This window comes from Balaenoptera acutorostrata, chromosome X (assembly GCF_949987535.1).
Source record: "Balaenoptera acutorostrata chromosome X, mBalAcu1.1, whole genome shotgun sequence".
In the NCBI taxonomy this organism is placed as follows: Eukaryota; Metazoa; Chordata; class Mammalia; order Artiodactyla; family Balaenopteridae; genus Balaenoptera; species Balaenoptera acutorostrata.
In genome coordinates, this window is record NC_080085.1 from 61,935,479 (window position 1) to 62,079,657 (window position 144,179).

A 144,179-nucleotide genomic window follows, 5' to 3' on the forward strand; every position below is an offset into this window, starting at 1 on the left:
ACTTGTGTAACTTACCATTTGATTCCAATCCTAAACCCACTCTTTACTTGAAGCACATGCCTCTTAATATTAACTACAGCTAATGTTCAGATTCTTTGCCCAAACCTCTGAGGCACACAGTTATGTAATCCCCATTTTTATGGAATAGGCTTGTAGAGGTAAACTTGCAAGTTTGTTGTAAGTGATAAGGTTATAATGATAAGCCCTTCTTATTCCATTCCCTATCAACTCAGAAAGTACCTTTTTATATGTAGGCAGTTTGGTGCTTAAGACTAACTAGTGCTGCTGGAATTTGCATTCTAGCTCCCTGCCACTTTTTAGCCGTGTGATCTCTGTAAAATGAGAGTGCTAACACTGCCTACTTTTTTAAAGTGTCGTAAGGATTAAATCCATATAAAAACACTTGGAACAGAGCCTAGCATGAAATAAGCTCAATGTCATTAATGTTTTTAAATGCAGGGACGTTTTATATGTATTCTGTTGGCCAAATGCTTAAATTATGAGATGTATGGGTTTTTGCCAGAGAAACGGGCACAATCTAGAAAGCCTTTGCTGCCCCCGTTTGTTTTGCTTGGTGTGTCGGGAGTGAGTGCCAGAATGCTTCAAGTAACTAATTTCTCTTTATCTCCGGAGTTTGGAGGGGTCTGGAAGCAAACATCATAGTTCAGTGTTGCCTGGCACTTTTGGGTTGCTGCCTCACTCTTATCAAGGGGTCTGACCCCTCCCCCCACCCCCCTCCCGCGCCTCTGCGTTGTTTGGAGGGAGGCTAACGGTCTTAGTTGGGCAATTCAAGCAAGGAATGGGGCTCGCTTATCCAAGTCCTCACAAGGATGAAACTTTGTTCGGGAGGATTCGACTCGGTTTTTCCCTGTTGCCCCAAAAATTAATTTAGGGATCGCCGAACTACAGAAATGAGCTTGTACCCTGTGCGTGAAATGGTACGTTCCGGAAATATTAGCGATACCTCGTGGAAGTGATAAGCTTGATTCCGGAAGCACTATAATTGGGCGCCAAGTTTGAGTTCATAGCCGCAAAATCTCCTGGTTACTGCACTGTGATAGGTGGGTACAGGGAGGGCGGGAATACGTCAGTTCCTACCCCCCCCCCCCCCTTCCGCTGAGCCTGGGCTCTATAAAAGCGCTCGCGTTTGACGTGTTTCACAGTTGCTCGGGACCTTGCACACTTTCCAGTTCTAGTCTGAGGAGAGCGGCGGCGATTCGACCGGGCCAGAGGCCGCAGAAGCAGGTAGGTGAAGGGAGAGTACCGAAGCGGAAACAATCTTCACCATTTTCACCCTCGTCCTAGTTGAGCTGACTTCTGGACACTGTCCATGAGCCTTGAGACTGAGATTTTGGCAAAATATTTTGCCCATTTCCACTTAAAGCTTTTGGAAGAAGGAATTTTTTTTTGTGTGTGTTACTGATATTAACTCCGCAAAAGAAAGGTGGGGGATGGGGGGCAGAGATACCAGTTGGTGCATGAGGGAGTAGAGGCCTGGGAGGTGGCGTACAGTTGTAGGGGGCACTCTAGGCCTGAGTGGTGGAAGGCCAGCCGGCTGATAGAGGTTGGAGTAACGTGTGGAAGTAGGGGCAGGTGGAGGGTGGGTAGGGGTGTGCGTGGGGGGGGGGTCGATGCCTGATCAGCTAGGGGCGAGAGACGGGCATGGGAGGGGGGAGCGGAGGAGTCAAGGCCTGATTGGTGCAAGGCCGGCTGGGGGTGCTGGGAGGTGAGGTGGGGGGATGGGTCTAGGACATGGTGCAAAGCTGCCAGGAGTGGGGAGGGGTCGAGGCCTGTTGGTGTAAGACCTCGTGGGGAGAGAAGGCGAGAGTGGGGGGGGGAGTGGAGGAGTCGAGACTTGATTGGTGCAAGGCTGGCTGGGGGCGCTGAGGTGGGGGAGGGGCCTAGGCCTCATGGTGCAAAACTGGTTCCAGGCGGGAGTGGGGGAAGGGTCTAGGCCTGTTGGTGTAAGACCTCCTGGGGAGAGGAGGCGGGAGCAAGGGGATGGAGGGGTGTATGTGTGGGGGGTGAGTGGAGGTGTTGAGGTCTGATGTGCAAGAGGGAAGAGGGGTCTAGGCTTGATTGGTGCAAAGCTGGCGGGGTGTGTGTGTGGGGGGGGCGGGGGAGGCGGGGAGGCGGAGTGCGGAGTGTGATGGTAAGCGGAGGGTTTGAGGCCCCGCTGGGGCAGAAGGTGGAGGCGTGGGGGGACGGTGACGTGATTCCCCGTGTGAGTAGGGGGATGGGGAGAGTGTGAGTTGGATTGAGGTGTGTGTCGGGGTGTGGCCTGGTCTGTGTAAGACTGGCTACGAGCAGGAGTAGGGAGGTGGTGGAGGGTACGGGGGTGGCGGGGTGGGGGGGGAGCGTGTGAAAGCCTGATGGAAGACTTCCTTGGGGCATGAGGCGGAAGTAGGGGGAATGAAGATGTGGGGAGAGGGGAGGGCCGGTGGCGATGTAGGGGGGGATGGGAATACATTTGGGGTCAGAAGAGCATTGGGTCGGGGACGGAGTAGTACATGCTAAAGCCTTACAATGGGGAGAAAATTGATCTGGGGGCTGATAAATGAACGATTGTCCTCCCTGCACATCTCTGTAACAGATGGCGGTTGAGGCGGCTTAACATCAGGGGCCGCTATGGGCTTTGGGCTTTCTAACGGATCAACGAAGAACCTTGGTGGGGCAAGGTCGGAGAAAGATCGGCAATAAACAAATTTAAATACTTCTCATTTCATAGAGCAAAGTTTTGGCTTTAAGTTAGGGTGAAGAAGCTGCTCAAAGGTAAATGCAGAATGTAGAAACATCTAACTGGTTCTGGTTTCCTTTCAAACGTATATCCTTTTCCTGACTACAGACGTGGACATGTCTGAAGCAGAGGATGTGCATTGGAAGATCCGGGATGATGATTGGTGAGATTTGAAAAATTCTCTTTTCTCTTAGTTTAGTCTTACTCTGTTGGCAAAACGACTTTCTCAAAAAGTGTATGTTTATGTCACTTAGAGTCTACAGAATGTATAATTTGGTTAGTCATAAAATGAGAATTGTGAAAAGAGAGCTTAGAATCATGGGAGTCCAGCTTCTATCCAATGCATGAATCCTCTGTATAATAGCTCTTTTAGTGGCCAGGAGTGTACAACTTCATGAAGCAACACAATGCAGTGTTGAATATGTGTAATTTCTAGAAAGTTCTTCATTCTGATGAATTTCAAATCTGTCCTTTTGTTACTCCCAGTGTTCGCAGTGCTGCCCTCTTGAGGTACACAGGTGAAGTATTTTTCTTCTCTGGGATAGGCATTTTAAGATAGTTGCCTCATCTCCTCCAAGTCTTCTCCCAGAACACTGCTCTGTTTTCCTCCTTCACAGGTAAGATAAGCATACAGACAAGTGTCTGGTATGGGAGAAAGTAGAGACCATAGAATAGAGAGTCTGGAAATAGACCCAAATACATATGAAACTTTAGTTCATGATGAAAAAAATGACATTTCAAATCAGTGGGGAAAAGATAGATTCATTGAAAAATAATTTGAAGATAATTGGTTGACCATTCGGGAAACAATAAGAATTGGATTCTTACCTCATCACTCCTTATACCAAAATAAATTACACTTGGATAAAATATTTAAAAATTAAAAAATGGGGCTTCCCTGGTGGCGCAGTGGTTGAGAATCTGCCTGCCAATGCAGGGGACATGGGTTTGAGCCCTGGTCCGGGAAGATCCCACATGCCGCGGAGCAACTAAGCCCGTGAGCCACAACTACTAAGCCTGCGCTCTAGAGCCTGTGCTCCGTAACAAGAGAAGCCACTGCAATGAGAAGCCCGCACACCGCAATGAAGAGTAGCCCCTGCTCGCTGCAACAGAGAAAGCCCGCGCACAGCAATGAAGACTCAACACAGCGAAAAATAAATAAATAAAATAAATAAATTTATTAAAAAAATTAAAAAAATTTAAAAAATGAAACCATTAAAAATGCTAGAAAATATAGCTGGATTTCATTTCCAGTAATTTTGGAGTGGAGAAGGTCTTTCTAAATTTGATATCTAACGAAAACATAAAAATGACAACAAACTGGAAAAATATTTTTATTACTTATGATAAAAGGCTATCTTCCTTAATCTACAAAGAACTTTTAAAAGCAACAATTAGGGAGTTCCCAGGTGGCCTAGCGGTTAGGATTCTGGGCTTTCACTGCCACGGCTGGGGTTCAATCCCTGATCGGGGAACTGAGATCCCACAAGCCACGTGGTGTAGCCAAAAACTAACTAAATAAAAGCAACAATTAAAAAAGGTGAACAAGCAGAAAATGAGCAAAAGTTTTAGAAGGTAGTTCTCAGGGAAAAAAATACAAATGGCCCATAGACATTAAAATTTATTCAACTTTTAATTTTATTTAAAGAAATGAAAGAATTTTAAATGAATGAGATACCATTTTTCATATATCAGATTGGCAAAGATTAAAAAAAAATTTTGATAATACCCAGTGTTGGCAAATTTGTAGGGAAATTTCATACGGTCATGGTGGGACTATAAATTGGTGCAGCCTTTTTTGGAGGGCAATCTGGCAATGTCAAAATTTTAAATGCCCATGTCCTTTGGCCCAGTAATTTCACTACTAGGACTTTTTCTTTCATTTTTAGGACAATTTTATTGAATTTCTGTATACATATACTCACATATACATAAGTGCAAACATGTGGTTGCATCATACATGTTCTTTTTGTAGTTCACTCTTATTTTCTCTTGACTCCTTTTCCCCTTCTTCCTTTCCCCCTTGTCCCTTCTCCCTGTAACTCATGCTCATTAGATCATATACAGACATACACAGGTTGTTTTGGTCTTTGTTCAGTTCTGTGGATGAAGGATGTATGATTAATTACTAGCGCACAGAGAAATGCATACGAGGATGTTCATTGCAACATTGTTTGTAATAGCACAAATTTGGAAGGAGTTTAAATGCCCGAAGGGTGTATTTGAATAAATTACGGTTCATCCAGAACAAAGTGATAAGAGCTATATGTGCTGATAGGGGAAATACTAAGGTATATAAAGTCAAAAACTGCAACCTGTAGAACAATCCATATAGCATAATACCATTTATAAGAAGAAAAGCTTTGTGCACTTGACTTGTGCTGGTATGTGCTTTATGCTTAAGAACTTTCTAAAAGAATAAATACGAAACATTGTTTATCGCTGGGGAGTGGGACTGTTGGAAGAACAGGGACAAAGTGTTCCTCTTCCTTACTCCTCTTTTCAGTGTGTTTTAATCAGTCACAAAACTGTCTGGTAAACATTATTTCATGATAGTAAAGTGGGGAAGATTAGCAAAAGAATGCAGCAAACATTTGGAAAACATACATCTTAAGAAGTAATAAAAAGAAATGCTAATTTAAGAATGATTTACCTCTTAAATTAGCACATTTTAAATATTTAGTCCTATTATAGTAATATTCCTGACACTGTAAACTAGTACAACGCTTTGGAAACAATTAGGGAAATGTACCAAGAGCTATAAAATTGGTCATACTTTTGACTGAGTAATTTGACTTCTGGAAATCAATCCTAGGAAAATCCAATTTATGAAAGTAATTAAATGCACAAAGATGCTATTTGCAGCATTCAACTAAAGGATCAAAGTAATGTGTATGTGATCAAAAATGCACAAGGTAAAGTCCGAGCTCTCTCAATGACCCTCAGTCACTTGCCCCAAATAGGGAGTGCCCAGGGCACTTGGTTGGCATTAGTTCTCCTGAGAAGTAAGCAGGTATATTCTGCGTTATAAGTCAGCCCCTTGCAAACTTGGTTAATAGGAGTCACTCCTCTAACATTTGATGAAGAATTGAGAAACCTGAATTCCTGAAGCTACAGATGCAAAGCCCAGATGCTGGACTTCTGCTTGGAGATTGCTCTTGAGGTTGGACAACGAACTGCCAGTCTCTCCACCCGCCCTTGTTGCAAGTCAGGACCATTATGTCTCAGGATCCGGGCACTGTATTTTCATTAATGCAGACAATATTGTTAGTTGTTTGTTTGTTTTTACTTTGGGCTGACTCTGTACCTCAGACTGTCACATAGATGGGCATATATGTGTAATTAAATTTTTAAGTGGAGAAAAATATTACTTAGTGAGATCTAATGGGCAAAAAAATCCTTTAAAAACAAGGTTCTGGGCTTCCCTGGTGGCGCAGTGGTTGAGAATCTGCCTGCCAATGCAGGGGACACGGGTTCGAGCCCTGGTCTGGGAAGATCCCACATGCCACGGAGCAGCTGGGCCCGTGAGCCACAATTACTGAGCCTGCGCGTCTGGAGCCTGTGCTCCGCAACAAGAGAGGCCACGATAGTGAGAGGCCCGCGCACCGCGATGAAGAGTGGCCCCCGCTTGCTGCAACTAGAGAAAGCCCTCGCACAGAAACGAAGACCCAACATGGCCATAAATAAATAAATAAAAAAATAAAAATTAAAAGAAAACCAAAAAACAAAAACAAGGTTCTATGGGGGTGTGGGTGGGAGGGTGGAAAATAATGAAAGGGGTCCTGGGAACCACTTTTTGAGATTCATTCATTTATTCAACAAATATTTATTAAGTACTGGCTTTGTACTGAACAGTATGAAACAGATACACTTCCAAATCCTTGCCTAGCTTACTGTCTGGAATGGGAGATAGAAGCATGTAAACAGGCAATGACAGTATAGTGTGATAAATGCCATGATGGGGGAGAAGTACATGATCCTGTAGGATCTTGTTTAATTTTCACAATAGCCCTATGAGATAAATGGTTCTTTTACAGCTGAGGCCTAAGAGTTGCATTTACAGAAATCTAGGTGAGAAGTGATGGTGGTTTAGAGTAGAGTGGTGATAGTGAAGTTGGAGAGATTTGGATGAATGTAGGATATATTATCAGTTCAGAGACTACCCACATTTTAACATTTCTGAGATTGGGATGCATCGTATGTTTGATAGCATGTCATCATTTAGTAGTGTTTTTTCCTTTCTTAGAGGTACATATAATAATGTATCAGGTTAGATGAAATACACTCTAGAAGTAGAGCCAAAAGGTCTTGCTGTTGGATTGGACATGAGAGTTGAGAGAGAGCAAAATCAAGGATGACTCCTAAATTTTTGATTTGCATTTCTGGTTGGATGGTGGTGCCATTGACTGAGATGGGTAAGACTGTAAAGGAACAGGATGAAAGGAAAAAATGAAAAAATCTGTGTTGGCCATGTTACATTCTTTTAAAATTAATTAATTAATTAATTTATGACTATGTTGGGTCTTTGTTGCTGCGTGTGGGCTTTCCCTAGTTGTGGCGAGCAGGGGCTACTCTTTGTTGCGGTGCGCGGGCTTCTCATTGAGGTGGCTTCTCTTGTTGCAGAGCATGGGCTCTAGGTGCGTGGGCTTCAGTAGTTGTAGCGCGCGGGCTCAGTAGTTGTGGCTCGCGGACTCTAGAGCGCAGGCTCAGTAGTTGTGGCACACGGGCTTAGTTGCTCTGCGGCATGTGGGATCTTCCCAGACCAGGGCTCAAACCCATGTCCCCTGCATTGGCAGGCGGATTCTTAAGCATTGCGCCACCAGGGAAGTCCCCTAATATGATTTCTTAGTCCTTTCATGATAGAGTTCTGGTTAAGCAACAAAGACCCAACGCAGCCAAAAACAAATAAATAAATAAATAAATTTATTTTATAAAAAATTAAAAAAAAATCAGTGACATGAGTCTTGAAACACTGTCTAGGGACTTGTATTCCTGGTCGTAAATTTTACTTGAGAAGGGTGTCTAAAATCTGCCTTCTTTTTGACCTCCTATTTCTTCCTTAGTGCTGTCCTCGGACCTTTTCACTTTTCCTGTTGGTTACTAGCCAGGCTGGAATTTGATATTTTCTCTTTCGGGATTAGAGTGGGACTCTCTGTTGTGTAACTTTTTGTGTCATGTTTCCAATCCCTGATTCCTTTTGCCTGACCTCTAAAAAAAAAAAAAAAAGTGTGTGCGTATAACACAAAAATATGTAAAAAGATAAATGAAGTATGAACCACGTTTTAGTTTATATATAGTGCGATATATTGATAATAGGTTTCAAATAACCAAGGTCACGTTTTGACCCATACCTAGGAAACCAAGAGTTTTCTTTCTTGATTAAAAAAAAGAAAGGGACTTGAAGCCTACTACTGAATAAGTCCAGTGTACAGTGATCAATAAATGAATAGGAAACTTAATCAAGGGGGGTGAGCCAGCATGTGTCTTGAAAGAATGTATATAAAAGGTATATAAGCAATCCAGTAATCAACCTCAAGGCCAAAATAAAAGTCCACAAGAAGTGGGTAAGGCTAACTTTTTATATGTAAAACCTTATAAATGTTATGTAAAACCTTATGTGTATAAAACCATATAAATATATGTAAAGCCTTATAGCTATTATAAGGCTTTCTTCAGCACTTTGGTTTCCTCTGTTAGCTCTGTTGTCACAGTAATTCATGATAAGATTACCTATGGGTAGGTCCTACAACTGGAGCCTGGCTCCAGCATGGAAGTGATGCTTATCGCAGTATGACTTTTCTGAGCTGGATCTTGAGTCCAGTCAAGATAGCTGACAGTGTTCAGTCAGCTGCTACCTGGTGAGCTAAAGGATCCCCAGCTGCGGGCTTCCCTGGTGGCGCAGTGGTTAAGAATCTGCCTGCCAATGCAGGGGACACGGGTTCGATCCCTGATCCGGGCAGATCCCACATGCCACGGAGCAACTAAGCCCGTGAGCCACAACTACTGAGCCCACGTGCCACAACTACTGAAGCCCATGTGCCTAGAGCCCATGCTCCTCAACAAGAGAAGCCACCGCAATGAGAAGCCCGCACACCACAACGAAGAGTAGCCCCCACTCGCCGCAACTAGACGAAGCCCGCGTGCAGCGACGAAGGCCCAACGCAGCCAAAAATTAAATAAATAAATTAAAAAAAAAAAAAAGGATCCCCAGCTGCAATGTGTTTTGGTGTCACCTCAGATAGTACAGTTTTCCCTCAGTATCCGTGGGAGATTGGTTCCAGGACCCCTCTCGGATACCAAAATCCTGGATGCTCAAGTCTCTTATATAAAATGGTGTAGTAATTGCATATAACCTATGTACATCCTCCTGTATACTTTAAGTCGTCTCTAGATGACTTATAATACCTAATACAATGGAAATGCTCTGTAAATAGTTGCCAGCGTGCAGCAAATTTAAGTTTTGCTTTTTGGAACTTGCCGATTTTTTTTTTTTCCTGAATGTTTTCCATCTGACGTTGATTGAATGAGCAAATGTGGAGCCCGTGGATACAGAGGGCCGACCATACTGCCAAGCTACAACAACAGGCCAACTAGCCTGCCGCCGGTGGGGGTAGGATGAGTACTAGGGCCTCTGGCAAATTGCGAGGCAGAGAAGCAAGCGGCCCAACACCAAGGTTCACTGCAGGGAGCAGTTGCAGCTTTGAAATCACGCTCTGTTTGCTCCCCAAGAAACAGACTTCAGCATTTGTCCATTTACTCAGGTAGCAGTCCCGATCAGTAGACCCTCTTCAAGCAGCAAAGCCCCAAAAGGTGTCCCCCTTGCTCTTTTGCCCTTTTGATTTTTAACTGTAAACTCTGCATCCTCAAGTCCTTTCCCCTGTGGTCCCTTTCTCAGAATTCACTTTCATATCTTTAAATAGAAATATACCACTTGGCAGAAAACAGGCTTCTCACTGATAGCTAATGATACTCAACTAACATTCTTGTGCAGTACGGACTGAGCAGCTTGTGCCTTCTAATTTTTCTTCTCCTCCCCTATTGTGATCTTCATTTCATAAGCCCTTAAAACCTTTTTGCATTTCAGAAACTCTGATTGATGGTTCTTTTCATTTGAGATTTTTGACATTTGTTTGCTTATGACGTTAGTAGCCTTCCTTTAAAACAGAATGTATTTTATTTTTCAGTTCCATTCTTACTGTGGACTCAAGCAGTGATGAAGAACTTGATTACTGTAAGTAGAGTCCCCTCAAAGCAGTAATTTGCAATTTAAAGCATAATTTAGCCATGTCTCCGTAGAGATGACTAAAATGTGATTTGGGACATTTGGTGTAAGCTGTCCTAGGTTTGTCTCCTCTAGGTCTCGTTCTAGATTGGCAAAGCAAAGTTTATTTCCCTACTGTGAGGAGCAGAGGAAGTTCTTTGTGCTTCTTTTCCAATTTGCTTCCTTTACTTTTTTCATTCAAGGTCTCCTTACTTTTACTTCTTCTCTCTCATGGGAGATGTAAGAGTCCACCATCAATTTTGACCAGCTCTAATTTATGGACTTTGGTTTTAGGGAGTTAAAGACATGGGTAACCAGATTTGATCATGCTTCAGATGCTTTCTGATGCCCTCTTTCTTTCTCTGTTTCAGTTGTGTCTGGACCGAACGTGCAGAAAGGGAACATCAGGTGGGTAGGAGAATTCGTGAAATTTGACGTTTTTAAGGAATGATGTTCCTGGTAAGATGACTTAAGAATAAACATCACATTTTCTCTGTGAATCCTATGTTCAGGGTCATAATGGGTGTTTGGTCTCACAACTGGGTTCAAAATATTAGATTTCTTATCCTTGGCCCATTATTTAATTGGTCAGTTTCTTCTTCAAAATGTCTCTCTGAACCATCCCTTAACTTCCAGTCTCCACTACTAAGGCCTTTATCAGTTTTTACTCTTGTATCTCTGTGGAGCTTTTTTTTTTTTTTAATAAATTTATTTATTTTATTTATTTATTTTTGGCTGCGTTGGGTCTTCGTTGCTGTGCGCGGGCTTTCTCTAGTTGCAGCGAGCGCAGGCTGCGCTTTGTTGCGGTGCGCAAGCTTCTCGTGGCGGTGGCTTCTCTTGTTGCGGAGCACGGGCTCTAGCTGCGTGGGCTTCAACAGTTGTGGCTCACAGGCTCTAGAGCGCAGGCTCGGTAGTTGTGGCGCACAGGCTTAGTTGCTCCGCAGCATGTGGGATCTTCCTGGACCAGGGCTCAAACCCATGTCCCTTGCATTGGCAGGTGGATTCTTAACCACTGCGCCACCAGGGAAGCCCCCGTACAAGAGTTTTTTAAGTGGGCTCCTAACCCTGATTTCTTCCTCCTCTGATCCAGTCTGTATCCCACTTCCAGATTAATCTCCTGAGACACTGCTTTGATCATATTAATTGTCTATTCAAGTTGCTTATCATAGGGAAATCAAACTGGTAAGCCCAGTAGTTAAAGTCCTCTGTGATTCGGCCCTAACCTAACTGTCAGCATTGTCTACTACTTTTCCTATTTAGGAGCCCTCTGCTAGATGAAGGGGTGTTGCCCAGGTGCCAAACTATAGGAAGTGCTAAGAAAAAAAAATTCCTGGAATAAAACTGAAATAACTGTGGTTTCCACATCAACTCCTTGAATTCCTGTAGAAATATGAATTGATCATTCCTGTCCCCCACCCACCCACCCAAGGCGAAATAGTGCTGTCAAGTAGGAAAATGTTTTTCTAGCTAGTTCTGATTTATCTCTGTTGATTATTTTTGCAGCATGCAGGCCACCAAGCTTGACACCAATGTGTGAAAGTGATTTAAAGTCTGCAGTTGCAGTTAGCTGAAATTCTAGAACTGAATAATGCATTGTATAAAGCTATCTATTAGAAACTATCAGTTTTATTATTTATACTTTTACAGTTAGGTTTATTGAGGAATGACTTAACATACAGGAAAATTAACCCTTTTTGGGTATACAGTTTGATGAGTTTTGACAAACGTATATGGTAGTGTAACCATCACCACAGTCAAAGATGCAGAATTTCCATCACTGCCCCTTACATTTTAAATGGTATGTCATGGATCCTTAGAAATATTCTGGTTTACAATATTATACATTATAGAGCCCTTGTTTGATAATAAATTTAAAAGTATCCAAATTTTAAGTAGAAAAATTGGTTTCTTCCTGCCTCCACTAGGTAGATGTTGAACAAATATGTAAAGAAAATCCATTTCAACGGGTCTCCCAGGAGTGCCCACAGATCTTGGTCCAGTCCCAGGAGGCTTCTATATATGGGATATTGTAGGAAGGGTGGATTTGGGGAGGAAGGTGATGAGTTCAGTTTTGGGTATGCTGAAATTGAGGGGCCTATTAGTCAGGGCTGATATTCAAAACATTTACAGCCAATAGATACAGACAGGGATTAGTCAGGATGGCTGCCTGACTGGTTCGAATAGACACCATCAATAAAACAGTTGGTGAGGCTGTACCTGTGGAGACTGACTAAAAACCGGCCCTCCCCACAGGATATCCAGGTAGGAAGCTGGCACTGTGGAGCGAGAAGTCAGAAGCAATGTTGGGCTGGCGGATGGATAATGTTTACCCAATCCTTAGGAATTAATTGGATTGGCATGAAAGGGGTGTGGATAAAGCCTGGGAATGAGTGAGGAAGAGAATTGAGTGAGAAGGAGTGGGCAAAAAAGGTGAGAAGAGAACCAAAACCAAACAGTATCCCAGAAATCAAGAAAAGAGAGAATTTTAAGGATGGAAAGAATGGTTAACAGGAGAGCAAAGGCCCATCAACTTGGCAGCTTAAAAGTGGTGAATATGGTGGAAATGGATGAATGGATTTGTGCCTGTAACGGGTGCAGACAAGTCCTCTAGCAGTGTTTTAAGTAGTTTTCTGTCTCATCGTAAAGGTATATCACACTTATCGTACACTGTTTGGGAAATACAGAAAGGTGGAGAATTTCAGCCTTCTGGAACCTCTGACCCAAATACCTGGGCCAGCTGAGAACGATGGTCCCAGAGGCGTGCTCACCACCAGCATCCTGGGTGGCACAGGGATACTGCTGAGTTGGACTCCTGCCAGAGCAGTCCGTCAATTAGAGAGGGCGGTGCTGGCTTCGGGCTGCAAAGAGTGGCGCCCAGGAGAAATCTCCCTGCCGAGGCTGCCTCTCTGTATCTGTGGCAGGGGGATCTCAACGTGGATAAAGAGAAACGGCAATTAACTAGACCTTTCCTTAATCAATTTCCCCCTGCGCCAAAACTATTTGAACACATACCGTCTGACAGCCCACTTCACTCTCTCCGTACTTGACACATTCCTCCTTTTGAAAGGATTGAGACAGATGGAAAGGTTTGGTACGAAGATAGGAAAGATGGAAAATCAGGAATAACAATTGAGTAGTTCCAGAGAAGGGGAACAGAGTTACTGTGGGAAACCAACAAGTCATTTCAAAGTGATTATGCTCATTGGAGCAAAGGTAGAAAATGCCATGAAAAGAAGAATGTTGCATTCATGCTTCTCTTTTGTTTTTCCCTGTCTCATCACTCAGCTACATGGTGATCGACTCAGACTCTGATGATGGATACCTCTGTAAGCAAAAGAGAGCTAAGATAGCTGAAATGCATATCAAAGGCAAGTATACTACTAACTTAGAGAAGGTGCAGCCTCACCATGCACAGTCATCTCAGGATGAAAGTCAGCAAATGTTCTATTCTGAATCATTTCGTAGTGAGTGCCACTGTTTTTTCGTCCTATGTGCTGGACGTGGATATGGCTGGGTTCCCCGCACCGCCTGGTCAATTTCCTAACATAGCAGCAGCTGTTCTTGCTGCCTTAGACCCCAGGCATCGCCCTCAGTAGAGTTCTTAGCTACCCAGCGTTACATCACGGGAGCAGAGGGAAGTCAGGAACTCAGCCTGATTAGCGTGAAGGTTGCCCTGCTCCTCCGCCTTCCGCTCTTTTCCTCTTTCTCTGTGTGTGGGGATGACAGAGAGGAGGAAGGAGGAGTAAGAGACAGGGGCTCATTCTTTCCAGCCTGATGGAGACTCATGTGTGAGGCTTACGGGCCAGCTGACAGTGACTTCTCAGAGGAATGCTTGTTTTCTCTGTCTAGCTGTTTGTCTTTGCCTTTTGCTACCTGCTTTATATTTTCTAGAGAGTCCTGTTTTTCTTAGAGCCTGTTTCCCATAGCAGGTCCTTGCCTCTTTGGATTCAGAGGCCCTCATCACCTTTCGGGAGGCACAGAGTTTTACTCGCAGTTCAGAACCCGCTCAGTGGGTGTGAGACTTGGAAGACTAGGAGCTTCTTAAGCCTTTGGGATAGTATTTTATTGATCTCTGTTTGCTAAGTACCTGGTGTAGGGCATGAGACACAGGCACCTACTTAAAGTACCGGCACCCTTAAAAATACTGGATACTTCTTTGATAACTTCCTCAGATATACCATTGCTATCAGAGAAGGGAAAGGAGAGGTGGCTTGGAACCCTCATTTCCTACTGTTTCACCACCTGTCCCCTCTCATTTCCTTTTTCCCTCCTCTCTAGCTCTGAGTGGATTGCCTGAGCAGGACAGAGGTCCAGGTGCAGAGTAGGGGGTGTAACATGACAAGCTACTGTAATGCAGAGGGAGCCCCGAGGGAGGTGGCTTTAGAGTAGGGGCCTGAGTGACAAAGCCAGAGGCCAATTTATCACCATAGGCCACCAGTTGCTAACTCTTTGAATCAGAAGATCCATCGTCTTTTGAGGATGAACTTTCAACTAAGGCTGCTCTGACCGGTAGCATCCATCCCAGTAGTGGGATGAAGAATGCTTCAACAGGACTGTCTTTGTATGTTTCTTTACTCTTCTCCACATGCCATTTCTTTTGTTATGGTAATGAATTTAGGCAGTTTTACAGAAAAAAAAGGCCCAAGGAGCTTAAACACATACTTCCAACCTCATTTGTAACCTTTGTCAATGTACAGAGTCATTTTTTATAGATTGTAAGCAGTGTGTCCCTACTTTTTATTTATTTATATTTTATTGAAGTAGAGTTAATTTACAATATTGTGTTAGTTTCAGGTGTGTTAGTTTCACAGCAAAGCGATTCGGTTATACACACACGCACATATATATATATATATATATTCCTTTTTTCTATTCTTTTCCATTAGAGTTTATTACAAGATATTGAATATAGTTCCCTGTGCTATACAGTAGGTTCTTGTTGTTTATCTATTTTATATATAGTAGTGTGTATATGTTAATCCCAAACTCCTAATTTATCCCTCCCCCCAACACCTTTCCCTTTTGGTAAACAGAAGTTTGTTTTCCAGGTCTGTGAGTCTGTTTCTGTTTGGTAAATGAGTTCATTTGTGTCCCTACTGCTTAGAATTTCAGCTGCAGGTGGGAAATCTTTAACTCTTCTAGGAAGGATGACTTTTTACCATAGGAACACCCACTGCTTTCTCTTTCCTTATTGCATATCTGAAATTTTTTGATAATTAATTTAAATCATAGATGAGACTCAAAATATATTATCCCAAATCTGCAATTTTAGGATACAGAGTTTTTGCACCATAAAGATATATTCACAACTTGCTCATGCTGTGGTTTATATTTTTTACATCCAGAATCATAGATACCTAGAAGTTGAACTCTGAGCAGACTGCAGAGAGCTTGAGTCTTAGACACGTTGCCCCTTGTATCCAGATGAAGGGCTGGATCCTCAGTGAGGGCAGGGACAGTCTCAGTGTTCCCAAGGCCTCTCAGTGCTGGCATCAGAACTTAACTCCTCACTCTCACATCAGTGGTTTTGAGAGCTTCGGACTTATGGACTAGTTAAAACAAGAAATTTTGGTGACTAACATAGAGTTGGCAATTTTTAATTTGTCTAATGATGGAAATAAACTCCATCTACCATCTGTCACCATAATTTCATAAGGTAAAGAGCACCAAAAGTTTAGTCAGGACATAATCTCAAAATAAAGGACAGTCCTTTGAATTATAGAAAGCTAGCTTGATAGGGGGAAAAAAAAACAAACCCACTTTATTATTCTAATTTCTCTTATTTTGCTCTGGCCCAGTGAAAATATACAAGTTTCGGACCTGTGGGAACCCCTGAGCACCTACAGAGAATGTGATTTGAAAATTGCCTCTGGGTTTGGATTGCTATTTTATCTGTCACTGTTCTCAGTAAAAATAAAAAAGTAATAGAGGGAAAATAGTCTAAATAACTGATTCTTACCTAGGATTCATTACATCACAGTTCCTGACTTGTTTAATTTGTGCTCAATAATCTGAACTTGAGTTGGGGCTGTGGGGTGTAGAGGGAGTATGTTTATACGTCATTGTGTCTCTTGAATTTCAGATGAGATTGTGGAAGTGTCTGATACCGATGAGCAGCCGCCCCAGGACTCTCCAATACTTATCAGTGATGATGATGATGATGATGATCGTAATGACTTGGAGGGCCCTGTGCTAATAGAAGATGATTCGTGTGATGAGGACCAAACTCCCTCAAATGAGAAAGAGAGGGATGAGTTTGTTATCTCCCAAAACAAATCATCTCATGATGTTGGTAAGCAGGATCTTGGGGAAAATGTCTGCCAGCCACCAAATGACGATCCTAAGGCTGAACTAGAGATTTCAAAAGGAAAGTTGTCAAGTGATGAAGAGCCTGTACTTGTGGTGGCACAACCAAGGAAAAGGAAAAATAAAACCAAAAACATATCTGTGACACCTGGTAAGCCAATCAAACCAAGTATGCCTGTCCCACGAAGGCTAGCGCCACAAGTGGGTTCCCTTTCCCCCGGATACGTCTGTCTTGTCGAGTCTGCTTGTCCTGTCTACTAACCCTCCGCTATGTGTCAGCAGCTTCCTAGTGGCCGAGGGAGGCAGCCATCCCAGTGAGAAGGCTCTTTCTGGGGAAGGGCGAGGAACACCTGTGTCGTCCTCATGCTCCAGTGTCTTAGTACCTGCCGTTCCATCCATTGGCAGTGCTTTTTCCCTGCAATTTTTTGTCCTGAGGATATCCCATTTTTCTTAGGATCCACCCCAATTGCCACTTGCTGTAGGAAGCCATAAGTCCGAGGTGCTCCTCCCTCCCAGGTTCCCAAAGTTCCTAGACCCTGTCACTAGTAAAGCACTTACACAACTGTGTTAAGTATGTTTCTGAATCTGTCCTCCCAGTAGATAGTGAGCCTTTTTTTTTGTCTTGGCCACATCACATGGCATGCGGGATCTTAGTTCCCTGACCAGGAATTGAACCCGTGCCCCCTGCAGTGGAAGCACAGAGTCTTAACCACTGGACTGCCAGGGAAATCCTGATGGTGAGCCTCTTGATGGGAGGGCTCTCACTCATCCTTTACTCTCTCCCGGAGTCTAGCCTGGTACTTGGCACGTACTAGACGTTTAATAAGTTTTTTAGATAAATGAATGAAGGGCACTCACTCCTGATACGTGAATTTCTGGCTAGAGCAACCGGCAGTATGGGTGCTAGACAAAAGGGGAAAGATTTGGCTTGCACATTGGATGAAGGTGCTGCCTAGGATGGGGGCCATTTTCCTCAGAGTGAGTGCGTGAGCTATGCCACACCATTCCTGGTACTGCACGTGCCTCAGTCGCCCCCACAGTCTAACCTCCAAAGGCGTATTCATGTAGCCTCATAATAGTCCTCAGCACCTAGGACAGAATCCTATCCTGCTTACTCTGCTTACTCGCGTAGGTGAAATCTTGCATGCGGACTAACGGAGGAGGGTGCCCGCTTCTGAGAGAAGCGTTGAGTGTATATGTGCTGCTCTGGGCTTGGCTGTGAGGGCTCCTCCTGAGATTACCTTTCTGTGAGTTGCTGGTTGGTACCAGTTTTCAGGGTACAAACGAACTACTCCTTTTTCAGTTGTTAAAAGAGAAAAGGAGCATGGGCCTTCAAAGAAGAATCCCAGCGCAGCAAAATTTGAACAATGCAAGCCTGGGTATGTATGTACTGCTCACGGTCAACGGCGCAGGAGTTGACTGCACAGTTGTCACGTGCAAAGCTGTCCACTGGGCACGTGTGGGGGTTTTCAAGGGGATGAAGAAGTCTGCTGGGGCGGGGGGGGGCAGCACAAGTTTTACCTCCCTGAGTGGGGAGGGCAGAAGCGGCAGGAGGAGGAGAGGAGGAAGGGGGTGGGGAGGAGCCTCGCTGCCCCCCTCCCCCTCCCCCAACAGAGCCGGGCGTGGGCGCTCTGCACAGATCTCAGCAATTCCAGGCAGACTGGAGCCCTTTTGCCCTCCCCCGCGACAGGAGCTCTGGCCTCTGAGGTTTCCTTTGTCCTTCCACTCAGATTAAACAATGATGTGTAGCTAAAGATCCTTTTTTTCAGGCTAGATACAGCCTCATGGCCACCAGTTTGCACTGAACTAAAAGCAAAGGCAGTGGGAATGGTGAGAAGGCAGAACAGATGCGTTCCCATCCATTGGAACTGGGGGGAGGCAGTCAAGATTGTCTTCCAGGGTTTTCTAGTGTTCTGGATGAACCCTTATTTTTTTAACCCTTATTCTTTAAAAAAAAATTTTTTTTAATTGAAGTATAGTTGATTTACAATATCATGTAAGTTGCAGGACTACAGCACAGCGAGTCAGTATGTATATATATAGATAGAGATACTCTTTCAGAGTCTTTTCCATTATAGGTTATTACATAATATTGAGTATAGTTTCCTATGCTATACAGTAGGTCCTTGTTGGTTATCTATTTTATATGAACCCTTAGTCTTACTACCTGTATTTGCAAATGAAGCAACTGACAAAGGATTAATCTCCAAAACTTACAAGCAGCTCATGCAGCTCAATAACAAAAACACAACCCAATCCAAAAATGGGCAGAAGACCTAAATAGACATTTCTTCAAAGAACATATACAGATTGCCAACAAACACATGAAAGAATGCTCAACATCATTAATCATTAGAGACATGCAAATCAAAACTACAATGAGATATCATCTCACACCGGTCAGAATGGCCATCATCACAAAATCTAGAAACAATAAATGCTGGAGAGGGTGTTGAGAAAAGGGAACACTCTTGCACTGTTGGTGGGAATGTAAACTGATACAGCCACTATGGAGAACAGTATGGAGGTTCCTTAAAAAACTAAAAATAGAACTACCATACGACCCAGCAATCCCACTACTGGGCATATACCCAGAGAAAACTATAATTCAAAAAGAGTCATGTACCAAAATGTTCATTACAGCTCTATTCTTGCAAATTTTTTTAAAATTAATTAATTAATTAATTTATTTTTGGCTGTGTTGGGTCTTCGTTTCTGTGCGAGGGCTTTCTCTAGTTGTGGCTAGCGGGGTCCACTCTTCATCACGGTGCACGGGCCTCTCACTATCGCGGCCTCTCCCGTTGCGGAGCACAGGCTCCAGACGCGCAGGCTCAGTAGTTGTGGCTCACGGGCCCAGTTGCTCCACGGCATGTGGGATTTTCCCAGACCAGGGCTCGAACCCGTGTCCCCTGCATTAGCAGGCAGATTCTCAACCACTGCGCCACCAGGGAAGCCCCAATTCTTGCAAATTTTTAAAGCTTAAACGTTCAGGTGAAATAAATAGTCTCTTTATCTTTATTAAGCTATATGTTAGATATTATATTGATACTGAAAACAACAGGTCATTTAGACCAAAGACATGTTAATGCTCAAAGGAAGCAAAAAAAAAAAAAATTGCATTTTCTCACTTAGATTCCAGGAACTTCTCACTTTTTCTCTTAAAAATATGATATAGTGAGCATACTTTTCTTTGTTTTTCTTTGCATTCAGGAGTAATTTATACTTACATCTGAATTATCTTACAAAAGAAGGGATGTATTTGAAGGACTACGTTTCTTTTTTTACCTGTATTTTGGGGCAATAAATGCATCCTTTTTTTTAGACATATGGTGTTTTCCTTTTAAGAAATTTATTTATTTGTTTATTTTTGGCTGTGTCGGGTCTTCGTTGCTGCGCACAGGCTTCCTCTAGTTGCGGCGGGCGGGGGCTACTCTTTGTTGCAGTGCGCGGGCTTCTCACTGCGGTGGCTTCTCTTTCTGTGAAGCACGGGCTCTAGGCGCACGGGCTTCAGGAGTTGTGGCTCACGGGCTCTAGAGCGCAGGCTCAGTAGTTGTGGCGCACGGGCTTAGTTGTTCCGCGGCCAGTGGGATCTTCCCGGACCTGGGCTTGAACCAGTGTCCCCTGCATTGGCAGGCGGATTCTTAACCACTGTGCCACCAGGGAACTCCAATAATTGCATCTTAAGGGGAGAAGAAGAATGATGTGTCAGGCGTAGGGGCAACAGAGAAACTTGGACTTGAGCAGAGAGGCTCTCTGTTTCTGCATTTCTCTTTGGTTTGGCGTGTCATGTCCTAGATGGGTCCCCTTGCAGCAAAGCTTGTTCTCTGGATTCCTAGATCCATATTTAAGCTGCTTTGCCTCTAAGGGACATGTGTCTTGGGTAGGTCCCAGGTTGCTTTGCTAAAGAGTGTGACAAATGAAGGAAGAAGCTGCTCCTTTGTGTCATTGTCCTCTGCCTCATATCAGGAGGCTGGCCTGTTTGGACTCTTCTCTTTTGCCTTGCTGCTTCCTGTTTCAGTCTGTAGGCTTCCTGTTGTGCTCAGCATTGTTCCTGTGCAGGCTGCTTGCTGGTCATGGTGTCTGATGCATGCGTCTGGGGTCTTGTTGGTTCCTCTGATGTGGAGATACTCAGTCTGCAGTAAAGCAGCATTGCTACTGAAGTGAAGGCTTGCTAAGCCACAAGCTGCTTGATGTGAGCACAGACACACGCAGAGATCACGCTCTCTGCTGAGGTCTGCAGATGGTTTAGGTTTTTATCTGCCACCTTTTCTGATGCAAATTTGCTTTCAGGACTAAATAATTGGAGGCAGAAATATTAGTCACCCATATCAGACTGTGGGGCAGAAGTCCCTTATTTTAGCTGCCTATATCTTCTCTGGTACTTTCCCTCTGTCTCCACCCTGGGCAACTCTTATAGGGTTTTATTTTGTGACTTAAGGGTTAATGAGTGTCTTGGCAAAATCTCGGTCTCAGGGGTTCTCTTAGGTCAGAAACACTTCCCTCTGTTTGCTACTGGTTTGTCATCTTTTCAGCTCTGTGGGCTCATCTCTTTGGACTCGTGGATTGTTCCAGCCAAGATAAAAATGTTTCAGTTCAAATAAATAGATATTACACGAGTGAGTTTTTTATGGGCTCAGCACTATTCTTTGTGCATTTGAATTAGGCCTTGAAAGATGGGGCAGCAATAGTGGTCTAATGGAAAGACCATGAGATTTGGGTCAAAAGATTCAGTGTCTGTGAAATTTGGGTAAGTCATTTAACCTCTGAACTTAAGTTTCGTCATGTGCAAAGTGGAGATGGTAAGAATAGTAGTAGCTTCTTTGGAGGGTGGTCGTGAGGATTAAATATGATGATGCAAAAGGAAGTTCTTAGCAAATGATGAAGTGCTCCACAGAGAGTGGGTCTCAGTAGAGGTGGAGGTGTGGCCATTCTAGGCCATGGACAAATCGGTTCATGTCCAGGGAACATTTAAGTTGCCCAGTTTGGCCAGAGTGGAAATGATAGCTGGAAACAGAGGTTGGAACCAGGTTGACCTGGGCCTTGAATGTTAGGCCAGACAGTCAGTGAAAAGCCAGGGAGGGACATCATTGAAACATGGCCTAGGAAAATTAATCTGGAGATGTGTGTGTGTGTGGTTGGATTAGAAGAAAAAGAGCCTGGAGGTGAGGAACACAGCAGGATGCTGTAGTAGCAAGGCACAGAGGGGAGGACAGGAACTTGACCTAGAGTGGTGACAGGGTGGAAAGGAGGGGCTGGCTGGAAGAGATGATGCGAAGGAGACAGTGGTCTGTCTGTCTTTGTGCCTAGTTGAATATGGGGTGAGGGAGAAAAATGAATTTAAAAAGTCTCTGAGGTTTTCAGCCTGTTATAACAGAAGTTGAACAATTAAACACATTTAGCTGGAGACATACTCCAGTTAGTAAGTTGGAAATTTGCACTGGGCAGTTGTAAACGCAGATCTTAGGAGAGAGATGGAGACTGCAGATCCAGATGTGGGATCACCCCTGTTGAGGTTGGAACCATGGGCTTCACATCTCTGACAATGTGCGGGGAGTGACGAGAAAAAGGCTATGAATGGAACCTTATAAGAGATGCCCCTGTAGCAGGAGCTGGAAGGAAGAGAGACCAGCAGGTCTTCTCTAAGTCTCTCTTGACATGACCTGTATGTATGCATTTCTTCTACTGATTTCTTTCCCTCTACAAAACTCAGTTGAATTTACCTTTGCAGGAATTCTCAGTGCAAAATACCTGGATGTTTCTTGCGTGGCATTGAGAACTCAAAGCAGTATTCTGGAAAGAATTTCAAGCAAAATAAGGATGAACTGGTTCAGAAAATCTACGCTTTGTGTAACAGCTCTGTCTTTGATAAAAAGGTAGACTCGATGAAATAAGCACTTACTGAGCACCTGCTGTATGCCCAGCTCTCTTGGGAGCTGGGAGGTGTGCGATGTACTAACTGTATATTTCCTGCCCTTGAGAAGTGTCAGTTTAGATGGGGAGGGGAGTTGAGACATACATACGTGAAAGACACGGAGAATGTTTTGTGGGTTATAGTATATGGTCCAGACTGTTACTACCACAGGTGATCAGCAGAGGGAGAAATCACTGAGAGCCTGAGCGGTCGGGAAATAGGATTGCCTGGAGGGAGTGAGACTTCTTCTGGGTCTTGAAGGATGGTAAGGGGAGAGAACAACAGTGGTGGGGAAGAGGGCAAGTGTTGAGGCTTGATTATCTGGAAGAGAGGGTTCGTGTTGAAGGATACTGGGAAAGAGCTATGGGACCTTGGGCAAGTTACTGAGCCCCTGTTTGCTCATCTGTAAAATGGGGGCAGTCCTAGTACCCTAGTCCCTACCACCTACTACTTCACAGAATTACCGTTAGGCCTGGGTAAGTGAATGCCCCTGAAGTGCCTAGAACAGGGCCTATGACATAGTGAGCAGTACATGTTAACTAGCATAGGGCTGGTTAATGGAGGGCCTTGGGAGTCGGGTTGGAAGAACTTAAATTGAAATCAGTAGGCACTGCTGCCCATGGATGTGATGTAATGTGGAGTACCTGCTGAAAGAAATCGTTCTGTCAGTAGCCTGTGGTGTGGACTGGATCGGAGAGAATCTGGAGGCAGAGAGACCTGCGGTCATTAGGTTTTCCAGACTTTATTGTCTCTGGTGACAAAACTTCCTGCAGGGAAAGTTCTTAGATCTTTCTAAAGGTTCCCAGCCTTTGGTGCCCTTCCTGATGACAGTGGTGTTACATCAGATAACTCTGATGAGTGGAACCTTAAGTGTTCTGAGTTGCAGTTTTAGTTTTGCCTCATGGCTCTCATGCACGAGCTCCATCTCCTAGCCCAGCAGAAGTGTCCTTCTCTCCTTGGCTGCCCCTGAGTTTTGTCTCCATACAGGGGAGCACAGGTCCTGCATTCACGTGCTTGCAACAGTCTCGTCTTTACGTGGGCTTGAGCTTAGGTTTTATTCTCCCCAGAATGTTAGATTTGCAAAACTCTTGAGTTGATATTTTCTGGTCTGCTTAGAACCGCTTTCTGATTCGCTCTTGTTTGCTTTTTGTTGTCAGCTGCCGGAGAAAATTGACATCAGCTGGAATAAAAAGATGCTGAGAACTGCTGGTTTATGCACCACTGGCGAGACTCGACGCCCGAAGAGGGAGCGTTATGCTAAGATTCAGATTTCTCAGAAAGTCTGTGATTCTGCAGGTGATGGCAGGAGCTGGGCAGCTCCCCTGCCGCACTTACATCCGATACGGCACCTGGGAGGTCACTCTTGGGTGCTGGTGTTCTCTGGCCGCCTGTGTCACAGCTTTCCCTGTCACTCCTGGGCGGACAGGCCTACTGTGTGTTGCTTAGAGGACATTATCATTGGATGTCTCACCACCACCGAGAATCCAGTTCGTCCATATTTCTACCGGGCCTTTCTCTCTGCAGCTCCCCACTGCCAGCAGCAGCATCTCCATCCTCCCAGTAACTGAGGTTCAAGGTCCCCTGTATCTAGCCAATCACAGGATGTTCATAATGACTCTCCTATTATCATCATTCCTTCTCTGTCTTTGCCTCTGCCCAGCTATGGACCCTCATCGCCTCACTTTTCTCCCTGCTACATGCAGTTTCTTGCTAGGAAACCTTGGGCTTGCCAATGCCTCGAGTGTGGCTGTCGAGGCCATCGTACTTTGCCCCCCTCCATGTGGCCAGTCTTGTCTCTCACTACTCCACCTGTGCTCCAACCAAGCTTTCTTCACGCTGGCTTTCAAAATGGACCACACGCTTTCCTGACCCCAACCTTGGCTCACCTTCTCTACCACACCTAGAAAGACCTTGATAATTTTGCCAATCCAGTCAATTGTTAAGGGCCCAGCTCAGATCCCAGCTTCTCCACAGAGCTTCTCCTGACCAAACCCCACTTTATGCTCCTGGAGGGTGGCGACCGGGTCTCGGCTGGATGTATTTCTAGCAGTGTCTCACAAAAAGAGCACATTGGAGCTTTTCCAGAAACACTTGCTCTCTGCCATTAATAAAATCGGGTTGAATTCGGTAGAAATTTCACCTTCAGAATCCTGGGGCGATAACACTCCTGCCTGCCCACATATGCTTATGTGTCTGGTGGGGTGGAGAGTCTAGGGGTGGTTGGGTAACAGCCCGGAAGGTAATCGGTTTAAGCCTCATGATTTCTTTTCATTCCTCTTCGAAGACCGACTCCGGGATACTTTGATCCATGAGATATGCCACGCAGCCTCCTGGCTGCTCGATGGCATCCGTGATTCTCATGGTGTCGGATGGAAGTATTATGCCCAAAAATCGAATATGGTGCACCCAGAGCTGCCCAAGGTCACCCGTTGCCATAACTACAAGATTAACTACAGGATTCATTATGAGTGTACTAAGTGCAAATTCAGGTAAGACCCTTCTCCTCAGACTTTTTCCAATTACGTTTTTACTATGGCCTCCACGTGGCTCTTCAGTGATCTTATCAGGAAGTACAGGGCTATCTGACTTGAGGAGTAAAACTTCTCTATTCCTTTCCATGTCTTCTTTCTCCATTCTCTTCTGCTTTGAGCCAACCTGACCACGGCCACTGACTGGTGCCCCGCTTGCTGAGATCCCACAAAAGAAGTCTGGCTGTGGGCTCAGGGGCAGCAGCTCCAAGAAGGTGCGGAGGTACAGTGACTGATTCGTTTGCTGTGTGGTGTCTCTTTCCTCCTTAGGGTCGGCCGCTACACCAGATCATTGGACACCGACCGCTTCATCTGTGCCAAGTGCAAGGGCCCTCTGGTCATTCTGCCATTAACTCGGAAAGATGGAACCCCCATTGAGCCCCATGTGAGACCATTTGCCAAGTATGTGCAGGAGAATTACAGAATAGTCAGGAAGGGGATGGCAGGGATAGGTCATGGGGATGTGATGAGAAAGCTCAGCAAGGATTTTAATGCCAAAAAACAAAGCCAGGGTCATTGAGGTTATCTGAGAATGTATTTGTGTGAGGCGAGTCATCTATTGGTAAGGAGTTTTAGAAAGATATCTTTGATGCTGTGAAGTTATGAATATTAGAATTTAAATCCTTCTTTAAAAGCTTCCTGCTGTTAATGATGTTTGTTCTTCACTAAGGGTTCTGTTGCTAACCATTTTGTGCTGATACCCAAAAGCACTTTGGATCTACCTTGGGTCTTACTTAGATGCTGTAGTTTTAACATGTAGAACAAAATGCGAAAGAGAAATGAGTTCTGGAGAGTGGCACGTTGAGAGAATGAGAGGCATGCTGACAAGAGAACAAGTTTTAAAGACAGTACTTCAAAACCAGGGCTGCTGTCAGATGTAACCTGTTACACCTATCTGGAAGTGAAATACAGACATGTTTCATGAACTTAGTTGCTCTTGACATTGTATGAAGCCACCTGAACAATGTAACTGTTCATAAAATAAAAATAAATAAATGTTTTCTGCAGTTCACTTGTTAGCAAAGTCTGTTCATTGACAACCCATGTCCAGAGCAGAACAAACCCTTGGGTCTTTGTCTAAGACCCCGGACCTCTCAAGCTCTCCAGGATGTGTCTGGAAGAACAGCCTCCGTTTAGGGTTTCTTTTGGATTTTTGTGACTGCCCATAAGCACTTCAACAACCTCCCCACTTTTGGGAGCTGTCTGGGATGTAGACTGGAATCAACGTTGTATTTGTTTTCTATTTCTGCCAAAACAGTCTGCCAAAGCAGATTACCACGAGTTTAGTGACTTAAAACAACACAAATGTATTATCTTACAGCTCGGGAGGTCAGAAGTCTGGTGCAGACCTCATAAGTCTAAAATCAAGGAGTGGGCAGGGCCGCATTCCTCTCTGGAGGCCCTGGGCGGGGGAATCAATTTCCTTCACTTTCCAGCTTCTAGGGGCTGCTTTCATTCCTTGGTTTGTGGCCCCCTTCCTCCATCTTCAAAGCCAGTGACATCTCTTTCTCTGACTCTCTCCCCTTCTGCCTCCCTCTTTCACTTTGAAGGACCCTTGTGATAACACTGGGCTCACCCAGATAATCCAGGAAAATCTTATTTTAAAGTCAGCTGATTAGCAACCTCAATTCCCTTTTGCCACGTGAGGTAACATATTAACATATTCACAAGTCCTAGGGATTAGAGTGTGGACATTTGGGGACTTGTTATTCAGCCTGCCACAAACATCTTTACTAGTCTAGCGTCACTGATACTTTTTATCGGCAGGATGTGTTATTCTGTCATCTGCCTTCCATCCTTCCTGCATTTTGCAGATGCTGAGAGTGTTCTTTCAGTGGCCACAAACTGAAGCCTAAGCACAAGTCTACATGGGATCGGATATGTGCACAGGGTGGTACGCGCTCCCCCGGCTAAATCCTTGGGTCCCTCTTCTCCAGTCCCACCTCCAGCCACATCTGCAATCTTAGCGAAGCCCAGCTGGCCTGTGAAACTGGATCATGGCACATTGGTGACTTCATTAGGGAGAACTGACAGTGCAGTGGTTCCACCCCTGCAAAGGGAGGGTCCAGCCCTCTGCCTTACCTCAGTGGCCCTGGTCACTTCCCCCACTCACTTCCACCCCAGCTATAGCCATGGGTAGATGCTCCCTGCAGCCCACACATGCCTCCAGGTGGCCTATGTGCTAATGACTGCCAAGTCGTCCGATCTCCTTTTTTTCCAGTCCCACTTTTATCTCCTTAGTAAGAGCCTGCGTCACCTCTAACATGAATAACCACTACAGCCTTGTAACCTATAATACCCTCACCTGATCCCAAACTAACTTTCAGTCTTTTCCACCCTTTCTCTACCTGAACCCTTAATTCTAGCCAGTTGGGACCACTTATCATTCCTCCAATAAGCATTGCTGTTTCCAACCTTCCCACCTTTTCTGCTGCCCTCCCATCTGCCTGGAAATACCAACTTTCTTTCTCTTTGCCCTTGGAAATACTACTTGCCCCTTAAGTTCTTACACATTCCTCTGTCTTCAAGAAGGCTTCCCAAATGGCTCCAGCCGCAGTGCTCTGAATATGTGCTGCACATTTGCCTCGTGGCATAGACTGCTTGGTATTGTCACCTATACATTTTCCTTGCTGGCCTAAGCTTCTGGAGTACAGGGACTATGTCTTATTTATGTCTGAAGGCCCCTTCCCCAAATTATGCCTAGACAGTGTCTAGCCAGCGGGTTGGCTAACCGCTTACCCTGCACCCACGTCCCTGGGTGCTTCCCTGTGAGTGACAGGTGCGCCCAGGAGGGCAGAGAGGAGGGGAGACAGAGACAGAGGCAGCATTGTTTGGCACAGACCCAGGGCCAGACAAGGAGAAGCAGGAAGTGCATCCCCAGAGCCTGGGCAGGGCTGGCTGCAATGATGCACTAACACACCCTGGTCCTGATTAGCTTGTTTATTGAAAAGTTTGAAGCAGAGTTTTAGACATAAAAATCAAAGTGAGCAAACACAGAGGTCTCGGGAACCACAGCCATAGTCACTGCGGAACAGGAGGCCCGGCCAAGGCAGTTGCCATTATGCTGTTGGCCTCATGCTCCCTGCATACGGGGAAGGCTGAGGCCTGGTTACTGAATTAGGAGGGTGGTGGGGTTCCGAGCGGCCAAGGTAAGAAGGGCCTGAAGGCAGCCACTTCTGAAGCGGCGGGATGGGGGCTGCGCAGCTAAGGAGCAGTGATGGCGCAGCCCCCAGAGCCGGGAGGGCGGCTCCCTGGGAGACCCAGCAGTACTGGGGCCATCGGGGACTCCAAGGAGTGTGTGTCTGGGGAGCGAGCGAGGGAGGAGCCTGGAATGTGGGGGGAGTCGGGCTGCGTGGGAAAGGGGGATCCCCCATCCCCGCCTCACAAGCCTGAGTAGGAGGCCTCTGTGGTCTCAGACCAGGATGAATCCCGGCGGGAAGCTGGCGGCTGCCGCTGGTGGCCCCTCTGGTCAGGGCAGCCCAGGCGCATGAGTAGGATCCACATGCGCTCTCGGAACTTGACACCCACAAAGGCATAGAGCAGAGGGTTGAGGCAGCAGTGCATGTAGCCCATGCCCGACGTGACCGACTTGGCCACGTCCACACTGCTTTCTCGGCCACAGTTGCGGGCCACGGCCCCCAGGTCCATGAGGGTGTCCACCAGCACCACCAGGTGGTAGGGGGTCCAGCAGAGGGCAAAGGCCACCACCACCACCACCACCAGCCTCATGGCTCTGAGCCGCCGCTGGCCCCTGGAGACCAGCAGCACAGCCAGGATGCGGGCATAGCAATAGGCCATGACCAGCAGGGGCAGCAGGAACCCGGCGACCAGCTGCAGAACGCGCAGGGCCGTGCGGCCCACCTGCGGGAAGCTGTACTGGCAGTGGGTGGCGTTGAGGCGCTTGTCGTGGTGGGCGGACAGGAAGATGAAGTCCGGGAGCGCAAAGAGCAGACAGAGCCCCCAGACCGCCACACAGGTGAGGGCCACGCGGGTCGGGGGCCCCCGGCGGTAGAGCTGGGTGGCGTGCACGATGCTCAGGTACCGATCGAAGCTGATGCAGGCCAGCAGGAGGGCCCCCGCGTAGAAGTTGATGTTGAAGAGGGCACCCGCCACTTTGCAGAGGCCGGAGCCGAAGACCCACTGGACGGCCGCGTCCACCGCCCAGAGCGGGAGCGTCAGCACCAGCAGCGCGTCAGCCACGGCCAAGTGCAGCAGGAAGGTGTCGGTGCTGCTCAGGGCCGCCCGCTGGCTCAGCAGCACGGCCGCCACGGCGCCATTGCCCAGCAGCCCCAGCATGAAGAGGAGGCTGTAGAGGACGGGTAGGAAGGCCCGGTCGAAGTTGAGGCTGAAGTCCTGCGGGCAGGGTGGGGAGGCGCAGCAGGAGTCACTCTCGTTTTCTCCGTAGTCATAGGATGAGTTTTCCAGGAGGAAGGCAAAATCCGAGGCTGGGAACTCTTGGCGTTCACTCATCTGTGGAGGGAGGGAGGGCACAGAGCCTGTGAAGGCCTTAAAAGTCACTCCTTCGATTAGGAATTTGAGATTAACAGATACACACCACGACATGTAAAACAGATAAACAGCAAGGGCCTACTGTATGGCACGGGGAACTATATTCAATATCTTGTAGGTTATCTATAATGGAAAAGAATCTGAAAAAGAATAGATATATATGTAAGCATAACTGAATCACTTTGCTGTACACCTGAAACATTCCTGTAAATCAACTGTACTTCAATTAAAAAACATCACTCCTTCAAGATTTAGTCTGAGGAGCCTTTCTCGAAGCAACTCCTCTGTAAGGCAGGCCCGGAGGCCTGGGCTGTACCCTGTAACTGTCCTGCCTTTCTTCCGAAACCACGCCCTCTGAGCTCCAGGTGCCCGGCCTGGGTGCTGGGCTGGTAACTTCCCTTCTCAAAGGCTGCTTCTCTCTCTCCCTTCTGGGTCATCCCATCGGCCCAGGGATTGTGGACTGGAGGGAGAGCTTCCATCTTGTGCCCAGAGCCCTCCCGGCCCCCTCTCCTCTCTCCTTGCCCTTCCTTCATGGCTTACGGTCCTCAGTGTCCTGGCCACGCCTAGTTCCACCACCTCCGTCCCCTGGCGCCTATCCGCAGTCCCCTCTCCCAGTCACTGGCCCTCCTCTTCCCTCCTCAGCCCTTGTCTGGGGACTCCTACTTCCTGCCCCCCACCCCATGGGGCCCCTCTACAAATCACTGCAGCCCCCCAACACATGCTTTCTGCCCCTGTCCTTCCCCTCCCCTACACTGAGGCCTGCCACCTGCCGGGGACTTGCCCAGCAAGCTCTATTAGAAACATTCCTTACCCCCTCCCCCTGCAAACCACCCCACAGCTGAGGGCCTCCCAGGGGCCAATTCAGTCCGGCATGGAAGATCAAAGTTCCAAGTCAGAGCTGAAGGGAGCCTTGGGGACCGTGCGGGGTGAGCCTCAACCTCATGCGTTTCGCAGATGAGGCACCAAAGCCAGAAAGGGGAGGGGTCTCGCCTGTGGTCATTCACAAGTCAGTGGCCAAGGTGGTTTCCCAATTCCCGGTCCAGTGCTCCTTCTACACAACCCCTGCATTCCCTACCTATTCACCCAACCCTCTGGTGGCCCTGGCTTGTGGGCCAGCCCTCACGTTCCCCTAGTGTCCTAGGCTCTCCACTTGGAGCTGTGGTCTGGCCTGGCTGGACAGCGGCACTTACCTCGGGGACCATGGCTGGGCTGGTACTCTGGCTGCCTGGCCGTGTGCTGCCTGCCCCTCTGCTTTGGTGCTTGTGGTCGGGAACCTGCGCTACACAGAGGAAGTCAGGGTTTCACGCGATTCTCGGCAGCAGCCTCTTCCAAGGGGTTATCTATACCAGAACTCCCTAGACCCAAGGACACGGGGCTCCTACCCCAACATCCCAGTGGCCCTGGGAAGCTGCTCTGGGAGTTGAACACAAGCCTGGGACCAGAAAGCCTGGGGCCGAGGGAGGGGCAGGGGCAGGTGATTTGAGGGGAGAGGTCTGAAGGAGAAGCAGGGCAGCTGGCAAGGGCAGGGGTAAGAACTGCTGCTCATCCATCCTGGGCTGGAGCTGCTCTCGCATGATTGTGGACTGGATAGCTAAACGTGTTAACTCTATAAAGGAGATTAACCTTCTTAAAAAAATGAAAATATTTGAAAGCAATCCATCACACTAATTCTAGTCCTTTACCATTGCCCCTCCCTGCTAAGCAACAGGGGCAAGGAAAGGGAACTGCTAGTAATGAACTTGCTGTGTGCTGGGTGTTGCTTTAGGCGTTTTCTCTGACACTGCCTCATTCCAACCACACCACTCCCTTGTAGGGGCGGGGATGGGGGGGTTGGGCGGCATCCCCATGGCTCATCCAGAAAGGGGAAAGGCCTTCGCCAGACATAACAAGCAAGGATAGGTGCTAGGATTGAACCCACAGCTGTCTGACTCTCCTTTTACCACTCCTCACACTGCCTTCAGTTGCTTTCTAATGGATAAACAATGATATATTCACATAGTTAAAAACAAATGAACTTAAAGCTATATATTTTAACATGGACGCATCTAGAAAAGTCAATGACCAATGGTGGAAGAGGCAAGTTAGGGAATACTGTGTATAGTTTGACACCACTTAGGTAAATTCGAAAAACCACACACACAAAACAATACCGTGTTGTTTTGGATACAGCTATTTGTCCTAGAAGTTTAAAGTAGGGACTGGACACACCACACATCCATGAGAGCAGTTGCTTCTGGAGTGAGGAGAAGGGGAATAGGGTTGGGGAAGACTGCATGGGGATCTCCCTATTGCCCTGCTCTCATTATCAGAGGGAAAAGGCAGCCCCTTGCCTCTCCCAAGCAGTTTCCTTCTCTCCTCATAGGTGAAAAGCAGAGACAGAGAGAGAGAGAGAGAGAGAGAGAGAGAGAGAGAGAGAGAGTGACTGAGACAGAGGCTATGGCATTGGGGTCCAATTTTCATCCAGAATGCGTCACCTGAGCCTCCAGGCTTGGGTCTGGAATTCAGCTCAAACTTAATGGACAAAACACACACTTGTGAGGCAGAGAGGTCCTTCCCTGCCTCCTGTGGCCAGAAGATGTGACTATCCTTGCTCTAAGCAGTTTGTCACCTGCAGGATCCAGGCCAGAGGGAACTAAGGGCTTGGAGGAGGTCAGGAGCAGCACAAGTGGAGAGGCCTGGGAGGATTCCAGAAGCCACAGCAGTTAGGATAGGTAGGACTTGGCAGGTGACTTGCCTGCAGGTGGAGGAAGACGGGTGGGAGCCGGGAGCACAGCTTCCGATGCTGGTCCATGAAGAGTTTCCATTCACTGGGCTTCTACAGGTGAGAGAAAGGAGGAGAACAAACAGCTCTATTTGTTCAACTTAAAGGAGGTTCTTGTATTCTGCAGTTATGGCCTTCATCTCCTTTTTGGTATTAAAAGGATCTTCTCTTTATGAAATGTTGGTGACAATAGCATCCTGTGTTAGCAGGAGTTGACAGCCCAGTGTGGGTCTTCCAGATACATGTGAAATTTCTAAGTTTAGGGACCTCTGGTCTCCTTCCTGTGTCCCAGTCTCCTCATTTGCCACATGGGGACCAAGATCCCCACCTTCCTGAGTTGCTGGAAAGGAGAAACGAGATGAGGTCAGCTAAGAGTGTTGGAAAGGTGCAGAGAGCTTTCCTTTCTGCGTTGGGCCATATCCTGAGAGGCCAGCCTGGGCTGTGGTGCGGACTGTTCCCGCTTCTCCCGGTGTGGCCATGATGCAGTGGGAAGAATGGGAAAAATGCTGAATTTGTCTGGCTCCAGCCCTGACTCCACCCCGTTCGAGGTGTGTGACCTTGGACCTATGACATAACCGTTTTTGAGCTGGTCTCAGCAAGGGTGTTATAAGATGATCTGAGGGTTTCCCTGGTGGCGCAGTGGTTGAGAATCCCCTGCATCGGCAGGCGGATTCTCAACCACTGCGCCACCAGTGGTTCGAGCCCTGGTCCGGGAAGATCCCACATGCCGCGGAGCAACTAAGCCCGTGCACCACAACTACTGAGCCCACACACCACAACTACTGAAGCCCGTGCGCCTAGAGCCCGTGCTCCGCAACAGGAGAAGCCTCCGCAATGAGAAGCCTGCGCACCACAACGAAGGGTAGCCCCCGCTCGCCGCAACTAGAGAAAGCCCGCGCACAGCAACAAAGACCCAACACAGCCAAAAATAAATAAATAAATAAATTTGTAAAAAAAAAAAAGGATGATATGAGTTGACCAAGGCTGTGAGGTCTCCACACAAGGCTCAGCCCTTAGTAGAAGCATATCTGAGAATGCTGAGTGTGAGGGATACTGGCCACAAACCCAGAGTCCCTGGGAGCCCTTCCATGTCAGGGGAGCCCTGGGACGGAGTGTGCTGCCCTGTGGACGTGGCTGGAGGACGGATCCTTCGGGAAGGCTGCCCCATGCCTTAGCTGGGAGGGTTTGGCCAGTCCTGGCTGAATCCTCTGGCTGCCCCACTGTGTCACCTTAGGCGAATCATTTTACCTCTCTGCCTTGGTTCCCTCATTTGAAAAGTAGGGATGAAGCTAGTCCACCTGTGTCAGGGCTGCTCTGTGAACTGTAAACGATACATATGGCACAGGGTAAAGAACACAGCGAGCAGCAGTTTCCTCCCCTTCTAGTAACTTTCCAGACCAGCCCCTCCCAAGGCCACAGAAGGTCAGGTCTGCAGTTGGCCACTGCTGTCTTTCACAGCTCACATGACTCAGAAGGTGCCGAGCCAAGAACCTTGTCTGGCCCACTAACTCGGCCCTCTCCTATCCCAAGCAGCCCCCAGACCAGCTTCCAAGCAGGCCCAGCCCTGGGGAAGACCCACCTAGCCAGGAGCCTGCACCCTAAGCTCTGGTAGCTGCACCCTTCTGCTTCTGGCCTCCCGAGACACCAGTGGGGAAGCTTCAGAAGGAAGTTAGTCAGAGTGAAGCTGCTCCGAGCCCCACCTGTGGTCAAGGTGTGAAATGTGCACCTGTCTCTTCTCTGCCACCCCTCCCCCTGTTTTTTTTTCTGTCTTTCACACCTCTGGGCTGTGGTTTGGGGAGATGGGAGGCTTGAAGGTCTGAGCCCTGGGCCCGGTCCCTCACAGGAAGGAGGGCCTCCACAGCTGTCTATCAGGCCAGCCAGGGAAGGGGGCCACTTCCTCTTCCTCCACCCTCTCAGTGTCTGCTGTTTCACAGCCTCTCTCGCAGCTTCTCCGAATGCCCCTGGGAGCCCTGCTCCCAAAGCCCCTTGGACTAGGCTGCTAGCGCCCAGCTGTCAGGGGGGCAGGCTCAGCGAGGCCCAAGCTTTCCGTGGGTCTCAGGTGGTGGCCCAGATTGGGACAGAGCCTTTCTTACACAAAATGAAGAGTCCTAACCCCACGAAGGGGGTGTGTGTCTGCCCCAGACACTGCTGGGACCCTGCGCTTCCTTCTGCCAGCTGTGGATTTCACAAGAGAAGGAGAGCTTAAGTCACAGGGAGGCCCAGGGACTGGGAACTGCCCCCTCCTCTGTCCTTTTCCCTGCAGCTCTGAGCCCTACAGGGAGGCAAGTCCTTTCCAAGTGCTGGGGCCTCAGCAGTCCAGGCCTGTGGGACTGAGCCCCCAAGCTGTGGGGGTGCTCATTCTTTTGGGGACCAGGGAAGGAGGATGTTGCTGCCATCTGTCAGGTGGCAAGGGGAGACAAGGCAAGTCAGGCCATGGGACCAGCAGGTGCCAAGGCCAGGCAGCGAGGAAGAGCTTGTCAGCCCAGGAGCAGGCAGTCTGGTTGGAAAAGAGGGTATGTGTGAAAGCAGGGGGATGGAGTGGGCTGGAGGGTAGTTCAGGAGCCAAGCCCTGCCACCAAACACAGTGACCTTCCTGTCATCCTGTCCGCAGCAGTGCCTGGGAACCAGTAAATAATAATAGCTTCCACTTGGCAAGCCCTTGCTTTTGTACACACGATCTTCTCTAAACCTTTAAGCCTCCCGGGGAGCCAGAGGTTGCTGTACTCATTTTGGAGAATGGAGCGGAGGTTCAGAGAGGTGAAGTGACCTGTCCTAGGCTAGTCAGCCAGCAGGGTTTGTGACAACATTCCTACCCGGGCTGCTTTCTAATGTGCTTTCCCAACCCCTGCAATCGTGCTGCCGCCCGAGGACTGGATCTTTCAGGAGCCACACCTTACTCACCATGCCGCCCCAAGCAGGCATCTTGTGGGAGGGCAGGTGCTCACCTGGCGGGGATTGTGCCCTAGAGGGAGCTTTGGTAGACCTCACCACATCCCCATTCTTCTGCCCTGCTCCTCCCCACTTACTAGGGAGAAGAAATGTCAGAATCTCCAGGACGAGGAGTCTGGAGGACAAAGCAAAAATCCGCCGAGTGCCAGACCCCTTTTGCGACGTCTCCAGGAGGATCTGTGGTGCTTCCAGAGGTCTCCCTCTCACCACAGGCTCCTGAAGACCTGGCTTGGAAAATTCCCCACCTCTGCGGTTGGTGTGCATCTGTTCCCATCCCCCGCCCCGGTCCCTGGGACGCCACCTCTGCTCTCGGGCCTGTCCGGACTCTCCAGAGGTGCAGGTGGTAACACTGGCAACGCACAAAAGTTCTATCATGGAAGCCTGACCTTGATGAATTCTTTTTTTTTTTTAAATTGAAGTATAGTTGATTTATAATGTTGTGTTAGTTTCTGGTGCACAGCAAAGTGATTCAGTTATATATATATATATATATATATATATATATATATATATATATATATATATTCTTTTTAAAATATTCTTTACCATTATGGCTTATTACAAGATATTGAATATAGTTCCTTGTGCTATACCAGTAGGACCTTGTTATCTATTTTATATATAGCAGTGTGTATCTGCTAATCCCAAACTCCTAAATTTATCCCTCCCCCACCCCTTTCCCCTTTGACAACCTAAGTTTGTTCTCTATGTCTGTGAGTCTGTTTCTGTTTCGTAAATAAGTTCATTTGTATCATATTTTAGATTCCATATATAAGTGATATCATATGGTATTTGTCTTTCTCTGTCTGACTTACTTCACTTAGTATGATCATCTCTAGGTCCATCCATGTTGCTGCAAATGGCATTATTTCATTCCTTTTTATGGCTGAGTAATATTCCATTGTATACATGTACCACATCTTCTTTTTTTTTTTTTTTAGCATTTTTTTTTAAATTTTATTTATTTATTTTATTTATGGCTGTGTTGGGTCTTTGCTTCTGTTTGAGGGCTCTCTCTAGTTGTGGCAAGCAGGGGCCACTCTTCATCGCGGTGCACGGGCCTCTCACTATCGCGGCCTCTCCTGCTGCAGAGCACAGGCTCCAGACGCGCACGCTCAGCAATTGTGGCTCACGGGCCCAGCCGCTCCGCGGCACGTGGGATCCTCCCAGACGAGGGCTCGAACCCGTGTCCCCTGCACTGGCAGGCAGACTCTCAACCACTGCGCCACCAGGGAAGCCCCCACATCTTCTTTATCCATTCATCTGTTGATGGCTGCTTCTATGTCTTGGCTATTGGAAACAGTGCTGCTATGAACATTGGGGTGCATGTAACCTTGATGGATTCTTGAGTCCCCATCACTCCCTCAGTTAACAGGGGGAGGATGTCCCCCTGCACTGCTCAGCTGGGCTGCCCCGTGGAAGTCATTGGCAGGCCCAGCGTTTGCTTCTTGCACTTCCTTGGATCATCCCCACAGAGTGAGGTCAAATGGGACAATAAGAACAGCTGACATCTATTGATTACTTACCTATGCGCCAGGCACTATTCTAAGAGCTTTATTGGGATGAACTCATTTAATACTCAAACTATGTAGTAACTATGACATCGTTACTATTATCAGATGGCAGAAACACAAAGTTTAAGGAACTTGCTCAAAGCCACGCAGCCAGCAAGGGGCAGAGACCTCCTGCTCTCACCTACTATACTATCATGCCTTTTAAGGTGAGAGGGACTGGGGTGGAGGGCGGTGTTCAAGGAAGATGGCTTTGGCCTTCTTTGTAATGTTTTACAAGGAGATTGGATTCACGTATTAGCTATGTGATTAAAAAAAAAACTATCCAAAAGGAAAATAAAATTAAGCTAAAAACCTGGGACAATTGGTGAAATTTGAACATGGCCTGGAGATGAGATAAAAACCTTATATCCATGCTATTTTTCTAATGAATGTCTTTGTTTGTAGAAATTATGATTGAGGAATTTATGGGTAAAAGCCTATCACATCTGCGGCTTTCTTTCACATGACTTGGAAAAGAGATACGCAGAGTGAGAGAGGATGCACAAAGGATAAAGGCAATGGGGCAGCGTGCTACTAACTGGTGATACCGGGAAAAGGTATAAAGGAGGTCTTTGTACTATTCTTGCAACTTTTCTGTAAGTTTGAAACTATACCAAAATAAAAGTTACTGAAAGGATCTCTCTCATGCAGGATGGGTTTGGTGTCAGACGCTATTCCCAGGACCAGCTTAGAGGTCTTGTGAGAAGAAGATGGGGCCGAGGTGGTCTGGAAACAAATGCTCACTGGCTGTGTCCTCTGGCGTCGTCCCCAGGAAGCTCCCTCCCATGACTCGGTCCCCTCCCCTTCTCCCCTCCAGCCTCACTTTACTTCTGGACTCCTGGCTTCTTCCCTTTTCCCACAGTCTGGCTACCTCCAGCCTCTTGGCCTGGAGTTCCTCCCAACTTTCCCCTCTGCCTTTTGAACCAGGAAGGGAAGCGCTGCCTGCTTTCCAGGTGGAAGGCACTGGCAGCCCAAGCACTCCTTCTCCAAGCCCCTCAGGGCCCCTCAAAGAATACAAGCCGTGCCTGAGGCTCTCAGGGTGACCCCATTCTTGCCTCAGACTGGCTGAAGAGAAGGGATTGGGGCTTGCGGCCTTCAGAGTGTCACCAGCTGAGGGCCTGGAGTTCTTGTTTCCAAATGGAAGTGGACCTGCCAAGTTGGGTGAGGTCCCTGTCCGGGAGGCCGCTCTCCCCGAACAGCCGGCAGTCTGGGCAGGGGTTCTTGGCTGCTGCTGGGCCCCCACGAAGAGGAAAAGGCACACGCTGGAAACTATGTTGCCTGCCGCTAAGGCGCTCCACTGAGCAGGAGCTGCTGGGTGATGGTGTCCCTCCCTGCGTGCTTACCTCGAAGCGAACCCCGTTGTGCGTTAAACTGGCCTCCCAGGACCCTGCACAAGGCCCCTTGCTGATGGGCCTGACTCTGGTCTGAACTCTTCCTGCCTGGACTCTCTGGCTTTCTGGAAAATTCCTCAGCCAGCTAAATGAATTTCCCAAAATCCCAGTGGGGTATGGTGGTGGCCTGGGGGGCTTTGCCCACATGTCCTGTGCTGCCATGGCCCTGGCCTTGCCTTCCATTATTGTTGGGCCCATATTTCTCCAACTAGGCACTAAGTCATCTGCATGGGCACAGGCATTGGGGCTCGTCTGGCCAGAGCTGAACTGGCCCCATGCCAGGCAGTCCAGCAGAGCAGGTCAGCACGCGGACTCTGAAGCAGCCTGCTATTCAGGCTGTCTGAACTGGATTCCTGGCTCTGCCATTTACTAGCTGTGTGACCTTGCACTGGTTACTTCACCTCTCTGTGCTTTGGTTTCCCTCTCCGGATGAACAGAGTCAGTATGCTGTATATGTCGAGTTGCTCCGGACAAGGCATGGCACGTGGTCAGTGCTATATCTGAATCGTGAGCTACCCTCCTCCCTGTGGCTGCCGAGATCCTCCCAGGACTGGACACACCCCCGGGGGTAGCTTCATTTTTAAAAGTTCTTATTTATTTTCTTTTTTATAAATAAATAAAAGTATAGTTGATTTACAATGTTGTTAGTTTCTAGCGTACAGCAATGTGATTCAGTTATACATATATACCTATCTATTCTTATTCTTTTCCATTATGGCTTATTACAAGATGTTGAATATATTTCCCTGTGCTATACAGTAGGACCTTGTTGTTTATTTTATATATAGTAATTTGTATCTGCTGATACCAAACTCCCTCCACCTCGCCCCACCCCATTTTCCCCTTTGGTAACCATAAGTTTGTTTTCTATGTCCAGGGGCAGCTTCATTTGCATTGAGGTACTGCACACCCCAAACTGGAAAGCCTAAGCCTTGGTCCTGAGTTGCCGAATTGGTCAAAGCGCTGATGCCTTTGGCTGTGGGACCTGAACGACAGTTTGATCCCTGTGTCCAGGTCTTCATGGGTGATGGGGTGAGAGGTCCCTTCCAGACGCAGAGCCCGGCTGGGTGGGTTGTCTGCTCTGTTCTGCGGCTACAGAGGGGACTGGGTCTAGAAGCTGAGCCTTGCTTCTGGGGCTCAGGACTTAAAAGGACCTTGAGGACACACCAAATTGGAGACATGCTTTCCCCTGTGATATCCACAAGTTCCTCACTCACAGAATACCACTTTAATTGCTGACTCAGCCAAAATGTCTGTCGATGATGGGACCGACAGAAAACAATAACAACAATAATACTAGTCAGTAATGCTTAGGTAGCACTTACCAGGCCGTTTGAAGCACCTTTACACATACATATCCTCCTAACAAGTCTTTGAGAGGTTCCATTTTTATTCCTGTTTTAAAGATGAGGGAACAGACTCAGGTCAAGTAACTCGCCCAGTGAAACAGCTGATAAGTGATGGAGCCTGGCTTTCAAACCAAGCGGTCTGGCTTCGAAATCCACACTCTTAACCACCTTGCTCTACTGTCTTGAGCTTGAAAAGGCCATTACGTGATTTTAAGAGAAGCAGAGGCGCCTGAAGGTGAGCCGCCGCTGGGCCCAGGATGGGTGCGCTGTTCATTGTGCAAATCCCCAACCCCAACGGAGGTTCCAGAGCGTCTGGGCCAGTGCGCGGGCTGCGGTGGAAACCAAAACAAGGCCGCCCCTGCGACAACGGTGCTCCTCAGGCATATCTCACAGCCGGTGGTGCCAGGACGGAAGGGAAGGACGGGAGTCAGGAACGCGCGGTGGTTACCATGGGAACCAACAATGTGGTAAAGCTCCAAGCCGAGCCTGTCTGGGTCTTAAAAAAAAAAAAAGAAAAGCAAATGATATATATATATTTTTTAAATTTAATTAATTTATTTATTTATTTTTGGCTGTGTTGGGTCTTAGTTTCTGTGTGAGGGCTTTCTCCAGTTGTGGCAAGCGTGGGCCACTCTTCATCGCGGTGCGTGGGCCTCTCACCATCGCACCCTCTCTTGTGGGGAGCACAGGGTCCAGACGCGCAGGCTCAGTAATTGTGGCTCACGGGCCCAGCTGCTCCGCAGCATGTGGGATCTTCCCAGACCAGGGCTCGAACCCGTGTCCCCTGCATTGGCAGGCAGACTCTCAACCACTGCGCCACCAGGGAAGCCCGCAAATGATATTTTTTAAAATTCTATATTTTTTGGAGAATGGCTTAGGACAAACCCTCTGTGGAACTCAGATGAATTTTTAGCCTGTTTGCTAGTGAGTAGCAGTCTTTCACATAACTACCCAGAGGATTTATAAATTACTGTAGTGTACAGTACAGCTAGAGAAGTGCTTGCGTGTGAAGAGGCATAGGATGGGATGGTTGAGGAAGAAGGGGGTGGTGCGGTGAGGGAAAGAGTTGGAAGAGGGGTGAGAGTTTGGGGCAGGTAGGCGTAAGGAGACAAGTTAAAGGGGCGGCAGGGAGGGGAGAGAGAAGGTGATTTAGAGCTGGAATCCACAGCACTGATTGGCCACCCCCAGCCCAGTCTGCCTCTCGTGGGTTTGCATCCATCTTTGCCATGAGGATGGCATCCACTGCGGCCCCTCGGTTTGTCCTCTGCCCTCATGTCAGGTCTGGGAAGTTTGGCATAAAAGGGGTCTGTTTAGCCTCTGATCTCCAAATTAGTGACAAGGCAACTTCGCATTCTCACATAACACCCCTTCTTGTGCCTGCTATTATTATCCCCAAACGTGAGTTGTCTGCAGGGCACACTTTGGCAAACACCAGCCCAGAGAATGGAGACTATTCTCCTGGCCTGGCCTTCAAGGCCTTCTGTGATCTGGCCCCAGCCTCCTGCCCAGCCTGATTCTCCTTTCTGCTTTGTGTATCCTGTATGGTAGCCAAACTGAGCCTCACGCTGTTGCAAGCATACCCCAAGTTTTCACTGCTTGGCTGGTCTCTACCTGAGTCCTGCCCACTGTCTAGGACTCAGAGTACAGCTCAGAGCCATGAAGGCGTTACAAAGTCCCTTTATCTGGACCCCATGGTTCTGCCCTGAGGGCTCTAGCCAATGAGGCAGACAGAAAGGAGAGGTGAGAAGACCCAGGGGAGGAAGCAGGAAGTTTCAGTACCCTCTGCCTACCTTCCAAAGATAGAAATGGGTTGAAGTTATTCTGCGGGGCAAGTCTCTGACTAGAAGTATCCTTTGCCATCTGATCTCTCGCCTCCAGCCTTCTTCCCCTTAGAACCACTCACTCCACTGGGGATCACTGAACAAGTATAGACAGGCCAAGACAGGCTCTGGAGGATCTCAACGGGAGTCCTACTGAAGACAGGAACCATGCAGCATGGCGGTAGTAAATGGGCTTTGTTTGGTGTCTGACAGGGCTGGGTTTCGATCTCGTATTGGCCACCCAACAGCTGTATGATTTGGGCAAATCACTTCACTTCCCTGAGCCTTACTTTCCTCATCTGCAAAGTGGAGATAATACCTACCTCATATGACAAGGATGAAATGCTTGTTGAAAGGATTACATGAAACAAATTTAGGAAAAATCACCTGGTGAAATACCTGACCTTCTTTGACACCCACTCTAAAGTAGCCACCCCCCATCCCTCTCTATCCCTTTAGCTCATTTTATATTCATCACCACCTGCTATTTACTTGCTTATTTGTTTACTGACTGATCACTCCATTAGAATATACTTTTCACTAGAGATATAATTTTCTTTTCTTATTTACTATATCCTCAGTGCCTTGAATAGTTTCTGACTCATAGTAGGTGCTCATAAATATTTACTGAGTTATAAATGAATGGCTAGTGGGTTCTGAAAGGGTAGATACACAACGGATACATACGTATGGCTGTAACTCTCTCTCATGCATACGACCTGTAACACTGTGAGTTTGGGGTATTGCTGCTGTCAAGCATGTGACCTAGCACAAGGTGTGTTCTGGGGAGTACTTTTCTAGGGCCTGTGTTTGGGAAACAATGCCTATTAGCATAAAGCTTTTGGGAAGTCCTGCTGTAAAGACAAGAGTAGCCAAACTCATTTGGTTACCATATTCGATTCGTAAGGCTGCCATAACAAATTACCACAAACTGGCTGGCTTAAAACACCAGAAATTTATTCTCTCATAGTTCTGAAGGCCAGCAGTCCAAAATCAAGCTGTTGGCAGGGCCACACTCCCTCCAGAGGCTCTAGGGGAGAATCTATTCTTTGCATCTTTTTGCTGCTGGCTCACATGCCTTGGCTTGTGACCATCACTCCAATCTCTGCCTCCATCTTTATATGGCCTCCCCCTCTTCTGTGTGTCTAATCTCCCTCTATTTGTCTCTTATAAGGGCAATTGCGATGGCATTTAGGGTCCACCCAGATAATCCAGGATTGTCTCCTCATCTCAAGATCTTTAACCTAATTATATATGTAAAGACCTTGTTTCCAAACAAGATAACATTTACAGGTTCTGGGGTCTAGGACTGGACAGATCTTTGGGGGCCATTATCAGCCAACCACAGTCACTATCTCTCCTATTTCCCACAACTCCCCTACTATTTTGAGAAACGGTGACTTGAGAAAAATGGGTTTTTAGAAAGGATGGGAATGGAGATGGGAGTAGAGTACAGGAAGAAACAACTTCTTGAAAACGTGAAAGGATACTACAATTGTCAGGCCCTCCTCAGGGTGGGAGGAATGGGGCTGGATATTGGCCAAGCTCTCCTGCTGATTCTTTTTATGTGTCAAGGACATGGACCCACTGCATGCAAAGACATGGAGAGGTAATTACGCCTGATGGAGAGTAATGAGCGCCGCTGTACTTCTCATTTAATTAGGCCGGGGAGGGTGTCTGGATATGGGTGGTTTTCAAGAGCTCTCCAGGTAACTGTAATGCATAGCAAGAGTGGAAAACCACTTGGACAATAGTGTCGAGGCGGTGAGAATGTCAAAATACAGCTGTTGGTGAACATTATCTTTAAGAGTAGTTACAAGGTTCATAATGTTTACATCCATAATTAATCCTCTTGACCTTTTCAGGGAGATAATAACGAATGTGAAAGTTCTGGGAACACTGGCTGCCTCTGTGCGGGGAGGGTGGGGAGATGCTCAGCAAGTGTGAGGTGCAGATAGAAAGCAGAAATCGTCGCTGGAGTCACCGATGTTGGAGAGCCTCAGGCCCTAGCCAGATTCTACAGTGCTGGGGCTGGCCGGACATAGGGACTCAGCAGAGAGCTGCCAAGGGTGGCCGGGAAGAAAGAGAAGGTGGTGTTTATTTAATAAAATAAAGGGAAAGCCCTTGGTCTGGGCCCAGCCTCTACTCCCTTCTGGCCCAGCTGGAGGGGGCAATCTTGCCATGACTGCAGAAGCCAAGGTGGGCGGGGGGTGGGGAGGGGCGGTCTTTCAGCAGCCCTGCTGGCTCTTGAGGTTCAAGCTACCTGGTATGAGGCCTCACGATGATGGACTAAACCTTTCTGAGGTTGCGGCTTCCAAAAAGGAATACTTCCTTTCTCCATGGGGTCATTTAAAAAAAAAAATTTTTATTTTAAAATTTATATTGGAGTATAGTTGATTAACACTCCGTGGGGTCTTATCCAGAGCTTTTCTGTCCACTATCTCCTTAACCCCCCTCTAGCTCTCTGGGGAGGCGAGCCAGGCAGCCATTACTGCTAATTTTTTCTCATTTTAAAAATTGTGCTAAAATATACATCACATAAAGCTTACCATTTTAACCATTGTTGGGGACAAGGAATCACAGATACATTTTTATGATAGGTGATAGATTCTTCACATATAGAATATCATATTTAGCCTCAAAATTCCAAATCGTTTCAGTCTACTGAAAGGATAAAATGAGATGTTGGCTTTGAAGCTGCCTTTTGTAAACTTTAAAGTTCTAACTTATTTTGAGTAATTATAAATATCAGGAATATGCACTGTTTACTGCATTTTAGGTCTGACTCTCAGCCTTCTCCCCCCACAGTAATGGGATGGAGTAAGAACGGTATGTCAATGTGGACTCAGACTCTTTGTTTTGACTCGTTTAATTTAGACACATTATTTTAACATGAGTGCTTTTAGTTTGGCAGCTGGCATGCAGTTTTTAAAAACTGTGGCAAAATACACATAACTTAAGGTTTACCCTCTTAATTATTTTTGTCTACAGTTCAGTGGCATTAAGTATATTTGAAGTTTTGTTCAACCATCACCACCATCCATCTCTACAACTCTTTTCACCTTTCTCAACTGAAACTGTACCCCTTAAACACTAACTCCCATTCCCTCTCCCCCTAGCTCCTGGCAACTACCACTCTACTTTCTGTTTCTATGCGTTTGACTACTCTAGGTACCTCATGTAAGTGGAGTTATACAGTATTGTCCTTTCTTGACTGGTTTATTTCACTTGGCATAATGTCTTCAAGGTTCATTCATGTTATATTTATTTATTTATTTATTTATTTATGGCTGTGTTGGGTCTTCGTTTCTGTGCGAGGGCTTTCTCTAGTCGCGGCAAGCGGGGGCCACTCTTCATCGCGGTGCGCGGGCCTCTCACTATCGCGGCCTCTCTTGTTGCGGAGCACAGGCTCCAGATGCGCAGGCTCAGTAATTGTGGCTCACGGGCCCACCTGCTCTGTGGCATGTGGAATCTTCCCAGACCAGGACTCGAACCCGTGTCCCCTGCATTGGCAGGCAGATTCTCAACCACTGCGCCACCAGGGAAGCCCCATTCATGTTATTAATGTGGTAGGACTTCCTTCCTTTCTAAGGCTGAATGCTATTCCATTGCACAGATATACCATGTTTTATTTATCCATTCATCCATCAGTGGATATTTGTGTGGTTGCCACCCTTTGGCTACTGTGAATAATGCCGCTATGAACAGGGATTATTATTTTGCAGGAGAGGAAAGTGAGGTTCAGAAAGGATCGTTCAGCAAATAAGTGGCAGGGCCAGAATTCAAATGCTGGCTTGGCCCAAATCCTATTCATTGGCTGGGCTAGGCAGGCTCCAAAGAGACTGTTGCCCCACTCTCCACCCTTCCACCTCCAACAGCCCCTGCTACCCTGCGAGCTGGCCATTCACACTCCCTGGGAGCTTGGAACGGGCCCCCGTAGTAAAGATTCTCACGGAGAAGGCCCTTTCTTTACCTTGCACAAGCCCCAGGAGCCAGATGGCTAGATTCCTCTGCTTGGGTGACATTTGTGCCTGTTTCTTACCAAAAGGAAGATGTTGGGCTCTCTCCTCTCCTAGTCTGTGTCCTGCCTCCTAGGGCTTCCTGACACCCTGGCCTCCAACAGGGCACGTTTATTCTTGAATAAGCATCACCACTAAGCCCCCAGGAGGAGCTGGAGAGAGAAAGAGACAGGCAAGTTCCTGCCTGCAATTTTCTGTCCAGGCTAGGTCTGAGAAGCAAGTTTCTTACAAGCTGTATGGCCTTCACTTCTTTCATCCCCCCCAGCTGCTATCAGACATTTAGAAAGCAAATACCTCATCAAAGCTTTGCATGACACTTTTGAAAGCTCCTTTGCATCTAAGCATGTGGGAAAACCCCTGAAGGTAACCCTATCTTTCTTGCCTGCTTCTAAGGAAAGCCAACCCCTCCAATAAGCACGAAAGTTAGAGGAATCAAAATTCCCTAAGGACGGGTATTAAACCTTCAAGTGGTCTTTCAGCCACAAGTGACACTCCATTTTGTGTTTCAGCTATGCCATAACCCAGGCAGTCATCTCACCAGGAGTGTGGGAAGGAGCAAACCCACAACCCAGTGAATCCAAGTGTCACAGCTGGTGCGGGAGAGAAGCAGGCTGAAGCTTGGGCAGACAGGTGTTCTGGCAGACTCTGTTGGCTGTCTGCCTGACAGCCATGCCCCTCCCCTTCTTTCCCACGGGAAGAGCCTTTCTCCCACAAAAGAGGTTGGAAATGCCAGGGACTCAGTTTCTCAGCCTCCCTTACAGGTAGGAGTAGTCGTGTATGATGGCTGAGTTCTGAACCACGATACGTAAGGGGGAATCAGCTAGAAGGCTTCCCTGTCATAAAAAGAGAAATCGGTGAGGAGTGTCCCTCCTGTAGCTTCTTGTCTTTGGACATGGCTGTGTGAAGCAGCCATCTTACAGTTATGATGTGACAAACCTGAGGACAAATGTCAACATGCTTAGCAAACCGGAAGGATAGAAAAAGTCTGGGGTCCTTGATGAAGTCTTTGTGCTCCTGAATAATCCCCGGGACCGCTCTGGATTTATGAAGTGAGATGAAAAAAATCCCTATCTTGTTTTACTTGCAATCAAAAGCGTCCTCACTGATGCAGTATCCCAGAGTAGACCATGGGAAAGCAGAGGTCAGTTAGTGTCAAGTGAGACAAAGGACATGAGGCTGGGGCCAGAGTCCATGTTGCACAGGTTCATGCCTGAAGTGAAGAAGGCTAAGGCTCTACCTCTCTTGTGGCCACTTGAGTAAGAGATCGACTAGGAGAGAGAGCTACGGACAGGACCCAGGTTTGTCAGCACAGGCTAGACTAAGCTATGCGTTGGTAACAGCAAAAATGTCCAAACTTCAGAGGGTTAACCAAACAGAACTTTATTTCCCACTCACGTTAGACATGCAACATGGGTTGGCAAGGGCTTGGCTCACTGTAGTCACTCGAGGACCCAGGCTGATGGTGGCCCCATCTCAGCACACGCTCTCATGGTCACCGCAGCTGTGGGATGAGAACAAGATGAATTGCACACTGTGTCCTAAAGCTTCACTGGCCAAGGCAAGCCACATGGCCACGTATAACTTCAATGGGGATGAGAAGTGCAGTTTGGCCATGTGCCTGAAGGAGGACCCATTTGTAGACCCAGCAGCTTTCAGCACGCATCTCTAGTCAAGACTTGGCTTTTAGATGGGTTGGAGGGCAAGGGGAAGATATTGATTTCTCAGGGCCCACGTGGCCAGGGCCAGAGGTGGGTCATCTGTTCTACTCACCCTCTGCCATCCAAGTACAGGAGCAAACATGATTCCAGTCTTGCCCAGTGCTACCTTCGAGCCCTGGGATGGAAACAGTTACACTGGAAACAATGTCAGGACATTAAAAAGCATTGTTTTCCTCTGTCAGGCTGTATTCATTCCCTATTGCTGCTGTAAACAAATCATTACAAACTTAGTGGCTTAACTTACATTTCTGGAGGTCAGAAGTCTGAAATGGGTCTCACTGGACTAAAATCAAGGTATTGGCAGGATTGCACTCCTGGAAGCTCTAGGGAAGAGTCAGTTTCCTTGACTTTTCCACCTTCTAGACACTGCCTGCGTTCCTTGGCTCATGATCCCTTCCTCCATCTTCAAAGCTGGCAATGTCAGGCTGAGTCCTTCTCAGGTTGCCATCTCTCTGGTTCTTTCACTCTGGCTCCCTCTTCCACTTACAAAGACCCTTGTGATTATACTGGCCCACCCAGGTAGTCCAAGAGAATCTCCCTATCTCAAAGCCAGCTGAATAGCAACGGTAATTCCATCTCCAAACCTTAATTACCCTTTGACATATAATATAACATATTCACAATTTCCGGGATTAGGATGTGGACATCTTTGGTGGTGGGGGAATCATTCTGCCCACCACACAGGCCTAGGAGGAAAAGAGTCTCCATCCTAGGAACAAAAGTGTCAGTATCACCGGGGAGATGCCCCGTGAATACACGATGTGGGGCTGTGGCCCCATTTAAGTGTCTTAAAGTTAGATTGGATGTTGCCATTTCCAAATTATTTTTTAACCGTAAGCTCTAAGATTGCTTTACTCTGATATTATATCAGTTTTAATAAACCTACTCAGCAGCTCATTAGCCCATCCCTTTAGGTGCCATAGGCTGAAGGCTGTATTTTTCCTTCTTGTATTTTCCCCTTTCTCCCCACATCTGACCCAAACGAAGCCAGCTCTGCACTTTACTGCCTCGGGGGAGGTAATAGCCTGGTAGAGGGAGGAGAGAGAAGACTGTGGGTTCCTAGACCCTGCTTCTTAGTAGTGCTCTGAGGAGCTCGTAATCCCCCAAAGTGGAGTGCCCCCACCAATCCTGGTTCACCCAGAAACACCAGGGCTCCCAGCCGTCTGGCAGATTTCCTCAGCTTCCTACAGAAGCAGCAATGGACAGGGGACAATGGGTGGCTTGTTGGCAGCTTACGTACTACAGCTAATCGATGACCAGATGGGGCTCTGTCAGATGTCTCACACTGTGGAAAGTTCCAAGATCTAGTTTTGATCTCAGGGAGGCAGGAACTGCAAGAATGACTCAGGTAGAATTTCCCATCCCTCTGCTGAGATGGGGTGAAGAATCGAAATTAAGTTGATTTAGAAAAATACTAAAGAGAGGCACTATTTCTTGCATACTTAGAATTATGGTTTGGGACTGATAACAAGAAAGAAACACAGCTTTCAATCTGCTGAGGAGCTTGGGCGTGGTGGAAGTGAAGGCAGAAGGGAGCCACGTGATTGCTTGGGAAATCACATGCTTAAAATGAAGGTTTTGGTTTTCTTTATCCACAATCAGAGAATACAATCTCCTCTATGGAGCATTTTATATGAAATAGCGTTATAGGAAGACTGAGAAAATGGAAAATGTTTGGGGTACTCTGACGAACATTGCCTACATAAAATTTTCTAGTCTTTTTGGAGAGCAATTGGGCAATATCCAGGAAACAGGTGCATCTTCTATGAATCAGCAACCCCAGCAGCACAAGTGCTCAAAAATCTATGTATGAAGATGTTCTCAAATAGGTTTCCTCTTCTCTAGCCTTCCTCCCAGGGCTCAAGCTGGCATCTCTCACCTGGTCCACTGTGACAGCCTCCTATCTGATTTTCCTGTGCCCAGTCCTGCCTCTCTATGGAAAGACTGCTCAGAAGTCAAACCTAATCATATTACTTCTCTGTTGAAAACTCCACGATGGTCTTCTCCACTGTCCTCTGTATACAGGCCGATGCTCCGAGCTTGCCACACAAGGCCCCATGACCTGGCTCCTTAACAGCGACCCCACTTTCCAAGCGTGCTGCAAAGTTCATTCACCAAATGGGTCAACGGGCCCTTCTCTGTGCCTCTGTGCGTGCTGTTCCTATCTGCTCTGCCCTAACTCAATTGCCTCCTTACCCATCGGGAAGGTCTTCCTTTCAGAAGCTGGCCTTGAGTGCCCTACGCAATAGTAGTTACTTCTCCCTTGGGCTCCCATGGTACAGTGTGCATCAGGATGGAACATAAATTAGTATATTGGATTGTTATTTTAGAAACAATTCTTTCCCCTCCACGGATGCCTGTTATCTCTATATTTCTGACATTTAGTAAGATTCTCGGTAGTTCTCTCCGAGGATATGGTTTCAGGCACGCGGGGTTCCTCATTCTCCAAGGCCACCTCCCTCTGGTCACAGTCACCTCAGGCTGGAGGTGCTGGAGCTAGAGATTTCCTCAATACCAGTGAGATGGTGGGGGGCAGTAAATCCTACTTTCACCTAGATGGCTCAACAAAAGACCCCAATATCTGGATGGCATGTCTGTATCTGTCACTTTCTATGTGATCATGGGCAAATCGTAGTCTTCCAGCCTGTTTCTTCTCAGTAAAATGGACATAATAATAATAGCTACCCCCAGAGACTGTCATGAAGGTACTGAGGGATGAAGTCATGTGCTAATAACTTCCAAAGGACCAGTTTAGTTCAAAGTGGCACAGAAAAAAAGAGATATAAAAAAACTAAAAGTCCCTAATTTAGGAACCTGGTTCATACATATGAAACCCTCCTTATTCCATTTCCACTGTTCAAACTAAGTACGTGCTTAATTCTGCCTTCACCCGTAGGGCATTGTTCTCCTCTCTCCATGCCATCTTCTTTATCCCCAGTGACAGAAAAGCATCATGTCTCTCCCATGACATGGTCAACTGGATATTAGAGTCACAGATCTGGATTCAAATCTCAACTCTGCCATTTCCTAGCTGCATGGCTTGGGGGCTGGCTACTTAACCTCTCAGTGCCTCAGTTTCTTCATCTTCTATTTGCTAAGTATGTGATGAGGAATAAATAAGACCATGTAACTGTTCCTTTCATTTTCAGTAATCTCCATCTCTGCTCTTATTCAGCCTCCCACACATTTAATCACACCTAGGGTGCCTTCTACCAGAGTTTCATTTTGAAGATTTTAAACTTGAAAATCCACTTTTCTGAGTATAACCTCTGTTTCTTTCAGTTCTCTTTCTTGTACCAGAGTCAGTCTGTCTTCATTTTGGCTTCTAGCCCCTCAAGCCAGCCTAATTCTCCCAGGCTACCTTGGTCCGGTCTCAGTCACCTCTCTGCCAAGCCAGAACCCCATGGCTAGCCATATCACCATGCTTTCACCTCCACCTTGTATTTCCACACTCCTTTCTCTGGTTGACCTCCGGGCCCTGGATAACTGTCTGCTTACTGTTGTAGCTTACAAATGTCCAAATTTGCAGGAGAAAGAGTCTTTTACTCCTATGCTATGGGAGTAGAAGACTCATCACCGGAAAGTCTGTCTGCTTCTCCCTGATCTCCTCTTGCCATGGCTGGGGAAGAATCGTCTCCTTCCTTGCCAACAGTCTCTCCTCTGACGGGTACCCTGACTCCTACCCCATATCGTCTCCTCCAGATCTTGCTCCAATCATGATCCCCTGTATCATTCATTTACCTCTGCATTTCTACATCTCCCCTTCAGCATATAATACACTTGGACCTCCTCCATTCTAAAACCATCTTCTCGCCTTCCATGCCAGATACCACCCTAGCCAGTCCCTCCCAACATTAAACGTCTTCAGAGAATAGTCTATGCGCGCTCCCTACCTGCTCATCACCTACTCACTTGTTAACCCCTTACAATCTGACTTCTGTTTCTGCCGCTCTATTTGGTTGCCAACCTAATGACCACTAATAGTCTCCTAGCTGCCAAACTCAGATGGCAGTTGTCACTCTCTGTACAGCACTTGATACTCTGGCCCAGCTGTCTTTTTCTGAAGCACTCTTCTTCATTGATCTTCATTGCTGCTTTATTATGGTTTTCCCTCTGTCTATTCTCTTCCTTACCCATGATGCTCTTCCCTTGACACCACTCGCTTGGTGAGCACCTGAACTCTTATGGTTTCAACCGGCCATTGGCAAACTTTTTCTTTTCTTTTTTTAAAATTTGTTTATTTATTTTTGGCTGTGTTGGGTCTTTGTTGCTGCGCGCGGGCTTTCTCTAGTTGCGGCGAGCGGGGGCTACTCTTCGTTGTGGTGCATGGGCTTCTCATTGCGGTGGCTTCTCTTGTTGCAGAGCACGGGGTCTAGGCATGCGGGCTTCAGTAGTTGTGGCATGCGGGCTCAGTAGTTGTGGCGCATGGGCTTAGTTGCTCCGTGGCATGTAGGATCTTCCCGGACCAGGGCTCGAACCCATGTTCCCTGCATTGGCAGGCAGATTCTTAACCACTGCGCCACCAGGGAAGCCCTGGCAAACTTTTTCTTAAAGGTCAGAGAGTAAATATTTTCAGCTTAGTGGGCTAAAGGGAAAAATCAAAGCGATTATGTGGGTACTTACATAAACATTTAAAATGTAAAAGTTGTTTTTAGTTTACAAGCTGTACAAAAACAGGTTGTGGGTTTGATTTGGTCTGTGGGCTGTAGCTGACCCTTGGTTTCAATCACCATCTCTGAGCAGAAAACTCCCCAATCAATACCTCCAGCTCCCACCTCTCTGGAGGGAACTCTCCAGAGTTCCAGACTTGTGCTTCCAATTACCTACCGAACATCTGTACTTTGCTGTGCCACACACACCTCAAATTCAATGTGTTCGAAACAAAATTCATTTCTCTCAAATCACCTCATTTTTCCTGAATCCCCTATTTTTGTTAATGGTGTCATGATTCTCTCAGTCACCCAGTTCAAAATCTCAGCCACCTCTTACTTTTTCCTCCCTTGCTAAACTACTGGCAGCGTTACTTCCTAACCACCTCTTGAAAACCTCATCTCTTCTCCATTCCATTTAATTTGTCCTGGTCCAAACCCTTAACATCTTTTCTGTGGACAATTGTCACAGCCCCCTCACTGGAATCCCTGTCTCCAGTCTGTGTGTCTATCCAAGCCAGGCTCCATAATGCAGTCCGGGATTTTCTTTTTTAGGTCATTTTTGTATTACGGTAAAAAACACGTAACATAAAACGTAAGATTTACCATCAGTTCTTAAGTGTACAGTTCAGTGGTGTTAAATATATTCACAGTGTTGTGAAACATCTCCAGAAATTTTCACCTTGCAAATCTGAAACACTATACCCTTTAAAGAGCAGCCCCCCTCTTCCCCTTTTCCATAGCCTCTGGTAGCCACCATTCTACTTTCTGTTTCTATGAATTTGACTACTTTAGACACCTAATATAAGTGGAATCATGCAGTATTTGTCTTTTTGTTACTGGCTTATTTCACTGAGCACAATGTCCCCATAGTTCATCCATGTTGTAGCATATAACAAGATTTTCTTCTTTTTAAAAGCTGAATAATGTTCCACAGTATGTATTTATCACAGTTTTTTAATTCATTCATTCATCAATGGACACTTGGGTTGCTTCCAACTCATAGCTATTGTGAATAGTGCAACCATGAACATTGGTGTGCAAATATCTTTTTGAGACTCTGCTTTCAAATCTTTTAGACATATACCCAGAAGTGGGATTGCTGGATCATATGGTAGTTCTATTTTTAATTTTTTGAGGAAACACCATACTGCTTTTCATAGTGGTTGCACCATTTGGCATTCCTGACAACAGTGCACAAGGGTTCCAATCTCTTCACATCCTCCAACACTTGTTATATTCTTTTTTTAATGGTAGCCATCCTAATGAGGGGATATCTCATTGTGGTTTTTTTTTTTTTAAATTTATGGCTGTGTTGGGTCTTCGTTTCTGTGCGAGGGCTTTCTCTAGTTGCGGCAAGCGGGGGCCACTCTTCATCGCGGTGCGCGGGCCTCTCACTGTCGCGGCCTCTCTTGTTGCGGAGCACAGGCTCCAGACGCGCAGGCTCAGTAACCGTGGCTCACGGGCCCAGTTGCTCCGCGGCATGTGGGATCTTCCCAGACCAGGGCTCGAACCCGTGTCCCCTGCATTGGCAGGCAGATTCTCAGCCACTGCGCCACCGGGGAAGCCCTCATTGTGGTTTTGATTTGCATTTCCCTAATGGTTAGTGACACTGAGCATCTTTTCATATGCTTGATGGTCATTTGTATATCATCTTTGGAGAAACATCGATTCAAATTCTTTGCCCATTTAAAAATTGGGTTATTTCATTTTTTTGTTGTTGAATTGTAGGAGTTTTTAATATATTCTGGATATTTATTACTTTTCAGATATATGATTTGTAAATATTTTCTCCCACTCAGTAGGTCGACTTTTCACTTTTTTTTTTGGCTGTGCCACGCAGCTCGTGGGATCTTAGTTCTTCGACCAGGGATTGAACCCAGGGCCCTGGCAGTGAGAGCACTGAGTCCTAACCACTGGACTGCCAGGGAATTCCTGCCTTTTCACTTTTGATTTCGTCCTTTGATGCACAAAGCTTTCTAACTTGGGTGTACTCCCATTTGTCTATGTTTAGTTTTGTTGCCTGTGCTTTTGGTGTCATAGCCAAGAAATTGTTGCCAAGTCCAATGTCATGAAGCTTTCCCCCTATGTTTTCTTCCAGGAGTTTTATATTTTTAGGTCTTACATTTAGGTCTTTGATTTATTTTTAGTTAATTTTTGTATATGGTATAAGGTAAGAGTCCAACTTCATTCTTTTGCCTGTGGATATCCAATTTACCCTGCATTGTTTGCTGAAGATACTGTCCATTCCTCATTGAGTAATCTTCAAAGATCGTTTGATGATAAGTGAGGGTTTATTTCTGAGCTCTCTATTCTATTCCGTTGGTCTATTTGTCAATATGGCAGTGCCACACAGTTTTGATTACTGCAGCTTTGTAATATGTTTTGAAATCAGGAAGTGTGAGTCCTCTAACTATGCTCTTTTTCCAAATTGTTTTGGCTATTCAGGGTCTTTTGAGATTCTATTTGAATTTTAGGATGAATTTTTCTATTTCTGCAAAAAATGCCATTGGGATTTTGACAGGGATTGCATTAAATCTGTAGATCACTTTGGGTAGTGTGTTAATCAGAGGAACAGAACCGATGGAATGCGTGTGTGTGTGTGTGTGTGTGTGTGTGTGTTAAGGAATTGACTCATGCAATCATGGAGGCTGGTAAGTCCCAAGATCTGGAGGGTGAGTTGGCAAGCTGGAGACCCAGGAGAGCCAGTGGTTTAGTTCTAGTCCAAGTGAGAAGGCCTAAGAACCAGATCAGGAGAGCCGATGTTTCAGTTTGAGTCCAAAGGCAGGAAAAGAGGCTGATATCCCAGTCCAAAGGCTTTCACACAGGAGGAACTCTCTCTTACACAAGGAAAGTTCAGCCTTTTTGTTTTATTCAGGCCTTCAACTGACTGGGTGAAGCCTACCTACGTTAGAGGGGGCAACATGCTTTACTCAGTTGACTGATTTAAATTAATCTCGGGCTTCCCTGGTGGTGCAGTGGTTAGGAATCTGCCTGCCAATGCAGGGGACACAGGTTCAAGCCCTGGTCCAGGAAGATCCCATATGCCATGGAGCAACTAAGCCCATGTGCCACAACTACTGAGCCTGTGCTCTAGAGCCTATGAGCCACAACTACTGAAGCCTGTGTGCCTAGACCCTGTGCTCCGCAACAAGAGAAGCCACCACCACGAGAAGCCCATGCACCTCAATGAAGAGTAGCCCCCACTCACCGCAACTAGAGAGAGCCCGCGCGCAGTAACGAAGACCCAACACAGCCAAAAATAAACAAATAAATAAATTAAAAAAAAATAAATGTTAATCTCATCAAAAAGCACCCTACAGAAACACCCAGAATAATGTTTGACTAAATATTTAGGCACCCCGTGGACCAGTCAAGTTGACACATAAAATTAACCATTACAGGTAGTATGGACCTCTCAACAATATTAAGTCTTCCAATCTGTGTACACAGATGCCTTGCCATTTATTGTGTCTTCTTTAGTTTCTTTTGGCAATGTTTTGTAGTTTTCAGTGTATGTCTTTATTCATTTATTTATTTATTTTTGGCTGCATTGGGTCTTTGTTGCTGTGCACAGGCTTTCTCTAGTTGCGGCAAGTGGGGGCTACTCTTTGTTGTGGTGTGCAGGCTTCTCATTGCAGTGGCTTCTCTTGTTGTGGAGCACGGGCTCTAGGGACATGGGCTTCAGTAGTCGTGGCTCGCAGGCTCTAGAGCGCAGGCTCAGTAGTTGTGGCGCATGGGCTTAGTTGCTCTGCGGCATGCGGGATCTTCCCGGACCAGAGCTCGAACCCATGTCCCCTGCATTGGCAGGCGGATTCTTAACCACTGCACCACCAGGGAAGTCCCAGTGTACAAGTCTTTCAACTCCTTGCTTAAGTTTATTCCTCGGTATTTTATTCTTTTTGATGCTATTGTCAATGGAATTGTTTTCTTAATTTCCTTTGCAGATTGTTCATTGTTAGTGTATAGAAATATAACTGATTTTTGTTGTTGATTTTGTGTCCTACAACTTTGTTGAATTTATTAGTTCTAACAGTTTTGTGTGTGTGTGTGTGTGTGTGTGTGTGATCTTTTGGGTTTTCCATGTACAAAATCATGCTATCTGCAAACAGAGATAATTTTACTTCTTTCTGATTTGGATGCCTTTTATTTCTTTTTCTTGCCTAACTGCTCTGGCTAAGACTTCCAGTATGTTGAATATAAGTGGCGAGAGTGGGCATCCTTGCCTTGTTCCTTATCTTAGAAGAAGAGCTTTCAGTTTTTCACCATTGAGTATGATGTTAGCTGTGGACTTTTCATATATGGCCTTTATTATGTTGAGGTAATTTCCTTCTACTCCTAGTTTGTTGAGTGTTTTTATCATGAAAGAGGGTTGAATTTTTCAAGTGCTTTTTACGCATCTATTGAGATGATCATGTGATTTTTATCCTTAATTCTGTTAATGTGTTTTATTACATTGATTGATTTTTGTATGTTAAACTATCCTTGCATCCAAGGGATAAATCCCATTTGGCCATGACACATAGTCCTTTTAATGTGCTGTTGAATTCATTTTGCTAGTATTTTGTTGAGGATTTTTGCATCTGTATTCATCTGGGAAACTGGTCTGTAGTTTTCTTTTCTTTTGGTGCCTTTGATATCAGGGTAATGCTGGCCTCATAAAATGAGTTTGGAAGTGTTCCCCCTCCTCTTCAGTTTTTTGGAAGCATTTGAGAAAGATTGGTATTAATTCTTTAAATGTTTGGTAGAATTCTCTAGTGAAGCTATCTGTTCCTGGTCTTTTTGTAGGGAGGTTTGTGATTACTGATTCAATCTCATTATTTTTTATTGGTCTGTCAGGCTTTCTATTTCTTTTTCTTTTTTTTTTAAACAGTCATGAGCCTTTTCTTTTCTTTTCTTTTCTTTTAAAGAGCTCCTGACTTATTTATTTATTTATTTATATATTTTTTGCTGTGTTGGGTCTTCGTTTCTATGCAAGGGCTTTCTCTAGTTGCGGCGAGCGGGGGCCACTCTTCATCGCGGTGCGCAGGCCTCTCACTGTTGCGGCCTCTCTTGTTGCGAAACACAGGCTCCAGACGCGCAGGTTCAGTAGTTGTGGCTCACAGGCCTAGTTGCTCCGCGGCATGTGGGATCTTCCCAGACCAGGGCTCGAACCCGTGTCCCCTGCATTGGCAGGCAGACTCTCAACCACTGCACCACCAGGGAAGCCCTCTACTTCTTCTTGATTCAGTTTGATAGATTGTGTGTTTCTAGGAATTTATTCATTTCTCCTAGGTTGCCCAATTTCTTGCCACACAATTATTCATAATATTCTCTTATAAATTCTGTTTGTTTTCTGTGGCATTGGTTGTAATACCCCCTCTTTTATTTCTGATTTTAGTTATTTTAGTCTTCTTCTCTTTTTTTCTTAGTTAATCTAGCTAAGTATTTGTCAGTTTTGTTGATCTTTTAAAAACCAAATCTTAGTTTTGTTGATTTTTTCTGTTGTCTTTTCTATTCTATATTTCTTTTATCTCTGCTTTAATCTTTATTATTTCCTTCCTCTGCTAGATTTGGGTTTAGTTTGTTCTTCTTTTTCTAGCTCCTTGAGGTGTAAAATTACGTAGTTGATTTAAGATCTTTCTTCCTTTTTAGTGTATGCATTTACAGTTATAAACTCCCAGCATTGCTTTCATTGTACCCCATAACTTTTGGTATGTTTTGTTTCCATTTTCTTCTGTCTCAAGGTATTTTCTAATTTCCCTTGTGACTTCTTTTTTGACCCATTGGTTGTTTAAGAGTGTGTTGTTAAATTTCCACATATTTGTGGATTTTCCAGTCTTCCTTGTGCTAGTGCTTTCTGGTTTCATTCCACTATGATCAGAAAAGATACTTTGTGTGATTTCACTTTTCTTGGATTTCTTAAGACTTGTTTTGTGGGTTAACATGTAGTCTATCCTGGAGAATGTTCCATTTACATATGGGAATATATTCCACTGTTGTTGGGTGGAGTGTTCTGCATATGTTGTTAAGTCCAACTGGTCTATAGCATTGTTGGGTCTTCTATTTCCTTGTTGATCTTCTGTCTGGTTGTTTTATCCATTACTGAAAGTGGGATATTGCAGTCTTCTACTAATATTGTGTTGCAATTTATTTCTCCCTTCAGTTATGTCAAAATTTCCTTCCTATATTTGGGAGTTCCAAGGTTTGGTGCATAAGTTTGTATAGTTGTTATATCTTGTTGATGAATTTATCCTTTTAACATTATATAATGTCCTTGGTCTCTCGTTACTGTTTTTGATTTCAAGCCCATTTTATCTGATATTAGTATAGCCATTCCTGTTCTCTTTTTGCATGGAAAATCTGTTTCCATTCTTTCATTTTCAGCCTATGTGTGTTCTTAGATCTAATGCGAATTTCTTGTAGACAGTGTATATGGATCCTGTTTTTCTTCCTAATCCATTCAGCAAATATACATATCTTGGGAAGTTTAATCCATTTACATTTAAAGTAATTATTTATAGGAAGGACTTACTATTCCCATTTTGTCAATTGTTTTCCATATGTCTTGTAGCTTTTTTTGTCTCTCCTTTCCTCTCTTATTGCTTTCCCTCCTGTTTTGTTGATTTTATTTTTTGTAGTGATATGTTTTAATCCCTTTCTCATTTCCTCGTGTGTATATTCTATAGATATTTTCCTTGTGGTTACCATTGCAATTACATAAAACATCTTAAAGTTATAACATTCTATTTTAAATGGATAAAAACAACTTCAATTATATACAAAAACTGTACTCCTTCATAGCTCCACCCCCTATTTATGGTATTAATAACATACATCTTTATATATTGTATACCCATTAACATAGGTTTATAATTATTTTTATGTTTTTGTCATTTAATTCTGTGCACCCAAATTACCATAGTGTTTGGTGCATGTATTTGCCTTTACCAGAGAATCATATTTTGACATGGCTTCATATTGCTGTTTACCATCCCTTTGTTTCAATTTGAAGGACCTCCTTTAGCCCATCTCATGGAGCAGGTCTAGCAGTAAAGAACTCCCTCAGCTTTTGCTTATCTGGGAAAGTCTTCCAGTCTTGTTGAAGTGGGGCCCAGTACCTGAGATGGCTGTGCAAGGGCAATAGTGGGCAGCTGTGTGGGTGAGGGTATCTTCCCTTCATCTCTGTCTCTGTCTCTGCCTCTCTTCCTTGTATCCTCTTGGATGATAAACCTTTCTATGAAGAAAGATTAAAAAGCACATACAAGTTTAAAAATAACCTAACTGCCCTACCTACAGTTTTGGTTGGCACAGAACCCACTTTCTAAAGTACCACAGACAATAATTTGACCAAATGTTTCACCACCACATACCTAAGAGTGACAACTTTTCAGCCTGCCATAGCTTTACCATTATGGCTCCAAGCCCAACCCTTTCTAGCCAGCCAATTCTAAAACTTTAGATTCTGTAACTTGCAGCTTGCACTTTTTTTTTTTTAGAAAGCTATTCTTTTTTTTTTTTTAATTTACTTATTTATTTATTTATTTTTGGCTGTGTTGGGTCTTCGTTTCTGTGCGAGGGCTTTCTCTAGTTGTGGCAAGCGGGGGCCACTCTTCATCGTGGTGTGTGGGCCTCTCACTATCGCGGCCTCTCTTGTTGCGGAGCACAGGCTCCAGACGCGCAGGCTCAGTAATTGTGGCTCACGGGCCCAGCTGCTCCGTGGCATGTGGGATCTTCCCAGACCAGGGCTCGAACCCGTGTCCCCTGCATTAGCAGGCAGATTCTCAACCACTGCGCCACCAGGGAAGCCTGCAGCTTGCACTTTGAGGTACCAAATTCTAAATCAATTAGAATCTGAATTTAGCTCCAGTAACTGGGACTCCAAAAACAGTGGCTTAAGCAAATTAAGTTAAAAAAATTTTTTTTCCGTTTAAGCTAAAGTCTGAAGATGGGCAATCAAGTGCTGAAATGGTACTTCATGATATTTTCAGAAATTCAGACTCCTTTTGTATTTCTGCTCAAAGTTAGAATGGTCATTTAGCCTTCACGAGATGGTTGCCTGAGCTTCAGCTTTCACATCTGCCTTCAAGGCAGCAGAGAGGAAGAGAAGGTAAGGGCAAAAGGAGAGTGGTCAATTGATTTAACTCCCCCACCCATGTTTCTTTGCCATAAAATATATTTGTATAATCTTTTAGGTACTTTTAGGTAGGAAAGATGATACTCAGATTTCACTGCTAGGTTCAGCAGAGTATAATGTCAAAGAATGATATATCCAGTGTGGAATAGGCAGTGGTACATCGAAACAAAAGTTAAACAAAGAGCACTCAATCTGCAAAGGAATTTATAATAATAATTTAAAGCTTCATGAACTAAGATCATTCCAATTTAAAACACTAAGAAATAAGACCATCATGAAAAACAAAATCAACTTCTGAGGGTAAGAAAAGGAATGTAGGGCAAACAAGAAGAAAATTAACATCTGCTGAGTTATAAGTATGAGCTTATCATAAGATGGACATTAATTATTATTCAGTGGCAAACCAAATACAGTGCAAATACAAAATAAAATCCAAATCTTTGGTCATGTAGTAAAAATTTTACCTGAAATGAAGGCAAAGTGATAGATTCTGGTTCTGGCTTGTCAAATATTTCCTGCACTAACATTATCTACAGAAGCATCTGGCCAACTTGTACCTAGTGACTCCTTATGCATGTTGAATGGGGTTCAGGTAAAATGATGCTATGTACATGCTGTGTACAAAGCTGAAAGAGCATTCGCCATCCTGTGGGAGTTAACAGTATACAATGGAGGTCTAGGTTTCATATCTTTGTTTCTTTATCATAATTCAAATGCATTTCTGGGCATGATTTTTATTTTGCAAAATGAATATGTGCCCCAGGCTTACACTTAACAACAATGATAAAATAAAACTCTAGCTTTGGGGACTTTCCTGGTGGCACAGTGGTTGGGAATCCGTCTGACAATGCAGGGGACACGGGTTCGAGCCCTGGTCTGGGGAGATCCCACATGCTGCAGAGCAGCTAGGCCCGTGCGCCACAACTACTGAGCCTGCACTCTGGAGCCTGCGAACCGCAACTACTGAGCCCGCGCGCCACAACTACTGAAGCCCGCAAACCTAGAGCCTGTGCTCCACAACAGGAGAAGCCACGGCAATAAGAAGCACTCGCACTGCAATGAGGAGTAGCCTCCGCTTGCTGCAACTAGGGAAAGCCTGCACGCAGCAACAAAGACCCAACGCAGCCAAAAAAAAAAAAAAAACCCCTCTAGCTTTGAGGAGCTGACACACACCACCGCAGCTGTGGGACATTACCTTGTGGGACATACTGAGATCACCTTGCTTCCTGAGGAATTTTCCCAAAACCTCTATGTACCAATTTCCACTTATGTCTCATTGGCCAGAATTTAGTCATGTGCTTATCCCTCTTTGAGGAAGCCTGGGAAATGTAGCTTTTTAGCTGGAACATATTGCTGCCCCCAACAAAATCAGGGTTTGTTAACAAGGAAGAAGGAAAGAAAAGATCTCGTGGGCAACTCTAACTAGTTGGGGCAGAAAGGAATTTATCCCCTGCAGAATTGTTAGAAGGGCTATAGAAGAAGCTCTAGGCAAAGCTCTCAGAAACATTGCTGCTTAATTGGTCTGATTAACCTCAGAAACACTGCCTCTGTTGCCATCCATGCCAGGGAAACCGATGACCTCTGCCCAGCTGTTTTCTCATGTCACTTCCAAATCAAAGCCTTCCATGGATGTACCTTATTGGTGAGAACCAGATCACAGGCTTGCAAGGGATGTTGGGAACTGTAGTTTAAGAAAATTACCTGAAGAAGATGGGATTCACAGTAGTGGTGAGTAAGCATATTTCATTGATTCTAACACAGGCATTTTTTTTTTTTTACATTTTCATGTCTCTGAAATCAGCATACTTTTGATAGTCAGTGATGTCTTTTGGCCATCTGGCAGTTTTATGATGTAGTTGTCATTGCTTGTACATACATGAAACCCCCTTAGAAAGCATCTCCATTGAAAGGGTGCAGATGGGATCTCAGTAGCTCTTTATAAATGCTGTTCCACCAAAGAATTGCATAGGCATGCAAAACCAGCAACACAGAGTACTCTGAGTTGAAAAAGGACTCATAAAAGTTCTATACTAAATATAAAGGACTTCTAGAAATGTTACAAATAAATAACTGATTTATTTTGCTTTTCTGTGTATTTCCAAGAGATTTACACTTAAATAAATGTAAATGAGATCTTTCAATAAGAACAAGATAAAAAAAATCTAAATGATAAGGAAAAAAAAAGCCTAACTATTGACCCTATTACAACACTCTCAGGAATTTAGCCTGAGGAAATCATTTAAAGAAAAAAATTCTCTATGTATAAGGAAGCAGTGTTATTTATAAGTGCAAAAAACCCCGATAGCAACTTAAATGTTCAACAATGACAACCACAAGAGCTACTAATATCTGTTGAAACTTTACTATGTGCCAGGCCCTCTATATACATTATCTCATTTGATTCTCACAACAGCCATGTGAGGTAGATACTAACCTTATCCCTATTTTATATATGAGGCACAAACATGTGATAACTTGTCCGAGGTCAGACAGCTAGTAGGTGGTGGAATCAGGATTTAAACTCTGGTCTCTGGGTTTATACAGATCTAAACCTGTGTTATGCAACTATTAGAAAATGAAGTATGTTGCAATAAAAAAGATGCACAGTTCTGAGCAGAAACTCAAGAAGTCTGCAAAATATCTAAAAAAGTGTTGTATTAAAACATGAATGTCCAGGATGGGTTTCTGGGGACCAGTGGGTCCAGTGGCTCTGAATCTTTTTTGGGTTATGAGACCTGTGTTAGTTTGTTCGAGTTGCCAAAACAAAACACCACAAGCTGGGTGGCCTAAACAACGGACATTTAGTTTCTCATGGTTCTGGATACTAGAAGTCCAAGATCAAGGTGCCAGCAAATTCAATTCCTGGTGAGAGCTCTCTTCTTATATTGCAGATGGCCACCTTCTCACTGTTTCCTCACATGACATTTCCTTTGTGTGTGTAGGGAGAAAGAGAGAGAGAGAGATTTCTGGTATCTCTTCCTCTTATAAGGATATCAGTCCTGTGGGATTAGGGCCCCAATCTTATAACATCATTTAACCTTAATTACCCTCCTCAAGTCTCCATCTCCAAATTCAGTCACATTGAGGGTTAGGGCTTCAAGATAGGAATTTTGGGGCAACACAATTCAGTCCATAGCAGGACTTGTTTGAGAATCTGATGAAAGCTCTGTACACCCTCCCAAGAAGACTGTATACATTGTCTCGCATAATTTTGCACACAAGTTCAGGAAGTTCTTGGACCCCAGGTTGAGAACCACTGTTCTAGGCCACCTTCCTCTTTTCACAGATGGAGAAACAGGGTTCAGAAAGGGGAAGTGCTTTTCAGCAGGTTAGGAGGGAGCCAGGTCTCCTGATTCCTCATCTAGTGCTTGCCCTACCTTACTCTGACTTCTGTTAGGCCTGTTAGGTCAACAATCCGTGGTGACCCCAGCACACCACAGATCCTGTGGACACAGTGAAGGGGATAGTCACTTCTTCACCTGGAATGCTCACGTGAGTTAACAAGCTTCTAGCTGTAACTGACAGCAAATGGGACAGATTTCAGTGCTTTGAACTAGTTGGGAGGTTGGGAAGAAACTGCACCAACTTCGACATACGTCCACAAGAGGTCTGAGTGTGAGGAGATGAAGGCGCTTCTGTTCTGATAAAGGAAAAAGCGGGGACTGAAGAAGTACAGTTGAACTGTCTGGTGGCTTTCACATGGCACTGTCCCTCTACTTTCAGATTCATTTGTACACTGCTCAGGGGTAGACCTATTAGATTTCTCCATGAGATCGTCTAACTCTACCATTCTGTACTTCTATGATTCTGGGGCAGGAACCATGGGGGGAATGATCAGTTGAGGCATTTGGGTTCTAGAATTATGGTCAAAATAATTTTTTTTTTCAAAATGTCTTCTAATGGTATAATAGAATTAGCAATAAAGCAAATGTAGCTTAAAGAGATGAAAAATCCCCAACAAGAATCTGAGAAGGGGACTTCTCTGGTGGTCTAGCGATTAAGACTCTGCACTTCCACTGCAGGTAGTGCAGGTTCAATCCCTGGTCGGGGAACTAAGATCCTGCATGCTGCGCGGCCTGGCCAAAAAAAAAAAAAAAAAAAAAAAAAAAGAGTCTGAGAAGATCCTTTAAATATTTAGTCATTTAAAGTTTCAACATAAATGCTTCCTTAATTTCTGCTGCAGGCCCATCTTTAAGTAAGGGAGGTGAATTATGATAGCTGGAATTCTAAACAATGAGGTTAGAGGATGGGGCAGTATTTGTAAAGGAAGTGCTATTTATCTTCAGGCAGAGGGCTGGTCCCAGAGAATCATTTTTGTTTCATTTCATCAATCAGTGAGATTTAAAAAAAGAAGACATTCCTCCTATTGACCCTGTCAATGCCACAAACCAGTGTGGAGTCTTCCCTTGGGGGAACACAAGACTAGAAACAAAAGCAGGGGCACTCACTGTGGGGTGGAAGCTAACATTTCAGGAAAATTCTAGCTTTGCTCCCCACAAAGAACAGGGGAAGGGCTTGAAGGGCTGCGCACAACCGCCTGCTGCTTCTCTGCCTGGGTGTGTGTGTGTGTGTGTGTGTGTGTGTGTGTGTGTGTGGAGCACGCCTTGTCTAGCTCATCAATGGTCTCAGTTTCTGTCTGAGGAGAAAGAGGAAGAAAAGAGTTGCTGCTGGGGGAGCAGGGGTGAAGGTTGGTGTTAAGATAGAAGCGTCAGGCAAAGGAGATGCAGCTCATCAAAACCACCACCATCACCACCACCTTTATGGGTACAAATAACTCCCTCAGTCCCAGGGGTTAATTGGCTAATCACGAAGAACAGGAGAACTCCAAAGGCATGGCATCTGGCCCTTCCCTACAAACAGTCTTAAACACTACTGCCCTCTGCTGGTCAAATAGGTGTATTACAATGCAGGCACATTGCCCTGGTTTTTTTGCCTTCGTTTCTTTTCCTCAGGCTCTTGGTGCTCCACCTCTGAGAGGAAGTGGATGGGGAGGGGAGAAATCTCTGAGAAATTGTAACCAAAGTGCAACTTCTGTGGGTTTCAGCACAAGTTCACAATAATTCTGAATGAAAATGTACTGCCCAAATATGGAATATTTATTAAAAATTGAGATTGATATTATAAGTATGTAAGCATCATTCTTATTATTTTTAGTAAAATCTGTGAGTTCTTGAAAATAAGACTATTAATATAAATGAAATAAGATTACTAATCTCAATGAGATATGTTATAAATAAAGGAAATAATTTTGGTTCTACTTCTGGTTAGAACATAATTACAATATGCTTATACTGGGATGTTATTTCCCTTAGCATTATTTTTTCTCCATTTGTAGTGAAAGGTAACATAGATAGAGAAAAGGTCATAATATATATGCGTAGTTTAATAAATGGTTATTGAGTGTACACCCCCAAGTCACAGAAGAGGATACTGTCAGCTTCCCCCAAGGCTCCTGAAGTTTCCCTGTCTTATCTTAGTCCCATTCCTTCTCCGAAGAAAATATCCACACTCCTACTTTTGTGACCACCCTTTCTTCCCTTTTCCTCAAGGTTTTATATCCTATATATGTGTCTTTAAACGGTATGAGTAAGTGTTGCCAGTTATTTACAGTTATATGAATGGAAGTATTAAATATATCTGTGTTGTTTCTTGCTTCTTTCACTCAGTGTTAAATTTGTAAGATTCATTCCTATTCTGTGTAGTGGAAATTTGTACATTTTTGCTGATGAAATAATAGTTCTTCATTTGAATATGACACAATTTATTGATCCAGTGCATGAAAGTGGAAATTTGTGTTGTTTCCATATTTGGTAAAATGGTAGATCTTAAGTTAAGAGTTCTTATCACCAAAAAATGCAGTAATAAATAACATGGAAGGAGGAAAATTTTGGAGGTGATGTATAGGTTAATGGCATAGACTGTGGTGATGGCTTCACAGATGTATACTTAAGACTCAACAACTTGCATATATAATATACACTTTTTTGTACATCCAAAAAATGCATTGAAGTAAATTTAAAAGATAGTAAGATGATATTATGAGGCAACTGAATATTCATAGTATCAAAGTAATGACACAGAAATAAATTGTTTACTACAAAAAAGGGACATGTTAATATAACAATGGAGTCATTTGGAGCAGAGCCCTGAACAAACAGTCAAAGTGAACATCACCAGTTGTGGGACAAACTGACATCAAGAATATCCTGATGGGGACTTCCCTGGTGGTGCAGTGGTTAAGAATCTGCCTGCCAATGCAGGGGACATGGGTTCAAGCCCTGGTCTGGGAAGATCCCACATGCCGCGGAGCAACTAAGCCCATGCGCCACAACTACTGAGCCCACGTGCCACAACTACTGAAGCCCGCGCCCCTAGAGCCCATGCTCCACAAGAGAAGCCATCACAATGAGAAGCCCACGCACTGCAACAAAGAGTAGCCCCTGCTTGCTGCAACTAGAGAAAGCCCACATGCAGCAACAAAGACCAGTGCAGCCAAAAATAAAAAATAAATAAATTTTAAATATATATATATATATATATATATATATATATATATATATATATATATAAAAGAATATCCTGATGTCAGGGAGGAGTGGCCAAGATGGCAGAGTAGGAAGGCCCTGAGCTCACCTCTTCCCATGGGCACACGAAAATTACACTATTTACAGAGCAACTATTTTTTTTTTTTAAAGATTTATTTTTTTATTGATTGATTGATTGATTGATTGCTATGTTGGGTCTTCGTTTCTGTGCTAGGGCTTTCTCCAGTTGTGGCAAGCGGGGGCCACTCTTCATCACGGTGCGCGGGCCTCTCACTATCGCGGCCTCTCTTGTTGTGGAGCACAGGCTCCAGACGCGCAGGCTCAGTAATTGTGGCTCACGGGCCCAGCCGCTCCGCGGCATGTGGGATCTTCCCAGACCAGGGCTCGAACCCGTGTGCCCTTCATTAGCAGGCAGATTCTCAACCACTGCACCACCAGGGAAGCCCCCAGAGCAACTATTGATGAGAAAGACTGGAAGACTAGGAGAAAATATCTTACACAGTCAAAATATGAAGAAGGAACCACAACGAGATGGGTAGGAGGAGAAGAGATGTAGTAGAGTCAAGACTCATACCCCCCAGGTAGGCAACACACAAATGCGAGGATAATTACACTTGCAGAGGTTCTTCCCAAGGAGTGAGGGGTCTGAGTCCCACATCAGGCTCCCTAGCCCAGGGGTCCTGCACAGGGAAGATGATCCCCCAGAATATTTGGCTTTGAAGGCGAGCGTGGATTACTTTTGGGAGAGCCAGAGGGCTGTGGGAAATAGAGGTTCCACTCTTAAAGGATGCACACAAAATCTCACACACTCCAGGAGCCAGGGCTGAAGCAGTAATTTGAAAGGAGCCTGGGTCAGACCCACCTGATGATCTTGGAGAGACTCCCAGAGAGGCAGAGAACAACTGTAGCTCACCCTGGGACATAGACACTGGAGGCAGCCATTTTGGGGAGCTAATTCTGCCATGTGGACACTGGGTGCTGGCAAGCACCACTTTGGAATCCTCCCTCTAGCTTATTAGCACCAGTGCCCAGACCTGCCCATCAGCCTTTAGGCACAACTACTGGGATGCCTCAGGCCACGCAGCTAGCTGGGCGGGAACATAGCCCCATCCACCAGCAAGCCAGGTGACTACAGACTTCCTGAGCCCATAGGTCCCCAGGACTCAGCCCTGTTCAGTAGAGGGCCCAGGATCTGGCCCCCAATTACAGTGTGCCAACCCTAGCCCTGATGCTGAAAACTTGGCCTCTGTGTACCAGTGCTGAATCGAATCTCAGAGACAGAGTTTTGGGTGAAGTAGAAAAGGATAGCTTTATTGCTTTTCCAGGCAAAGGGTTACACAGTGGGCTCGTGCCTCCCAAAATTGTGTGTCCCAACCCAGGAGGATTTGGTGAGGAGTTTTATAGTAATAGTTCAAGGGTGGGGTTGCTGACAAGATTAGGGTGTGTGCCTGGCCTGCACTCCTCTAATCTGGTCTCGGGTAATATCTTGATGGGCTTCTCTGGTTCCTTTAGTCTGGCCTCAGGTGGTCTTCTCTGGTATGAAGAATGCTGACATCTTCCATTTGTTGGGGGTTTTAGTTCTATAAAGAGCTCAAAAGATATTATGTGTATCCCTGAGGCAGAACCAGGACCCTGCCCCAAGGCTGCACTATTGTCTCTTGGCTGCTCCTCCCTTGTCGCTGTATCCCCTCCCTTCCCTGATTAGCAACTGTTTGAATCTGTCCTTTGGGACTCAGGGAAGGTCATGGAGGCTGGAGTCTGTTCCCTACAAACAAGGAGCGGCAGACATGGAAAAGTTTCCATGCCCAGGAGCCCCAAAGGGTCCTGCTTGGTTTCAGCCCTGGGACGACCAGGGCGCTGCAGTCAGAGACCCTGTGACCAGGGTTTGTGCACCAGCAGGCCCAGACCAGCTCCAAGAAACTTGGATGCCTCAGCCAGCTGCCCCAAGATCCAGCCCCACTCACCAGCAGGAAAACACCAGCTTTGAGACACCCTGGACCTGGCACTCACCCACTCCAGAACATGGCTCCACACACCAGTGGGCCAGCAATAGCCACAGGGCCCCATGTGACCCAACCTTGCCCACCAGTGGATGGCAGCCTCTGCACAAGGCAGGGCTTGGCAACCAGTGAGACTGGGGGTCAGCCACCACTACCAGACCACTTATACCAGTTAGCCTGTCACAACAGAAGCACCCATGTGGCCCACATAGGGGGCACCCCTAAATCACATAGCTCTGGTGACCAGAGGGTAGTGTGCTGCTGAGACACATAGGATGTCTCCTACAAAAAAAGGCACTTCTCCAAGGTTGGGAAACATAATCAACCTACCAAATGCATAGGAATAAAAAAGCAAATTAGGCAGAATGAGGTGACAGAGGAACATGTTCCAAATGAAGGAACAAGATAAAACCCCAGAAGAACTAAGTGAAGAGGAGATAGGCAATCTACCCAATAGAGAACTCAAGGTAATGATCATAAAGATGAACAAAGAACTCAGGAGAAGATTGGATGAACAAATTGAGAAGTTAGGAGTTTTTAAGAGAAACGTAGAACATATAAAGAACAACCAAACAGAGATGAAGAGTACAATAAGTGAAATGAAAAATACACTTCAAGGGTAGGTTGGATGATACAGAGGAGTGGATCAACAAGCTGGAAGACAGTAGCGGAAATCACTGAAGCTGAACAGAAAAAAGAAAAAAGAATAAAAAGAAATGAGGACAGTTTAAGAGACCTCTGGGACAACATCAAGCATAGAAACATTGGGGTTCTAGGGGTCCCAGCAGGAGAAGAAAGAGAGAAAGGGGCAGACATATTTGAAGACATAATAGCTGAACACTCCCCTAACCTGGGCAAGGAAATGGACATCCAGGTACAGGAACACAGAGAGTCCCAAACAGAAAGAGGACCACACCAAGACACATAGTAAATAAAATGGCAAAAATTAAAGAAAAGAGAGAGTATTAAAAGCAGCAAGGGAAAAGCAACAAGTTACAAACAAGGGACTTCTCAGCAGAAACTCTACAGGCCAGAAGGGAGTGGCACAATACATTTAAAGTGATGAAAGGACAGACTTCCCTGGTGGTGCAGTGGTTAAGAATCCGCCTGCCAATGCAGGGGACATGGGTTCGAGCCCTGGTCTGGGAAGGTCCCACATGCCGCGGAGCAACTAAGCCCATGTGTCACAACTACTGAACCTGTGTGCCACAACTACTGAAGCCCGTGCCCCTAGAGCCCGTGCTTTGCAACAAGAGAAGCCGCCACAATGAAGAGTAGCCCCGCTTGCCACAACTAGAGAAAGCCCACGTGCAGCAACGAGACCCAACGTGGCCAAAAATTAAACAAATTAAATCTTTAAAAAAAAAAAGTGGTGAAAGGGGAAAACCTGCATCCAAGAATACTCTACCAGCAAGGCTTTCCCTCAGATTTGAAGGAGAGATCAAAAGCTTTACAGACAAGCAAAAGCTAAAAGAGTTCATTACCACCAAATCTGACTTCTCTAAGCAAAACAGAAAAGACACAACTAGAAACATGAAAATGATGAAAGGAAAAATCTCACTGATAAAGGCAAATATACAGTAAAGGTAGTACATCAATCACTTACAAAGCAGAAGGTTAAAAGACAAAAGTAGTAAAATCATCTATATCTGCAATAAGTAGTTAAGGGATACACCAAACAAAAAGATGGAAAATATGATGTCAAAAACAGTAAACATGAGGAGGGGAGTAAAAATGCGGGGTCGTTAAAATGCGTTTGAACTTAAGAGGTCAGCAACTTAAAATAATCAGATAGATACAAAGAGATACGCACAGTGTAGGGAATGTAGTCAATAGCTATGTACTATCTTTGTATGGTGACATATTGTAACTACAATTATCGTGCTGACCATTTTGAAATGTATAGAAATAGTAAATCACTATGTTGTGTAACAGGAACTAACATAGTGTTGTAGGTCAACTATACTTCAAAAACAAACAAACAAACAAACAAACAAACAAACTTGGAGAAAAAGAGATCAGATTTGCGCTTCCCAAAGGCTAGGGGTGGCGGAGGGGAATTGGATGAAGGTGGGCAAAAGGGACAAACTTCCAGTTATAAGATAAGTAAGTACTACGGATGTAATGTACAACATGATAAATATAATTAACACTGCCATATGTTACATATGAAACTGGTTAAGAGAGTAAATCCTAAGAGTTCTCATCATAAGAAAAATTTTTGTACCTGTATAAGACAATGGGTGTTCACTAAACTTACTGTGATAATACTTTCATATTGTATGTAAGTCAGATCATTATGCTGTACACCTTAAACTTATACAGTGCTGTATGTCAAATATATCTGAATAAAACTGGAAAAAAAGAGAATATCCTGATGCCACACACTGAGAAGACATCACCTATGTAATATTCCTGCCAAAATGTTTAACCTGATGGAATCAGGAAGCAGAAATCAGACAAACCCAATTCGAGAAGCTTTCTGAAAAACACCTGGATTGGATCTTTAAAAATGTCAATATGTCATGCAAGACCAAAAAAAGTCTAGGAAATTGTTATACTCTAAAGGACACTAAAGACACTTGACAACCAAATGCACTGCATGAACTTTATTTGGAAACAAGATTTATTTAAGAAATCAGGTACAGAAACAATATTGGGACAATCGGACATTTTGAGTGAGGATCATATAGTAGGTAATTGTATTGTCTCAAAGTTAAATTTTCTGAGTATGATAATTGCATTAAGATTTTGTAGCAGACAAATCTTTTTCTTAAGAGATACATGCTGAAATATTTGGAGAAGATATACTGCAATGTCTTAAAGTAACTCCAATGATTCAACAAAACAGAGAGAGAGAGACAGACAGAGAGACAGAGAGAGAAACAGAGAATATGACAAATGTGACAAAATATTAATAACGGGTGAGTCCAGGTGAAGGATGTTTTGGTGTTCTGTGCAATTTTCTTGCAACTACTATCTGTAGGAGAGATATTTTCAAAAATAAAATTTGGGGGAAAAAGAGGATATTATGGGCCATTTTATTCCAAACAATTTGAAAACTTAGGAAAAGGTGACCACTTTTTAGAAAAAAATAACTTGCCAAAACTGACTCAAGAAAGAATAGCCAACCTGAATTGTTCCAGGTAACCATAAAGAAATTATACCAGTAGTCAAAACACCTTTCACAAAAAAACCTCCAGGCTTCCCCACTGAATTCTGATAAACATCCTAGGCATAAATATTTTCAACTTGACACAAAATCTTAGAAAAAATAGAAAAGGTGGGATACTTCCCAACTCATTTCCTGAGGATGGAATAACCTTGATATTAAATCCTGTCAAGGACAGTTTGAGAAAGGAAAATCATGGGTCAATCACACACTCATGGCATAGAAGCAAGAATCAGAAACAGAATATTAGCAAACTGAATCCTACAGGATATAAAAAAGGAAAATACATAATATGCTGTGACTGGATTCATCCCAGGAATACAAACTTGATTTAATTTCAGAAAATAAGGTAATATAACAATCCACGTTATCAGATTATGGGAGAAAACCATGTTTAGAAAAAATAAATATTAAATGTCAATATCTGTTCATAATGTACTTCTAAAAAATTTATTGGGGCGGAGCTTCAAGATGGCAGAAGAGTAAGACATGGAGATCACTTTCCTCCCCACAAATACATCAGAAATACATCTACATGTGGAACAGCTCCTACAGAACACCTACTGAATGCTGGCAGAAGACCTCAGACCTCCCAAAAGGCAAGAAACTCCCCACGTACCTGGGTAGGGCAAAAGAAAAAAGAAAAAACAGAGACAAAAGAATAGGGACGGGACCTGCACCAGTGGGAGGGAGCTGTGAAGGAGGAAAGGTTTCCACACACTCGGAAGGCCCTTTGCGGGCGGAGACTGCGGGTGGCGGAGGGGGAAGCTTCGGAGCCACGGAGGAGAGCGCAGCCACAGGGGTGCGGAGGGCAAAGCGGAGAGATTCCCGCACAGAGGATTGGTGCCAACCAGCACTCACCAGCCCGAGAGGCTTGTCTGCTCACCCGCCGGGGCGGGTGGGAGCTGGGAGCTGAGGCTCGGGCTTCGGTCGGATCCCAGGGAGAGGACTGGGGTTGGCTGCGTGAACACAGCCTGAAGGGGGCTAGTGTGCCACAGCTAGCTGGGAGGGAGTCCGGGAAAAGGTCTGGAGCTGCCGAAGAGCCGCTTAAAGGAGCTCCAGAGACAGGCACGAGCTGCGGCTATGAGTGCGGAGAGATGGGCATGAGACGATAAGGCTGCTGCTGCAGCCACCAAGAAGCCTGTGTGCAAGCACAGGTCACTATCCACACCTCCCCTCCTGGGAGACTGTGCAGCCCACCACTGCCAGGGTCCCATGATCCTGGGACAATTTCCCCGGGAGAACACACGGCGTGCCTCAGGCTGGTGCAACGTCATGCTGGCCTCTGCCGCCGCAGGCTCGCCTCGCATTCCGCACCCCTCCCTCCCCGTGGCCTGAGTGAGCCAGAGCACCCGAATCAGCCGCTCCTTTAACCCCGTCCTGTCTGAGTGAAGAACAGACGTCCTCAGGTGACCTACATGCAGAGGCGGGGCCAAATCCAAAGCTGAACCCCAGGAGCTGTGCGAACAAAGAAGAAAAAGGAAAATCTCTCCCAGCAGCCTCAGGAGGAGCAGATTAAATCTCCACAATCAACTTGATGTACCTGCATCTGTGGAATACCTGAATAGACAACGAATCATCCCAAATTGAGGGGGTGGATTGTGGGAGCAACGATATATATATTTTTTGCCCTTTTTCTCTTTTTGTGAGTGTGTATGTGTATGCTTCTGTGTATGATTTTGTATGTATAGCTTTGCTTTTACCATTTGTCCTAGGGTTCTGTCTGTCTGGTTTTTTTTTTTTTTTTTAGTATAGTTTTTAGCACTTGTTATCATTAGTGGATTTGTTTTTTGGTTTGGTTGCTCTCTTCTTTCTTTCTTTTTTTTCTTTTTTTATTGCTTAAAAAATTTTAAATAATTATTTATTATTTTTTATTTTAATAACTATTTTATTTTACTTTATTTTATTATATTATATTTTATCTTCTTTCTTTCTTTCTTTCTTTATTTTCTCCCTTTTATTCTGAGCTGTGTGGATGACAGGCTCTTGGTGCTCCAGCCAGGCATCAGGGCTGTGCCCCTGAGGTGGGAGAGTCAAGTTCAGGACACTGGTCCACAAGAGACCACCCAGCTCCACGTAATATCAATATTAAATGCACCAACGTTCGAATTATAGGGGTCCCAGAAGAAGAAGAGAAAAAGAAAGGGACTGAGAAAATATTTGAAGAGATTATAGTTGAAAACTTCCCTATTATGGGAAAGGAAATAGTTAATCAAGTCCAGGAAGCACAGAGAGTCACATACAGGATAAATCCAAGGAGAAACACGCAAAGACACATATTAATCAAACTATGACAAATTAAATACAGAAAAAAATATTAAAAGCAGCAAGGGAAAAACAACAAATAACACACAAGGGAATCCCCATAAGGTTAAGAGCTGATCTTTCAGCAGAAACTCTGCAAGCCAGAAGGGAGTAGCAGGACATATTTAAAGGGATGAAGGAGAAAAACCTACAACCAAGATTGCTCCACACAGCAAGGATCTCATTCAGATTTGATGGAGAAATTAAAACCTTTACAGACAAGCAAAAGCTAAGAAAATTCAGCACCACCAAAGCAGCTCTACAACAAATGCTAAAGGAACTTCTCTAGGCAGGAAACACAAGAGAAGTAAAAGACCTACAACAAAAAACCCAAACAATTAAGAAAATGGTAATAGGAACATACATATCGATAATTACCTTAAATGTAAATGGATTAAATGCTCCAAACAAAAGACATAGACTGGCTGAATGGATACAAAAACAAGACCCGTATATATGCTGTCTACAAGAGACCCATCTCAGACCTAGGGACACATACAGACTGAAAGTGAGGGGATGGAGAAAGATATTCCATACAAAAGGAAATCAAAAGAAAGCTGGAGTAGCAATTCTCAAATCAGACAAAATAGACTTTAAAACAAAGACTATTACAAGGGACAAAGAAGGACACTACATAATGATCAAGGGATCAATCCAAGAAGAAGATAAAACAATTGTAAATATTTATGCACCCAACATAGGAGCACCTCAATACATAAGGCAAATACTAACAGCCATAAAAGGGGAAACCGACAGTAACAGAATTAGAGTAGGGGACTTTAACACCTCACTTTCACCAATGGACAGATCATTGAAAATGAAAATAAATAAGGAAACACAAGCTTTAAATGATACATTAAACGAGATGGACTTAATTGATATTTATAGGACGTTCCATCCAAGAACAACAGAATACACTTTCTTCTCAAGTGCTCATGGAACATTCTCCAGGATAGATCATATCTTGGGTCACAAATCAAGCCTTGGTAAATTTAAGAAAATTGAAATCGTATCAAGTATCTTTTCTGACCACAACGCTATGAGACTAGATATCAATTACAGGAAAAAAACCTGGAAAAAATACAAACACATGAAGGCTAAACAATACACTACTTAATAACCAAGAGATTACTGAAGAAGTCAAAGAGGAAATCAAAAAATACTTAGAAACAAATGACAATGAAAACACGACGACCCAAAACCTATGGGATGCAGCAAAAGCAGTTCTAAGAAGGAAGTTTATAGCAATAAAAGCCTACCTTAAGAAACAAGAAACACCTCAAGTAAACAACCTAAGCTTACACCTAAAGCAATTAGAACAAGAAGAACAAAAACCCCCCAAAGTTAGCAGAAGGAAAGAAATCATAAAGATCAGATCAGAAATAAATGAAAAAGAAATGAAGGAAACGATAGCAAATATCAATAAAACTAAAAGCTGGTTCTTTGAGAAGATAAACAAAATTGATAAACCATTAGCCAGACTCATGAAGAAAAAAAAGGAGAAGACTCAAATCAATAGAATTAGAAATGAAAAAGGAGAAGTAACAACTGACACTGCAGAAATACAAACGATCATGAGAGATTACTACAAGCAACATTATGCCAATAAAATGGACAACCTGGAAGAAATGGACAAATTCTTAGGAATGCACAACCTGCCGAGACTGAACCAGGAAGAAATAGAAAATATGAACAGACCAATCACAAGCACTGAAATTGAAACTGTGATTAAAAATCTCCCAGAAAACAAAACCCCAGACCAGATGGCTTCACAGGTGAATCCTATCAAACATTAAGAGAAGAGCTAACACCTATCCTTCTCAAACTCTTCCAAAATATAGCAGAGGGAGGAACACTCCCAAACTCATTCTACGAGGCCACTATCACCGTGATACCGAAGCCGGGCAAAGATGTCACAAAGAAAGAAAACTGCAGGCCAATTTCACTGATGAACATAGATGCAAAAATCCTCAACAAAATACTAGCAAACAGAATCCAACAGCACATTAAAAGGATTATACACCATGATCAAGTGGGGTTTATCCCAGGAATGCAAGGATTCTTCAATATAGGCAAATCAATCAATGTGATACACCATATTAACAAATTGAAGGAGAAAAAGCATATGATCATCTCAATAGATGCAGAGAAAGCTTTTGACAAAATTCAACACCCATTTATGATAAAAACCCTCCAGAAAGTAAGCATAGAGGAAACTTTCCTCAACATAATAAAGGCCATATATGACAAACCCACAGCCAACATCATCCTCAATGGTGAAAAACTGAAAACGTTTCCACTAAGATCAAGAACAAGACAAGGTTGTCCACTCTCACCACTATTATTCAACATAGTTTTGGAAGTTTTAGCCACAGCAATCAGAGAAGACAAAGAAATAAAATGAATCCAAATTGGAAAAGAAGAATTAAAGCTGTCACTGTTTGCAGATGACATGATACTATACATACAGAATCCTAAAGATGCTACCAGAAAACTTCTAGAGCTAATCAATGAATTTGGTAAAGTAGCAGGATACAAAATTAATGCACAGAAATCTCTTGCATTCCTATACACTAACAATGAAAAATCTGAAAGTGAAATTAAGAAAACACTCCCATTTACCCTTGCAACAAAAAGAATAAAATATCTAGGAATAAACCTACCTAAGGAGACAAAAGACCTGTATGCAGAAAACTATAAGACACTGATGAAAGAAATTAAAGATGATACAAATAGATGGAGAGATATACCATGTTCTTGGATTGGAAGAATCAACATTGTGAAAATGACTCTACTACCCAAAGCAATCTACAGATTCAATGCAATCCCTATCAAACTACCAAAGGCATTTTTCACAGAACTAGAGCAAAAAATTTCACAATTTGTATGGAAACACAAAAGACCCCGAATAGCCAAAGCTATCTTGAGAAAGAAAAACGGAGCTGGAGGAATCAGGCTCCCTGACTTCAGACTATACTACAAAGCTACAGTAATCAAGACAGTATGGTACTGGCACAGAAATAGAAATATAGATCATTGGATCAGGATAGAAAGCCCAGAGAGGAACCCATGCACATATGGTCACCTTATCTTTGATAAAGGAGGCAAGAATATATGGTGGAGAAAAGACAGCCTCTTCAATAAGTGGTGCTAGGAAAACTGGACATCTACATGTAAAAGAATGAAATTAGAACACTCCGCAGCACCGTACACAAAAATAAACTCAAAATGGATTAAAGACCTAAATGTAAGGCCAGACACTATCAAACTCTTAGAGGAAAACATAGGCAGATCACCCTATGACATAAATCACAGCAAGATCCTTTTTTATTTTTATTTTTTTATTTTTTATTTATTTATTTTTTCACACACACACACTGTATTTTATTTTTACAAGAGATAAATAGACTGACACCAAGCATTGTACATGGATGACCACAACAAAAGCAACAATGATTGCAATTACCAAACATGAAACACACTCATACTATGTCATAATATTGACATTCAGTCCAGTAATCCTCCACTGTAACAGCTCCTTTACTTTGCAGTGAAAATTGATTTGTATATTCTTTGCCTCTGAGTCCTTGTGGGATTTTTTTTTTAATTCAGACAGAAAGTCACAAAAATTATACTCATCCTCATCAGTTCACTCAGTCCCATGTAATTAATTTTTTTTTCATCTTGATCTTTTGTTAGCACTTTTATGAGTTCATCAGTTTTTCATTAGAGTTCTGAAAATGCTTATTCATTCAGTTCAGCAGTACAGTGAGTTACCAGAAACCTGTACTTGTCAGAGTCTTTTCCATGAATTTCTTGAAGATGAAACCCTTTTATAGGAACATATTTGCAAAAGCATCAGAGTACACCCAGAACTGTCTGTAAATGACAAAAGACTTAAAAATGACCACAGTTAAAGATTTGATGGGGGCTTCCCTGGTGGCGCAGTGGTTGAGAATCTGCCTGCTAATGCAGGGGACACGGGTTCGAGCCCTGGTCTGGGAGGATCCCACATGCCGCGGAGCAACTGGGCCCGTGAGCCACAGCTACTGAGCCTATGCATCTGGGGCCTGTGCTCTGCAACAAGAGAGGCCGCGACAGTGAGAGGCCCGCGCACCGCGATGAGGAGTGGCCCCTGCTCGCCGCAACTAGAGAAAGCCCTCGCACAGAAACGAAGACCCAACACAGCCAAAAATAAATAAATAAATAAATTAATTAACTAAAAAAAAAAGATTTGATGAAAGTTCATAATAATGCAGTTGACAAGAAAATTAGTTATTTCTGAGATATACATTTTAAAGTAATAACTAGGATTATTACTTATAACATTATACCAGAACATATAAGATTTTTAGAAATTTCATGTAATGTCTGAAACATTTATATTAACATATTTCCATATATATTTCCATACAAATACAAATATAAGATTTTTAGAAATTTCATGTAATGTCTGAAACATTTATATTAACATATTTCCATACAAATAACCCAATGAAAGTTTAGTATTGGTTGTTTTGTTTGTTTGTTTTTTTATACTGCAGGTTCTTATTAGGCATCAATTTTATACACATCAGTGTATACATGTCAATCCCAATCGCCCAATTCAGCACACCACCATCCCCACCCCACCGCAGTTTTCCCCCCTTGGTGTCCATATGTCCGTTCTCTACATCTGTGTCTCAACTTCTGCCCTGCAAACTGGCTCATCTGTACCATTTTTCTAGGTTCCACATACATGCGTTAATATACGATATTTGTTTTTCTCTTTCTGACTTACTTCACTCTGTATGACAGTCTCTAGACCCATCCACTTCTCAACAAATGACTCAATTTCATTCCTTTTTATGGCTGAGTAATATTCCATTGTATATATGTACCACAACTTCTTTATCCATTCGTCTGTTGATGGGCATTTAGGTTGCTTCCATGACCTGGCTATTGTAAATAGTGCTGCAATGAACATTCTGGTGCATGTGTCTTTTTTTTTTTTTTTTCCACACACACACACTGTATTTTATTTTTACAAGAGATAAATAGACTGACACCAAGCATTGTACATGGATGACCACAACAAAAGCAACAATGATTGCAATTACCAAACATGAAACACACTCATACTATGTCATAATATTGACATTCAGTCCAGTAATCCTCCACTGTAACAGCTCCTTTACTTTGCAGTGAAAATTGATTTGTATATTCTTTGCCTCTGAGTCCTTGTGGGATTTTTTTTTTAATTCAGACAGAAAGTCACAAAAATTAGACTCATCCTCATCAGTTTACTCAGTCCCATGTAATTAATTTTTTTTTTCATCTTGATCTTTTGTTAGCACTTTTATGAGTTCATCAGTTTTTCATTAGAGTTCTGAAAATGCTTATTCATTCAGTTCAGCAGTACAGTCAGTTACCAGAAACCTGTACTTGTCAGAGTCTTTTCCATGAATTTCTTGAAGATGAAACCCTTTTATAGGAACATATTTGCAAAATCATCAGAGTACACCCAGAACTGTCTGTAAATGACAGAAGACTTAAAAATGACCATGGTTAAAGATTTGATGAAAGTTCATAATAATGCAGTTGACAAGAAAATTAGTTATTTCTGAGATATACATTTTAAAGTAATAACTAGGATTATTACTTATAACCTTATACCAGAACATATAAGATTTTTAGAAGTTTCCTGTAATGTCTGAAACATTTATATTAACATATTTCCATACATATTTCCATACAAATACAAGTATAAGATTTTTAGAAATTTCATGTAATGTCTGAAACATTTATATTAACATATTTCCATACAAATAACCCAATGAAAGTTTAGTATTAGTTGTTTTGTTTGTTTTTTTATACTGCAGGTTCTTATTAGGCATCAATTTTATACACATCAGTGTATACATGTCAATCCCAATTGCCCAATTCAGCACACCACCATCCCCACCCCACCGCAGTTTTCCCCCCTTGGTGTCCATATGGTTTTTGACAAGAGTGCCAATGCCATTCAATGGGGAAAGAATAGTCTCTTCAACAAAATATCCTTGGACAACTGGATATCCACGTGCAAAAGAATGAAATTGGACAATTACCTCCTCACACCATATACAAAAACTAACTCAAAATGGATCAAAGACCTAAATGTAAGAGCCCATCTATAAAACTCTTAGAAGGAAATATAAATGTAAATCTGAATACCCTTGGATTAGACAATGATTTCTTATATGTGACATCAAAAGGATGAGCAACTAAAGAAAAAACAGATAAACTGCATGTCACCAAAATTTTAAAACAATTTTGCATCAAAAGACACTATCAAGAAAATTAAAAAGGCAATGCACAGAATGGGAGAAAATATTTATAAATCATATGTCAGATAAGGGATTAATACCCAGAAGAGATAAAGAACTACAACTCCAAAACAAAATAACAAACAACCCAATTCAAAAATGGGCAAAAGCCTTGAATAGACATTTCTCCAAAAAGTTATACAATAGCCACTAAGCACATGAAAAGATCCTCAACATCATTAGTCATTAGGGAAATGCAAATCAAAACCATGATGAGATATCAATCACACCCACTAGGATGGCTAGCTACAATAAAAAATAACCATGGAAAATAACAAGGATGTGGACAAATTGGATGTAGGGAAATAGCAAGGATGTGCAGAAATTAGAACCCTGGTACATTGCTGGTGGAAATGTAAAATGGTGTATCCTTTGTGAAAAACAGTATGGCAGGTCCTTCAAAGGCTAAACATAGAGTTACCACAAGACCCAGCAATTCCACTCCTAGGTTCATACCCAAAAGAAATGAAAGTACGTGTTTATGCAAAATTTTGAACATGAATATTCACAGCAGCATTATTCACGATAGCCAAAAGGTAGAAACAACCCAAATGTCCTTCAACCTGAGTATATAAACAAACTGTGGTATAGCCATACAATAGCCATACAATGCATTATTCTGCCATAAAAAGGCATGAAGCATGGATACATGCTATGACACAGATGAGCCTTGAAAACATCAAGCTAAGTGAAAGAAGCCAGACACAAAAGGCCACATGTTGTATGATTCCATTTATGTGAAATGTCCAGAGTAGATAAGTCTATAAAAACAGAAAGTAGATTAGTGGTTACCAGGGGCTGGAGGGGGGCGGGGATAGAGAATTGGGAGGTGACAGCTAAGGGAAGCATGGTTTCTTTGGGGGGTAATGAAAATGTTCTAAAATTGATTGTGGTGGTGGTTGTACAACTCCGTGAATATACTGAAGGTCACTGAATTGTACACTTTAAATGCAGGACATATGGTATGTGAATTATATCTCAATAAAGCTGTTATTCAACAAAAGGTGTTAACAGGGAAGGTGAGTTCTAAAGGTCAAAACATGAGCCAGTCACACTAAGACTTGCAGGATGAGTGCTCCAGCCAGAAGGAACAGCAAGTGCAAGGATCCTGAGCCATGAATGAGTTCGGTGAGGAACAGTAATGAGGCCAGTGCAGCTGGCCAGGGTGGCCAGGGTGAAAGTGGTAGGAGCCGAGGTCAGAGAGGATGGCAGGACAGATAGCCTTGCAGCTCATGGTAAGGAATGTGGAATCTATTCCGAGCATGATGAAGAGCCACAAGAGGTTTTGGAGCCAGAGAGTGACATATTTCACTGGCCCAAGCTAGTCACATGGCCACACGTAACCAGAAGGGGCTGAGAAGGAGAGCCAGAACTACCTGGAGAGTAGCACTAATGACAACCACCCACTTCTGTGTTCACATACACATGCAATCTTGAATGTAGTTTCCAGATGGTCAAGTCTCTCCTCCAAGTCAATTCCTAGAGCAGGATTAAGACCCCACACTGGGTTGGTTCTCCAGCATCCGCTTTGCCTCAGGGCATGGATTCGTAACCTGGGGTCCACAGACCCCCAAGAGTTACATGAAGAGAGTTCAGGAGGTCTGTGAAAAAATTACTTCTTTATTTCCACTACCCTCTAATTGAAATGATGAGTGTAGACAACATACCACAGAAGTGTGAGCAGTATCCGTGACTTTGTCAGTAGTAGAAATCACAGAGCTTTGCATATCATGCTACAGTTGCTGTAGGAATCTCGAAATTTCACTTACACTCATTCAAAATTACAGTAATTATTAGACCTGCTGCTAGATCTTGTCATTTAAAATGTGTTCAGGGCTTCCCTGGTGGCGCAGCGGTTGAGAATCTGCCTGCCGATGCAGGGGACACGGGTTCGAGCCCCGGTCTGGGAAGATCCCACATGCCGCGGAGCAACTGGGCCCGTGAGCCACAACTACTGAGCCTGCGCGTCTGGAGCCTGTGCTCCGCAAGAAGAGAGGCCGCGACAGTGAGAGGCCCGTGCCCCGCGATGAAGAGTGGCCCCCGCTCGCCGCAACTGGAGAAAGCCCTCGCACGGAAACGAAGACCCAACACAGCAAAAATAAATAAATAAATTTATAAAATGTGTTCAAAGAAGCACATATATTACCATATCACAATTTTTTAAAATATTTTGATAACTGTATTTCAGTACAATTGTTTTCCTTTGTAAGTCTATCTATTTTATCTAATGCATTTAAAAATAATATTCTGAAAAAGATTAAGAACTGCAACGAGTCCTAGAGGGTGACTCTCACATTAGGTCCCTGCCCTGTTTTCCTCTCAACTTGCCCTGTGTTGCCTCCTTGGTAGGTCTGCCAAGCCTCAGGTTCAAGTCTTAATCTATGACAGTACAGGAAATTAAATGAAGCAGAAAACTTGAAAGCAAGTTCTTTTTTTTTTTTGGTAATAGCGTGAATTTCTTTGTTTTTTTTTAAAATTTTTTTTTATCGAAGTATAGTTGATTTACAATGTTTCAGGTGTACAACTAAGTGATTCAGAGATATATATATATTCTTTTTCAGATTCTTTTCCATTATAGGTTATTACAAGATATTGAATATAGTTCCCTGTGCTATGCAGTACGTTCTTGTTGTTTATTTTATATACAGTAGTGTGTATCTGTTAAACCCAAATTCCCAGTGGAAGCAGGTTGTGAAAACAACTTCTGGGTACTAGAGGAGCAGACTTGGGTGCTACTGAATGATGTCTCCAGTAAACAGCCCAGGCATGGTTATGCATCATTGCATGGCAGAAATATCAGCCTGACAAAGCCAAGCACAGTTTGCTGCTGGCTTGCTGCAGCTGATCCTTTTACCTTTCTGGCCCTCAGTTTCCCCATCTGGCTATGAAAGGTTTGGACTGGATGGTCTTCTTATGGCCTGTCCCTGTGACAGCCTGAGTTTACATGCTTCTGCACTGTCTGCTTCCATGACATCCCCAGAAGGAAGCCCAGTAGAACTAGGCACCCCCTGACCTTGGCACTGAGTTTGAGGGGCTTCCCACGGATTCCCTACAATGTGGTAGAGGAGAAAAGGTGCCTTCCCCAGCCCCCCCAAATGCCATCCATAGCCTTACCTCCTTGCCTTTGCTCATACAGCTCCCTCTGTCCCTCCTTGTGCCTGTCAAGGACCCAATCCAAAGCCAGGCATCATGACAAAGCTGTCACTGGCTACTCTCTGAAGTCCCTTGGCACCAGGCATGATGCACCTTTTATGGTTATCTTCTTATACATGTCTGCTGTCCCCAACTACAGTGTAAACTCTTCTAGGCAGGACCAGGTTTTCATTCCTTTCAGCATCCCCTGGGCCCAGCTTTTATCAGTGGGCATCAAGACGGAGATAAAGGCTTGTGTCATTACTCAGTATAGTCCTGTGGTTGAGTGGGTGCTAAGGAATCAATTCCCCTGGTGTCATATCCTGGCTCTGTGACTTACTAACTAGGTCATTTTTTTTTTACAAGTAACAACATCTTTGTGCCTTGGTTTCTTCATCTATAAGATTGGGGAAATAGTGCCTACTTCATGCAAAGTAAAGATTAGGGAGCAAATACAAGTAGGGTGCTGGACGCTTACTCCAAATCATTCTTTATAATGTTTGTGTAAAAGTATTTACTATGTGCCAAGCTTGTAATCTTCATGACAGGCCTATGAAGTAGGTATTATTATAAGGACCCCCAGTTTACAGCTTGGGAAACTAATGCAAAGAGATGCCAGGCTACTTACCTAGGGTCATAAAGAAAGCAAATGGCAGAGTGAGGGCTCAGACCCAAGAGGGTGGTCTCAGGGTCCCTGCACTTAACAACTATGCTAACTATGTTGCCTCTCAACAGCTAGCATTATCATCTTTCTTCTGCCAGCGCAGACCAATCATAGTTGCAAAGAGATCTAGGCCAACTGGTAGGCTGCCTTCCTCTAGCTCACTTTCTGCTGTCCCTGGATGCTTTTGATCTGCAAGGCACACATTTTTGTTTCTTCTTCCCTCTGGTTGACTTTCACAGTCAGACGCCATTGAGTCCTCCCCTCTGATCCTGCCCTTTTATGCCCATCTGTGTTGCCCAGTTTTATATAGCTATGTATATATACATATGTAATTGAATACATACACATATGTAACATATATATGTAATATATATATATATATATATATATATATATATACACACACACATATGTAACTGAATCACTGTGCTGTACACCTGAAACTAACACACTATTGTAAATCAACTATACCTCAATAATAAAATAAAATAAAATAAAAATGTCTGGACATGACCGCTGAGATTCTAATTTAATTCACCCCAGAGGTGAGGTCCAGACATTGGTATATATATATTTTTAAGTTCCCAAGGTGATTCTAATGAGAAGCCAAGGTTGAGACTGCTCTGAACCAGTGCTTCTCATGCTTGACTGCACACAAAAAACCCTCTGGAGCAAGTTTAAAACACTCATACACACACATGCACACACATCCGATGCCTGGGCTTCAACTCCCAGAGATTCTGATTTAATTGGTCTGGAGTGGGGCCCAGGCATCAGTGTTGTTTTCAAAATGTGCCAGATGATTCTAAAGCACAGCCAAGGGACTTCCCTGGTGGTCCAGTGGTTAAGGCTTTGCCTTCCAATGCAGGGGGTACGGGTTTGATCCCTGGTCAGGAAGCTAAGACCCCACATGCCTCGGGGCCAAAAAAACAAAACATAAAACAGAAGCAATATTGTAACAAATTCAATAAAGACTTTAAAAAAATGGTCCACTTCAAAAAAAATTCTTAAAAAAAAAATAAAGCACAGGTTTGGGTTTTTAACCCAAACCAATATCTATTACTTGACAGAGGATAATTGAAAAGAAATAAATCATAGTTTATCTACCTTGTAAGCTCCATGAGGACAAAGAATTTTGTCTGTCTTGTTCACTGCTGTATCTCTAGCACCAAAAACAGTGCCTGGTACATAGTAGATGCTCAATTAATGTTTACTGAATGAATGAATGGTTTACTGGTCTTCATAACCTTCCCACTTGCCCCCATGGGCAAGTCTGTTATAATGTCTCTGGATCTATTTTTTTTGCATTTCTTAAATAGGAGTAATAACTCACAGGGCTGTCATGAGGGCTGTATGAGACAACATATGTAAAAGTGCTTCATAAAATAGAAAGAAATACAAAAATGCTAGCTAACTTCACAGAAAAAAATTCAATATTCTGTTTTCTCTTCCTGTCTCACTCCCCAAATTTTAATTCTCTTTTTAGTCCTACCAAATATAGTTCTGCTGAATCTCCTGGGTCCCACTAGAAAGTCCCCCAACTGATCTTACCCCAACCTAGGCTCCTCCCTGATGGTGGTAGAAATACTTTCCTTCCCTACTCCTCACTTTCAGTACAGCTCACTCCCCATTCAGTGTGACTGAGAACATCCATAAGGGTTCCAATTCTGGATTCTCAACTTACTCCACAACTCTTAATCAAATTATTTCCTCTTCTCTGAGCCTGTTTCTTCATCTAGAAAATGGGGATAATAATGGTAACTATCATGGAATCGTTGTGAGGAATAAATGAGTTGATGATTCACATATTGCCAGGCACATAGTAAGCTCTTAACAATAATAATAAAGGCCATGGCTTTTTTTGTCCAAAGGTTCTTTAATTTTAAAAAAGACGGGATCACCTCAGTGCAAAAGTAAGGTGGGGTAATCTAGCTGTGACATCTGTCACTTTCTGATATCTGGGGCTGATCTGATTAGCCAAATAGAAGTGCAAAAACATGCTACTAGCTCTCCCTGTTTGTCAGCCAGCAAAGATGTATGTAGCACTTACTGGATACCAAGGCACTGGGGGAACACAACCCCCACCCTTGAGGAGTCTGGTGGGAGACCTAAACCCTTAAGAAAAAGATCATAGCCTAGGCACCACTGTCGATTTGGCAGCGGTGCATCCTGATTGCAGGCTTCACAGTGTTGGTAATGGCAGAAATTACAAAACAGGTAAGGGTAAGCATTAATACAGCAGATTTATTAGATAATATGGAAAGGTTTAAAGAAATGCAAACAGGTTTTGGTTTCTTTGATGAGTTATGGGGAGTTCTTTATATATTCTGGATGTTAACCCCTTAGCAGATATATGATTTACATGATATAAACATTCTTAAATGATACACTAATTTGAAAAGGGCTATAAAAGGATGGATGCATTACAATAACTTCTTCTTGCAAAACAAAAATGAAACATTCATAAGGAAAAATATTAGAAGAATATACATCAGAATGTAGCCAATTATTTTATCTTGTTGATACCAAGAAGGATTTTTGTTTTATTGTTTTTTTCTTTGTGCTTTCTATACTTCCAAGTTTTCTGCATCAAATATGTATTATTTTTATAATTAGGGAAATTATCATTAAAGTTATTATTATTATTGGTATTAAAGGTAGAGTCCTAGAAAAAAAAAAAAAAAGAAAAGAAATACAAACACCTATCACCTACTAGGCCACTTAGTCATTCAACAAACATTTGCAGTGTGCCTACTTCCAAACTAGATGCTGGGGAAAAAGGGATGAGTCAGCCACTGTCTTTGTTCTCAAGGATGACAATACATAACATTTTGGGGGTGGTTTTTTGTTTACAAAGTCTTTTCCATATAGGATTTCATTTGATCCTCCTGACAAAGAGAAAAAAGGCTCAACACTGAAATTACCCCATTAGCAAATACTGAAATTGGGCATTATCCCTTGGCAAAATGAGCAAAATTAGCCAGGTTCATAACCAGGGCTTCTTTCTACCTCTAAAGGCCTGTCACTAGCCCACAGCCACCTAATATAACTCTGATGTCCCTTGGGATGGAGGAAACAGTTCAAACTCATCTGAACTTATCAGGATCTGAAGGCCACAGTAGTTCTACCTTATTTCCAAAGCCCCACAGCCTTTAAAACAGGCTTTCACTCTTCTCGGGAGAGAATGCTATCTTCTAGCTTACAGTTCATCTTGAGGCCAGGAATGGCCAGGCTGTTCTTCCAAGTTTCACAGAAGAGGGTCATGTTACTTTCAAGAGGTGGTAAAAGAAAGGAAATAAAAATGAACTCAAGAAGGTTCAGTGCATAGTTGGCAGTCTCTGCCTCAACGATCTTCTCCCAAGCTGGGCCACATGGAGGAACCAAGGGTCTCAAAAGTGAACAAAGCACAGCAGGAGTATAGCAGAGAGAGTTGGAGGAGGCTGTAAAGATGAGGGAATGTCTGGATGGATGGATGAATAGCAGTTTTCAGGAAGACAAGAGAGAAAAAGGCTATGGAAGCTTTCCTTGCCTCTGTGCTCTATGCTTTTCACCTAAGACCCAGCAGCCTGCAGTGAGGTTACCTCCCTCCACGCTGTCCTCCCAACCAAATATCAAGACTCAAGGGCAAAAGGTAGGTCTTATGAATTCAGTGTCGCCAATACCTGGCACAGGGCCTGGCACAATCTTAATACAATGAGCGAGGTAGGAATTAGCCCTTGAAGCCAGCTCTAAATCACCAGATTAGAGATAAACTGCTTTCCTTTATTAAAGAACATGAAAATTAAAGGCAAAAAATAGCTCAGTTCTGCCTAAACTCACCATTTCAAAGCACATTTAAACAGAACACAACCAAGGTTTAAAACAGATATTGAAGAAATGCTGTCTATGTTTCCCCATCTAGGACCTAGAAGCAACAAGCCCTCACAACGAACAATTAGCCCTAGTTGTTCATCATAGACAGTAGACATTTAGCCTGGAGCCTCAGGCAGGAGCAGCACAGCCCCCGCTAACAGCAGACAGCAGCCCGTGCATCTGGAGGGTAGACGTTTTGTCACCATAAAGAGAAGCTCTGCCAGGCAGAATGCAGCATGGGTGGAGCTGGCAGCAGATGGGGTGAGTTAAAGAGGATGGGGGTTAGGAGGGGGAGTCTATACATTTCTCAAGAACAAGGTCTAGCTCTTATATACATCTGTATGCCTGGTGCCTGGCCTGGCCCCGGGCACCATAGGACCACCTGTACTCTTGTGCAAGTTGTATTCCTACAAGGGCACCCTGCCAAGGGGTCTCAAGTTGGGGACAAAATTCAACCAAGCCCAATGCCCTGTCTGAGTGCACGTGGATTTTAATTATTAATTATTATTTCAAAATTGGTCCACCCAGAGGATGCTCTATTTTTAAATAGTTATGACCAAAACAAGTGACTATTTCTAATTGCTACGCTCAAAGAATGTGCCTTTGTCTAACGGTTCCACCAAAAGGAGTGGGTTTTCCTCATTGGTCTATCCAGAGGAGGTACCTTTTTTGCCATCCCTCTTCCTCGAGGGGACACCTATTTGCCATATACACTACCAGCTCCCACTGGCATCTAACAGGAGTTCAGTACATGCTAACTGGAATGAGAGGAGTCTTCACCTTCACTGGATCTTCCTCCCCCCACCCCCTCCCCACATGCAGCAGATAGTTTTGAAACTACAGGCACAAAATGTAAAGCCTCTGTGCGAGTCACTAACATTTGTGTCCTAAATCTACCATTTTCATTACTTTGGAATTATGGGGGAAAAGATTTCACTGTGCTATTTCACAATGGGGAGTAAACTTAGGTAACGCGTTATTCCAAGAGGTAAAACAGGTTAGAAATTGGAATACAGTGAGACTTAGCTATCCAGAAACCTCAAGACATGAGTCTCTCCTAAGAGCAAAGTTTCCTGGGAGCTGGACTCTTCCCAAACTTTTTCATAAACTTTTTGTTTAATTCGCACCATTCTGAGGGCAACTCTTCCTCAAAACACACTTCTCAGCCTTCTGAACCAGATTCCTCTGAAGATGCTGCTGCCTCTTCTTGATGCCTTGTTTGTTATCCTCAGCATCATCTGTTGCTGGGGACACAGACTAGAAGGGTTGCCTTTAGTATCTCTTCCCTCTGATCCCAGCAGGGAGAGGGGATACTAAAAGTGGCCTCCCAAAGTTTTCCCCTCTCCCTTGTCACCCTTGTCCCAGCATTTCTCAGGGGCTGATGATAGGGTCACCTAAGTGGATGCCTCAGGACCCCAAAATAGCCACAGGAGAGGTTCTGTACTCGAAGTCAGTGCAACCACCGACCCTGGAGACGCTTTTAGACCAGTCCTCTTCCTTTCTCTGGGCAGCTGCTGGCCTAGATTCACATTCTAAAACTCTATTTCTATTGGGATCGTGGAGGAGATAAAAAGAGAAATACTTTTTCTTCTAAACTGCATTTGTTGAAGTATAACAGATATGGGTTTAAAAATACTGCACACAACAATCTACACAGTTGTTCTCACTACTATGCACTGTCATTAACGTAATAATCTACCTGCATGAAATGGTGTACCACGTAAGAGAACTGAGGAAAGCACTAAGTCCAATCTAGATGTTGATTCAGAGGCAACCATTTCAACTTCTATCTATGATTTCTGGCATAGCCTGATTTGGAACACTAAATATTACAAAGTGGAAGTTTCCTTCCTCTTCCCTGTACTCCAACAACCCTGTGCATAGTGGAATCTTAATATTCTTTTGCAAAGACAGGTAAGTTGAGGTTGACTTGATGTAGGGATCCAACCCAGTAACATCAAGAGTGATATTAAATAACTACAACATAAGAAAACGAAAGTATTGTTCTCGCCTAAAATGTCAGTGGTTGTTGATGACGTGTTACAACCAAAAAATGTAAAATAAAAGATGCTTAACTTTACCTTAACATATAGTTATATTCTTTTTATTAATAAAATTAAATGGCTTCATCTTTCTAATTTCCTCTGTTCTCTTATAAAATTTAAAAAGTGTATTATCCAGTTTTAAAAAAATAAAATAATTTATCATACAGAAGACCAGTTGGCCTACAAGGCCATGCCCTAGAATGGTGCTGTCCAATATGGAAGCCACTGTCCACATAGCGCTATGGAGCATTTGAAAGGCAGCCAGACCAAACTGAGATGTGCTGTAAGTGTAAAATTCACATTGAATTTTGAAGACCTAGTACAAAAGATAAAATAATGTAAAATACCTCATTCATCATTTTAATATCGATTGCATGCTGAAATGATACTATTTTGGATATACTGGGTTAAATAAAATGCATTATTAAAAATTTTTTAAAGTGTATTATCTAACTTGGTATTATTACTGCTTATGAGTTCATCCATGAGGTCATATTTTGTCACTTACTTGAATCTAAGTCTGTATTATAGTTCATGCTCATTATCCACAAATACATTATAGTTTTTCAAACTCTGGACGGTCTCTTCCAGCTTTAACAGTCTATACCACAACAGTGGTTCTCACCCATGCCTGCACATTAGAATCACCTGGGGGGTCTTTTAAAAATCCTGGTTCCTGGGCCTCATCCCCCAGAAATTCTGGTTTTATTGGTATGGGGTGGGGCCACAGCATTAGTAACATTTTTAAGCTCTCCAAGTAATTCAGATTTGCAGCCAGGGTCTATATTTTTTACTCTAATTTTAAAAATAAAAAATGCAACCAGACAAGCAGTGTGAAGGATTCTACTCAGGGAGATGACTGAATTGCTTGGTGGTCTGGGCATGCTGTAGACACTACCAAGGTGTGCCCATGACCTTGAGGCTGCCTGGTTGTAAGATTAGGGCTTTTACTGGCTCCAAATCCATGCTGGTGAGAGACAGACCCTCAGGCAAGCTGCCAAATACGTCACTGAAGCATCCTGAGGCCCCAGAAGTTTTGTGAGAAGGTGTTTCTTCACCCATAAACCAAGCTGGTTCTGTAAAACTGGTGAGCCAAGCCAGAAGCCATGAAGCCATCCCGAGGGAAGAGGTGACCAGAGAGCCAGCAGGACATTTGGATGAGGGCTCTGCCCCAAGGCAGGGGATGCTGCCTAGCTGTGCGACCTGCGTCTATCCTCTGCTGCTTCATTAAAGCCCCTCCTTGGCGTCCCAACCTGGCGGGTCCTCGTGGTCAGCCAGCACTACATATTCTGTGACAATAAACATCTCAGATCTACCAGAACTCTCGGTGGTGCCTCGGCTTCAGTTCCAAAGAATTTGCCCCCTTGGTTGGTGAGGCAGTGAACAGATGTCAGTGGGGGAGAGTGAAGGGAGGAGTCAAAGGAAAGGAAAATCCTCAGATTGGGAGAGACGAGCCAGACAGCCCTGGCTCCTCCGTGAGCACACAGGCAGGCATTCTTTACATATTCTGCAAAAGGGAAGAATGGCTGCAATTCGGAGCTGTTTAGGAAACATTATAACTTCATCTTGACAGTATCCCCATCCAGGGATTTCAAAAGGTTTTGTGGAATTTCATCTTCTTAGTATTTAGTGATCATAAGCAGGATTGTGGCATATGGGCCCGGCATTTTCCATACATTATTCTGGATCCTCACGACAACCTTCTGAACTGGGGAGCATTAACCCCCTTTTAAAGATGAGGGAGTGTGGTTCTGAGACACCCAAATCAGCTTATAAGTGTTGGGCAAGTCAGAATTAAACCCACAGGTGCTGCTGCCAAATCCCAAGATCCTCTTCCTTAATATGTCATTCATTGTTTGGTTTTTCTGTTTATTAAAAGTAATACATGCTCATTTAGGAAATTTTGAAAAATACACAAAGCTACAAGAAAAGAAAAAACACTGGCTCCCATAATCTCATAAAGATAACCACTGCTATCTTTGTTATCGTTTGCTATCATTGTTATCACCTTGACATAACAACGATTGTTAACATTTTGGCACATACCCCTCCAGCTTCTTTTTTATGTATGTGCTTTATTTTGGATAATATCATACATGCAATTTAATACCCTGATTTTTCACTTAGCATTATTTCACACATTTCCACATATCCTCATATATTTATTTCGAGCACGATTTTTCTTAGTTGCCTAGATTTGTACCACACATAGACCTGTCAACATTTATAGAACCACACCCATATTACTGAATAAGTTGTTTTCATTTTGGGGTTAGTATAAATAACCAAAAGATGCAGTGAGGATCCGCGAACATTTTCCCCACAATATCTGATCATTTCTTTAGCATAAGGTCTTGGAAATGGAATTACTGGGTCAAGGGGGGATAAGAGCATATAACAACACCGCTAGAATTGCTGACAGCTGTGATGCATGGCCTCCAGCGAGAGCCGAGAGCGCCCAAGGCTTTCTGGTAAAGTAGACCTCACTCCCCTCAGGGCCTGCTGGTTGGGGAGAACAATATGAGTTTGACTACTTCGCAGATACTGGGAATCAGACTATAAATTGCCAGGCAGTTAATTACACTGTTCTCAGAAGCAAATGATTCCACTTAAAAACAGCTGAATCATTTTTAAAACTCATCTCCTCTTTGAGTCCATTTTCCAAGGGAAAAAAATATTTTTCTGATTTTCCCCTAGATGAATTACAGACCATTCTGAAGAATCTATGCTATTTAGAAAGAAAAAATAAAATAAAATAAAACATACAGTCAAACCTCAAATGTCCCCACTCACAAAAAAGCAGGCGCATGAATAATATATTTTGCTCTGGAATGCAACTGGATCCACACAGCCGGGGACACACCAGGCAGGTAGATTCTTGCTTTCTCTCCCTCTTTCTGTCTCACTGTGGCGTGGAGTGCCTCCTGGCCTGGACATCTTAGGGGGACCTAGGACTTGGCTCTGCAAAGCAGGGAGGAGCCAAGGTCGCCCAAGTCTCATCTGCCCAAGGATAATGAACACTTGAACGTAGATCAAGAAAATCTGCAGTTCCTATTACAGCTTCATTTGGACCTTCCTAAGGCTCTCCAGTATCCAGCTCCTTGGTCAGCAAACAGGATGTTACAGCCCCCCCACCCGAGCCCTGAGGGCTCACTCTGAGTCAGGAGGTGCCTTGCACCCTCTCCTCCTGAATCACTTGAGTTAGTTCCTCCCCCACACTAGCCCTCTCACATATCCAGGGCTTAGCACAGGCTACCTTCTGAGCCGGGAATTCCCTCCCCCTCCTTCTTCAATTGGCCAGCTCCAGATCATCCTTCAGAACTCAGACACCACATCCTCCCCGAAGCTTTTCCAAGCCTCTGAGCTGAATTAGGTGAGCTTCCGCTGCCTTCCGATGACCCCCAAGCTTGCCTCCACGGCAGTACGATGATTCCAGGCTCTCCCCGCTGGACCATGGGGCTGCATTCTAGCTTGGCTCTATATCCTCAGAGGCTAGCACAGGGCCAGGCCCAGAGTCAGGTGCTCAATAAACGTGTGGTGGTTAGAAAGAAGGGAGGAATTGAACTTAATAGGTATTTATTAAGTGCCAAGCACTATTTTAGGGACTGGAGATATGGCAGTAAAAAAAGATAAAATCTCTGCCCTAAAGATGTTTACTTTCTATTGAGGAGCTTACATTTTAGAAAGAGAGAGAGGGAGGGATGGCAGGAAGGGAGGAGGGATGGACAGAGATTGCTCAAACCTCCCAAGGTAAAGGACTGAGCCTAATGGTTTGTACACAATCAGACCCACTGCCTCACATACAAAGCACCTTGGTGCAAGCCTACTTGTGCAAACACAATCCACACATCTCCTGTCTGTGGCATTATTAACGCAGCCTTGTCCATTAAGTTTTTGCCATCCTATGGAGGTTCCTCAAAACATTAAAAATAGAACTACCATACGATCTAGCAATTCCACTTCTGTGTATTTCTCCAAAGAAAATGAAAACGCTATTTCGAAAAGATACATGCACCTCTATGTTCACTGCAGCACTATTCACAATAGCCAAGATATAGAAGCAACCTAAGTGCCATCAACAGATGAATGGATAAAGAAGATGTGGTGTATAGATACAATGGAATATTACTCAGCCATAAAAAAGAATGAAATCTTGCCATTTGTGACACCGATGGACCTAGAGAGTTTTTTTTTTTTTTTTTTTTTATTTACTTATTTTTGGCTGTGTTGGGTCTTCGTTTCTGTGCAAGGGCTGTCTCTCTAGTTGTGGCAAGCGGGGGCCACTCTTCATCGCGGTGCGCGGGCCTCTCACTATCGCGGCCTCTCTTGTTGCGGAGCACAGGCTCCAGACGCGCAGGCTCAGTAGTTGTGGCTCACGGGCCTAGTTGCTCTGCGGCATGTGGGATCTTCCCAGACCAGGGCTCGAACCCGCGTCCCCTGCATTAGCAGGCAGATTCTCAACCACTGCGCCACCAGGGAAGCCCCGAGAGTTTTATGCTTAGTAAAATAAGTCATACAGAGGAAGACAAATACCATATGATTATACTTATATGTGGAATCTAAAAAACAAAACAAATGAACAAACATAACAAAACAGAAACAGCATCATAGATGTAGAGAAAAAACAGGTGGTTGCCAGAGGGGAGGGGGTGGGAGGGATGAGTGAAATAGGTGAGGGAGATTAAGAGGTACAAACTTCCAGTTACAAAATAAAGGGGTATTGTGCGGATAAAGTGTAGAGTGTGGGAAATATGGTCAATAATAATGTAATATCTTTGTGTGGTGACAGATGGTAACTAGACTTATCATGGTGCTCAATTTGTAAGGTATAGAAATATGGAATCACTATACTGTGCACCAGGAACTAACATAGTGCTGTAGGTCAATTATACTTCAAAAAACATACAAATAAACTCACAGAAAAAGAGATCAGATTTGTGGTTACCAGAGAGGTTGGGGCGAGGGGAGGGGGAATTGGATGAAGGTGGTCAAAAGGTACAAACTTCCAATTATATGATAAGTACTAGAGTTGTAACGTACAACATGATAAATATAATGAACACTGCTGTGTGTTATTTATGAAAGTTGTTGAGAGTACATCCTAAGAGCTCTCATCGCAAGGAAAAATATTTTTTTCTTTTTCTTTAATTTTGTATCTATACGAGATGATGGATGTTCACTAAACTTATTGTGCTAATCATTACATGATGTATGTCAGTCAAATCATCATCCTGTACACTTAAATTTATGCAGTGCTGTATGTCAATTATATTTCAATAAAACTGAAAGAAAGTAAATAAATAAAGTGAGAAAAAGACATTGCCATCCTGTGTACTCTAACTTGAAAACTTCAGTGAGAGCTTATCTGAGTGAAATCATGGAATTCTTTGGAGCAGGGAAGAGCTGAAGGCTTGAACCAGGAAGGTTAAGCCAGTGCTTCCCAACAGAGGGTAGAAGACTCTAGAAGGCCATCTAGATAACTCTGGAGGAGTTATCACAAGACGTCCATGAGTCTGCAGATCCACCAAGCATTGTTCATCTACTGAATAAGCACTATTTTGCCTATGTGTGAAGACAAGGTCATCAATTTTAAACCTACAAATTCATGTAAAAGCATTGCTGAATTCACAGTAGCGCTCTATCACTGTTTGGGTTTTTTGGTTTTTGTTTTTTTGTTTTTTTACCATAGGGAATTCTAAAAGTCCAAATTCCATCCTTGGACCCCGAACCAGACTGAATGGAAAATCCTATGGGGTGTGAACTGGGGTCCAGATTCTGGTTATCTTCTTTCCCCCACCTAGAGAAGAAGACCGGATGCCCAGGCACCCTGTGCTGATGTGCTGGGAAACAAGATGGCATCGACCCCTGCAGACTGGGAGCTCTTCGAATGAACAGACTGGGTCTTATTTACCTGTGGGTCTCTAAAACCCAGCACAAGGGTTGGGGGCAGGGAGGAGACAGGACCCAAAGTTGTGCCCTTTCTTCAAAGTTAGAAAGTAATGATCTGAGGAAAAGGTGATCTGAGTCCCTCAGAAAGGGCATATAGAGCAGCAAAGCTAGTAAGCCTGTTAAGCTACTTAAGCTTTGAAGAATAATAAATCCATACTTTGGAAACACGTATGTTAAACACATTTTTGGTAATAATTTTACTTTCTCATTCCCCTTGGCTTTTAATAAAAGTGCCTTTGGAAATGCCAACCAAGCTCTGCTGTAATAACAGAAAATAGTCAGGATGTGGGTGTGTGATAAGAAGTGCCCACAGTTGGATTAAAAGCTATTAGGGAGAATAGCAAGTATAAAGATGACAGAAGGATTGTGAGGGAAAGATCCAATGGAAAGGTGACCTTCAGAAGACTGTCAGGGTCACTAGCCCAGCCACCCCTTCCCAACGAAAGATTATTTTTCCAAGGCTATTTCCTACTGAAAGCTTAAAGGAGACTGTTTTAACAAGGGAGTCTCTTGCCTTACATCTATTCTCTACATGATGCAAGGCTGACCTTCCTTCCTCCCCTCCACCTCCATCTCACCCCCCAAGTCCCAACTGAAGAAACCCCAGGAGGCCTGTTCTCTAGAGAATCCCTCAGTTCCCAAAGGTAGCAGTAGTTACTCCTTATCCTGAACAAGTTCCAGCTAGAAAAAACGCCACGGCAGTGACTCTCAATGAACAACTGACTTTGAACTTAGCATCCCTGAAGAGGGCAGAGCACTGGCTTGGATGGCAGAAGCCCTGGCTTCTAGATCAAGGCCTCATGCCACTGACCTGCTGTGTGACTTAGCCAGTGCCACATTCCCCAAGGGGCAGATTAAGTCCACGCTTAGGGCACCAACAACAGGAGTACAAAAGAGAGAGAGAATGAAAGAATCTAATAAAAAGCCATTTTAATTTCAACATACAGGTGGAACTTCGAGTAATCTTTCAAAATAAAATTTTATTTGAAGGTTTAATATTGTTTCACTTGGAATTAGGTATGGAGAGGCACTATAATCTTTCCAGCACTTAGGGCTACTAAAGGTCTTGATTCAGTTGGGTGCCTTTGGACAAGTCCCTTCCTTTTTCTGGGCCTCAGTAGTCAAGTATTATGGTGCGCATAATGGTTAATGACCGAATTTTTGGTGTCACAAAGTATAAACTGACTCCACCCAAGCCAGAGAAGTACAGGGACAAATGATGCAAATTCACCACCCTCCTCCTGACACCTAATCAACTCCATAAAGATCAAAATTGAGCCCAAGAGCTATAATTTAAATCCTCTCCTGTTACTCTACTATTCCGTCATCCTGATGCTTTTATCGCTTTAGCTGTTGATGTATCTAAAAAACGGAGAAGATTAAATTTCTTGTTTCTAAAGCAGAGGAAATTCTAGTGGACATTTCGGTGTCCAAATTTCCAGGGAAGATGTTTTCAACACATGGAAATACCATGAAGCAGACCAGGAATTTCATGGTATTTAAAAGAAAATGGGCTTGCTCCCCCTCCCTACTCTGTCAAGCCAACTGTCCCAACAGTTTCTGGGGCTGACATGTAGGACAGAGACAAAACTGAGCCCTGGTAGAGTGCCACAAAACTGAGCCCTGGTAGAGTGCCTGTTCCAAGTCCCCCAAGTTCCTCCTGCTCCATCCAGCTCAAGCAGGCCCCTCCTCAGTAGCCATGACAGTCAGGTTCAGGGTCTACCATACCTCAGCTAATGGTAAACTGGCTGCAGTCTAGAGGTGCAGTTTCCATTCTTCATCTCCATATAGACTTACAACAGTCTCCCCTCACACTGGAATTATGATTTAAACATACATAAACCAGCTGTCCTTTATGATTTGGAGCCAGAGTTGCCACAAAGTTGGAAAATCAAGAGGCAGGAATCTTACATAAAGATGAAGAGGGAGTTTCCACCATCTACCCAACTGGCTGTATTCAAGCCAAAATCATTGCAAGAAGGAACAGAGCATCTTTCCCACAGCAAGTTCATGGGCTAGTGTAACATGATAGCTCCCCAGTGTTATTAAACATACCTAGCAGTTGTCTAGTGCTTCAGTGACTTCCTTGCTTGCACAGGAGATATTATACCCCCAGGCCAATGGCCTGATTGCTTTTGTAATTATCATTTAAGCACCTACAAACATTAAATAGATGTCTGAGGGAGAAATTGGAAAGCTTGGATTGACTCAGCATATGGTGGCAGGAATGGAGCTATTTCCCACTGGCTTTGACCATGCCATTCTTGACATGAAGAGTACAGAATCCAGGACACGAAAGCAATAAAGCGGGTCACATTCAAAGCCAGATGCGAGGAAAAATGCAAGTTATAGGCAGGGTTATGCCAAGGGTGCGGCAACAGCCACAGATCCACAACCGGAGGAGCCTGGTGCAGTCCTGTAACACACCCTCTCCTCTTTCCAACCCCCATCCCCCACCCCAGACCAGTTACAAGAGCTTCTGGGGCAGTCTCAAAGGGGTTCAAGTTACCGAAGAACAGCCTTCAGTGGAGAAGAGGGTGTTGCCAGGCAACCAGCCCAGCCCAGTCCCACCCTTGTAACCTTGAAGATGGTGGGGACACGACCCCTGATTGTGGAGAGAAACACCTTGGATTCCTTTAGCATCAACTTTCTCCTCCTCTGTCTTTCTCCCTCTCCTCTCCCTGTCCTCCCCCTGCTGCCCCACTGCCTGGCCCAGCCTACAGTCTGGTCTCCGCAAGCCTGAAGGCTATGGGCCAGTCTGACTTGTCATTACTCAGTCCGGAGGTGGCAGCCAAGCTGTCCCCACAGGAGGCTACAAACTGCTGGCCTGTCAGGTGTCATTCACTCTGCCCATGTTGCTTCCAAACCTTCCTTCCCAGTTCTTTCCTGCCCTCATGACCAAAGAAACAGCTAGAGCAAGAATCTGGGGGAAATCCAGCCAGATAGAGGATATACAGGGTAAAATGCTGACTGGGAGTGCCCACCACCAGCAAAATGGTCAGTAATGGAGTAGGAGCTAGGAGGAAAAGACACGGGGAAGAAAAGAGCAAGCCTTGACATTGGTGGGGAAAAAAAAGCATTTTTAATTGGGGTCAAAATATAATATGCAACCTGCTTGAACACCTTGTTGAAGCTTATGCCTGAGCGACAAAGGGGTGGCCAGGTGGTGCACTGATTATGCGCCCCAGCTCCCTTTGCATTTGGCGCTTGTGCTCAGATCATTGCTGAGAAGGCCTAATTTAAGTGCTACGCAATCAAAATTCCTGAAGAGAAAAGTGTGCAGTGGGAACCTCAAGGGGAGTCTAGGGTAGGGCATTAGACCAGAAAATGGAAAACCAGACCTTCTTGCCAAATTAAGGTAGCCTGTGTTCCATTTACGCAGCAGGCCCCTCAGTACCTGAGCCTGCAGATAGGTGCACTCTCAAAGGCAAGCAGCCACACCAAAGATGAGAGATAGCCACTCTCCCAGCTCTTGCAAATTTCAAAGAAGCCAACCCAATGCAATTTATCCGAAGAATTGCTCCCTTCCTTTAAAAGCTCTCCATTGCATGAAGCCATCTCTTTCCCAAGGCAACTTGGTGAAGCCATTCCTTCCCTCACATGGAAAGGACAGAAAGGCACAAATTGGAAAAGTAGAGCCTCCTCACTGTCCTTAACTTACCCTGCTGCACTCAGTAGGTGGCTCTCTGCAAGCTGTGTGGGGATTCTGAAAATAACTCCGCAAGCTGACTTATAAAATTTCTCCTAGGCTAATCCTGGTAGTCAGTGGGACCCCAGAAAAAAAAATCAACAATGACCTTCCTACCCTCTCTGTTAACTGAGAACTAACCAGACCTAAGGCCCCAGCTTTCCTGCTCCCCTGCCATGCAGAGATTTCTGGTCCCATGTCTACATTCCATGTGGCAGTCAACTGTGTCTTCCACCTTCCTTTCCCCACTGGACCCAGTTCATTTTCTCTACAAGTGACCTCCACCATCAACATCAGAGGTCAGAGAGTTTTGGGAAGAGGGGTGCCAGGGCCTATGACACCTATTCTATGGAAGGCGTGGGAGGGAGGTGAGGTCTGCAATGGAGAGGGGCTGACTCAGACACTTCTTTCCCAAGGCAGCTGGAGGCTTGCAATCACAAGTCAGTCAGTAGCCATATTCTGCCTCCATCTGAAACTTCCTGTCCACACTGCTCCTTCTCTCCCCTAACTTCCTGGTGGCACCAATTGGCCCTGGTACCTGGCATGCCCCAGCTGCGGTCAACATTTCCAGCACATTCAATCCCCTTGCTTTCTCCAAAAGTCCCACACCCTAAAGGATCACAGCATTCCCATGGAGAGAGGATTCCCCATGCAAAGTGTTGGGGTCCAAAGTAGTAAAGCACAAGGGCTCGCGTTGCCCTCCTGCCTCTCACGAGTCCTGCGTGCTCAGCCAGGGCACCACTGGGTTTCTCAGGCATGGCTGATTTCTAAAGGAATCACAGAACTGATGACAGTTGCTTTAAACGGTTCTCCCAAGCAAGTCTGTGCAGCCGGACCCTAGGGGTAAGGGGTCAGAGAAGCCGGCTGGGAGGGGGAGAGTCTCTCCTCCCCACCACACCCTCCGGCCTCCCCTGGAGCAGCAGCTCCGACCTCGCGGGGAGAAGCGGGCGGGTGGGCTCTCAGACACTTCTTCGAGCGAGAGCCGCGATCACACTCCAGCGCGAAGTTGCACAGGTTTAAAGTCGGTAGGCACCGCCGCCAGGGCTCCTGCCGCCGCGTAGGTGGCCGGCGGCTCCGGCGCGCTTTCCGAAGTGCCCGAGCTCCTAGACTGGAGCAAAGACGCCAGCGGCGCGGCCATTTGGTTCCCGACTCCGCGAAGGCTAGGACGCCTCGGGCCTGGGGGCGGCGCCGAAGCGGTCCGGACCCAGCAGCTCCCGGGGACCCCCGCAGGTCCCTCCGCCTTCTTCCCCAAGATCCCCAGAAGGCGGCCGCCAACCCCAAGGCCGGGAACCCCGAGGGCATATGGCCACTCGGGACGGCGCGACCGGATCCAGGAGCAGGAAGTTCCAGCTGGAGTGCGGCGGGCGTGGAGTCTGGGAAACGGGATCCCCTCGTTCCCCGAGGGGAAGGGAGGGGAGGGCCGAGGAGGGGCTGGGAGGGCGGGGGAGGGGTGGGCGCAGAGCGGGCGCGGGCTGGCGCCCCCACAGGCGAGGTGCACGCGGGGCCGCGGACCGCCCGGGCGCAGCTTACCTAGCTCTTCCTCGTCGTCCTCCGGACCGAGCAGGCGGCAGGGAAGGCGGCGGCGGAGGTGCACGGTGCGGCGGCACAGGCTGTCGGTGCGGCGCCCCAGGGCCAGCAGGTGCCCCTCGAGGTCCTCGAGCAGAGCCAGCGAGTGGCCGCAGAGGTCGGCGAGCTGCCGGAGCAGGCTGAGCGCGGCCAGGTGGCTCACGTCGCGGAGCTCGGTCAGCGGCTGTGGCGGGTTGCGCGGGCACAGGCGCTGGGGCACCACTGTGCGCCTGTAGAACGGCATCCCGGGCGCGGGCGCGGGCGCGGGGGACCAGCCTGGCGGCGCGGCCGGCTCGCCCCGAGCGGCGCCTCTGGCCCGAGCGCCCCTGAGCGGCGGCCCCAGCTCCGGGTGTAGCAGGCCCCTGGGCGCGGGCCGGCGAGCGGGCGGGCGCCAAAGACGCCGGGCGGGTGGGCGGGCTGACGGGTTCCCAGCCTGGAGCGCCGGCTCCCCCCGGGGCTGCACACTCGCCGGAGCCACCAGTCCCTCTGACTCTGGTTCGCTGGGCTCCTCCTCCTCCCCGCCTTTCTCCACCTCCTCCTCCCTCGCTCTGCTACTTCGGGATCCCCCCACCCACCTTTTTTTTTTTTCTTTTGCGGTCAGAGATTCACAGATTAACGCTTGATCCGGGAGAGGAGGCAAAGGGAAGTAGGAGTAAAAAGATCGAGCTGGAGCGTGAAAGAAGGAATGTCTGCGTGAGTGGGGTGTATGTGTGTGATGTTCGTTCGGTACAGTATGCGTGCCCGCGTCCTCCTGTGCAGCTCCAGTCCCAGTACTGATGGTTAAAGTTTTCCGCTTTGGTGTGTGTTTTGTTTTGTTTTTTCGTTGTTGTTGTTTTCATTTAAACTCTTTCTTCGTAAATAATAGAAATTCAAGGGCACCCGTGCCCACACCAACTAGTAACCAGCGGAGACCCGTCGAATAGTCTGACCTCATTCATCTAGATTCCCTTTCCCAAACATGTACTCAGTGCCACGCACGGGCTAGACGACTAGACTGTGAGTACAGCCTTCTAGCGCCCAGGAACTTGGAAATGAGGGGGAAAGAACCAAATATCTTACTCGACTGCTCAGGAGGGCAGTGTCTCTGGGGAGTCCTGGACTACTGTAAAGGATCTGGAATGAATGAATGAATGAAAACAAACCCATTCTCTGGAACAAGATTCAGTTCAGATAGAGGGCCACCGGTCTGTATTTTAAGCCAAAAGGGAGCCCAGGGCCCTCTCCTCTTGGCAAGGCCTCCTGGCTGAGATGGACTCTGTCTCTGGCCATAATGGACTCCTGGGATGTCCACTGAAGTACAGGAGCTGGGGTGCGCTTTCAGTACTGGCAACACTGTGGTCAAGTCCTGATTTCTCTTCACTGTAGAAGGTAGAGGAGAGGGGGATACTGGCATCCTCAGAAAAGCAGAGTGCCCGAGTGTGCATATGTCCCTGTGCCCTTGGGGAGTTTCCACTCAGAACACTTATTTTCGACACACCGAGTTCCCATCTGATTCTCCTTTCACTTCTTTGACTTCGGTGTGGTTCCACTTCTTCCTTCTGGTAATTCTCTCTTCATCTTTCCTCCTAAAAATGTTCCCATCCTTATAATCCCTTATAGTCTTTTAGTAAAACACCTTGGACAGAATATGTGTGTCTGCACTAATGATCCTGAGCACGGACTGTTTTCATTCATTCCTTCAGAGAATTGTCTCTTAAACAGTTCAAGGTGCTACAACTAGTTAAGAGTAATCTTAGATTTCCCCAGCAGTCCAGTGGTTAAGACTACGTGCTTCCACTGAAGAGGGCACGGGTTGGATCCCTGGTCGGGGAGCTAAGATCCTGCATGCTGCACTGCCAAAAACAAATAAAGAGTAATCTGATTACCCTTTTCAGTAAATAGCTATCCCTGGTTCAGTAATTTGGAACACGAATACTAGAAAAGTTGGGTTCTAATTCAAAGAAGAATAAACAAATGGGCAAAAGACAGCCCCTTTTCTGAACTGTAAAATCAAGTTGTGGAATGAGGACCTGAAATTCTCTATTTGGCAAACTCAAACCTGAGCCAAGAGAGTGACTGACTGGCAGGAAGTAGGGACTTGGCTGGACTCTCCAGGGATAGTTTTCCTTGACCTATGGGCTGTTTAGACTGATCTCCGTTCCGGAGAAAAAGAAATGAGGTACCAGCAGATTGAAGGAGACTGTGTGGGCAGAGCTTCACTGCCAGAGGGTGACAGGCCTGGCTCAGGCCTGGTGTCTGAGCCGCCCTCACTACTCTGATTCCTGAAGCTGATGAATCTTTCAGGGCTCTCTAATAACAAGCTCAACTCCAAGCAAATCAGCTTTAGCCCCACGCCCTTCCCCCAGCTGAGTCCGCTCACTCCAGCCTCTTCAGTGCGCTGGCCCTGGCTTTCATCAAGGAAACATCAAGGACTTGCAAAGGGGCCACCTCAGAACAGAGCCCCTCCTCCCTTCCCAGGGCCAGACCCGCACTGCACGTCCCATGGAAGAAGTCAAGGGAATACGTATAAATTTCCACATTCCTTCATATCTCCAGTCTCTTCCCAACAGGAAAGGTGAGACCTCGAGGTGGGCCTGGATGTAGAGAGCCTCTGAGGAAGGAGCACAGGGGCCTGGCTCCAGTCTGTGGAGGGAGGGTTGGGGTTCTAGAAGTGCCACACTTCGGCCAAGCTGTCCGGGGCAGGCAAGCAGCTAAGGTGAAGGGTTCGGCCCCATGCTCCCACATCACCCCCCAGCACAGCATTCTCACAATCATCCTTGCTTAACAGTAATGATATTTATTTTGTCATGATATTGTCTCTCCCTCTAGACTGTTAGCTCCATGAGGGCAGGAACCATGTCTGTCTTGCTCACTGCTGTGCTCCCAGTGCCAAGCCTAACAACTGGCACCCAGGTGGTACTCAGAAAATATATGTTGATGATGAATAAATGAAGCTGAACTAGAAGCAGAGCCTGGTATGAAGAGCCTTACTAAAGGATTTAACTTGGCCCAACAGGCAATAGAGAATCATTGTGGATTCTGGAGCAAAACGCTGCCTGATGCAGGAAAAGGGCAGGGATGCTACACCCCACCTTCGCCCACGTCTCCAGGGCCAAGTAGCCAGAAAGTACTCCTTGAATGAAACATTTGCTTTGATTTGTCTAAAATCTTGGCACTGCACATTCTGAGAGGCCCCTAACAACCAAGCCAGATCTGAAAATGCTGGGTGCTTTCTACCCACCCACCAGCTCCCAGACTCCAGGCCTGTAGTAGTTCACCTGTCACTGCTCCAAGTTGCAATCTGAGCCCAAGCAAGGCCCACCTGTGGAATTGGATCTAGGTCTGGTCTAGAAGCAGAGACTAAGAAAGAGTGGCCAGACAGGTAGGAGGGAAATGGGAGAGCTGACCACTCATGACCAGCAAGGCCTTCCCACCTTCTGTCCTGCCTAACTACCCGCTGCTAAGAACCTAGAATTTCAATCAAAACTGAATCTGAAAGAATAAATAACATAGGATATGCCATTTTTCTCTTCCTCCAAGCTGACAGATTCCACAGCTGCAAAATGAAAATTTATGAGCAAACTTCAACCTACCCAGCTTCCCAGTGCAGCCCTCCATCTAATTTCACCATGAGGAACAAGAAAGCTGTGCCCCCTGTTGCTACCTCTCAAATATACCCAAATAGTAACATCTTGGTGGCTAAGCAGAGATGCCAGTTTTCTCCTTGACATTCCTCTATAGTCAGTCGTTTCACCTACACTGTAAGAATATGCATTCCACCCCACACCCTCTTGCCAGGAGACTCCATGAAGATGCTTTCCTTACGAATGAAAAAAATATTAGCCAGTAAGGGGACAAAAAGGCTGCTCCTCAATCCCAACTCTAACATTCTGTTGTTCCCTGGTTCTAAGTATCTGTACCAAGAGAAATTAACGAGAATTGGCAAATACTAGATTGACTCTTTTTAAATGTCTATTACCCTTTTTGGTATTAAGGCTTGGCTCTGCAGTTAAGAACACCAGTAAAAACTCTCTCCTCACATAGGCCCAAACAAAGTAGCCCAAAGAAAGCAAACTGGCAGCTTTTGGCTTTTCAATCAGAATAGAGCCCACATTCAATCAACAAGCCAGACAAAACCCATGCTAATTAACGCCACACTTTGAAAAGAGGGGGAGTGGAGCAGTGCTACAAGATTTGAGAGGAGAGAGGACGTTTGTGCCCTTGAGGCAGCCTGGGCTGCGGAGAGGGGAGGGGTGTACCCCAGAGCTGGGCCTCCAGGGGTGGACTGGAAACTTACACATCCATCAATCACCTCCTAGGGCAATAGGCGTGTAAGCCTAAGACGGCTCAAGGTCCTCAAATAAATTCCTTTCAGCCCAGACTCAATGCTTCACACACACGATGCAGGGCAAACCCTTCAAGAATTCCATGAGGAAATAAACCTTTATTTCAAAAATAAACTTTGATGTTGCTTGAACTTTGGCCCTGACTCTGAGCCCAGGCTGAAACTGCGAGAAAAGACTTGCAGACTTGAGGTATTCTGAAAGAAACTGAAGGAGATTTCAGCAGAATGTGACCAGATTCTTTTTCAGTCCCTCACCATCATATCATATGTGGATCCCCCCCTCACCACCAGTCCTCCACCCCCGACCCCACCATCATGTTTTTCCTCCCTCCCTACCTTGTTAGGACACGACTGTAATTAGGAACATTCAAATGTTGTTGCATTCAATGGGTAATTTTATATTAACATGCCTGCTTTACTCAGGAGAAAACATATTAGGCCACTCCCTTGCTATCCTACTTTTGACCTAACGACCACCCTTCCCCTGCAAACTCCTATCTCCCCACAAAATCCTAAAGCAGTAAGTAAAAGTCCTTCATTTCCCCAGGATGGGCTATGTCTGCCACATGATTACTTGTCTTCTATGCGTTTAATATTAAGGCTAGATTTAGGTAATGACCATGTCCATCTCTACAACATTAAATTGGAAGTTGTTATACAGGTCAGGGCTTTGGATTAATGAGGGGAAAATACTGAACCTGAATAACTAACGTTTCAGCTTTATCAAGCATCCAAATATAGTTAGACATGTGGTCAGCCTTCCCTCTGTAGTGGGAAGTTATGCAGCACAGCACAGAGGTAACAGCCAAATGCAGGCTTTGGAGATCCACTGATCTGAGGTCAAATCCCCGGCTCCATTGCCGGCTGTGTCTTGGGCAGATTACTTAAATTCTCTGTGCCTCGGTTTTCTCATCCATAAAATGAGCAAGGCCAATATCCAATTGATGTGCATGAGTATGACTGTGCTGATCGTCTGCAGGTGTCCATTCTGATCAGGGCCTACCCCATACTGGTTGTTAAATGTTTTGACTACCACCCCTAAAAATGGGGTGATCTTGGTACTTAGCTTGTGGTATCAGATTACATGAAATAATGTACATAAAGTACTTAGCACTGTGCTTGGTGCATAGGAGACATTCAAATGTTACTAGCAGTATAGACAGTAGTTTCCTGATTATAAATAGGAAGGGAGGGGTTTCCCTGGTGGCGCAGTGGTTGAGAATCTGCCTGCCAATGCAGGGGACACCCTGGTCTGGGAAGATCCCACATGCCGCGGAGCAACTAGGCCCGTGAGCCACAATTACTGAGGCTGCGCGTCTGGAGCCTGTGCTCCACAACAAGAGAGGCCGCGATAGTGAGAGGCCCGCGCACCGCGATGAAGAGTGCCCCCGCTTGCCGCAACTGGAGAAAGCCCTCGCACAGAAACGAAGACCCAACACAGCCATAAATAAATAAATAAATTTTAAAAAAAGCAACAGTCTTAAAAAAAAATAGGAAGGGACAGCCTAAAAATATAATACAGGGGTTTTTTTCAACAACAATGCCTTTAATTTCTAAGTAAATTCAATTTCAAATAACATTTCCAGTATACAGAAACATGAAATTTCAACCCAGATATAACATGGAAAGGCAAAGAATCAGACAAGTTTCTCTGGTTTACTATTGATGGAGTTTATGGGATGGTCACATGTTTCACAGACTTACCTCTATGACTACCTGTTTATACCTTTTGTGCCTGAGCTCAGCCACAACCCAGTGGAAGCAGTATCAAGCTTGTAGTTTTTTGTGGTGCTGTTTCTCTCAGAAACAGCTTTAACAGCCACTTCGAAATCCTCCATGGGCTAAACCTATACCTTCTATTGATATATATGTCTCCTCAATGGAGATCAAGAATCCATTAGCCCATGGAATATCCAGCTGCTTTAAATCTAGAAAATGCATTGTCATATTAAAAAAAAAAGGAAGAGACTTTTTTTCTCCCTTCTCCATCCTGGGTCAACATAGCCTCACATCCTTGCTTCAAAGTTTCTGTAGTTATAAATATTATTATAATCAGGAATAGTCTAAATCTTGTCTCTTACCAAATTGCCTTTTAATTTATCAAAGGCTTCCTGACATTCAGGTGTCTCACGTTCATTATCAAGCCTTTACTCAGCCCATAAATGAGTAAGGGATTTATTGGATTAAAATGGATTACAAACTTATGGCAATAACCAGTGCCAGCCCTCATCTGCTTCTTTTTGTATGGTTTGCTCCACTTCCCAATCATCTCAGCTGGATCTTAAGTAAGTAGGAATCTGTTGTTGCTAACTCTCTAACCCAGAGTCATCGCCTCAAGCAATCAAAAGGAACATTTGCTCACCTTCTTAGTATGCCCAGTTCCTGGAGTTACCTAAGAGAACAGTCTCCAGACATCCCAGATAAGTTTCCATATTTACATTAAAAATGGCTGTCTCATCACTATATGCAATTGCAAGATCATTCATTCAGACAATAAAGTATTGTCCACCACTGAAATACAGTTAAAGCATTACTTATGCCAACGGGAAATAAAGTCCATTTTTAGTCACTATCAAAGCACATCAACTGAATATTGGTCTCATCCATTTTATGGATAAGGAAACTGAGGCACAGAGAGTTTAAATAACCTGTCCAAGAGACACTAGCAAAGTTGGTCTTGGCCTTGTGCATCCTAGGTTGTTTTGGCTGAAAGCAATAAGAACCCTAACTCAAAATCACTTAAACAATAAGGACATTTATCATCTCATAAAACAAGAAATCCAGATAAAGGGCAGGCACTAAGTTGGGTTAATTCAGATGCTTGATGACATCATCCAAGAGCCAGGTTTTCTCCATCTCTCTGCTCTGCTATCCTCAGCATGTTGGCTTTATCCCCAGGCTAGATGCCATTTAGGGGCAATATGCGTCTTTATTTACATCCAGAGGAAAAGAATAGGGAAAGCACTCTCCCAACCATGGAATTCAGTCCTTCCCTTCATTTTCATTGGACCTGTGAAACATGTCCCCACCTCCAAACAATTATCTGTCACCAGAGTTATGTACTTACCTGCATTTTCCAATCGGCACACCTCTGGAGTTAGGTGTTGTGTGAATACCAGTACAAAAGCTAGGTTCTGTTAGGAAGGAGGAAGGGTCAATGACGGAGTGCAGCAGGGACACTAAGGCAAGTCTCTCCCTGGGAGACACGGGACTCCTGGGATGGGCAACTTTAGCCTAAGTTTTCCCCAACAGCTCAAGAATTCCTGAGAATCATGGACCAATGATCCTCCCAGCTGCCTCCAGTTCCCTCCACATATTGTCTCACAGGTATTTCCCCTAATCAATTTCTCACACATCTAATCCTGTCTAGGTATCTGCTTCTCAGAGGACTTGGGCTAAAACCATCACCAGTCAACCAATTCAATAACCTCATCTCCATCTTCATCATACTCCACCTCTCAGCAGCATTTGACACTGATGACCACACTCACCTTCTTGAAACTCCATTCTACCTTGACTTTCACAGTGCTACATATCCTGATTCTTCCCTGGCTCTCTGATAGCTTCACCTCCCAATCCAAGTTTCTGTTCTAGTCTTATAGGGAGACAAATTCCATGGTTCTCTCATGTTTCTGCATGTCTTGCAAGCAGAGGAACTGACTGCCTTTATTCCAAACTATCTTTTAAAGAGTATTTGTATAGTGAATGGCCTTGGAGGATACAGAAAGTATCCAGATCAAGTGTGCTTATAGTCCAGTATAATAATGTCTCTCTCTGGAATAAAGGGCAACCATGCTTACTGTCTGTTATAAAAGATTCAGATTCCCTAAGCTTAGGGTTCCTCTCCTGTAATGCTACCCACTGCATATTCAGGTGACACCTGGACATCTTTGCATTGCTCCATGGGAATTGGGGCTCCAAGAATCAGCATAAGAAAATGCTGATGCTCTGGCTACTGCTGTTACTGTCATAAAGTCTTTTTTAAAAATTTATTTATTTATTTATTTATTTATTTATGGCTGTGTTGGGTCTTCGTTTCTGTGCAAGGGCTTTCTCTAGTTGTGGCAAGCGGGGGCCACTCTTCATCGCGGTGCATGGGCCTCTCACTATCGTGGCCTCTCTTGTTGCGGAGCACAGGCTCCAGACGCACAGGCTCAGTAATTGTGGCTCACGGGCTTAGTTGCTCCGTGGCATGTGGGATCTTCCCAGACCAGGGCTCGAACCCGTGTCCCCTGCATTAGCAGGCAGATTCTCAACCACTGCGCCACCAGGGAAACCCCTGTCATTAAGTCTTTTGTCTCTGACCCAGGAGTCTCATGTCTTCTGCTGGCATACATGAAACTATGGCAGGCTAACATGTTAGTGTGCAAGGAAGGTAAACTCTCAGACCCTTCACAGTTTTTTTAACACCTCATCTCACACTACACTCTACTTAATCAACTCATCATTCACAGAGGTCAAGAGTAAAATGATTCCTCCTCCAGACTCCATATTACTATAGGCAGGAGTGAAGAGAGGATTCCAGAATTCTTCAAGTTCCTAGTAAGAAACCTATGACTGTGTATTGGAGAAAGGGAAATAATCAGACTCTGAGGGCACTAGCTCTGAACTGACACTAATTCCTGGTGGCCCAAAACATCACTATGGCCCATCAGTGATGGTAAACTAGGGGTCATACTAGGGGCTGGTGGAGGTCAGGTGATTGATGGAGTTTTTAGATCAAGTTCATCTCACAGTGGGCCCACTGGGTTCCCAAACCCACTCCATTTTCAGAATGCATTCTTAGAATCAAAATATTCCACAGCTGGCAGAATCTCTACGCTAGTTCCCTGGTGTTTGGAATGAGGACTGTTATGGTAGAAAAGGCTGACTGGAAGCCAGTATAAATGTCTCTATCTACAAAAACAGTAAACCAAAAGCAATACTGCATTCCTGGGAGGATGGCAGAGATTAATGCCACCATTAAGAATGTGAAAGATTCAGGGGTGGTGATTCCCACCACATCCCAATTCAACTCACCTATTTGGCCTGTGCAAAAGACAATTAGATCTTAGAGAATGATGGTGAAATTAATCAGATGGTAACCCCAATTGCAGCTGCTTTTCCAAATGTGGTTTTGTTGCTTGAACAAATTAACACTTCCCCGGGTATCTGGTATGCAGCTATTGACCTGGTAAATATTTTTTTCCTCTATGCCTGTTAGTACTAGACCACCAGAAACAGTTTGCTTTCAGCTGTCAAGGCTGAAAATACACCTTCACTGTCCTACCTTAGGGGTAAATCAACTCTCCAGTCCTACCTCCACAGGAGACTTTATTGCCTTTCCCTTCCAGAGGATATCTTGCTGGTCTCTAACATTGATGATACTGTGCTGACTAGACCTGGTGAGCAGGAAGTAGCAACTACTCTAAAGAAATTGGTAAGACATTTGGGTAGTGGAGGATGGGAAACAAATCCCACAAACATTCAGAGGCCTTCCACCTCAGTGAAATTTCTAAGGGCCCAGTAGTTGGGGGATGTCAAGACATCCCTTTTAAGGTAAAGGCTAGGTTACTGTATCTGGCCCATACTACAACCAAAAGAGGCACAAAATCCTAGTGGATTTTGGAAGCAACATATACCTCATTTGGGTGTGCTACTCTAGCTCATTTATCAAGTGGCCCCCAAAACTGCTAGTTTTGAGTGACACCCAGAACAAGAGATGGCTCTGCAACAGGTCCAGGCTGCGATGCAAGCTGCTCTGCCACTTGGTCCATAGGATCCAGCAGATCTGATGGTGTGTCAAATGTCAGTGGCAGAAAAAGATGTTGTTTGGAATTTTTGGCAGGCTCCTGTAGATGAATCACAGTGCAGATCCTTAGGATTTGGGACCAAAGTCTTACCATCCTCTGAAGATAACTACCCTCAATTTTTTTTTAAAGGAAGTGATTTTTTTTAAGATCAAATTTATAGAGAGAATGTTTTGCTTATCTCTTTTAAATTTTATTTATTTATTTATTTATGGCTGTGTTGGGTCTTCGTTTCTGTGCGAGGGCTTTCTCCAGTTGTGGCAAGTGGGGGCCACTCCTCATCGCAGTGCGTGGGCCTCTCACCATCACGGCCTCTCTTGTTGCGGAGCACAGGCTCCAGACGCGCAGGCTCAGTAATTGTGGCTCACGGGCCCAGCTGCTCCGCGGCATGTGGGATCTTCCGGGACCAGGGCTCGAACCCGTGTGCCCTGCATTGGCAGGCGGATTCTTAACCACTGTGCCACCAGGGAAGCCCCACCCTCATTTTGAGAAATAGTTCTTGGCTTGCTACTGGGCCCTCATAGAGACTGAATTCTTAACCATGGGTCACCATGTTACAGTGCAGCTTGAGCTGCCCATAATGAACTGGGCATTATCTGACCTGCAAAGCCATGAAGTTTGCACAGTTAGCACTCCATTATCAAATGGAAGTGATACATATGAGATTGGGTTTGAGATCAGAAGTGATATATATGAATATCTGAAGGTATGGATGAGGAAAAGGCTCAACTGCCCATGGTCCCTACGCCTTCTACATTACCTTCTCACTCTCAGCCCATACCTATGGTCTCATTGAAAGTTACCAACAACCATATGGCTGAGGAAGAAGAAACTTGGGCCTTGTTTACGGATGGTTTTGTATAATATGCAGGCACCACCAGAATGTGGTACAGCACTACACTCTCTTTCTGGGAGATCCCTGAAGGACAGTGATAAGTGGAAATGCTCCCTGTAAACAGAACTTTGAACAGTGCACCTGGATGTTCATTTTGCCTGGAAAGTAGAAAAGGCCAGAGGTAGAATCTATACAGATTCCTGGGCTGTCGCCAAATGGTTTGGTTGGATGATCAGGAACTTGGAAGGAACACAACTGAAAATTGGTGGCAAGGAGATCTGGGGAAGGGGTATGTGGATAGACCTCACTGAATTAGCAAAGAATGTAAAGATATCTGTGTCTCACGTGAATTCTCATCAAAGGATGACCTCAGCAGAGGAGGATTTAATAATCAAGTGGCTATGATGCCTGTTCTAGGGATACCAGCTACCCTCTTTCTCCAGCTACTCCTGTCATTACTCAGTGGGCTCATGAAAAAGTGACCATGGTGGAAGATTATACATGGGCTGAGAAACATAGACTGCTGAGTGCCCAACTGCCAGCAACAGAGACCAACACTGAGTCCCTCATATCACACAATTTCCCAGGGTGATCAGCCAACTACCTGGTGGCAGATAGATTGCATTGGGTCACTTCCATAATGGGGGCAGCGTTTTGTTCTTTCTAGAATAGACACATACTATGGGTATGTATTTGCCTTCTCTGCATGCAATGCTTATACCAAAACTACCATCCAGAGACTTACAGAATGCCTTACTCACATGGCATCCCGCACAGCATTGCTTCTGATCAAGGAATTCACTTCACAGAACTGAAGTATGGCAATGGGCCTGTGCTCATGTAATTCACTGGTCTTACCACTTCACCATCATTCTGAAACAGCTGGCTTGATAGAATGTTGAAATGGCATTTTGAAGACTCATGTTACAGTGACAGCTAGGAGGCAATACCTTGCAGAGCTGGGGAAAGGTTCTCCAGGATGCTGTATACGCTCTGAATCAGTGTCCAATATATCGTACTATTTCTACCATCGTCAGGATTCACAGGTCCAGGAATCAAAGGGTAGAAATAGGAGTGACTCTACTCACAATTACCCCTAGTGAGCCACTAGCGAAAATCTTACTTCCCATCCCTGTGACCTTAGATTCTGCTAATTTAGAGTTCTTCATTCCAAAAGGAGGAATGCTTCCACCAGGAGACACAACGATTCCATTGAACTGGAAGTTAAGACCAAATTTGTTGGTCAGTTTTATTTGTCATCTTTGCTAGGTTATGGTTCCCAGCTATTCAGTCAAACATTAAGCATTTATTTGAAGGTATTTTGTAGATTTGGTTAAAGTCTATAATCAGTTGACTTTAAGTAAGGGATTTTACCCTGGATTCTCTAGGTGCACCTGACTGAATCCATTGGGAGGCCATAAAAGCAGGGCTGAGATTTCCCTGGGAGAGAGAAGTTCCACCTACGGACCATAACTTTGACCCATATGACAACAGAGTTCCAGCCTGCTCATGATCTTCCCTTCCTGACTGCCTGCAGACAAGAGTTTTCATCAGTGTCCATGGGTTTGAGTCTGCCCGCAATCTTCCCTTTTTGACAGCCTGCCCTATAGATTTTAAATTTTCTTAACCAGTCCTTGCAACCACATAAACTAAACCAACTATATATATATCATATATATAATTTATTTATTTTTATTTATATTTATATACAGGCCACAACCTCTCACTCCCCAGGGCTTCAACATTACTATTCATCTTGAAACCATCAGGAATAATCTCATCATGGCTTTTATCTGTTTATGTCAGTTACCTTAAGTCACGCTAAGACTCCCAAGTTATCTGTCTCTTTGAGTGGCCTCACTCAGCTCTGTATATTGCTTTTATGATTCCATCTCCCTCCACTCCCCAGCTTCTGAAATCCTCCCACTAGGCTATGTGGAATTTGTGAACAGTCATCATCCCCTATATCTGCAACTGCTTCTCTGTATAGTCCCTTCATCTTGCTTAACTGAAATCACTCTCCCCTAAGGTCTTTACTCTCCCGGAAATCCTCTTAAATGGTATTGTCTTCTCTCATACACCCCTAGCACCACAAGACCTGGAGATGTCCTCCTCACTGTCGCTTCCAGAACACTTTCCCTCCCTCCTCAGTAACAACTCCCAGCTTTGAATCTCATATCATCAGATTAAATCACCAATTATCTGTCCTCAGGAAAGTCAACTGCTGACCTCGGATGACTCACCTTTAGTACTTGAAGATTTTAGTACCTGGATCACTGTTACTCTCTGGATCTACTCTCTCTAGCACTATTACTGTGAAAATTTTTGATATTTAAATATCTACACTGATGGCCTTTTTAATAGCCTGGTCTCACGGTTCCTTGACCGTCTCTCCTCCAATTATCTTGTTTGCCACCCTACTTTAGCCACTAACACACATGGCCCTAACATTGACCTTATCATTACTAAAAATTACTATTCCTTTCTTTTCTCAATTTGAAGCATCTGCACTATTCAACTAACACTTTCTTCTTTCTAATTCATTCCTTACTGTTCCCTACCCTAACAATACTTTGGCCCCACTCATTAAATTGACTACTCCCACTTTCCTTCATGTCCTCACTTCCCTTTCTACCCAGCTTAAACTTCATGGTCAGTTATTATATTAATTCATCTGCGTGTGCTCTCAGTTAATGATTTGAGACCTTCTTATCTAATATAATGTTTAATTCTATGAATTTCCTGCTGATCAGTTTTTGCTACATCCCACAAATTCCAGTGTTTTATTTTTATTTAATTAAAATATTATTAAATCTCCTTTGAGAATTTTCTTTGACACTTCGGGTATTTAGAAGTATATTTTTCAAGTTCCAAAAATTTGGGGATTTTCTAGATATTCTGGTCGTGATTTCTAGTTTCATTCCAACACAGTCTGATTTTTATGATTTCTACTATTTTAAATTTGTCAAGTGTTGTTTATGTCCAAGTATATGATCTAACTTCATGACTGTTCCATGTGCACTTAAGATTTGTAACACGCTCTTGTTGGATGGCACATTCTCTAAGTGTCAACTGGGTTGAGTTAGTTGATAGTGTTCTTCATATTATCTATATCCTTACTGATTTTCTGCCTACTTGTTCTGTCAATTATTGGTAGAGGGCTGTTGGAGTCTCCAACTGTAATTATGGATTCGCCTATTTCTCCTTTAATATTTTTTAACGTTTTTATTGGAGTATAACTGCTTTACAATGGTGTGTTATTTTCTGCTTTATAACAAAGTGAATCAGTTATACATATACATATATCCCCATATCTCTTCCCTCTTGCTTCTCCCTCCCTCCCACACTCCCTATCCCACCCTTCTAGCTGATCACAAAGCACCGAACTGATCGCCCTGTGCTATGCGACTGCTTCCCACTAGCTATGTATTTTACATTTGGTAGTGTATATATGTCCATGTATACACTACCACTCTCTCACCTTGTCCCAGCTTACGCTCCCCCCTCCCCGTGTCCTCAAGTTCATTCTCTAGTAGGTCTGCATCTTTATTCCCATCTTGCCCCTAGGTTCTTCATGACCATTTTTTTAATATTCCATATATATGTGTTAGCATACGGTATTTGTTTTTCTCTTTCTGACTTACTTCACTCTGTATGACACACTCTAGGTCCATCCACCTCACTACAAATAACTCAATTTCTTTTCTTTTATGGCTGAGTAATAGTCCATTGTATATATGGGCCACATCTTCTTTATCTATTCATCTGTCAATGGACACTAGGTTGCTTCCATGTCCTGGCTATTGTAAATAGAGCTGCAATGAACATTGTGGTACATGACTCTTTTTGAATTATGGTTTTCTCAGGGTATATGCCCAGCAGTGGGATTGCTGGGTCATATGGTAGCTCTATTTTTAGTTTTTTAAGGAACCTCCATACTGTTCTCCATAGTGGCTGTATCAATTTACATTCCCACCAACAGTGAAAGAGGGTTCCCTTTTCTCCACACCCTCTCCAGCATTTATTGTTTCTAGATTTTTTTGATGATGGCCATTCTGACCAGTGTGAGATGATATCTCATTGTAGTTTTGATTGCATTTCTTATTTTTTTTTTAAATTATTTATTTATTTATTTATTTATTTATTTATTTATTTATGGCTGTGTTGGGTCTTCGTTTCTGTGCGAGGGCTTTCTCTAGTTGTGGCAAGCGGGGGCCTCTCTTCATCGCGGTGCGCGGGCCTCTCACTATCGCGGCCTCTCTTGTTGTGGAGCACAGGCTCCAGACGCGCAGGCTCAGTAATTGTGGCTCACGGGCCCAGTTGCTCCGTGGCATGTGGGATCTTCCCAGACCAGGGCTCGAACCCGTGTCCCCTGCATTGGCAGGCAGATTCTCAACCACTGCGCCACCAGGGAAGCCCCTGATTGCATTTCTCTAATGATTAATGATGTTTAGCATTCTTTCATGTGTTTGTTGGCAATCTGTATATGTTCTTTGGAGAAATGTCTATTTAGGTCTTCTGCCCATTTTTGGATTGGGTTGTTTGTTTTTCTGATATTGAGCTGCATGAGCTGCTGGTAAATTTTGGAGATTAATCCTTTGTCAGTTGCTTCATTTGAAAATGTTTTCTCCCATTCTGAGGGTTGTCTTTTGGTCTTGTTTATGGTTTCCTTGGCTGTGCAAAAGCTTTTTAAGTTTCATTAGGTCCCATTTGTTTATTTTTGTTTTTATTTCCATTTCTCTAGGAGGTGTGTCACAAAGGATCTTGCTGTGATTTACGTCATAGAGTGTTCTGCCTATGTTTTCCTCTAAGAGTTTGATAGTGTCTTGCCTTACATTTAGATTTTTAGTCCATTTGGAGTTTATTTTTGTGTATGGTGTTAGGGAGTGTTCTAATTTCATTCTTTTACAGGTAGGTAGCTGTCCAGTTTTCCCAGCACCACTTATTGAAGAGGCTGTCTTTTCTCCATTGTATATTCTTGCCTCCTTCATCAAAGATAAGGTGACCATATCTGCATGGGTTTATCTCTGGGTTTTCTATCCTGTTCCATTAAGCTCTATTTCTGTTTTTGTGCCAGTACCATACTGTCTTGATTACTGTAGCTTTGTAGCATAGTCTAAAATCCAGGAGCCTGATTCCTCCAGCTTCGTTTTTCTTTCTCAAGATTGCTTTGGCTATTCGGGGACTTTTGTGTTTCCATACAAATTGTAAAATTTTTTGTTCTACTTCTGTGAAAAATGCCAGTGGTAGTTTGATAGGGATTGCATTGAATCTGTAGATTGCTTTGGGTATTATAGTCATTTTCACAATGTTGATTCTTCCAGTGCAAGAACATGGTATATCTCTCCATCTAGTTGTATCATCTTTAATTTCTTTCAGCAGTGTCTTATAATTTTCTGCATACAGGTCTTTTGTCTCCTTAGGTAGGTTTATTCCTAGGTATTTTATTCTTTTTGTTACAATGGTAAATGGGAGTGTTTTCTTAATTTCACTTTCAGATTTTTCATCATTAGCATATAGGAATGCAAGAGATTTCTGTGCATTAATTTTATATCCTGCTACTTTACCAAATGCATTGATTAGCTCTAGAAGTTTTCTGGTAGCATCTTTAGGATTCTCTTTGTATAGTATCATATCATCTGCAAACAGTGACAGCTTTACTTCTCCTTTTCCGATTTGGACTCCTTTTATTTCTTTTTCTTCTCTGATTACTGTGGCTAAAACTTCAAAAACTATGTTAATAGTGGTGAGAGTGGGCAACCTTGTCCTGTTCCTGATCTTAGTGGAAATGGTTTCAGTTTTTCACCATTGAGGACAATGTTGGCTGTGGGTTTGTCATATATGGCCTTTATTATGTTGAGGTAAGTTCACTCTATGCCTACTTTCTGGAGGGTTTTTATCATAAATGGGTGTTGAATTTTGTCGAAAGCTTTCTCTGCATCTATTGAGATGATCATATGGTTTTTCTCCGTCAATTTGTTAATATGGTGTATCACATTGATTGACTTGCACATATTGAAGAATCCTTGCATTCCTGGGATAAACCCCACTTGATCATGGTGTATGATCCTTTTACTGTGCTGTTGGATTCTGTTTGCTAGTATTTTCTTGAGGATTTTTGCATCTATGTTCATCAGTGATATTGGTCTGTAGTTTTCTTTCTTTGTGACATCTTTGTCTGGTTTTGGTATCAGGGTGATGGTGGCCTCATAGAATGAGTTTGGGAGTGTTCCTCCCTCTGCTATATTTTGGAAGAGTTTGAGAAGGATAGGTGTTAGCTCTTCTCTAAATGTTTAATAGAATTCGCCTGTGAAGCCCTCTGGTCCTGGGCTTTTGTTTGTTGGAAGATTTTTAATCACAGTTTCAATTTCAGCGCTTGTGATTGGTCTGTTCATATTTTCTATTTCTTCCTGGTTCAGTCTCGGAAGGTTGTGTATTTCTAAGAATTTGTCCATTTCTTCCAGGTTGTCCATTTTATTGGCATATCGTTGCTTGTAGTAACCTCTCATGATCCTTTGTATTTCTGCAGTATCAGATGTTACTTCCCCTTTTTCATTTCTAATTCTATTGATTTGAGTCTTCTCCCTTTTTCTCTTGATGAGTCTGCCTAAAGGTTTATGAATTTTGTTTATTTTCTCAAAGAACCAGCTTTTAGTTTTATTGATCTTTGCTATCATTTCCTTCATTTCTTTTTCATTTATTTCTGATCTGATCTTTATGATTTCTTTCCTTCTGTTAACTTTGGGGTTTTTTTGTTCTTCTTTCTCTAATTGCTTTAGGTGTAAGGTTAGGTTGTTTATCTGAGATGTTTCTTGTTTCTTAAGGTAGGATTGTATTGTTATAAACTTCCCTCTTAGAACTGCTTTTGCTGCATCCTATAGGTTTTGGGTCGTCGTGTTTTCATTGTCATTTGTTTCTAGTTATTTTTTTATTTCCTCTTTGATTTCTTCAGTGATCTCTTGGTTAATAAGTAGTGTATTGTTTAGCCTCCATGTGTTTGTATTTTTTACAGATTTTTTCCTGTAATTGATATCTAGTCTCATAGCATTGTGGTCATAAAAGGTACTTGATACAATTTCAATTTTCTTAAATTTACCAAGGCTTGACTTGTGACCCAAGGTATGATCTATCCTGGAGAATGTTCCATGAGCACTTGAGAAGAAAGTGTATTCTTTTGTTTTTGGATGGAATGTCCTATAAATATCAATTAAGTCCATCTTGCTTAAAGTATCATTTAAAGCTTGTGTTTCCTTATTTATTTTCATTTTGTATGATCTGTCCATTGGTGAAAGTTGGGTGTTAATGTCCCCTACTGTGATTGTGTATATGTATAACTCATTGACTTTTCTCTACGCCTGAAACACAACATTGTAAATCACCTATACTTCAATAAAAATTAACTTAAAAAAAGGAAAAAAAGTTTAAAAATGGCAAAAATTAAAGGGAGAATCATAGAAGCATCAAGGGAAAAGCAACTAGTTATATACAAGGGATCTCCCATAAGGCTATCAGCTGACTTTTCAGCAGAAACTCCATAGGTCAGAAAGGTGTGGCACAATACGTTTAAAGTGATGAAAGGAAAAAACCTACAACCAAGAATACTCTATCTGGCAAGGCTATCATTCATATTTGAAAGTGAGATTAAGAGTTTTACTGACAAGCAAAAGCTAAAAGAGTTCAGCACCCTGAAACTGGCTTTACAAGAAATGCTAAAGGGACTTCTCTAAGCAGAAAAGAGAAGGTCACAACTTAGAAATATGAAAATTACAAAAGGAAAAAAATCTCAATTGTAAAGGCAAATATAAAGTAAAGGTAGTAGATCAATTATAAAACCAGTAGAAGTTTAAAAGAAAAAAAGTAGTAAAATTATTCATATCTGCATTAAGCAGTTAAGGGATACATAAAACAAAAAGATGTAAAATATGATGTCAAAAACATTGAACATGGGGGGATAAAAATGCACCGTTGTTAAACGACCTTAAGAGATCAACAACTTAACATAATCATGTATATATATGGGTTACTATATATAAGACTTATGTTAACCACAAACCAAAAAAATCTATATAGCTACACAAGAAAGGAGATAAGAATCCAAACATAGCACTAAAGACAGTCATTAAATCACAAAGGAAGAAAGCAAAAGAAGAAGAAAGGAACAAAAAGAACTATGAAAACAACCCTAAAACAATTAACAAAATGGCACTAGGTACATACCTGTCAATAATTACTTTAAATAGAAATGGACTAAATGCTCCAATAAAAAAAAAATAGAATGGCTGAATGGATACAAAAACAAGAGCCACATATATGCTGCCTACAAGATAATCACTTCAGGTACAAAGACACACAAACCAAAAGTGAGGGGATGAGAGAAGATATTCCATGCAAATGGAAATGAAAAGAAAGCTGGGGTTGCCATATTCATATCAGACAATATAGACTGTAAAAAGAAGACTGTAGCAAGAGAAAATGAAGGACATTAATTACATAATGATCAAGGGATCAATCCAGAAAAAAAGATATAACAATTGTAAATATATATGCACCCAACATAGGAGCAACTAAATACATAAAGCAAATATTAGCAAAAACAAACAGACAAACTGACAGTAACACAATAACAGTAGGGGACTTTAACATCCCACTTACATCAAAGGACAGATCATCCAGACAGAAAATCAAAAAGGGAACACTGACATTAAGTGACACATTAGATAATATTGACTTGATAAATATACATAGACCCTTTCATCCAAAAGCATCAGAATACATTCCGTTCAACTGCACATGAAACATTATCCAGGATAGATCACATGCTAGGCCACAAAACAAGTCCCACTAAATTTAAGAAGATTGAAATCATATCAAGCATCTTTTCTTACCACAACACTGTGAAACCAGAAATCAACTACAGGAAAAAAACTGAAAAAACCCACAAACATGTGGAGGGTAAACAGTTTGTTACTAAACAACCAATGGGTCACTAAAGAAATCAAAGATGGAATCAAGAAGTACCTAGAGACAAATGAAAACAAAAACACAATGATCCAAAAATCTGTGGGATGCATCAAAAGCAGTTCTAAGAGGGAAGTTTATAGCCATATAAGTCTACCTCAAGAAACAAGAAAAATCTCAAGCATATAACCTAACCTGGCACTTAAAGGGACCAGAAAAAGAGGAACAAACAAAATCCATAGTTGGTAGAAGGATAGAAATCATAAAGATTCAGAGCAGAAATAAATGAAGTAGAGATTAAAAAAGAAAAAGAAAAGATCAATGAAATTAAGAGTTAGTTCTTTGACAAATTCTTAGAAAGGTATAACCTTCCAAGACTGAACCAGGAAGAAACAGAAAATGTGAACAGACCAATCACAAGTAATGAAATTGAAACTGTGATTAAAAATCTTGCAACAAACAAAAGTCCAGGACCAGATGGCTTCACAGGTGAATTCTATCAAACATTTAGAGAAGAGCTAACACCCATCCTTCTCAAACTCTTCCAAAAAATTGCAGAGGAAGGAACACTCCCAAACTCATTCTATGAGGCCACAATCACCTTGATACCAAAACCAGACAAAGATAGTACAAAAAAAGAAAATTACAGACCAATATCACTGATGAATATAGATGCAAAAATCCTCAACAAAATGCTAGCAAACAGAATCCAAAAGCACATTAAAAGGATCATACACCATGATCAAGTGGGATTTATCCCACAGATGCAAGGATTATTCAATATACACAAATTAATCAATGTGATATACCATATTAACAAATTGAAGAATAAAAACCATATGATCATCTATATAGATGCAGAAAAAGCTTTTGACAAAATTCAACATCTATTTATGATAAAAACTCTCCAGAAAGTGGTATAGAGGGAACCTACCTCAACATAATAAAGGCCCTACATGACAAACCCACAGCAAACATCATTCTCAATGGTGAAAAACTGAAAGCATTTCCTCTAAGATCAGGAACAAGGCAAGGATGTCCACTCTCGCCACTATTATTCAACATAGTTTTGGAAGTCCTAGCCACAGCAATCAGAGAAGAAAAAGAAATAAAAGGAATACAAATTGGAAAAGAAGTAAAACTGTCAGTGTTTGCAGATGACATGATACTGTACATAGAGAATCCTAAAGATGCCACCAGAAAAATACTAGAGCTAATCAATGAATGTGGTAAAGTTGCAGGATACAAAATTAATGCACAGAAATCTCTTGCATTCCTATACAGTAACAACAAAAGATCAGAAAGAGAAATTAAGGAAACAATCCCATTCACCATTGCAACAAAAAGTATAAAGTACCTAGGAATAAAACTACCAAAGGAGGTAAAAGACCTGTACTCTGAAAACTATAAGACACTGATGAAAGAAATCAAAGATGACACAAACAGATGGAGAGATATACCATGTCCTTGGATTGGAAGAATCAATATTGTGAAAATGACTATACTACCCAAAGCAATCTACAGATTCAATGCAATCCCTATCAAATTACCAATGTCAGTTTTTATGGAACTAGAACAAAAAATCTTAAAATTTGTATGGAGACACAAAAGACCCTGAATAGTCAAAGCAGACTTGAGGGGAAAAAATGGAGCTGGAGGGATCAGACTCCCTGACTTCAGACTATAATACAAAGCTACAGTAATCAAGACAATTTGGTACTGGCACAAAAACAGAACCATAGATCAATGGAACAGGATAGAAAGCCCAGAGATAAACCCATGCACCTATGGTCAACTAATCTATGACAAAGGTAGCAAGGATATACAATGGAGAAAAGACAGTCTCTTCAATAAGTGGTGCTGGGAAAACTGGACAGCTACATGTAAAAGAATGAAGTTAGAACACTCCCTAACACCATACACAAAAATAAACTCAAAATGGATTCGAGACCTAAATGTAAGACCGGACACTATAAAACTCTTAGAGGAAAACATAGGAAGAACACTCTTTGACATAAATCACAGCAAGATCTTTTTTGATCTACCTCCTAGAGTAATGGAAATAAAAACAAAAATAAACAAATGGAACCTAATGAAACTTAAAAGCTTTTGCAAAGCAAAGGAAACTACAAACAAGATGAAAAGTCAACCCTCAGAATGGGAGAAAATATTTGCAAACGAATCAATGGACAAAGGATTAATCTCCAAAATATATAAACACCTCATGCAGCTCAATATTAAAAAAAAAACAACCAATCATAAAAAATCGGCTGAAGACCTAAAGAGACATTTCTCCAAAGAAGACATACAGATGGCCAAGAAGCACATGAAAAGCTGCTCAACAACACTAATTATTAGAGAAATGCAAATCAAAACTACAATGAGGTATCACCTCACACCAGTTAGAATGGGCATCATCAGAAAATCTACAAACAACAGATGCTGGAGAGGGTGTGGAGAAAAGGGGACCCTCTTGTGCTGTTGGTGGGATTGTGAATTGATATAGCCACTATGGAGAACAGTACGGAGGTTCCTTAAAAAACTAAAAATAGAATTACCATATGACCCAGCAATCCCACTACTAGGCATATACCCAGAGAAAACCATAATTCAAAAAGACACTTGCGCCCCAATGTTCATTGCAGCACTATTTACAATAGCCAGGTCATGGAAGCAGCCTAAATGCCCATCGACAGACGAATGGATAAAGAAGTTGTGGTACATATATACAATGCAATATTACTCAGCCCTAAAACGGAACGAAATTGGGTCATTTGTAGAGACATGGATGGATCTAGAGACTGTCATACAGAGTGAAGTAAGTCAGAAAGAGAAAAACAAATATCGTATATTAACGCATATATGTGGAACCTAGAAAAATGGTACAGATGAACCGGTTTGCAGAGCAGAAATAGAGAGACAGATGTAGAGAACAAACGTATGGACACCAAGGGGGGAAAGTGGCGGGGGTGGTGGTGCTGGTGAGATGAACTGGGTTATTGGAATTGACATATATACACTAATATGTATAAAATAGATAACTAATAAGAACCTGCTGTATAAAAAATAAATTAAATTAAATTAAAAAATTCAGACAAAAAGTTAATTCTTTGAAAAGATAAGCAAAATAGATAAACCTTTAGCCAGACTCATCAAGAAAAAAGGGAGAGGCCCCAAATCAATATAATCACAAATGAAAAATGAGAAGTTACAACCAACACCACAGAAATACAAAGGATCATGAGAGATTACTGCGAACAACTACATGCCAAAAAAATGGACACCTAGAAGAAATGGACAAATTCCTAGAAATGTACAATCTCCTAAGACTGAACCAGGAAGAAATAGAAAATATGAACAGACCAATTACCAGTAATGAAATTGAATCAGTAATTTTTTAAAACTCCCAACAAACAAAAGTCCAGGACCAGATGGTTTCACGGGTGAATTCTACCAAACATTTATAGAAGAGTTAACACCTATCCTTCACAAACTATTCCAAAAAAAAATTGCAGTGGACAGAACATTTCCAAACTCATTCTATGAGGTCAGCATCACCCTGATACCAAAACCAGACAAAGATACCACCAAAAAAGAAAATTACACACCAATATCATTGATGAACATAGATGCAAAACTACTCAATAAAATGTTAGAAACAAAATTCGACAATACATTTAAAAGGATCATACATTATGGTCAAGTAGTGTTTACAATAGGGATGCTAGGATGGTTCAATCATCAATCAATCAATTTGATACAATACATTAACAAATTAAAGTATAAAAAACATGATTATCGCAATAGATGCAGAAAAAGCTTTTGACAAAATACAACATCCACTTATGAAAAAACTCTCAACAAAGTGGTTATAAAAGAAACATACCTCAGCATAATAAAAGCCATATATGATAAGCCCACAGCTATCATCATACTCAATGGTGAAAAGCATTTCCTCTAAGATCAAGAGCAAGACAAGGAAGCCCACTCTCACCACTTTTATTCAACATGGTGTTAAAAGTTCTAGCCACAAGAAAGAGAAAAACAAATACTGTATACTAACACATATATATGGAATCTAAAAAAAAAGGTCCTGAAGAACCTAGGGGCAGGACAGGAATAAAGACACAGATGTAGAGAATAGACCTGAGGACATGGGGAGGGGAAGGGTAAGCTGGGATGAAGTGAGAGAGTGGCATGGACTTATATATACTACCAAATGTAAAATAGATAGCTAGTGGGAAGCAGCCACATAGCACAGGGACATCAGCTCAGTGCTTAGTGACCACCTAGAGGGGTGGGATAGGGAGGGTGGGAGGGGGGCGCAAGAGGGAGGAGATATGGGGATATATGTATATGTATAGCTGATTCACTTTGTTATAAAGCAGAAACTAACACACCATTGTAAAGCAATTATACTCCAATAAAGATGTTAAAAAAAAATCTAGCCACAGCAATCAGACAAGGAAAAGAAATAAAAACAGTCCAGATTGGAAAGGAAAAAGTAAAACTGTCACTGTTTGCAGATGACATGATGCTATATATAAAAAATCCTAAGGGCACCATCAAAAAATTACCAGAACTCATCAATGAATTCAGTTAAGTTGCAGGATACAACATTAATATACATAAATCCATCACATTTATATACACTAAGAGCAAACTATCAGAAAGTAAATTAAGAAAACAATCTCATTTACAATCACATCAAAAAGAATAAAACATCCAGGAATAAATCTACTTAAGGAGGTAAAAGGTCTGTACTTGGAAAACTGTATGACATTGATGAAAGAAATTGAAGACAACACAAACAAATGGAAAGATATATCCTGCTCATGGATTGGAATAATTAATATTGTTAACATGACTATACTACCCAAGGCAATCTACAGATTCAATACAATCCCTATCAAAATACCAATGACATTTTTCACACAACAAGAACAAATAATTCTAAAATTTGCATAGAAACACAAAAGACCCTGAACAGCCAAAACAATCTTGAGAAAGAAGAACAAAACTGGAGGTACCACACTTGCTGGTTTCAAACTGTACTATAAAGCTACAACAATCAAAACAGTATGGTACTGGCACAAGAAGAGACACATAGGTCAATGGAACAGAATAGAGAGTCCAGAAATGAATCCACACTTATTTGGTCAATTAATCTACGACAAAGGAGGCAAGAATATACAATGGAGAAAAGACCACTTCTTCAATAAATGTTGGGAAAACTTGACAGCTACATGCAAAAGAATCACATTGGGGTACTTTCTCACTCCATATAAAAAATAAGCTCAAAATGGGTTAAAGGCTTAAATGTAAGACCTGAAATCATAAAACTTCTAGAAGAAAACATAGGTAGTATGCCCTTTGACATTGGTCCTAACAATATTTTTTTTGGATATGTCTCTTTAGGCAAGGGAAACAAATGGGACTACATCAAACTAAAAATCTTTTGTACAGTGAAACAAACTACCAAAAAAACTAAAAGGTTGCCTACTGAGTGGAAGAAAACATTTACAAATGATATATCTGATAAGGGGTTAATATCCAAAATATACAAAGAACTCATACAACTAAAAAAACCCCTAAACAACCCTATTGGAAAATGGGCATAGGACCTGAACAGATATTTTTCCAAAGAGGACATACAGGTGGCCAACAGGCACAAGAAAAGATGGTCAACATCACTAATCATCAGGGAAATGCAAATCAAAACCACAGTGTGATATCACCTCACACCAGTCAGAATGACTATTATCAAAAATACAACAAGTAACAAGTATTGGCAAGGATGTGGAGAAAAAAGAAACCTCATGCACTGTTGCTGGGAATGTAAACTGTTGCAGCCACTATGAAACACAGTGTGGAGGTTTCTTTAAAAATTAAAAATAGAACTACCATATAATTCAGCAGTTCCACTCCTAGCTATTTATCCAAAGAAAACAGAAATACTAATTCCAAAAGATATATTAACCCCTATGTTCACTGCAACATTATTTACAATAGCCAAGATACTGAAACAACTTAAGTGCCCATCGATAGATAAATGGATAAGAAGAGTGGTATATACATATGATAGACTATTACTCAGCCATAAAAAAGTATGAAATCTTGCCATTTGTGACAGCATGGATTGACCTGGAGGGTTTTATGTTAAGTGAAATAAATGAGACAGAGAAAGAAAAATACCATATGATTTCACTCATATGGTGGAATCTAAATAGCAAAACAAATGAAGAGACATAACAAAACAGAGTCATATATACAGAGAACAAACAGGTGGTTTCCAGAGGGGAAAGAGGTGGGGGGATGAAAGAAATAAGTGAGGGAGATTAAGAGGTACAAACTTCCAGTTACAAAATAAATGAGTCATGGGTATGAAATATACAGTGTGGGGAATATAGTCAATAAATATGTAATATATTTGTATTATGACAGATAGTAGATTTATTGTGGCAATCATTTTGAAATGTATAGAAATATTGAATCACTGTACTGTGCACCCGGAACTAACATAGTGTTGTAGGTCTATTATACTTCAAAAACAAACAAACAAACTCATAGAAAAAGAGATCAGATTTGTGATTATCAGAGGCAGGAGTGGGAGCAGAAGGGATGGGATGAAGGTAGTCAAAACTTACAAACTTCCAGATGTAAGATAAATAAGTACAAGGGATGTAATATACAACATGATTAATATAATGAACACTGCTGGATGTTATATATGAGAGTTAAGAGAGTAAATCCTAAGAGTTCTCATCACAAGAAAAAAGTTTTTCTATTTATTTTATTTTGTATCTATATGAGATGATGGAAGTTTACTAAACTTATTGTGGTAATCATTACAGGATGTATGTAAGCCAAATCAGTATGCATATATATATATATATATATATATATATATATATATATATATATATATATATACCTTAAACTTATATAGTGCTGTATGTCAATTATATCTCAATAAAGCTGGAAGAAGGAAAAATGGATCATATATCTAAATGTAAAACATAAATCTATAATATTTTTAGAAGAAAACATAGGAGAAAATTTCATGACTTGTGGATAGATGAATTCTTAGGCATGACACCAAAAGCATGAACAATAAGAAATCATAAGGGGAAAAAGGTGTTAAATTTGATCTCATCATAATTTAAAATTTTATTCTGAGAAAGAGCTTATCAAGAGAATAAAAAGATGAATATATATCACAAGGAAGTAAATATTTGTAAATTATACATCCAACTAAGGTCCAGAACACACGGAATATATGAAGAACTCTCAAAACTCAACAACAAGAAAATTAACAGCTCAATTAAAAAGCAGGGAAAGGACTTGAACAGACAATTCAACAAAGAGGACATAAGAATGGCAAATAAACACATGAAATAATGTTTATCATCACTATCCGTTAGGAAAATGCAAATTAAAACCACAATGAGATACCACTACACACCTATTAGAATAGCTGAAATAAAAAAACACTGACAATACCAAGTGCTGGAGAGAATTTGAAGCAAATGGAGCGCTCATATATTGATGAGGGAATGCAGAATGGTACAGTCACTCTGGAAAACAATTTGCCAATTTCTTTAAAAGGTAAATATGCACTTACCACATGAAGCATCAGTCGCACTCCTGTGTACTTGCCCTAAAGAAATGAAAACTTGGGTTTACCAAAAAACCTGTGAATGAATGTTCATAGCAATCTTATTCATAATCTCTAAAAACTGAAAACAACCAAGATATTTCCAACAGATGAATGGATTAAACAGCCTCTGGTACATCCATGAAGAAGATACAATTGATATATGCACAGATTGGGTGAATCACAAATGCATTACGCTAAATGAAAGAAGCCAGTCTCAAAAGGTATGATTACGTTTTTCAACATTATGGAAAAGGTAAAACTCTAAGGACAGGAAACAGGTCACTGGTTATCAGAGGTCTGGGATTGGGGACATGGTTTGACTACAAAGGGCAAAATGAGGGAGATTTTGGGGGTAATGAAACTGTTTTATACCCTGATTGTGGTGATGGTTACATGAATTTATTTACGTGTTAAAATTTACGGTACTGAAAACCAAAAAAATATTTAATTTCACTATAATAATTTCAAATATATTATTTTAAAAATGTTAATGAGTCACATTTAGAGAATTAGGAAACAAAACAGCATTCAAAATAATACCAGGCATCTCAAGAGTGACATAGGAAGTTAAAACAGTCGCTCAATGCCTTTAAAAATTCTTGGTGAAATTTTCAGCCTGAAATTATAAAATGAGCTATCAAATAAGTGTAAGATAAAGACAAACTTTGCTCGTGCAAAATCTCAAATGAAATCATCTCCCATGTACCTTTTCTCAGGAAGTTCCTGAGATAACCTAATTTACTTCTGATTTAATTTGAGTCCTCTTTTTTTTTTTTCCTGGTCTAGCTGAAGGTTTGTCATTTTTATCTTTTCAAAAAGTCAGCTCTTAGTTTCATTGATCTTTTCTATTGTTCTTCTGGTCTCTATTTCACTTATTTACTCTCTGATCTTTATTATTCCCTTCCTTCTGCTAATTTTGGGCTTAATTTGTTCTCCTTTTTCTAGTTCCTTGAGGTGTAATGTTAGATTTTTTTGGAGATTGTTCTAATTTCTTAATATATGCATCTATCACTATAAAATTCCCTCTCAGAATTGCTTTTGTAGCATCCCATAGTTCTATTTTTATTTTCATTTGTTTCAAGATATTTTTTATTTCCCTTTTGATTTATTCTTTGACCCATCCGTTGTTTAGAAGTGTGTTGTTTCATTTCCACATATTTGTAGATTTTTCAGCTCTCTTCTTGCTGATTTCTATTTTCATAACATTATGGTTGAATAAGGTACTTAGTATGATTTAAATCTTCTTAAGTTTGCTAAAACTCGTTTTGGGGCCTATCATGTGAACTATCCTGGAAAATGTTCTGTGTCCACTTGAGAAGAATGTGTATTCTGCTGCTGTTAGATGGAATGTTCTAAATATGTCTGTTAGGTTCTTTTGGTCTAGAGTATGGTTCAATTTCAACATTCCTTTATTGATTGTATGTCTCTATGATCTATCCATTGCTGAAAGTGGGGTACTGAAGTCCCATACTATTATTGTATTGTTGCCTATTTATCCCTTCAGATCTGCTGGTATTTGCTCAATATATTTAGGTGTTCCAATGGTGTATGCATATACATTTACAATTGTCATATCATCTTGATGAATTGACCCCTTTTATCATTATTTAATGACCTTCTTTTTCTCTCATACCATTTCTGGTTTAAGGTCTATTTTGTCTAAGTATAGCTACTCTCACTTTATTTTGGTTTCCACTTGCATGGAATATCTTTTTCAAGCCCTTCATTTTGAGTCTGTGTGTGTCCTTAAAGCTGAAGTGAGTCTCTTGCAGGCAGCATATAGTTGAGTTTTGGTTTTTTTATCCATCCAGACAATTCTGGCCCTTTTGATTGGTGATTTCAATCCATTCAATTACTGATACTTAGGGACTTACCTATGCCATCTTAATGATTGTTTTCTGGTTGTTTAGTATTTCCTTTGTTTCCTTTTCCCTCTGTTTCTGCCTACTTTTATAAATGGTAATTTTCTGTGATGTTATGCTCTGTTTTCCCCTTTTTAAATGTTTTGTGAACCTACTCTAGACTTTTGCTTTGTGGTTACCATGATGCTTACATAAAACGTCTCATATATAAAGCAGCCCACTTTATGCTAATAGCCAGTTATCTTTGATTGCTTACAAAGGTTGAACCCTTTTATCACCTCTTTAATATTTTTGATATCACGATTTAACTCTTTTTATATTGTGTATCCATTAACAAATTATATTATAGTTTTTAAGAAACTTTTTATTTTATATTGGAGTATAGTTGATTAACAATGTTGTGTTAGACAACTAGAGCACCTGCCGGCCACTGGTGGGGGACCCTGATGCCCAAGGAGATGGGAGCAACCCAAAAGTGAACTGGTAGGACGTGGGGGGACAGAAGGGGGGAGGACAAATGGAGGCCAGACAGGATCAGTGCCCCTGAGGCCGGGGAGATCAGGAGAGGCAGGCGGGAGGGACCCTCTGGGAGGAGTGGAAGAGGAGCAGAGGGCAATCACCCTGCCCACTCAGGCCCAGGGAGCCTGCTGAGCTCCCAGGTGAGATCCCCTGCCCTCTGAGACTGGGGTAGGGGACACACCTGGGCCCCTTCTGTTCCTTGAGCCTAAGCCACAACCCCCCACAGCCCCCAGGGCCTTTTCCAGCCCTGTGGGTCCTAAGCATAAGCCCCACCCACCACCCAAACCTCGCCCTTGCTTAGGCCCCATCGTACACAGCCAAGGCCTTTTCCCCAATTTTTTCTTTTTTTTTTCTTTTCTTTTTTTTTTCCTCTTTTCCCTCCTCTTTTTTAATATTGTGGTACTGTTGTACCTCTGTTTGTTGATTCATCTATATTTTTATTTTTATGTTCTTTCTAACATATCTGTTAGTTTCCTAGTCTAATTTTATTTTTTACTTTGCTATTGTTCTCTCTTTTTATTTTGCCACCCCACACAGCTGGTGGGATCTTGATTCACGAGCTGGGGGTCCAGCTGAAGCTCCTGCAGTGGGAGCTTTGTGTTGGAAGCACTGGATAAACAAAGAACCTCACTCCCTGAGAATATTCATGGGTGTGAGGTCTCACAGAGGTCCTCATCTTAGCACAAAGACCCAGCTCTACCCAACAGCCTACAAACTCCAGTGTTGGAAGCCTCAGGCCAAACAACCAGTATGACAGGAACACAATCCCACTCATAAAAAAAAATGAGATGGCAAAAAAATATGTCACAAATGAAGGAGCAAGGTAAAAACCTACAAGACCAAATAAAGGAAGAGGAAATAGGCAATCTACCCGAAAAAGAATTCAGAGTAATGATAGTTAAAGATGATCCAGAATCTCGGAAATAGAATGGAGGCACAGATTGAGCAAATACAAGAAATGTTTAACAAAGATCTAGAAGAACTAAAGAACAAACAGAGATGAACAACACAATAACTGAAATGAAAAATATACTAGAAGGAATCAATAACAGAATAACTGAGGCAGAAGAACGAATAAGTGAGCTGGAAGACAAAATGGTAGGAATAACTGCCAAGGAGCAGAATAAAGAAAAAAGAATGAAAAGAATTGAAGAAAATCTCAGAGAACCCTGGGATAACACTAAAAGCACCAACATTCGAATTATAGGGGTCACAGGAGAAGAAGAGAAAAAAAAAAGGCTCTGAGAAAATATTCGAAGAGATTAGAGTCAAAAACTTCCCTAACATGGGAAGGGAAATAGTCACCCAAGTCCACGAAGCACAGAGAGTACCATACAGGATAAACCAAGACACATATTAATCAAACTAACAAAAATTAAATTCAAAGAAAAAATACTAAAAGCAGCAAGGAAAAAGCGAAAATCACATACAAAGGAATCCCCATAAGGTTATCAGCTGATTTTTCAGCAGAAACACTGCAGTCCAGAAGGGAGAGGCAGGATATACTTAAAGTGATGAAAGAGAAAAACCTACAACCAAGATTACTCTACTCAACAAGGATCTCATTCAGATTCGACAGAGAAGTCAAAAGCTGTTCAGGCAAGCAAAAGCTAAGATAATTCAGCACCACCAAACCAGCTTTACAACAAATGCTAAAGAAACTTCTCTGGTGGGAAACACAAGAGAAGAAAAAGATGCACAAAAACAAACCCAAAACAATTAAGAAAATGGTAATAGGAACATATATATCGATAATAACCTTGAATGTAAATGTATTAAATGCCCCAACCAAAAGACACAGACTGGCTGAATGGATACAAAAACAAGACCCATATATATGTTGTCTACAAGAAACCCACTTCAGACCTAGGGAGACATACAGACTGAAGGCGAAGGGATGGAAAAAGATATTCCATGCAAAGGGAAATCAAAACAAAGCTAGAGTAGCAATACTCGTATACGATAAAATAGACTGTAAAATAAAGACTACTACAAGAGACAAAGAAGGACACTACATAATGATCAAAGAATCAATCCAAGAAGAAAACATAACAATTATAAATGTTTATGCACCCAACATAGGAGCACCTCAATACATAAGGCAAATTCTAACAACCATGAAAGGAGAAATTGACAGTAACACAATAATAGTAGGGGACTTTAACATACCACTTACACCATGGACAGATCATCCAAACAGAAAATAAATAAGAAAACACAAGCTTTAAATGACACAATAGACCAGATAGATTTAATTGATATTTATAGAACATTCCACCCAAAAGTGGCAGAATACACTTTCTTCTCAAGCGCACACGGAACATTCTCCAGGATAGATCACATCTTGGGTCACAAATCAAGCCTCGGAAAATTTAAGAAAATTGAAATCGTATCAAGCATCTTTTCTGACCACAACACTATGAGACTGGAAATCAATGACAGGAAAAAAAACCTGTAAAAAACACAAATACATGGAGACTAAACAGTGTGCTACTGAGTAACCAAGAGATCACTGAAGAAATCAAAGAAGAAATTAAAAAATACATAGAAACAAATGACAACGAAAACATGATGACCCAAAACCTATGGGACACAGCAAAAGCAGTGCTAAGAGGGAAGTTTATAGCAATTCAATCTCACCTCAAGGAACAAGAAAAATCTCAAATAAACAATCTAAGCCTACACTTAAAACAACTAGAGAAGGCAGAACACAGAAAACCCAAAGTCAGAAGGAAAGAAATCATAAAAATTAGAACACAAATAAATGAAATAGAAATGAAGAAAACAGTAGAAAAGATGAATAAAACTAAAAGCTGATTCTTTGAGAAGATAAACAAAATTGATAAACCCTTAACCAGACTCATCAAGAAAAAAAGGGAGAGGATGCAAATCAATAAAATTAGAAAGGAAAAAGAAGAAATCACAACCGACACTGCAGAAATACAAAGGATTATAAGAGACTACTACAAACAACTATATGCCAATAAAACGGACAACCATGAATAAATGGACAAATTCTTGGAAAGGTACAATTTTCCAAGACTGAACCAGGAAGAATTAGAAAATATAAACAGACCTATCACAAGTAATGAAATTGAGACCATAATTTTAAATCTTCAAACAAATGAAAGCCCAGGACCTGAGGGCTTCACAGGCAAATACTATCAAACATTTAGAGAAGAGCTAACACTGATCCTTCTCAAACACTTCCCAAAAATTACAGAGGGACAAACACTCCCAAATTCATTCTATGAAGCCACCATCACCCTGATACCAAAACCAGAAAAAGACATCACAAAAAAAGAAAATTAGAGACCAATATCACTGATGAAGATAGATACAAAAATCCTGAACAAAATACTAGCAAACAGAATCCAACAACACATTAAAAGGATCATACACGATGATCAAATGGGATTTATCCCACGGATGCCAGGATACTTCAATATATGCAAATCAATCAAAGTGATACACCACATTAACAAATTAAGGAACAAAAATCATATGATCATCTCAATAGATGCAGAAAAAGCTTTTGACAAAATTCAATACCAATTCATGATAAAAACTCTCCAGAAAATGGGCATAGAGGGAATCTACCTCAACATAATAAAGGCCGTATATGACAAACCCACAGCAAGCATCATACACAATAGTGAAAAACTGAAAGCATTTCCACTAAGATCAGGAACAAGACAAGGATGTCCACTCTCGCCACTCTTATTCAACATAGTTTTGGAGGCCCTAGCCATGGCAATCAGAGAAGAAAAAGAAATAAAAGGATTACAAATTGGAAAAGAAGTAAAACTGTCACTGTTTGCAGATAACCTGATACTATACATAGAAAATCCTAAAGATGCCACCAGAAAACTACTAGAACTAATCAATGAATTTGGTAAGGTTGCAGGATACAAAATTAATGCACAGAAATCCTTGGCATTCCTATACACCAACAACGAAAATTCAGAAAGAAAAATTGCGGAAACAACCCCATTTACCATCGCACCAAAAAGAATAAAATACCTAGGAATAAACCTGCCTACGGAGGCGAAAGGCTTGTACTCAGAAAACTATAAAGCACTGATGAAAGAAATCAAAGATGACATAAACAGATGGAGAAATACACCATGTTCTTGGATTGGAAGAATCAATATTGTGAAAATGACTATACTACCCAAAGCAATCTACAGATTCCATGCAATCCCTATCAAACTACCAATAGCATTCTTCACAGAATTAGAACAAAAAATTTTACAATTCTTATGGAAAAGCAAAAGACCCCAAATAGCCAAAGCAATCTTGAGAAAGAAAAATGGAGTTGGAGGAATCAGGCTCCCTGAATTCAAACTATACCACAAAGCTACAGTGATCAAGACAGTATGGTACTGGCACAGAAACAGAAATATAGATCAATGGTACAGGATAGAAAGCCCAGAGATAAACCCACGTACATATGGTCACCTAATTTATGACAAGGGATGCAAGAACATACAATGGAGAAAGAACAGCCTCTTCAATAAGTGGTGCTGGGAAAACTGGACAGCTACATGTAAAAGAATGAAATTAGAACACTACCTAACACCATATACAAAAATAAACTCCAAATGGATTAAAGACCAAAATGTAAGACCAGACACTATAAAACTCTTAGAGGAAAACATAGGAAAAACACTCTTTGACATAAACCACAACAGGATCTTTTTTGACCCACCTCCTAGAGTAATATAAATGAAAACAAAAATAAACAAATGGGGCTTAATTAAACTTAAAAGCTTTTGCACAGCGAAGGAAACCATAAACAAGACAAAAAGACAACCCTCAGAATGGGAGAAAATATTTGCAAATGAAACAACAGACAAAGGGTTAATCTCCAAAATATACAAACAGCCCATGGAGCTCAATATCAAAAAAACAAACAATCCAATTAAAAAATGGGCAGAAGACCTAAATAGACATTTCACCAAGGAAGACATACAGATGGCCAAGAGGCACAAGAAAAAGTGCTCAACATCACTAATTATTAGAGAAATGCAAATCAGAACTACAATGAGGTATCACCTCACACCGGTCAGAATGGCTATTCTCAAAAAATCTAGAAACAATAAATGCTGGAAAGGGTTTGGTGAAAGGGGAACCCTCCTGCACTGTTGGTGGGAATGTAAATTGATACAACCACTATGGAAAACAGTATGGAGGTTCCTTAAAAAACTAAAAACAAAACTGCCATATGACCCAGCAATCCCACTCCTGGGCATATATCCTGAGAAAACCCTAATTCAAAAAGAGTTATATGCCACAATGTTCATTGCAACACTATTTACAATAACCAGGACATGGAACCAACCTAAAAGTCCATCAACGGATGAATGGATAAAGAAGACGTGGCATATATATATACAGTGGAATATTACTCAGCCATAAAGAGAAACGAAATTGAGTTATTTGTAGTGAGGTGGATGCACCTAGAGTCTGTCATACAGAGTGAAGTAAGTCAGAAAGAGAAATTCAAATACCGTATTCCAAAGCATATATATGGAATCTTAAAAAAATGGTACTGATGAATGTAGTTGCAGGGCAGGAATAAAGATGTAGACATAGAGAATGGACTTGAGGAATAAAGATGTAGACATAGAGAATGGACTTGAGGAATAAAGATGTAGACATAGAGAATTGACTTGAGGACATGGACTTGAGGACGTGGGAGGGGGAAGCTGGGGCAAAGTGAGAGTAGCATCAACATATATACACTACTGAATGTAAAATAGTTAGCTAGTGGGAAGCAGCCACATAGCACAGGGAGACCAGCTCGGTGCTTTGCAATGACCTAGAGGGGTGGGATAGGGAGGATGGGAGGGAAGCTCAAGAGGGCGGGAATACGGGGACATATGTATGCATATGGCTGATTTACTTTGGTGTACAACAGAAACTAACAGAGTATTGTGAGGCAATTATACTCCAATAAAGATCTATTTAAAAATTTTAAAGGAAAACAACAACAACAACAACAAAAAACAATGTTGTGTTAGTTTCAGGTGTACAGCAAAGAGATTCAGTTATACATATACGTGTATCTATTATTTTTCAAATTCTTTTCCCATTTAGGTTGTTACATAATGTTGAGCACAGTTCCATGTGCTATACAGTAGGTCCTTGTTGGTTATCCACTTTAAATATAGCAGTGTGTACATGTCAATCCCAAACTCCCTAACTATCCCTCCCCCCACCCTTCACCCTTGGTAACGATATGTTCTCTAAGTCTATGAGTCAGTTTCTGTTTTGTAAATAAGTTCATTTGTATCATTTTTTTAGATTCCACAAACACGTGATATCATATGATATTTGTGTTTCTCTGTCTGACTTACTTCACTCAATATGACAATCTCTAGGTCCATCTATGTTGCTGCAAATGGCATTATTTCATTCTTTTTTATGGCTGAGTAGTTTTCCACTGTATGTATGTACCACATCTTCTTTATCCATCTGTCAATGGACATTTAGGTTGCTTCCATGTCTTGGCTATTGTAACTAGTGCTGCAATGAACATTGGGGTTCATGTATCCTTTTGGACCATGTTTTTCTCCAGATATATCCCCAGGAGTGGGATTGCAGGATCATATGGTAGGTCTATTTTAAATTTTTTAAGGAACCTCCATACTGTTCTCCACAGTGGCTGTACCAATTTACATTCCCACCAACAGTGCAGGACGGTTCCCTTTCCTCCACACCCTCTCCAGCATTTATTTAGTTATAGTTATTTTAAATATTTTGTCCTTTAACCTTTATACTAGAGTTAAGTGATTAACACATCACCATAGTACAGTATCAGAGTAGTCTGAATTTGACTGTATACTTACCTTTACCAGTGTGTTATATATTTTCATATGTTTCCATGTTTTTAATTAGCATCCTTTCATTTCAGCATTTCTTATAATGCAGGTCTAGTGGTGATGAACTCCCTCACCTATTGTTTGCTTAGCAAAATCTTTCTCTCTCCTTCATTTCTGAAAGACAACTTTGCCAGGTAAAGTATTCTTGGTTGGCAGGTTGTTTTTTTGTTTGTTTGTTTTGCTTTCAGCACTCTGAATATATTATGGTATTATCTGCTGGCCTGCAAGTTTTCTTCCCTTATATGTGAAGAATTTTCTTCTCTTGCTGCTTTTAAGATTTTTCTTTTTTCTTCGATTTTAGACATTTTTATTATAATATGTCTTGAAGAAGATTGCTTTGGGTTGAAATTTTGGCATGACCCATTATTTTAATGAACTTGGATATCCAAATCTCCCCCCAGATTTGGGAAGTTCTTGGCTGTTATTGCTTTAAATAAGCTTTTCCCCTCTTTCTTCTCTGTTCCCCTTCTGGGACTCTCATAATGCATAGGATGTTTAGTTTAATGCTACCCTGTAATTCAGGTAGGTTTTATTCACTCTTTTTTCCTCTTTTTTCTTTTTGCACCTTTGACTGGATGTTTCAAATGACCTATCTTCTAGTTCACTATTTTTTTCTTATGTTTTGTTGAATCTGCTGTTGTCTATTAAAATTTTCAGTTTAGTCATTGTATTCTTTAGCTCTAGGATTCTGGGGTTTTTTTATGGTTTCTATGTCTTTTGTTGAACTTCTCATTTTGTTCATGCATTGCTTTCATAATTTCAATGTTTTGTCTTTTAGTCTTTGTACTAGCTTATTTAAGTGGTCAATCCTCAGCCTTTGCTATATATTTGCCTTTACCAGTGGGATTTTTTTCATTCCTGTAGATACTTACTTCTTGTTATATAGCCTTTTCTTTTCCACTTAGAGAAGACCCTTTAACATTTCTTTTAGGCTTGGTTTAGTATTGATGAACACTTAGTTTTTGCTTGGCTGAGAAATTCTTTATCATCTCTCCTTCAATTCTAAATGATAATCTTGCTGGGTAGAGTATCCTAGGTTGCAGGTTTTTCCATTTCAGCGCTTTAAATATATCATGCCACTCCCTTCTGGCCTGCAAAGTTTCTGCAGAAAAATCAGCTGATAGCTTTATGGAGGTTCACTTGTATATGACTCTTGTTTTTCTTTTGCTGTCTTTAGAATTCTCTCTTTTATCTTTAACTTTTGCCATTTTAATTATGATATGTCTTGGTGTGGGTCTCTTTGTGTTCCTCCTGTTTGGGATCCTCCGTGTTCTTGTATCTGGATATCTGTTTCCTTCTTCAGGCTTGGGAAGATTTGGCTATAATTTCATTAGATACATTTTCAACCCCCTTCTTTCTCTCTTCTCCTTCTGGGATCCCTATAAAGTGAATGTTGGTATGCTTGATGTTATCTCAAAGATCCCTTAAACTGTTTTGACTTTTAATTTTTTTTTCTTTTTGCTATTCTGATTGAGTGGTTTCCATTATTCTATCTTCCAGATCACTTATGCTTTCTTCTGTATCACCTAGTTTGCTGTTCATTCCCCCTAGTGTGTTTTTCATTTTAGTTATTTTATTCTTCGGTTCTGACTGGTTCTTTTTTATATTTTCTTGTTCTTTGTTAAAATGTGTTCATCTATTCTTTTCCCTAATTCAGTTTCTTATTCTTATTACTAATGCTTTGGACTCTTTGTCTAGTAAATTGTTTACTTCTGTTTCCTTCATTTTTATCAGGGTTTTCTCTTGCTCTTTCAATTGAGGCAAGTTCTTCTGTCTTCTCATTTTGCTTATCTTTGTCTGTCTCTATGAAATTAGGTGAAACAGTTGCCTATGGTGATCTTGAAGGGGTGTTCTTATGCGGAAGTATCCCTATACAGTCTGTGTGTGCCTAGTGGCTTTGGTGGGAGAGCTGGATTTGAAGTGAACACAAGTCAAGTCTTTCCTCAGGGTGCTGGCAGCTATCACCTTGATAGACGGTAGGGCTGGAGATAGAAGGGCTGGAGCTCGAGCTGGGTGTAAGATGGGGCTTCCCCTCAGTGTCTGTCACCACCCTACTGGGGGTGGGGGCTACTCCCAAGTTGCTGGAGCAGAAGCCCTGAGGGTCGGGTCCAACCTGGCTCAGTTCCCCTTAAATGTGTGCTCTTTCCTATCCCAGCACCAGCGCCCTTAGCCCCAGAGGGGAGCAGTGCTAGAGTAAGAGGGGCTGGTGTGGATATTCAGCAAGGGTTGGGGTGTATGCTGTGGTGGTCTGGCTGCTGTCAGAGATCTGCTCTGCCTCTGATGCACTGCCTGTACAATCACCTGTAATGGCTTCCCACTTCCTGCTCAGCTGCCTTTTAGGGTTTGAGTTGTCACAGCATCTCATGGTTGGTCATGGCTGCCCATGCTCCAGTGTGGAGCTGCAATGCAAGGCAAATCATGCTGGAGCGTTTGTTGGGCTCAGATTGGGGTGCGTGCTGGGGTGGTCAAGGGAAATGAGTCAGCCAGATATATGGTTTCTATCAGCCCTTTCCACCCTGCTTAGAGAGCAAGCAAGCATTTGTGTGCTCCTCTTGAGCAGAGTCCAGGATTATTTTAAATTCTTTGTCAGACAGCTCATAGATCTCCATTTCTTTAGGGTCAACTGTCACAGTTTTATTAGTTTCCTTTGGTGGTGTCATGTTTCCTTGATTATTTACGATCCTTGTGGCCTTATGTTGGTGTCTGTGCATTTGAAGAAGTAGAGATCTCTTTTGGTCTTTACAGACTGACTTGGGCAAGGAAAGCTCTTCACCAATCAGTCCATCCAGAGATTCTGCGGGGGTCATCTAGTGTTGTCTATAGGTAGGCTTTCCCCTGGAGTCCTTGGGTGGGCAGGTCTGGTGCCTGGGTCAGCAGGTGGGACATTCTGTTGCTTAGTTCCATGGGGCTATGTGAGAACTTTCTTCTTTGTTAATGTAGGTATTTGCCACTATATACTTTCCTCTTAGTACTACTTTTGCTGCATCCCATATGTCTTGGTATTTGTATTTGTTTTCATTTTCATTTTCCCCAAGATATTTTATAGTTTCCCTAGATTTCTTCTTTGATCCAGTGGTTGTTCAAGAGTATGTTGTTCAATTTCCAGATATTCGTGAATTTTTCCATTTTCTTTTGTTACTGATTTTTAGTTTCATTCCACTGTGGTTGGAAAAGATACTTGGTATGATTTCAATCTTCTTAAATTTGTTAAGACATGTTTTGTGGCCTAGCATGTGATCTGTCCTGGAGAATGTTCCATGCACTTGAGAAGAATGTGTATTCTGCTGCTGTTGGGTAGAATGTTCTATATATATCTGTTAAGTACATTTGGTTTATACTGTTGTTCAAGTCTGCTTTTTCCTTACTGATTTTATATCTGAATGATCTGTCCATTATTGTAAGTGGGGGTATTAAAGTCTTCTACTATTATTGTGTTGCTGTCTATTTCTCCCTTTAGATCTGTCAATGTTTGCTATATATACTTGGGTGCTCTGATGTTGTGTGAGTATATATTTATAATTGGTTTATCTTCCTGCTGAATTGACCTTCTTATCATTATGTAATGACCTTCTTTGTGTCCTATGACAGTTTTTTTAACTTAATGTGCTTTTGTCTGTTATAAGTAGGGCCACCCATGCGCTCTTTTGGTTACAATTTGCATGGAATATCTTCTTCCATCACTTACATTTCAGTCTATGTGTGGCCTTAAATGTAAAGTGAGTCTCTTGTAGACAGTATATAGTTGTTTTTTTTAAATCCACTTAACCATTGTATATGTTTTTTAAAATTTTTATTGAAGTATAGTTGACTTACAATATTGTGTTCGTTTCAGGTGTACAGCACAGTGATTCAGTTATATATATATATTTGTGTGTGTGTGTGTGTGTGTGTGTATACACACATATTCTTCTTCAGATTATCTTCCCTTATAGGTTATTAAAAATATTGAGTATAGTTCTCTGTGCTATACAATAGGTCCTTGTCAGTTATCTATTTTATATACAGTCGTGTGTGTATGTTAATCCCAAACTCCTAATTTATCCCTCCCCCCACCTTTCTCCTTTGGTAACCATAAGTTTGTTTTTGAAGTCTGTGAGTCTGTTTCTGTTTTGTAAATAAGTTCATTTGTATCATTTTTTTAGATTCCACAAACACGTGATATCATATGATATTTGTCTTTCTCTGTCTGACTTACTTCACTTAGTATGATAATCTCTAGGTCCATCCATGTTGCTGCAAATGACATTATTTCATTCTTTTTTATGGCTGAGTAGTATTCCATTGTATATATGTACCACATCTTCTTTATCCATCTGTTGATGGACATTTAGGTTGTTTCCATGTCTTGGCTATTGTAAATAGTGCTGCGATGAACATTGGGGTGCACCTATGTTTTCAAATTATGGTTTTCTCCAGATTTATGCCTAGGAGTGTGATTGCTGGATCATACGGTAACTCTATTTTTAGTTGTTTTTTTTAAATTTTTTTAATTTATTTTTATTTATTTATGGCAGTGTTGGGTCTTCATTTCTGTGCGAGGGCTTTCTCTAGTTGCGGCAAGCGGGGGCCACTCGTCATCGCGGTGCATGGGCCTCTCACTATTGCGGCCTCTCTTGTTGCGGAGCACAGGCTCCAGACGTGCAGGCTCAGTAGTTGTGGCTCACGGGCCCAGTTGCTGTGCGGCATGTGGGATCTTCCCAGACCAGGGCTTGAACCCGTGTCCCCTGCATTGGCAGGCAGATTCTCAACCACTGCGCCACCAGGGAAGCCCTATTTTTAGTTTTTTAAGGAACCTCCATACTGTTCTCTATAATGGCTGTACCAATTTACTTTCCCACCAACAGTGTAGGAGGGTTCCTTTTTCTCCACACCCTCTCCAGCATTTATTATTTGTAGGCTTTTTGGTGATGGCCATTCTGACTGTTGTGAGGTGCTACTTCATTGTCATTTTGAGTTGCATTTCTCTAATAATTAGCAATGTTAAGCATCTTTTCATGTGCACTGTTTATGTTTTAATTAGTGACCTTAATCCATTTACATTTAAAATAATTATTGATAAGTAAGGACTTACTATTTATCTTCAGGTCTCATACCCACCACCCCTATTTTCTTCTAGACCTATAACTAGACTCAAATCCTAGCAGGGCCCTAAAGATGAGGTACAATGTGTGATCCATGAGAAAGTGCACTACACTCCAAAAGAACTATATGATTTTTCCAATATATACAGACAAAAATCTGTGGAATATGTGTGGGAATGGATATTAAGGGTGTACGGCAATGGAAGAAGAATAAAATGTGATGGCTTAAATTTATTGATATGGGCTCACTAAACAGAGATTCTAGATTTAATATTATAGCTTAAGGGGTTAGAAAAGGCTCTAAAAGTCTGTTTGTTTGTTTGTTTGGCTGAAACAAGGACCAAAAGGTAGCCTACACTAAATGAAGTTGAAATGCCAGGCCTGCCTTGGTATACTATAAAAGAAAGAATCCTAAGGCTTAGGGATTTTGTAATGTTTGTAGTGTTAGAGTGAATTTTTCATTTAAGACCTGCTCACCCACCCTGGGAGGGTACAGAAGACACATCTTTTACCACGAATGTGAGAAATAAATTTGTAAGAAGAGCCCCAGCATCCTTGAAGTCCTCTGTAGGTCTGAAATTACAGTGGAAACTGCTACCACTGAGTTGAGTTACCTAAATACAACAGAAGTAATTACATCCAAGTGTGTCAGGGGCCAAAAAGTGGCGCTTAATCACCAAAGGCAAGGTGGACATGGTTACTGTAATGGGATGCAGAATCAAAGCAGCAATCAGAATAGTATGACTAGAAGAGACCTATGACATTGGCTAGGTGATCATCGTATTCCTAGAAGTGAAATAGATAGGAAGTCTACTAAGTTCTTACTTGATCTGTATAAGCAGAAGAGTTCTAGGTCAAGTGAACAATTGTAACTTGAATCATAAAAACAAAGTCACAGCCCCTCAATCAATTCCCAGATTTGAGCCAGTTTATAGACTCAGAACCCCTTAAATGAAGGGGAGGCTGGGTCCCCTTAAGGAAGGGCCTAGGTACACTGCCAAAAATTTATACTGTTAATCTTTCTCCCAGCCTTCCCCAAAGGGATCTATGGCCTTTTACCAGGGTGACTTGCACATTGGGGAAAAGGAAATAACCAGACCTTTTGGGAATGACTGAACATGGCCTCTGAACTGATACTAATTCCAGGAGACCCAAAATGTCACTGTATTCTACCAGAGTAGGGGCTTATGGACATCAGGTGATCAATGGAATTTCAGCTCAGGTCTATCTCACAGTGGGTCTGGTGGGTCCCCAAACCCATCCTGTGGTTCGTATTTTCCCAGTTCTGGAATACATAATTGGAATAGTCATACTCAGTAGCCGGTAGAATCCCTATATTGGTTCTTTGACCTGTGGAATGAAGTTATTATGATACGAAATGCCAAGTGGAAGCCATTAGAACTACTTCTACCTAGGAAAATAG

At 43.0% G+C, this 144,179-nt stretch overlaps 3 protein-coding genes across 3 annotated transcripts; 1 reads left to right on the forward strand and 2 right to left on the reverse strand.

The window, feature by feature from the left end:
- Window positions 1–744: 744 nt before the first annotated feature.
- On the forward strand, window positions 745–25,734 carry GCNA (germ cell nuclear acidic peptidase). The gene is made up of 13 exons (XM_007183628.2): window positions 745–1,061; window positions 1,164–1,245; window positions 2,846–2,900; window positions 9,922–9,968; window positions 10,370–10,406; window positions 13,284–13,366; window positions 16,081–16,455; window positions 17,608–17,683; window positions 22,033–22,177; window positions 23,373–23,511; window positions 24,500–24,704; window positions 25,014–25,145; window positions 25,414–25,734. The coding sequence occupies exons 3-13, from the start codon at window positions 2,854–2,856 to the stop codon at window positions 25,439–25,441; spliced, it is 1,314 nt and encodes a 437-aa protein (XP_007183690.2). The 5' UTR covers window positions 745–1,061; window positions 1,164–1,245; window positions 2,846–2,853; the 3' UTR covers window positions 25,442–25,734.
- A 2,390-nt stretch (window positions 25,735–28,124) lies between these two features.
- CXCR3 (C-X-C motif chemokine receptor 3) lies at window positions 28,125–30,480 on the reverse strand. Its single transcript, XM_007183629.3, has 2 exons — window positions 30,443–30,480; window positions 28,125–29,213 (listed from the first exon to the last, which is right to left on the reverse strand). Exons 1-2 carry the CDS (start codon window positions 30,452–30,454, stop codon window positions 28,125–28,127), a joined length of 1,101 nt encoding a protein of 366 aa, XP_007183691.2. The 5' UTR covers window positions 30,455–30,480.
- An 8,975-nt stretch (window positions 30,481–39,455) lies between these two features.
- Window positions 39,456–102,265, reverse strand: LOC130706257 (homeotic protein empty spiracles-like). The gene is made up of 3 exons (XM_057537646.1): window positions 102,166–102,265; window positions 100,806–101,507; window positions 39,456–39,751 (listed from the first exon to the last, which is right to left on the reverse strand). Exons 1-3 carry the CDS (start codon window positions 102,263–102,265, stop codon window positions 39,456–39,458), a joined length of 1,098 nt encoding a protein of 365 aa, XP_057393629.1.
- Window positions 102,266–144,179: the final 41,914 nt, after the last annotated feature.

Excerpts from the sequence above, each read along its gene's own strand:
- LOC130706257 (XM_057537646.1), bottom strand. The coding sequence starts at position 102,265 with ATGCACACTCGGGCACTCTGCTTTTCTGAGGATGCCAGTATCCCCCTC. Across the intron at positions 101,508-102,165 it reads ACTTGACCACAGTGTTGCCA|CTCGATCTTTTTACTCCTAC; the intron begins GTACTGAAAGCG and ends TTCACGCTCCAG. Across the intron at positions 39,752-100,805 it reads GGACGACGAGGAAGAGCTAG|ACCCAGACAGGCTCGGCTTG; the intron begins GTAAGCTGCGCC and ends TTTTTTTTTAAG.
- GCNA (XM_007183628.2), top strand. The coding sequence starts at position 2,854 with ATGTCTGAAGCAGAGGATGTGCATTGGAAGATCCGGGATGATGATTG. Across the intron at positions 9,969-10,369 it reads TGATGAAGAACTTGATTACT|TTGTGTCTGGACCGAACGTG; the intron begins GTAAGTAGAGTC and ends TCTCTGTTTCAG. Across the intron at positions 25,146-25,413 it reads CATGTGAGACCATTTGCCAA|GGTTCTGTTGCTAACCATTT; the intron begins GTATGTGCAGGA and ends TTCTTCACTAAG.